Raw genomic sequence first — 144,179 nt, 5'->3', positions numbered from 1 at the left:
GCAGCTTAAATATTGGGCTGATTGAGAATGAGGGTCAGGTGAGTGGACAGGTGGGTGTGGCTAGCCAGGAGAGTGTGAGTGGAAAAGTACCGGCTGAACAGGTGAACAGATGAATGAAATGGCAGCAGGTAAGAGGCTGAAAGCGCTGTGTCAGTTTCATGATGGGGTGAAGAACTTTGCTTCATTCATTTAATTCACGTAACAGCTGGTCAATATGTCCATATTTAATACATTTCAGTTCCTTCCCTTCGTTTTTAATCTGTTCCTTGTGTTTGTGTTGTGCCTAAAGGTGCACATTCATTGTGAAGAGGGGGTTTTGGTGTGTTTACTTCCAGTTGCATATTGACCCCATCTCTTTGCTTGGGTCTGGAGTTTGATCTGATTGAATCTTGACGTGTGAAATCGGGAGACTTTCTGATGTCCTGCTGGTTTGAGACGGGCCTGAAATTGGTCAGGCAGTAACAAAATAGCACAGGGTGCTGCTCGGCTGGAGTGAGTGCAAGGAAAGTGTCAGGCGTTGATGCCACTGAAGTGTTTGATAAAAAGCTGTATAATTTAAAGCTCTGTGGGCTGCTGTTGTTAGCCTTGTAGCCTTGCTATAGCCTGCAGTTTATGTTTATAATCGTACCGTGTTTCCTACAAAGGAAACTGCCTTTTTACCCTGCCTGCATCGCCTCTGCACCCAGCTTCTCAGCCCTTACAATAATTACAAGATGGGCCCTTTCACAGGAGACAGTTTGTTTGTTTTGGCAAGAAGCGCACACGTGTTACTGCAAATATTAACGATGGTTTCGTTTGCCCGAGCAAGTCTTGACATTGTGACAGTGAGCAAGCGTGTAAGAACCCTGAAACTGAGGCAGCTAAACAGAATTCAGCCATCAATTTTATTATTTACACTTGTGAAAAAAGACCTATTTATCATTTCTCTGTATGTCTCTTGGGATCATTTGCATATAGCTTGGAGCGTAACAGTAATATATTCATATTGTTCAAAAGATTTATCTGTCTTGCACTGAGCCAGATCACGCACTCCTTGTCTCTGTCCTTTGCAGCCCTAATTATTTCCCCTATAATCCACTGGGCAGGAAAGTCACAGAGCTTTATCAGATCAACCCTGGTGCCTTGCCATCTTCCAACACACCGATCCATACAAAGGTCCAATGTCTGGATCACCAGCCACCATCCACTGTCCGACACTGATAGGAGGCTGATACTGTAGGCGCAGCAGTGAAAAGCTCAGCAAAGCCCTTGAATGAATGCTCCAGTATCGCCAGGAAATCTGGAAGCAGGTTAATCAGTGCACTGCTTGTTAGCCTGTAAACCACCAATGACATTAATTTGGTTGGCATGAGTGGAGTTTGCTTCTTGAGGTGGATGTGATGGCACTGTGTTGAAATAATGCTTATTCATCTTCACTTCTTTCATAAGCAGCCATACACATTTTCCATTTTCCTGGGCCAGTTTCAATGAAATGGTGTTCATTACATGTATTCATGAATTTTCAGCTCTCTGTACGCAAGGAAATGGTCAGATTAATAGAAATATCAATCAATAAGCTTCATACTTTGACTTCATTTAGATTCGCATTAGTAGCTCTCCAAGATAATTCCAATAATTTGTATGTTGCAAATAAATAAATACGCAAAGTAAAGTATGCAAAATGAGCATTTATACTATAGTTTTCCATACCGACTTATTCACTGCAGCATGCACCCTGTCTGGCTGGGGCCTGAAAATCTTTATAAATAGGCAATAACCTATAATCGAAACCCAGCATAATGCAGTCGCTGCCTGCTGGAGGCAGGCCTGATGAGAGCGAGTACCGAAGCGATGGCTGACGTGAGCCTGCCGCCCCTTATGGGCTAAGAGGAGGCACTCAGCAGGAACCGTCTGTGCTGTGGCGCCATTGCAGCACTGCCCAGTTAAATGGCCAGGCATCCACTAACCAAATGGCCTTCAGGAGGAGCCAAGAAGGGCTGGCTAACTGGCCGAGCGAATGACTCATCCTGCACAGCCACATGGTTTAATCAGAGAGCACAAAAACATGAGGCTGGATGCTGTGCGGGGATGCGAGGCCCATTAGCATTCACATCATTTGCCACATAGCCATGCATGCACAGGCTATAGACCAGACTCACCTCTGCACATTCAGCAGGACAATCAGCATGCACTGGGTGGCAGTGGACAGTTACTGAAACTACTGAAACTAATTTGGCTCTAGAGATGCACATTTCGTACAGATATCCATGTTGGCCGGAGGATGAATCCGATGTACTTTGGTGATCCACTGACTTTTCATCTGGCGCCACCTTGAAGTTGACATTTATGGTTTTATGTGAAATGTCTAAACTACTGGATAGCCATAAAATTTGGTGCACACATTCTTGTCACCGTCAGGATGAACTGTAATCACTTTAGTCATCCGTCAACTTTTCATCCAGCACCATCATTTAATCAAAATTCCAGTTTGGCTAATATGCCGGTTGATGACCAAAGACCTGCAAAACTAATGTCAGTCCCATCAGCCTCATCTGCACTTTCGGGTACTTGTTTTTGTCTCTAGACTTTGGAAGGTTGTCTGCATTTAACATGTGGTGCTCTGTCTCCTGTTTTCTTTTCTTGTTTGCTTTTTATTGTGAAGCTCTTTGGACGCCCGCTCTCGAAAGGTGCTACGTAAATAATTTGAGAGCCTCAGAGGCTATGATCTATAAGATTGCATTGTATGGATGTTTGCATGCACTGCGGGATGCAGGATAAGCCGTGAAACATATTGTGGCAGCAGTTTTACTATTATTACAGTATGAAAATGGTTTTGCTGCCATATTTTGGAAACACATTAGATGGCAGAACATAACTCTTAGGTACATAAGGCGAAGAAAATGCATTTTTCATTCCACAGGACTTTCAATATATTCCAGTGAATATAGAAAGAAAGAATGAGGAAGTAAAATACTCTCCCCTGTATCTACTATTATGTTTATGTTTGTTGCTCCATCTGAATGGGTATAAAACCGTGTAAATGCAAATTCCTTTAAGAATAACTGACAAGGCAGAGTCAGTTTTTTTTAACCCTGGCATCACTGTCACACTTCTCATTACTGTCTTCAGTGACTGCATATACAATACTGACAACCCCTATAAAGGCTCTTTAAAGTAGAATGTCAGCAGGCAAATGCATATTATCATAATTATTTACAACACGTGCTGCAGGAAAGGTCACTGACTTTTAATCATCTACTTGCACATAAGTTTATTTGTAATAATAGATGACTCATAACACTGGAGCAGTGTACAGGGAGGGGAAGAAGAAGAAGCAAACTCAGGAAGGATTGGTATTCTTGAAAACTATGTAACAGATACAGTGATTGGTGTTTTTTTTTTTTTTTCTTGCCGTATCAGAGCTGCTTACAAAGTGCATGGCTCTCTACATTGATGAGGCGTCGGCGTTTCAATATGTTTGATCACCCTATTTGTCACCCCCACTGCATTGCTTTTTTGTCCTGGAGATGGAAGCGCCGGAAGATGCGCCTGTGCTCATTTGATGAAAAGCTGGCACGTTACATCTGTTATCTGTCAAGTTTGTTGGAATAATCAGAACCTCGGTGTAGGAGAGGGGCGAACGCGATCCCTCCAATATCATCACGGATGTCAAAATACAGCCAGAGGGAGACAATGCATCAAATCAAAAAAATGAAATCAATCTTGATCAAGAAACAGAAATCAGTTTCATTGCAATTGTTCTTACCTTTAATTTGATTCCATTTTAAATTCCCATGCTGTCAAAACAATTGAAATATGATCAAAGTAATGTTACCTGTGTTCAGAAATCCCTACAGTGTGTCAATGTGCTTCAAAAGTATTGATGAAAAATGAAATTACATAAGAGAGGTATCGACATTCATCACATGCACGCTGTTAGACGGACAGGAACTGCCACCAGATCAGCTGTTCTCATGCACATGATGAATGTCCAGATCTCCCGTGTAGTCGCCGATCAAATGCTCTCATTTGCATCGCTGTTCAATCAAGTTCTGATAGGCTGCCACGCATTATGCAAAAACCCCACATGATGAGGTAAAAAAAAAAAAGAAACACAATATACTGTTACATGTTCACATCAATGCATTTATGAGTGCTTTTAATAATGGAGTTTCTGTGCTGCAGGTTTACGGGAACATACCACAGTCACTATTTTAACAAACAGATATTTGCTTAGTAGCTTTATTTTATGTCACCAACAAAGTATTAAAATTCCTTGCAAAGCTGGTATGTAGTGAACGGTATTTAAACACGAGGCATGCCTTGTTAAAAATACCCCACAAGCAACACAAGATGCCAGACTGTTCAAGGACATCAAGGACTCTCGAATTAAAGAACTGAAAGTATTTCACATATTTCTTTTATGTCTCCTTGCCTATAGATAGCAGCATAGAACCTAGTTGACTGAAACTGAGGCGACATGCTGTGCCACAAAATTCCCCTCTAAATTGCCAATTTTACTGTATTTATATGCAAATGTGCTCCCCACACTCACCATGTTAATTCAAAGAAAAATGGTTTAAAGGAATTCTCTGCATAAAATCAATCTTTTGACGATCAAATATTCGCCCACTGTAGATTTGAAAGGTTGATCAATGTTTGTAGCTTTCTCCGTCATGGAGAGGTGGAGCCCCCCAACACTGTCCCTCATTACAATACTCGCAGCAGAGGATGTGGCTGCACAGGAGCTGTTGAACCACCTTCACGCAGCAATCATTGAGCCTGTTCTCTGCACATCCATCACAAAACAGCCTGCAACAGAAAATGAGATGCGCAGAGAAGATCGCCGGTGTCAGTGCAGACCCCTCACACCCTGGACAAACAGTAACACATTCCAAATTCTCCTCTCTGGTGAGCACAACCAAATGAAATGACAAAACACTTGGCCTGTCCGTGCCCTTCAGAGCAATGCAGAAAAGCCTCTTCTGATCTGACATCATTTGTTAAGCTGTTGGAAATCACTCAGTTTTATGATTTGATAATGCTACAGTTAAGGTTTGGTTAAGCTTAGGTGCAAAAAAAGACTTCAATGTCATGCCAGACCTCCTCCATGTAGACTTTATTGCTTTATAATACATCACATAGCTTCCTCCTTTGCTCCTGCCATCATTACTGTGGCTACTAGAGGTCTTTGTCACTTGAGCATGAACATATTTTCTGTTTTAATGGACTTTAGGAAGCTGCTGTTCTTGCAAGGACAGTCCTGGTGGGTACATCACTTTTCCTGTCAGAGGTAAACCTAAGCAGGCTGTATATACAGCACGTATGCATGTACGGCGTGTGAACCCCTGGCATAAATAACCTACTGTATGAAAATGAAGTAGTGTGACGAACCTTCATGTAAAACAGGAGATGCACACTAAGAGGATCACGCCTTTTAAGAAGACATGGGCGCAGTTTTTCACAGGAACCGAAAAATGTCGTCACAAGCTCGCATGCCGTATTGTCTATTTTTAACTGATTTAATTTCATTTGTCTTTTGAGAGTGTTTGCAAGAACGTCGATGAAAAGCAGCTCAGAATTATGTTTCAGATGTCCTCATTCATATGCTACCACAAAATACCAGATTGAAAATAATCATATTTGTCTGCGTGTGTACTGTGCCTTTTGTATTATTCCCTCACATCCTGAAATCCCACCAAATGCAAAGAGATTGTGGACCTGCTCTCCCACACAACCGCTCCTCTTTTGTGCAGGTTTTCGTTCTCCTGGATCCCTACGAAAAGAAATCAATCAGCGGCACAGAATGCCTAACTTACTGAAATATATTTCTGGCAGAGAAAAGGGATTTTATAATTATAGACTTGCTGGTATGTTCTATACTTGGCATCAAACGCGTCAGAGGATTAGGGACAAACATGAATGCATGTGTGTCTGATGTCTATATTGGCCGATTATCCTATTGAAGCCAATTTGTTCGCTAAACTTAAACTCACTAAACAAAGGATTTCGTTTTTTAATTTTTTTAATTCTGAGCTGGTGATTCATTGGTTAAGATATTCATCAACAGCCTTTAAACCATCGCAAAAGCCACAAAATGTGCCTTTTCTCCTGTCTTTTCAATAACTAATGTCCCTTTTTACACTGTTAATGTTGTGTAAATGAGGCTGCCTGACGCTGATGTGCTTTTAAATGGAAGTGGAGCTATTTCGGACATCTCGAGCCATATAATTTAGTGCTAATGTGGCTAATGTGCCGTTTTCCTGGCTTTGACAGACAGACAGTCCAGCCTGTTGGGTTCAGCTCCTTCCTCCACTTGTCTTTGCTATCCTCACAGGCAGATTAACATGTAATTATACAACATTTGTGCACAGCCAGGGCACCCTGTGGGATCCACCTGGCATTCGCGGCCCACTGTGTGGGTTTCACAGCGCCTCTCTTCCTCTACACATGGTACTCACAGGAAGTGGAGGTCATGTTAAACGATGACCTCATCCTCTCAGTGCTCCATGGGTTTTTATACTGTATACTGTACACAAGTGATGGTAACATCACTGACGTCTCTTTTAGAAAGCAGAGCTGGAGGGGGGTTTGGAAGGTTATATCCAATTTTCCATCTGTGCTATTTTTTGGTCTTTTTTTTTTTTTTTTTTGGCCCTGAGCACTTGATGAATACCATCAGTCTGTGATGAGATGTGTTTTATGTGTGGATACTGGTGGCACGCCATCATCTGGGCACGTGTGTGCGTGTGCACTAAATTACAGTCTGTCCTAAATTGCCCTGTTAACGTCTGGACGTGAATAACCACAGTGCAGACACAGCGATGATGATCATCAAACACTCCAGAATGTTTCCTGCATCTGTGTAGTAGAAACCCGAACTCATTATTTGTCCGCAGAAGAGCTGAATAAACATACAGCACGCGCAGTGAGAGTCAATTTGAGGGCAACTGAATACATTTTGCAACCTCTCCATCATCACTGGCGACAAGCTTGACATTCCATTATGATGACTGTGAACTAATGAAAACGTCATTCCTTCATATCTGTGCTGGTGAAAGACAGGTTAACTTCTGTGCTGTGATTCCACCGCAGGGCTAACCAATCACATTATTTTTTAACAAGTGACAGAGAGCTGTAAACAGGGTGTCTCCAGTTTTGATGAGTGTCTCATATACCGGCTTATATTGCATTTCGTGACATGTACTGATTCTGCACATCCTAAAAAAACAAAAACTATATATATATATATTATTTCTCACAAATTAGGTGCAGCCCGAATGTGAACAGAATTTAATTACTCTATTTATTTTCCCCTTCTAGTATTGAACCTGCAGTGCAGCAAGCATTATTGCACAGAAAATACAGAACACCTTTGGTTTCTTACCTTTTCTGACCCTTTGTCAGAAAGCAGAACTCAAATTTAGATATTGTGGCTCATAAAAGGCCTGATATGAGCGTGGCTGTCTACTGTTCAACAAAGCTCTGTGCATGTGATGTATGGATGCATTTTTTTCTGGATTTATAATACACAGACAAGATACGTAATGCCCATGGGTAGGTCTCTGACCTTACTCCCAAACCATGAAAATCACGGCAGTCCACATCTCTGATAAAAACATATTTCAATTACTGTCTCCAGAGCTGAGACAGACGTATACAAATAGAAGCAAATAGCTTTTCATATACTGTATAATTAGCAGATCCCACCATTAGATTTGTAAGGGTACATTGATGTACTTTGACAAAAGGAAAACGAAGTGTTGTCCTTGACTAAATGAAATACTCCTAAAATACTCCTGTTCTGGAAAATAAATATTTTGAGACCATCTCTTAATGAGTAAAATCATTAAAACCCACTCTGGTATTTTTAAATTCAAGCCAAACATCTTAGCAATACAATCAAATTCCCATCTTGTAAACAGTCAAAACTACTGCTAATGTAGAACTTTCTCTAACATGTAGACATTGCCATACTCTAAATAAATGTCCAACTTGTCTTCTTAAAAATGAGGGACCTCACAGTGTTGTCATCTTCAGTTTAAATACAGTGGTTTGGTCGAGTGTACGGCGGTTTGACATGCTGTGGTTCTTGGTGTATAAAACACCATCATGCCTCACTCATGCCTCATAGACCTTCAACCTGCCGATGGCATTTGCTGGCGTATGGCCTGAGAAATGTGGGTGCACTGATCCTGAAGGTGTGTGTTTGTGTGGGTGTTTAGCAGATGGCGAGATGATGTGAGAAACAATCTGGACAGCCTCGTCCACTCTGTGTGTGTGTCTGCGTTTTATTTTTTTATTTTTTTCTAGTAGAAAAGGTCATGTGCATGGATGCTTTGTGTATGCGTTTAATGTAATGTATATTTTTTTTATAATTCACTTCGAAATCTTAATAATTTTGAGATTTGTGTTGGTGTAATGCGGGCCATGAGATCTCTTGGAGACCTCACAGAGCTCATCTATAGACAGAGGTATTGCAGTTCTGAACAAAGAAAGCTCAAATGTTAAATTTTTCACTTATTTAACCATATTTTCTGCCTGTGTATGCATAAAGTATATTGAAGTACTCAGACCATCGACAGGGCAGGAGATGAAAGCTTTTTCTTCTCCTTGCTCCTGGAATTATTTTGTTACAAATTAAATGCAGTATCTGCGTAAAATGCTGTACACTTTCGCAACTGAAAAAAAAAAAAAAGTACAGCAATAGTAAGGATTCCCATCCCCTGCTCTTCAGAATTCAGGATAGCTGCTGGAAACTGTGCCGTTAATTACCCTTACCTTCCTTTAATTAGCACTACTGGGTTACCCGACCCTGAAAATGTAGGTTTAGCCTCAAGAATAATTAGTCCAGGCCACATAGAAATGCAGATGAGAAATGCACGTTATGAGATCATGTACGATACCCTTGAATGTCGAAAACGTATAGAGTTGCATGTCTACAAAATTGAACAAAAGCAAAAATCTGAATATAGTCAACCTGAAACGCATGCGTCTGTGCTGCACGTTTCGTCCCCTCATCGCCCTCCGCTCTGTGGACACACTCATCGGGGAACATTTAACTCTTTCTGTCTATATGCACCTCTCTTTCTCTCTTTGCTTCATTGGGAGTTACTCATTTACATAAACCCTAAGCAACAATCTTTCATGGTTGGCAGCACGTATATAAAACCAAGCATGCTGTAACATTTATGCTTGCACTATAAATGTTTAACATCAAAGGGCATGTGATTAATATGCATGATGAAGACGGCAAAGGGGGTCCAAAGCTTTGTGGAAACAGTGAACTGGAAAGACCATGTTGTGCATTTGTATGCGGGTGCGTATGTCGGTGTGTGTGTGTGTGTGTGTGTGTGTGTGTGTGTGCATGCTTTGACCTCTAATCCTTGGTTGATATATAGGCATTTGGCTTTGGTTACTGGTATTCATAAAAGTATATACCGATGGGTACATCTATCATGTAGAGAACGGCCTGTTGCTTGGCTTTGACTGACGTCTGAATCATTAGAACACACCAGATTACACCTTATTGAAATTCATATTGTGCATTAAGGCCCATAAGAAGTCTTGTTTTCATCATCTACTGGGGACATTTCTGCCAATTTGAGGTGAGAAGTGGCTTTTTCCGCCCAGCGAGAGGAAGAGATGAGTGGCGCGGCTACGAGCGCAGGATTTCAAATGGCTGCAAAGGCCACCTGGAGATAGACAGCATGACTTCAACCAGGTTTCATGAGTGAAATTAAACAGAAGGAACCTGTTATTGGAAAGCTAGAAAGAACTGGGAGTGTGTGTTTGTTCCCTTGTGGGGGTGTGTGATGATGAGAGAATAGACAGTGGGAGGTTTCTAGCGTCTGTATGGAAAATGTTGCCTGGAAGGTTATGCTCAGCGTGTGAGATGGCCCTGTTTTTGTATTTTGGTCACTTGCTGTGAGGCGCAACAGAGTTAATGTTAGTCGCCATCGAGCAGAAATTCTGGTGGCAAAGATGGCTGGGATTAACTCTTGATCTGCCCGTGTACTCAATCCACCTTTGATCTCTGTTGTTTCTGTTGTCAAGTTTCTGGTTCAGGTGAAGTTCAGCTGTCATTTCAACCATAAGAAATACAGCTGAGATGAAAACCTGATCAAAACATCATAACAAACATCAACAGCTTCACGGATGCAACAAAATGCTTGTTGCCTTCTTTCAGTTTTCCTTCAGGAATGTCATCAGGTAGATGCAGGTACAGGTAAGAAATTCAAGGTGTGCCAGCAGATTATTCAGTAGCATTAATTAGGCTGATTAATGTCACACTCCTAAACTCCCAATGGTCACAACATCACGTCACCTTCTCTTCCAAAGTGGCCTGTGACCTTTAGACCACTGCTCATGGACACTTTCTGTCCACTAACAGCAAAAGTAGGGTATCCTAATTCTTACTTTAGCCAGTGATTCCTGTGTTTTTCTGTGTTAGCCATAGGTTTCATTTGCATTGAATCTAACTAATATTGTGAAACTTACTGTTGAAAGGACACAAAATTGGAGACAACCTTTGGAAAAGATATTAAATTGTTAATACACTTTGACTAATTAATTTGAAAGACTAGCATGAAACTGCAAGTAGAATTTTATGATCAATTATCTGCAGTGCTGTTTTTAAAATCAGAAATGATTTAAGGTGACAAATCCTTGGAATCCAGGGAGGGATTATGTATGTTAGAAGTAATCATCCAAACCTACGCTAGGAGCAAAGTTTATTAGGCTTTTGGCTGATAATTACTGAACCATTTCTTCCAATAGGCTAGGACCAGAGCAATGCATCTAGCAAAATGTGCTTTGTCTTCCCAGGCAAAACAAATTTAAGCCATTTTATCTTCACTCATTGTAATTCTGCACCTCGCACACAAGGACGTCAGAGGTTATGGCGGGTCTGCACTAAATTGCTGTCTTTCATCCACCAAACTGTCAGAGCTATGGTGCACTTTTTTTTTTTAAAGGATAGGTAAAAGGTTTGCTCTGATGGCTCATGACTAATGGCACCCCCCTACACACACACACACACACACACACACACACACACACACACACACACACACACACACACCTCTGCCTCTGATAATGTATTTCATCTAATCCAGCCCATTTTTCAAGTGGTGCCGCATGTGTGCATGCATGTGTTGTATTAATGGCGCAGATCATTCTCCTCAGCATCACCGCAGTCGCCCCAGGCTTTTCTGTCTTCGAAATAGATGGTTTTTACTTCAGACATGCTTTTCAGGTGTTCTCTTGACACTTTTTCATGAAGTTTAAAATTTCAAAATGTACATTCACATATGAATCTTTACAGCTGTGAAAGGCTGTCGAATGTAAAAAGAGGATCAGCATTTAATCATTTGTTACCGGAATAATTGCAGTAATTCTCCTTTTTGCTTTATGAGTAAATAAAGTACGAGGTTTCAGGGCCTAATTTAGTTAAAAAAAAAAATTAAAAAAATAAATAAATTGTGATTAGTTCTGTTTTAAAAGTATAGTTTGTTGTATGTTTGTACATACACTATATATATGTGTGTGTGGATACATTTAAATTTTCCTTGCTTTTCTATAAACCAAATATCTCAGTTCATTTTAGAAATGAACAATTTAACAAACGTCTCATACTTGTTGCCTGCTGGACTCAGATATCAGTAACAACCAGTGAGCCAACTGACAGGACTCAACACACAGGCTGGTGTAAAGAATCCAAACCTCCCTGCACAGAACAGACACAACGGGGCAAACAAAACCAAATTGGGGGAGTGTTGGACACAAAGGGACAAAGGGGAGACAAAGATGAACAAGGGGAGGAAGTGATGAGACACAGGCAGGCGCACATTAGGGCGAAGCAGGAAAACACTGGGGTCAGGAAGTGAAGAGCGGGAAATAAGAGGGTGGAAATGAGTGCTATAATAAAACAGGAAACAGTGACTGAATGACATGAAACTGGGAGTATATGGGGAGTATGTGACAACATTGTCACAAAATCTTGCTTAAATTCAGGTGTTAAATCCACAAATAACTTCTGGTCAGAACATTAATCCTTAATCCTAAAGGTTTTATGGCTGTGTTGCCTACTTTGCATCACAGAAATGTTATTAATCTTCGCCCGAGGCTCTGTGTGTGTAATGTTCTCCTGTAACGTCCTAAAATTTGCCCCTAACCTTTGCAACTTGCACACCACAACCATTCGAAATATTAACAGCCTGGAAGAAGACTTCCTCCAGTCAAACAGTTGACTGCATGAGCTTCACTGTGCAGAATCATATGCGCACAGTTTGAGCCTGTTTTCACATTCATTGCTGAAAGTGGACATTTTCTCTGCACTAATTGAAAATCTGATTACAAGAGGCAGGCCTACGAGCATGATTTGTGTCATCACAAACAGTTTGAGGCCTCCTCTGAAGCCTTCTGTGCTCAAACACTGAGAATGGACTTCACAGTGAAGTTGGAGACATCTTGTGTCCGGCAGTTACTCTTGTGAAATGAAAAAAGATTTGCATATTCATGCATTCTGGGAGTTTTAATGAGGGAGAGGGAGTAGGTGCCATGTTAAAGATTTTAATGTGGTGAGTGTACTTTTACTTCTGTCAGAGAGACAGTGTGTATACCTAAATAAATGTGTGAAGGGAGTTCAGAGCATTTCAGTCTTTGAAAAACATACATCTCACTTCAAGCGATCTGTCCACACAACAAATCATAAAGTGCGATCTCTGCAGCGCCCTACATGAATGTCTCGTATTCCTTCTTCACTGATTAGCAAAGCTCAGTATGCCCAATCAGAGAGACTCCAAGCAAACTATCTCTCCCCGTCATAAATTAATCTAATCTGTGCAGTTCATTCTTCAGTGCATGCATCAATGCTCGCATCAATCATGAATGTGCATACTGTATGAGCGAGTCATTTGTGAGAGCACACAGTGTCTCCCGTCTGTATGCACAGGAGCTGCCTGTCGCCCTTTCTTACAACCTACAGATGCTGGATTCGCGTTTCCTCCCTGCAATCCACATGTCACAGCATGTGTGCAATGCTGGAGATAGGAAACCGGAGAAAAGCCATCAACAAATAGAAAAATAGTGATGTAACAGGGAAGCTGGAAGAGGAGGATGAAAGAGAGCGGCGAGGAGAAATAAATAGAGGGGAAGAATGGAGGAATGGAGACAGTATGACGCACATGAAGCAAAACTGAGAGGAAGAAAGAGAGACAGAAAAAAGGAATTGTTAATATTAGACTTTTTTTTTTTTTTAGCTCCTGTCAATACACTGTTGCTATGTTCTGGAGTCAGATCAGTCTCAATATTAATGAATGCACACAGAAGGATTCACTAATATATACATGTATATATCGTTGCACACAAAAATACTTTAAAACACGTCCACGTATAAGAAAAAAGGTTTGCAAATGATTGCTTCTATCTGGATGTGTTTTTTTTGACACTCCACGGCAATGGCTAGAGTCAAGAATGCATTTTTTTTTTTCCAACAGGGAACTATTTTACATTAGTGATCTATGGAGTCAGATTAGTCTCAATGTGACATATTACGCAGAGGGATTCACAATTGTATTTTTGAATTTTTATATAATTATTAGGATTAGGAGATTAGGAGAAGTGCCGCCACCGCTCACGCTCCTCCCGAGTGAGCATGAGACAGACGCCGCTGGAGTCCCCAACAGCCAGATGAGTGCAAATATTTTCTCTCAGGTGTTATGCCTTAAGGGTTAAACAAATAGCGAGGCCCGTTAGAGGGTGGAGCAGGTTCTGTGACCTGAACTGGGAGACCAGGCAAACAGGTAAACACATGTGATGAGGGGGAGGCAGAGAAATCCAAAATCCAGGAATCAGGCTAAGGGGTTAAACGGGCAGGTCAGGGAAACAATACCTATGGCGAGCAATGAAAAACACACCATGCATCCTGTCAGCGGGTGAATGAATGGAACGGTGTAGAGGGACTAATCAGGGAATGAGCTGCAGGTGAAGAGATGGGTGGGAAAACCAGGTGAGAGGAATGAGGTAATGGCCGGGTAGTGATGATGATGTTGGGACAGCATAACCCCCGATCAAACGGGCTGTTCCAACATCAAGTGAGCGGCAGCAAACAGGTCAAAAGTTTTTCCCACAAGACTGGTGACGGCCTTGCGGCCCATCTGGAGTTTGCCAGAGTTGCCAGATTGCCAGTCCAAGCCTGGTCACACAGCTATATTCAGCTAGCATTAGCTGGCACAGGTAAGCCTATGCTACTGCTTAACCAAGACAAAGTAAGGCTGTAGCAGCAAAAGTACAGAGTGAGGATGTTTTATTGCTTATTAATTAAATTTTCATTTAAGAGAAGAGAAATGTGTTATTTCTTTCTCTAAAGTCACACAGTTGTGCGTCAGTGGGCTGGTCCATCTGAATAACGAAAAAGATTTTCTCATCTACCTCCAGTGGTGTTTAATCATGCACATAGTTTCAGCTTTATTCATCCTGGTTCACTCAAATTTGTTTTGCCAAATTATTTCATGGTTAAAAAGTTGTCTAATAACTAAGAGCAGCCAAGACTGAATTACTTATTGATTTTTTTTACACACAGTTTAAAACATGAAAATTCCTAATGAATGTTTGACTTATATGACAAGAAAGTTGTTCAAACATGTACTGCTCCAGCGCAATCAGCAGAATATTCCTGGATTCACATAAAAGTCAATGTGACGTGTTAAAAATGAGCTATATATACATTTAAGTGAAAGATCTGGACTGGTTAACATTAACATTAAACACAACAACATTCAATGCTTCTGTTGCTACAGCAGTTGATGAAGCACACAATTCTGCAGCCACACTCAATATTTTATCACTCTGCTATTTGTTCTAATAGAGTGAGAGACGGAAATGGTCGACTTATCAAAAACAACAGGGGAGTAAGACGACACTTACCAGCTTTACCAGCTTGTGTCTTTTCGGTCGCTGGCGTTAATTTCTCGTATTTCCTGCAAGTGATGAGCTGTGTGAAATGAAATGATGAAATGTGCCACGGTCTGTTCTGATGAGTGCGGATCAGTGGCAACCTGCACAGCTGGAGACCCCAGGCCCCTCTTTAATATCCAAAAAACGTACTTAAGGCTGTTTTAACAGCATCGTGCTTCGTGACTTTCCCTCATTTCATGAGAATTGCTTATAAACATAAACAGCATGTAATTTTGAACTGATGACATGTTTCAGAGGTCCGCTAATGCTGCTAGAAAATGACAGAAGTATACAAGTATACAGAAATACACACACGGGGAAGGGTTGCCACTATGATTTTCTAGATATTACAAATTCAGAGGAAAAGAACAAACATTAAAAGAAATAAAACGTGTTTGTTTTTGTTCTACACATACAGCATGGGGTCTAAGAAAGTAAACACAGAGCCAACAAAAGACCAGGGATAATGACAAAAACACTGCGTGCACTGCGTGTGTAGACACATCCTGAGCCAGAAAACCATCAAAAGTTCAAAGTGAAAGTGAATTGCATTGCCATTTAATACGTGCAATAACAAAGAAATGTCTGCAATACTGGGCTAAATAATATGTGCTCACTATTCATATATGAGCTAACACACATGGGCAGTTTGATGCGTAGAAAGTTGATGTAAATTATGTTCCTACATGCACACACAGCTGCTAAATGTGTGTGTTTGATGTGCGCTTTTATCGATTTCGTTCACTGTTTAGAGCAACAAATATACGTCATGAGCTGCCGTCAGACCTCGGCCAGAGCCTAATGACTGTGTTCACCTTTAAAAAATATAGGTTAGGCTTCCTCAGCACAAGATCTGAGCACGATTCAGTGCTAAGATTGGTCTGTTTGTCAGGACAAAATTTTGCGTAGCTTTAGTTGACAGACCTTTCACTTCTTCTGCAACTTCTAATCTACAGAACTGCGGATTAAACTGTCGATCAATACACCTGCCAATGCAGTCAAGGCAGAGTTGAATTCAGATTCATAGCTGAGTCAACGTAATGACCTTCACTTGTCACTATATGTAACCTGGAATTTTTCCAGAACCACAATACTGATGTTTACTTAGTTGTGTTTGTAGAATGGCGGCTTTCCCTTCAGCACATAAATACCCAAAGCCAGGCTCTTCGATTTTCTTCCAGCAGGAAGAAACACGCTGTAGCATGCACTGGTCAAAGTGACATCATGTAGCATAAAGAAGTAGCAAAAACAGACAGACCAAAGCACAGTCACAAACAAAGAGGATAGACAGACACGGCGAGAGAAGACAGAAGATTACTGTGGTCCTGACTTAAATTCAACCTGCGGTCCTCTGCAAGCTCAAATCAAGATTTTGCACCCTGGCTTCTTTTTTTTTTTTTTTTTTAATGAAATGGTAATTCACCATTGTAGCTCCGGATCTGTCTCATTTCCGAAGCAGAGAACAGGCACAGTACCTCGTGTAATCTCTCCATCCAGTGCATGTTAGAGTCAGGGTGATTTCCACGACGTGAGCCAGCAGCAAGACACACATACAACACATACACAGGCAGACGCATCAGGACCGGCTGACAGTATCTTCGCTCTAATCAGAGGCTTAATTAGTCTGCTAGCAGCGTCCCATTAACATATATTCCTCCTAATTAACTGGGGCCACACACATACAGAGGGGGAGAGAGGCTGAGACAGAGGAATTAAATATGTTTCTTGAAGTTTCATAAGATGAGAAAATAAATGAACAAAGCACGCTAACAGAAGTAGATCTTTAATCTGTCAACCTCGCTCTGCCTTGCTGACAGAAAAACAGCTCAGCTCAATTGCTTTTGTAGGCAAAGTCTTTGCCCACCAAAGTCAACATAAGTGAAGTTCTAATGTTATAGCAGTCTGTTCAGAGTAGTGGTTCTGATCTCATCACATCAGCTATGTTACCTACTTTCTGTGTCTGTGTATTTTTGACTGGACATCTCCCAGTGGGGATTATTAAACAAGCTTGAAAATGAAAATGTATTTCCATTGTAGCATTATCCTTTTCTATGTATGTATGTGTTACTTTGGCCTAAATTAAAATCAAAATGCAATATTCCAATTTGCATTGCATGCACTGATGAAGGCCACAAGATATGGCTGAAAGTCCTGTAAGAAATCTAGTAAGAGGACCTTGAGTTCCGAATTTGTTTGTCAATGAATGCTTGCTAAGTTAGTGATGTGGCATTTAGCCATAATGCTAATAGACAACCTAGGATCATCCATTTGCTAACTAGCTAACGCAGTCATATCTTATCATGCACAACAGGGGAGTTATCACTTACCTGTGGAAAGCAGCCACATCACGACCTGTTGAGGTTCACCTGTTCTTTGTTTTTTTCTCATGATATAGTTCATAATTAGAGACTGCACAGATGTAACACTGTGTGGTCACATTAAATCACACCTTCGCAATATTATAAAACTGATAGAGAGATTTATTTGACCTACCAGTTGTAAACATACGGTGGAGTTGTTTACAAGTCCACTTGACAATGCTCATGCCTTCCAACACAAGTAATGAATATATTTATTTATGTTACGTATTCAGTCAGTCTCACATTTTCATACACCAGCAACAACAAGCTGTGACATCCAATCATCTGTCACAACAACAGAGGACGTGTTTGCCGGACAATAAGGCTTCAAACAACATATTGGTGGCTACAGGAAACTTGTTTCTGGATGTACCATCAAAGGCGCTGCTGCCACACTAGCCCACTGGTTCTGCCGCTGATCTTCCTCTGTAGCTGTGTTGGAGTCCTTAGAAGCCAGCTGTGGCTGAGGCTGCTACACTGAAAGGTGCAGTCCTAATTTATCAGTGACACTGTGACAGAGTGTTGGTAGAGCGAGTCTTTAGCAGTGTCAAACATGATTCCCACAAGTCATTTACAAAAGTGAAAAGTAGGCTTGTGTGTAGGCAAATACACACACATGCACACACACAAGCACACTTCCGGCATCTCATCTAAGTGTCTTCATAGGTGAGTCACCCCCTTTTCAATAAAGCTGGTATGATATCTTGGCTGAGCGAATGCTGCTTCCCTTTGTCAGTTTAATCTGAAACACTGGATGATTTAAAAAACAAACAAACAGACAAACAAAAAAACGACCACATGGGTTACGCAAACACACACACATGCCGGTGACCAAAAAGGGTGTTGTGGGTGAAAGATGAAAGGCAGCATTTTGCACTAGACTCTAATGTCTTTGTTGTAATGCCAGGCCTGCCTACAGTTCTGTGTCATGACTCATGTCCTCCTATCCGGAGCCACCAGAGCTCTATTTCTGCACCACCGTGGCTCGGTTTCAAATCTCAGCATCACACTGCGTTCGTATGAAAAAGCCAATGCAAAATTGAAAAGATCTTTGTTGCCAATGGGATGCAGATTCTTTTGATTAAGCTGGCTTACACTGTGCTACTTGTGCATTTTGAACACGCGCATTATGAGTTGGAGATGGCAGAATATCTGCCAACAAACAGCTTCCACGGAAACTTTGGGCTGCTTCAGCACTTTGCCCAAGGGCACTGCAGTGGTTGTGTTTTTTTGTTTCGTGGCATGCCACTCATTCCGGCATTATTTCTGTGGGAGCAACGCTCAGATATTTTAGAGTGTGCCATCATGTGGCGCTGCTTCATATCAGTGGTCCCTAGTGATGGCTGTCCTCCAGAAACCACATCCTCTGATTAACATCTTCATGTCAGCATCAGGATTTGAACGACGGACTGGGAATGCCTGTCTGACTCTCCCACCACAAGACCGCCAGAGGACTGATCACACGCGGCACTTTTTAACGCCAAAGCAGTCACAGTACAGAGTGTTGACTAGGACGGAGGATGCCTTGGCCACCTACGATTCCAGCATGAGTAACACAGTGAGCAACTTTTCATCTTGGAAGCGTTTTTAGTTAAACTATTTTGGTTGTGGCATACTGGTCCGTATCTCAGTGGGTTCAGATATTGGTTCAGTTTTGTCTGTTTTATTATAAGTCGACAGTAGAACCATCATCACAACTGCTATTCAAGAAATGATTGAAAATTAAAAAACATCTCATATAGATACACTGCATGTACATATACATTGGCTTAATTAACTTATTTGGCTACAATGTCCCTCAGTTCATGAAAGTGTTAAAATGAAGCACTAACCTGTTGACATGTGTTTTCAGGAGCTAATTCTCGCTGTGCCTTTACCAGTATTCAAAAACAAATGTTCATTCACATGATTGGAGTTTTAGACTTGAGAGAGATTTATGTCGCAGACTCACAGGATTCTGCATGCAAGACACAGAGGAGAAGAACAGAAGAGAGGCTATTTTGAGTGGATATAAGTTGTAAATAATTGCTGTTCCATCTTGAGATCTTGAAAAGGCAGCTGTGTTGTGATTTTATTATTAGAGGTTTCATGGACCGAGCTGCAAGGCCTCTTGGTTGCACAGTGAGCACCAACATTTGGCAGTCCTCTTTGCTGTACTACACAAAGGCAACAACTGATATTGATGATAATCTACAATCTAAAATTGACATGGGGCTTAACGCTCGGAGTACAGTAATTTTGACCAATTATAAAAGAAATACTAAGATACGACCAGTTTCCACTCTGACTGACACTTTAGATTCTCACAGTCAACATTACACACTGTTTCCCTCTCTGTGTTGAGGATCCTGCGCCCAGTGGTCCAGAAAAGAAAAGCCTCGGTGCTGAAAGGAATGCTTAGAGTTGATCTGCTGTGTGACTAAATTATTAGGAGCAGAGCTAGTTTTTAAATGACACACAGTGTATGCCTGTTTCTAAAATGACATATATCATTATTGGCGACAGCGACAGGCGTACCGCACCTTCGTCGCCACGTGGTTGACATTGTTGAATGGTGATGAGGGGCTGAAATAAAAACTTTTTTGTCAGGGTGAGACCAGTGGGAATGTGCTGATATCACTATAGCAGCAGAAGCATCTTTCAACTCCAGATAAGCATTATTTCTCTCAATGTATTAATGTGCATTACTGATCTCTGGGATGTGAAGCCTTGAAATTGAAATGCAAATGCATGAGCAGTGGATTGGAAAATGTACACTGCCGGCGAGTGTGAAAGTGACCTTGTACCTACTGAACTCTGAAATAAAGTTGTGTGAAAGCAAACTTTGGCCATCAGGATTAAAACCCCCAAATCACATAAATGTATGCCTACTTTAAAAACTACCAGAATGTGGTCTGGTACCATATTTTCTCCCATTTAATTGAACAGAAAATGGTTCATTTAGCAACATACAGCAAAATTACAAGTGTACAAAGAAAGAAACTTCTGAGTGGATTGAACTCCTCCACCCAAAATAGTGGATTTGTGTGAAGAAGGGGGATGATTGAGTTCTCAATAACTTAGCTGATAGCTTAAAGGATAACTTTCGTTTTTTTACAACCTGGACCTTATTTATAGCATTAAATACGCCCATTTACGCACCCAGACAACTTTGGTGGCATTTGGAGTCGTTTTGAAGAAATTAGCCCCAGAGGAGCAGCGCGTATATCCGTATAATGCGAGTACTTGGGGCATCCATGCGCAGCCTGTATATAACGCATAATCTGCTGGTGCTATTCCCCTCTGAGCCGGCGGTCGGCTAGTTTAGCTGTAGTTTGGCACAGCCATGGTTCGCTATCGCGTATTCTTAGCCGCAGAGTTAGCCGTGCTGTGGCTGGCTGCTCGCAGCGCCCGGCGTTCGGTAATGACATCATCCACGTCAGAGGTAGTTGTCTAGAGACGCCGGATGTTGATAACATGCCACCACGGGCTCAGAGGGGAATAGCACCAACATATCATAACAAAATATTGGAATATGAACGAGTCTCGCCACAGATGTTGCGATATAGAGGCTGAGCATGGATGCCTCGAGTACTTGCATTATATGGATATATGCGCCGCTCCTCTGGGGCTAATTTCTTCAAAACGACTCCAAATGCCACCAAAGTTGTCTGGGTGAGTAAATGGGCGTATTTAACGCTACAAATAAGGTCCAGGTTGTAAAAAACGAAAGTTATCCTTTAAAGTGTTGGTTCCTGTTGTGCAAATGATGGGCTACTAAGTGTCAGCTGAGACTTTGAGCTAACCCTAATGAATTATGTCATGTGAGGTTTGTTCCAGCATGATAACATTTGAGTTGTTAACGTGGGTCTGCGTACGTTTGGTCTGACTGGGTTTTTTTGGGGGTGCACTGAGTAGAAATGTCCTCACATGCCCACATAAACCAGATGCTGGTGTGAAGTCCCATTAATCAAAAAAATACAATTTCCTTTCGTCTCATTTCCCTCTTTCCTCTAATTTAGTGCAAAAATGAACACTCAGATTTAGAACTGTATACAATATTTATTGACAATGTATTCATTTCATAGGTTTTTCATAGTAAAGACAGACACCGACTTTTACAGGGCTCATCTTTGAGAGGGGTACAGCTCTGGGCTTCTGGGAATGTTCTCGTGAGTGGCACATACAAGGATTTTTCAAGGTGGAGGGTGTTGAGAGGGTAAGGAGGATTGATGCTCCGTGGAGTGAAGTCCAGGGCAGCAGGAGGCTAAGGCTTCTTCTGTGAGTGTGTGCAAACGTACACTGCCACCAAGATGTGTCATATAGGCTTTTAGGATGTCAGTCTGTCCTTGCTCTCCAGAGAAGACTCTGCCGTCTGATAAAACCTTGCATTTCCAAAAACCTTAAAGGACCAGTGTGTAGGATTTAGTGAGATTGCAGATTGCTACCAAAGGGGCATCCCTCGCCTCTCCTTCCTCTTCCAAGCATGTAGGAGAAAATGTGAAAGGCGCTCTCTAGAGTCATTGTTCAGTTTGTCCATTCTGGGCTACAGTAGAAACACAGCAGTGCAACATGGCAGACTCTGTGAAACAGGACCTCTGTAGATACAAAGTGGCTCCTCTAAGGTAACGAAAACACAGCGGGTCATATGTCCAGGTGATTGTACACCACTGAAAACATAATTAGGAATCTTCTGCCAATGGCTCACGCTAAATCCTACAAACCGGACCTTTAACTTTCCAGGAATTAAGAAAAAAAAAAAACCTTTCAAACCTTGTCCAAACATGTATTTTTTGAATCTTTATACAAGGGACCATGAGAGGATTTCGTAAGCATACATATCATTGAGTTTTCACAACCCCTCCAGGACAATGCAACCATTCTGTATCGTATAAATGTGAAAATTGGCAAAATTGGATTTACAAGGTTTTGCCAAACAACAGTGTTTGCAGTTTTTTGTTGTTTTTTTTTTAAATACAGGAGTATAGAAGTATAAAAATATATGAAACAAAAAAGCGCTGTGAAGTACAAACACGTATTCAAAGTGTAGAACTTATGAAGCAGACCTTTCTTGCCAGTGGCCGTTGTGCTTTGGAAACACATTTACTGTCTGGCCGACATGCATCCACCACACACTCTCACACTCAAATACACATCATACCACATACAGCATTGTTCTGGAGTTTAAGAAATCCATTATATTGGGTAGGTTGAGACTTGTCTATGGCTGAGGTGGATTTTGTACTTTAATGACTTCGGTGTTTAGAGTCTGCCGATGCTGCAGAAGGTGTCGCGCTGTTAGTACTGTAAGTGTGTACTGTAGACAGTATTACGGGATTCGTGTTTAACAGAGAGAGCAAACATCTGAAACAACCTCACTAAGGTACTTTTCTTTCAGTACAATTCTTGAGTTTAAAGTTGTAGTTTGTGGTTGTAGTGTTGTCTGTAGTGTGAACTGTGCTGACCTGAGATGGTTGACTTTCGGGCTGATACGAAGGCGTCACTTGACCCTTTGTGTGTGTGTGCGTGTGTGTGTGTTTGAAAACATTAAGATGTACTTAGCTGATCATTGGTACAACTGTTGTACTTTTGCTGACACATTACAGCAAATACATGCTGCAAAAGAATATCAACTACATTCATGAATACATGTTACATTTTGGCAAAACCAAAAAAAATGTGCTTTTACAAATAGAGCAAAAATAAACAAAAAGTGATCAAGTGACACTGTAAAACAGAATATTTACATTGTTTCACATCAGCCTTTGCGTTCTCTACATTACAGTAGAAATTATCTTTAAAATGTCCTTTTGTATTTTCTCTTGAAAGCTCATAGGTATTTATTTACAGGAATAATATGTTCCAATCGCTGATTAATAATATACTATCTGATATATACATAGTTTATTTAAATATGTTTTTTGGGGACATTATCCCAAATTTGAGTTCAACTCATAATCATCTATCGGAAAATTTACAATGCCAATAATCAGTTTTCTAATAGAACTCAGAATCTATCTCCGTCACATATTTGCTTTTTTTTACACTTACAAAATAAACAAATCTGTTTGAGAGAAATATATATTAAAAGAAAGAAATATCAGAAGATTTTTTTTTTGACATAATCACCAGAACTATAAAATAAAGCCCAAAACAAAAGAAAACAATTTACTTACTATGTGCACTTTGCAACACCAAGATCAACACAATGTGAACATGATTCATTTTGATGAGTAACATGTAAACACCAGTGAGGTGAAAGTCCAAGGTTCAAACTGAACTGGACTTTATTGTAAGTTAGAATTATGCACAAAGTTCAGTCAGAGTTTACATTTCAGCTTTTTGGGCAGTGCTTGTGAAAACGCATCACCATGTCACTCGTCAACAGCCGCAACTGTTACATAAATGCTTTATAGAAAAAGAATGTAAATATCATCATCAATATTCGCAATACCAATCACACGTACTCTTTATAACTGAATTACAGACTTGTACGGTATGTATGCTCATTTGCGAGTTGAATTCAACACAAAAAGCACAAATGAAATGAAAGAATTCAGCGAGGAAGGAGAAAGTGATCAAAAACAGAATATCAAGGAGTTACTACTGTACAGAGCATGCAGTGAGACATAACTGTATGTGGCTACATTTTAAGTAAACAATTAGAATACTAATGGTTACGTGTGAGTAAGTTAGATCTTTGCTGCTTTAGGTTAACGCAAAGACGCACGTGAGACAAAGGAGACAAAGGCTCTGGCTACTACCTCTCATTTCTGAGAAATCGTGTCTGAAAGATATTTGGAGTCGCCTTCTCTCCCTTTCTGTGTCAGCTTTTCGCGTCACCTCCTCCAACTTGAATTCCACATTTCAGTCTGTGATGAATGATTTGGTACGTGCGGTGAGCAAGAGGCCATTAACACCGGGGTTCATTCGTATGAAGAGTGCGGCAAATCTGTGGTGAGGGGGACATTGCACTCTTGTGTTTTGCAGCCCTAGTTGTATTTTTTATTTTATTTTTTTACATTTTTACCTTGCTGTAACTGAAACATAAAGAGTGATCATGGTCATATTGATAAAGTTCCTCTTAAGACAGCCCCCATAAGCACCAGGTATTAGAAGAACTATGGTACAGCCTCTATGGCTTTTAAGAACTCGTGTGCAAAATCTTTTTTTATAAAATCTATCTTGTGTACATACAGTCAAAAGCACAGCATCATTGGTAAATAATCTGTAATTATCTGTAATAAGTTCGTTTTGGATCGACGGCTATGTCCTTTATGATCGTTAACCCATCTGCAAACAATACATGATTAAGAGGTTTAAACCTATGATAATTATAATTATCTGGATTGGGAGACGATATATAAACTCATTGGCAACAAAAAGACTAATAATCTCCATTAAAAAATGCTGTTAAAATGATGGTTCCAGAAGTTGATATTTGATGATATTTGTGCTTTTTATGCATCCTGGTCTTTCGATGGACCAATGGCGTCCTCTCAGCTTTGCCATATGTGTTCTTTTTGAACCATGAAAGAATTATCATAGCTAATAAAGTGCCTGTCAGCAGTTGTGAAGATTTTTTTTTTCGATCAGTACTGTTAATATGTATCCAAAAAAGTGAGAATAGAGAGTTAAAAAGAGAATTTTGTAGGCTGTACTGTTCTTATAATAGTTGCTATACAGGTGATATTTACAATACAGTTATTTAAAGACTAAACTACTTTCATGAGATACAGTCCTCCCCAAAGATATCCACACTATGTATCTGTGCTTTGGGGTAAAATCCAATATTAATAATCACAAGAAGATATAAGTAATCCAATTTCATTAAAGACAAATATTTGATATTTTCTTTCTTACATATTTCTGTCATTCTCTTTGTTCTGTTCTCTCCTGGACTGTCTCTGGACTGCCAATCAGGATCTACTGTGTTAGCTTCATGTTTCTTCACATGCATTTGTGACCTTCAGCAGGCTTCTTAAGTGCAATCTGAGTTCAAACCTGGAAGCTTTGGAATGATCTTAGTTATTATTACTTAATGATACCCCTTCACACGGTTTTGAACTGAGAAAAGGCTCAGTAATAAATTATATAGTTCTCCCAATATATTAAAGTAGAAAAAGGTTGATGTGAAATTTCTCTCACATTTCATGATATTGTAAATTGTGAATTTCAGGCCCTTTTTTATATTAGTATGAAATTAATTCTAGTAACAATAAATTTTGTTTCTTTGACAGAATTAATCATAGAAAATCCTGTTGACCTGAACTTGCTTCAGCACTTTCTAAGTAGTGTCCATGGAAGTATTAAATATGTCAACTTGTCAATTTGTGTCTAACTGATATGAAAGTTGGCAAAGAATTATATACGTTGTAACTGTAACATGATAAAAACATAAAAAAAATGAAAACAAACATTTGAAAAATAAATGTCAAGATACACAATTCACAAAATATGTAAAATTTTAAACAACTACTCAGGAACAGGCACCTTATATGTTTGTAATCTCTATTCCATAAGGTTTTTACGTGTTAGCCAGCAAATGCGGTTTTCCAAGATATGACGGATCCAGTCCTGAATATAGGAATTCAGTCCAGTTTTACAAGATCACGTAAAAAAATGAAACAACCCATATACAAACGAGAAATGAGTGACATATTTTGCTGTTTGTTCTTGCCCTCACTAATGTCCTTTTTTCTTTTCTTTTAATTGACATAGTAAAGCCAGTAAACAATGTTGAAGAAGGAAAAGACAGTTGGGAAGATCATCCTCGACCATTTGTCAATAGAGTTTACGTCAGTCAAGTCTGGGATGGTGATCTTTAGCTGCGAGGCGCGCCTCCGTAGTCGGCTCTTCTTCTGAGTCATGTGGCACTCCAGTGTGTTCCGGCCAAAGTTGTGCCTGGCCAGTCCCGTCTTGCGGTACTGTAGAGTTGAGCTGTCGTATGTCAGCATGGTGTTTCGTGGGTCATTGAGACCCAGGGCGAGCTCTGAGACGCCCATGTCGTTCTTGATGTCCAAAGTGCCCAAGAGGATGTTTTCATGTGGGTCCATCTGCTCAAGGAAAAGAGCCAAGTTTGTCTAGCGTATTAATATGATGCAACAGCATTTTTTCTCCTTTAATAAATCACATTTCACTGAAATTAATTAAAAAATTAAAGTACCAAAGTGATATTGAGAGACCATAAGAATACATTGATTCAGAATATATTAATTAACAATGGGAGCAACTATCACATTTAATGTGAAAGGGGTTGCTCCGAGTCAAGAAGGATAATCAATAGACCGTTTTAGCATCTTTCAGCTCATTGTTTTGGTTTTACCTGCAGCACCAAACATTGGACGGACAAAGTTAGCAACTAGCTAACATGACGGAGCATTTAAAAGCTTAACAGACAGATTTTTCCACAATAAGTTTGTGAAGGTCAACTCCTAAGAATATTGCTACATGCGTAAGCAGGCAAATGTTGGGTACGTTAGCAATATCAACTTTTTTAAAACTGCTTTTTTGCTGTACCTTATTCTTTTGATCGCCAAGCCCAATTGCTGCGTCATCCACAAAGATTGGTTCCCACATCGTGTCATGGCCATCCATGTCCCTTTGTTTCATTCTTGCATACAGAGTATCGTCTCTGCCGACTACATTCCCCACCAGCCACTGCAAGCAGACAGAATCACCATGGTAACTTGAGCAGCTGAAAAGTAGTGGAGGGGTTTCATCTGTGTAGGCGGGTATAAGTTGGCAACAATGCATTTCATGAAATAATGAAATCCTTGCGTTCACAAGAAACTTTCTTTTTTTAGTATTTCTCATCGTAACCTGTGGATTTCAACCAACCATTTTTCTGCTTAGTTCTAAACAGTGTTTTGTATTCAGCTGCGATCTGCATGTCTGTGTGCAGCCATGTTACTTTGGCCATTTTGCAAGCGAGCCAGCATTTGGTCCATGTCAGCTGGGAGCACAAAATGGGAACATGAACGCAACTCTTTCAAGACAAAGAACCAAGTGGCTCAGAGACCTTATTTCCCCTGTTTCTACTGGCAACAAGTCACATTCAAACAGATAGATAGCACAAGCTTAAGTAGGCTGGCTTTGCTTGGCACAGCCAAGGCAAGAAACATTAGGTCGGCCCTCCATTTGAAGTGGTGACATTTCTTTTCTTTGCAAGTAATTATTCTGAGCTCTTTGGACGGCTTTATGAATAATTAAATAAAAATCCCATCGCAAAGTAAAGAAGATGTTTGATTCTGTGAATCTAGAGCAAAGAAAACTGCTTTCACTTGATAATGTGAGCACAGGGGAGTTCATCAAGAGAATGTGCTCTGAAAACATATCTGAATTTGGGGAAAATCAGTCCTTTCTACCCGAAACTAAAAGTTCTACAAACTGCGGAGGTCAGCTGAGCTATTCTTACCTTGTTTGGATCCATCCGCATCTTTTCGTTGTTGGCTGTAGCTGTCTTCTCAGCCGCCTTTTTCTGGCGCTGAGGGCCCCGCCCAAAGAAGATATAATTTACAAGCGCATACTCCAGCAGAGCCAAGAAGACAAAGACGAAGCAGCCCATGAGGTACATGTCTATGGCCTTGACATAGGGGATTTTGGGGAGGGTTTCTCTCAGGTGGGTGTTAATGGTAGTCATGGTGAGCACCGTGGTAATACCTGGTGGAGAAAGGCCATGTTCTTTATATGATGACAGAAAAAGTGTGAATCAAGAACAAATATGCGCAGTTTGCACTCACAATTTTTGCTTCTTGCATCCCTCATTCAATCCCCATGAAACCCTGCTGCACTACTCCGCCTGAATGTGTGGCGGTTTTAATCCGTCCAACCACAAGGCGCCTTTGTGATCAACTTGATCTGTGCTTCATTAAGCCTGTCAGGATCAATGAAAACGGGGGGCTTACCCCCATGACTTCAAACTGCGCGTTGGGAGGCGAGCTAAAAGACGTGCACCTGAAGCGGTGCAGCGATTTGCAATTCAAATGTCAACCTTGGTCTTGTTCATTAGCGGAGAACACCTACTGAGGAAAGTTGTCGACAGTTTTCAGAAGCCTCACCCAGCATGCTGCGGGGACAGTTGCTGTCAGATCGCCTGTGCATGTCAGCGTGTTGAGTCTGTGCTTATTATGAGTGACACGCTAACGCTTGCTAGCAGTAATTTAATCAAATATTTTTGTCGTTTAAGCAAAGCATTCGCTCCTGGATGGTGCGTGTTTACAATAGTGTGTCTGTGGTTTTATCTATATGCAGGAATTACAACTGGTATGAGAGTCCCGATTCAATAGCTTAAATGCGATTTTCCATGCATGATAAAATAATTGTGTTCTCAGCTCTTATAGCGCTCACCAATCCTCCCCCGCGCACCTGTATATGCTACATTGAAAGCACACACAAAGCGTGCTTATTTAAGGCAATTTCTATTGAGAGCCTCTGTAAACAATTACTAAATTATTATACAGCTGTCAGAACGCTGTCAGGTGACCACCGCTCAAAATAGGATTCAGGCAATTTTCCCAAGCTGTTGCTGCGCGAGCTTAACAATAACAACAAAGGATTTCTGCAGCACCGTGGCCATGTGAATCAGACATTACAGGTCCATTTTAATGCCTGAAACCAGGTCAGAGAAAAGTGGTTCCTGAATCTAGTGTAGACTGGGGGTGACCGAACATTTCCCAACTCTGCTGACCCGCCTCCATTATGGAGCATTACCTTTTTCTTTTTTTTTTTTCATTAAATCCCATGCATGCCTTCCCCCCCGGATCACTAAATGCAGCTCAGTCGTCAATCAGCGAAATTGCCTTGTCGACTAAAGCGAGGGATGGGTAGAAGGATGGATGAAGCTGGGTGGATGGAGCTGGGTGAAAGGAAGGCAGGTTCCAATAAACACAGAGTAAGCTAGAAGCTCAATACAAACCTCACGGGCTACATGGGGTTTACATAATCGAGGATGACGGCGGGGGGGGGGGGGGGGTTGTGACTTCCAGAAAAGCACAGAGGCTCTGGAAGCAGAGTGGGAACAAATCACTTCATAATACGTTTGTGGAACACGGCAACATTTGTTCTCATGGGACGGATGTTTGACCCCGTTAATGCCCACGCTGATTGTGAAAGACTTGAAAACAGAGCAGGTCTTCCACAAACTAATGCTTTTTTTTCCTTTGTGTGTATATTCAATGTTTAGGCAATTTGTGAAATATGTTGTATCTTTTATTGTCCTCAACTTGTCAGTGGTCCCTCTGTTTGTCCTTCAAGTGAGTGATGTGAATGTTATGAGGTGAAATTGTGAGAAAAAAAAATAAAGAAAATCAATGAATTGCTTTCTCTTGGATTTCCCCGGTCAGTCCATTTCAGCGCCAGTGCAATCTTCCTCTTAAGTGTCCACCGCAGTTTCAGCGTGCCCTGCTATCTGTCTACATTTGCGATGCCGGCCTCACCTAGAGCCACTCTGGCGGCAGAGGCGTCGTAGTTGATCCAGAAGGAGACCCAGGAGAGGATGGTGATGAGTATAGACGGCATGTACGTCTGCAGGATGAAGTACCCGATGTTTCTCTTCAGCTTAAAGCTCAGGGACAGGCGAGGGTAAGCACCTGCCGAGACGGGACGGGGGAAGGGAAAAAAAAAGCGAGAGCACCGTTAGTTGATGTATTTCCACAATATTTGCCACAGGTGCGAGGTATCCGGGACTCGCGCTATTTCATAGATAACACACTTACTGTGTGTATTCTGAGATGTTCTCAGAAGTCAGCATAAATTCAGGCATAACAGATGATTTGACAGAAAACAGTGACGGTCTCTGATCTGGCACCCTATGATGAATGCATGGGTAAGTTTGGGTGCTAAATCTCTCAGGTTAGTGAATGCTTGTTCTGGTGATAAGAATGCCAGTTCCTGTCTGACATTCTGTGCACCCAGTCCTTAATCCTAGGTTTAGAAACCATGTACAAAAAGGGATAACATTGTTCAGACCTCCACCATGGTCTGATGTTATCCCCCCGCTTCTTTTTTTATGTTTTTTTTTTTTGGCAGGATAACTACATCATGTTTCTTCTGCCATTACTACTGAGTGTAACCATGTATTGTTTTTAAACGGCAATCAAATAGTTTTCTTGTAAGAAGTCTCCCAGCAAACACTTTAATTATTGATTAACTGCTCTCTTCATTATTATCATTATTATTATTATTTGGCTAATCTGTTAATCCTTTACTCCACAACAAAAATTACTTGCTTTGTCAATAACCAAAGAAATTGAAAGAAGACCAATGAAAAGCAGCGAACCCTTTTATCAGGCTCTTTGGCCTGATAAATGGTTGATTATTAATTTGGTTGTTGATTATTAATTTGGTTGTTGATTATTTTTCTGTGGATTTTTTTGTGGTGTGTTTGTTTGTGTGTGTGTGTTTTTTTTTTTTTTTTTTTTTTCCTGCTTATCTCTGCTCCTTTTGAAATAAGCCCACAGCAGGGTTTTGGAAATTGTATCAGCACACACATTTCTCTCCTCGGGGGATTGGCTGTATTTTGGTTTGATTCGCATTACAGCTGAATGGGAACAGACACCACAAGAAGTGCTAGAACGCACTGCAATGTCCGGTTCGCTGGAAAGCCATGCATGCACATAAAGGGGACGAGGTCGTTTAAATGAACGCGCCAACAATCCACCAGCTGCAGATCCTCTTGGTATGTCAGTTAGTTAATGTTGGCATGAGAGAATCACTGAATAATTTCTTTATAAAGTGAGGAAGCAACTCAGGTAGAAAACAACAGGACGGTCGTGCAACAGTGCATATTTATAATTCATAAGGACAACAGTGACATTGCCGATCCGTGGAGTGAAACATGACACTTGTATTGGATAAAAGCCCAGGCGCTTGTGCTGACGTTTGCGTCTCTGAGTGACCCCCAGGTCGCTCCCTCCTTTATCGCAATAGACAGCGCGTTAAAAAGGATTCCCCCGTCCACCGTATCTCTGTATAAAGTAATAAAAACCTGCACACTGCAGGGACACACTTGAGTAGACTTGCATGCATTTTAATGGACAACAAACAGACACACATATGCACACAAACATTCATGTGCATTCGTCAGGAAGCGTTATCTTATTAAGAGGGTCGTGTGGAACGTGTGACCCCTTGCAGACGAAACAAGCCCTCTCATTGGCCGAGTCTCTATTCTCCCACGGCATTCATGTTCTCATCTCATTCAATACAGTATCCGGAAACTGTATTCAGCAGAATCGCTGTCCCGCTTACATTTGCTTGCTTGCATGACAAATTCATGAATATGAAAATGCAGAAGGGATGAATATTTCATTGTATCAGACAGCATTCTTTTTGTTTATTGCTGTTAAATAAGTCATGGTGTCTTCTGTCTCCCAGGACAGCATTTCATTCGAAGGTTTGTATGTGGGTTTGCACATTTACATAACATTTTGCATTTCTGGAAATTAGTTGATGCTGCTTTCATATCAGAAAGTACAAACAATGAAATGAGTCACTATTTATGAATTGCCATATTGACCTCTTTGCATCGGCGTAATGATAGTGAAATAATCCTAAGAGACAGAAACTAATATCATAAAAAAAAGTAATAATAGTTAAGTGTATGTTAAAAAAAAAACAAAACTGAACATATACAGTATGCTTCAAGATAACATTTATTTCAGAGCTAACAATGCTAACGAGCCTAATTCTCTTTTATTAGTGGTGTGATTCATGCATCTCAGCCTGTCGGTCACTATTACCTGTGGAGAAGACGACATTCTTGGAGATGAGCTTATGATCCACAATGGAGAACTGGGGCAGTTCAATCTTGTCCACCCCCGTCACAGCATTGTCTCCTCCTCGCCAGTAGAACTCAATGTCATCTGTAGTGTAACCATCTGAGAGGGTACAGAGAACAGGAATTACTGAGGATTGCTAATGGCCTGTATGTATGTTCATAATCGTGTCCCATCTGGATCCCGCACAGGCCAGTTAATTAATCACTCGGCACTTGATTAGGTTTGCATTAGTCGCTATTTTACAGTCTGCTGACAGCAGACACAGTGGCTACTTTTTTTGTCTAAAAATACGAGGTTATCCACAAGGAAAGGACGACTCTTACGCCACACTTTCACTTAGTGTGTATGCATTTACACTATGAATGCATTTGCTTGTTTGCTACTACAGTGTGCATCTTGTATGTAAAGAGGAAAATGTGCTCATCTAAGTCAGACTATAGTGGTGAGAATGAATGGAAGTCAGTGTCAAGTAACAACTCATAATTATTCAATTGATGAGTGGTTAAAAATCTTTTTTTGTGTGTGTGCTTTGAAAAGTACCTGTACCAGCAGCCTACTATTATTATTATTATTATTATTTTTATTTTATATGCAAAAGTATCCACTTGTGTGCTCTTGACTCTTCTTGACTCCTCAATTGCGATAGTGCGGCATGATATAACCTTGGAAACGCTCAGGAAAAATGCTGGGTAGTGAATTTTTTAACAGATTATTTTAACCTTGATTCATAAGCACTCACACAGTTCACAGTTCAGCTGCCCGGTACAATCACATAATGGTCTATAGTGGGCCACTAAGCGGCTCCCAGGCAGTGCCATGCCTTGTACGAGTGCACCTGAACATCAAAATCTGAGATACCCGTGAGCAACGCACACGCTGATGTCTCGGTACTGTATTCTTGACAATAACTCAATTATGAAAAAGCCTGTTAAAACTATAAATTATGAAATCAAGTTGAGCATATAACATTCCACATAGTAGCAGAGGGAACCCTTTCTGCATGGACTAAATGTATGTGAGTCAACTTTATTATGTTTTGTCCCATGAGCAACTCAATTATTAAATACTAAGAGCAAGAATGATTAAATAATCAGGCTTGGCGTCCATTTTCATCACTAAAGTTCAGTAAAATCTGCAAAGGGACAAGAAGCAAGTCCATTAATATTAATCTGAAGCAAATCTACTCGCTCTTTTGCTCTCATTTTGGCCAAATCAGTGGGGACATGGACGGCAAAGCGGCCAGCGGGCAGGAGCGATAAATGATTGAGTAACACGGTACTCTGTAGTTAGAGCTCGAGACAAGTGCTGCAAGAAGAAAAGTAGAAAATCTTCATCAGACCATGAAAGTTGGCTCTTGCATAATCCACTGCCTACTGTCTGCTGTGGTGCGGTTGTCACGTCTGCTGACTTCAGGGCATAAGAGCATTGGTCTCAAAGAGAGGAGACGAAGGAGATGAGGAGACGAGGACAGACAGGAGACAGCTGGGGTTGGTGCACTTTTTTTTTTAGAAGGGTGGCTCGAAACTGTGAAGAGTGGTGAAACAAAACAAAAAAAGCCCTGCAAAGCGGCATGCACAGCAGACGAGCTTCTTTTAAAACAGAAACAGCTTCTTTAGGGCTACAAAGCTAATTTTTATAATGCACAACAGTTTGGATGCTATACTTTGCGGAGAGCAAGCTAGCAGCGCTAGATTTTCCCCGCAGTTCTGAGTGTATCGAAGTGGGAACTTGCTCAACTGGGAGGCAGGAGGCCAAGAGCTGCGCTACATTGTGCTGCCTCGAGACAAACAAACCGAATATTGCGGCCTTACATCGTGAAGCTGTTAAAACCGTCCTGCCGCTCATGAAGTGCATGTGTGCCGCTGCATTTTTAGGGAACAGCAGGAGATGGATTAAACAGCTCTTGGGAATGTTTTCAGTGACGAAACATGCAACGTAGTAATCATTTGTGATGGTTGCAACAGTTGTTGGGGCTGCAGGTCTGCTGCAGCAGGGATTTGCTTGCATGTCAGTCGAGTTCAGTTGAGCGACTCGTTTTGATTGCTTGCGTGGAAGTTGACTCTTTTTTTTTTTTTTTTTGCATTAGTGTGACCATTACTCTGTTGAATGCTGACGACGGGGAGATTTAGCTGCTCGAAAATGAATTAACATGTCTGATTTGCATGAGTATGTACATCATGTGTGGGATGCCGGTGATGACGGGGACGGGCCGGATGAGGAACGAGAGCATGTTTGACAGAACAATTTAGAGGGAACTCCCACGCTGTTTCATTGATTACCGCACACATTATAGACCGTTACACCACACGTCCTTCCTCCTCTGGTCTCCTTTTCCTCCCCACTCTTCTCTGACTTGTTTTTTTTATCTCCCTTTCTCCCACCACTTTTTCCATTTGATTACACTCCTCTCCTCTCGCTTATTTCTCTGTCACAACTACCCTTACGTGTCTGTCTATCTTTCACTCAACCTTCCCTCTTCTCTCCCTCCCCCACACCCTGCTCTGCTTAATTAATACTTGTGTGACCTATTTAGTTGCTCTGAATTATTAAAGCAGACTCTTCAGCGGCTGCTTTCAACACCCTCTGACATCTCTTGTTCCTCTTGACGAAAGCGGAGTTGGGTGCTGGCTGCGCTCAACATGCGGCTTTTTTTTCCCTCTCTCTCTCAAAAACAGTGTATTTCTGAAAATATAGCATGGGCGGTCATAGCACATCACCGTCATCATCATCACCTCACATAATCGATGAAATCTCAAAATATATTCCAAAGGCAATAAGTAGCCAAAGGACGGATGGTAAAATGAGATTAATGTGTTCTCTCAGTTCCAGTAAAAAGCCTGGCAACTGCATTTTGAACCAACTGCAGACGATTAAGTGCTTCTCTACTAAGTGCAGAGTATAAGGAAATTATATTAGTGGAGATGGGATGAAAAAAAGGCAGGTCAGGTCAGGGGCAGACAGAAATAACTTAATTTTGGATACATTTCTTAAGTGATCAAACCACGACTGAATAACCTCCCCTACTTGAAATTCCAAATGTAAAGTTCAGCCCCAGTGGATCGTCCCCAGGGAATGAAAGCTTGTTTCATTGGCGACCCTCTGGTCTTGTACCACCACCACTTATACACAGGATATATAAAAAAAATGCCATTGAAATTTACAGCAAGGATGAACCCTTTCTATTTTGCACACTCCGCGAGCTTTCCTTTTGTACCGCCTCAAAACGAAATGTCAGCTTCTCAGGATCTGGTGGGCAGATTGCTGCGCATGTTCTTGATCCCAACAGGATAAAGCCTTTTGATTTTAGTCGCCTTTCCTCCGGCGCCTTGGGAGAAGCTCTGCAATTTGAGCACAGCATTGAGTTGTCAATATATGGTTCGCTCCATCCAGCGCCATCCAACACACATGGCAGCCTCTCCAGGGACGACTGATACAAGTTAAAAAGATTATTAATATCATAAGCAACTGCCAACACACAACAACTACACTCATATCTGTGAATGCGCACTTGCAGTAAAGAGGAGTGAATGCCTTTTTGCAAACCGTACACATATCGGAGTCAGTGATTCGATCCGGTCCTCATAAAATTGATTGTCCAACTTCACTCCATTGTTTCTGTGTCGCTGAGGCTGACTTTGCAGTTTTCCGCCTTCATGTTAACGTGATTACATCACAGCGTTTGGCATGGATTGATCGTGCTGATTCCCACGATACATGAAAATCAACTGAAGTGAGAGTGAAAAATTAAAGAGGGAAAAAAGCATGGACTGCAATACATCACAGACAAGAGGGAGTTGGCCCACAGTATGACTGTTAGCTATGAAAAGAGGAAACCAGCTCATTGATTCCTCAGTGGCACGAGATGCAAACTCATCCCTTCAGTGCAAAACAGGGAAAAAAGACACTATGGGTGTGACGGTATGTATTTTACGCGAGCACTAGGGCTTCTCTCGTGGATTCCACAGTCTGGGAGTGTTGGCAGGCCAAAAATAAATGAAATTGTTCACGATAGCATCAGAGGAGATAACAATACAATGCTAAAGCTATTTAACTGGGACTCTGGCATATCTCCCTGACCAAATCTGACTCCAGGCCTTTTTTATCAAGCTTATGAAATAATGTCTCAGTTGATTTGTTTTAATGGGCAAAGAAGGATTTTGGAGGGAGATGAAACACTGGCTTTGATATTGCTCTGGGCAAAACATAATCATTAATAACAAAGTTTTTTTTTCTGAATGGTGCTATGAAACATCATACACCTGTAATAAAACGTGGGAACTAGTAATAAACACTGTTGTCTTTGTGCATTTTAAAGGCCATTCAGAAGCCCTGACAACAATCAAAATGTCCCTTTACCTGATTTTTCTTCATGTCTATAATGAGATAGCTTTTTACAATTGCTGTGTTCACAAAGCTCAATGGAGAACAGGACCTTAAATCAAAAGATGTCAGACAGACAGATTTTTGAATGCGAGACCACCAAACAAGCCGTTAGATTAGTCCAGGATTTACACAAGGAACTGCCTGTCAACTTAATGCACAGACGAAGGCAAACACATGCATAGTAATATAACAACACACACAGACATGCTTGCACAGACGCACACACAAATGGGCCCAAATCAACCCCCCACCCCCCACCCGAACAACGCTGGCTCTCAGTCTCCCTTGCGAGCTAAGAAGGCCACTCCACTCTTAAATATCTCTCAGATGAATTTTTGATTCCACGCAGTTCAAAGCAACTTTAATGTTACTCCCGGTGTCCAATTAAAAAATGTCTTCAAACTTAAGCAGTTCACAGCAAGCAGTAACCGACTGCATGCCCCGGACAGGGCCAGAACATCTGAAGTTAAGCTAAATAAATAAGCCATGCAAGCCCACGTGCAGGAACCATTCACACCCCAGAGGACGTGCAAGCTTTCTAAAAATGGGCTCTGATGGGCACAGATAGCAAGAGAGATAGTCGGTGGAAGTGGCTCTGTCCATATGATGTGGATCGCTGGTGCAGAAAATATAACTATTACTTGGTAGAGATGCAGTAATGAAATGATAGTTTCATTGTGAGTGCACCGCAGCTGTGTGAAATAACAGATGCAACGAGCCTCTCGCCGCCCTCTCAGTCGACACAGAAATAAACAGGGACGTCTTCATCTGTTTAGGCGTGCATGTGTGAGGATCTGAATGTGTCGGCGACTTAAGACAAGTCCATCTTAACTCGTGTTTGAGTTCTGTCTTGAGGCTTTTCTCAAAGCAAATTCACAGTTTCGCTGTGTCCTGAAGAGCCATCAGCAGTCACATCCATGCTAAAGCTAAAGCAGCTAAGCTAAGCAGCTAAAAAGCTTCAGTGTATTCGGTGTTTAATGGCTGAGTGACCCCACTCCTCTCATGATTTATTGAATAGGTGCACAGCTGCTGTACTTGTGAAGTCAGTCTTACATCTTTGACTATGTACAGTCAGCTTCCTGTAAAGGTAGAGCTACTATACAGCACTGTATATACTGTACATAGTAAACTGCATTACTGTCACAGTGACCCAGAACAACTGGGGTTTAACCCTTTTAAATAATGCAAGCAAAGGTATTTCCTTGCACTGAGGTGGAATCCTGTGTGGCCTACTACGCTGTGTTGAAGTCCTGGATTACGCATGCATTATAGAGATGCTGAGCAAGTAGCAACAGAACAAATGCAGGGTGACAGGGCTTGGCTTGCAAAGTTATAAACCCAACCCTTATCCAACACAGCTGAATGTGAGGCTGAGTTAGCGTGGTACTAAAGCCAAGTTTACTTTGCCTCAGAATAAAAACAGGCCAGCATCTACAGTGTCTTTGTGTTATGAAGTCCTTGGAGCAGTAAAAACATCACAGATAACACAACAGACCGAGGCACAACTAAATATCTTCTGTACCTTCTATCATATCATGTATTCATACCCAGAGTGTAGTCATTTTTATCACTTGCATCTATCTTAGTTATGACGTTTGCTTAAAGGTAAGCCAACACAGAGTTGAGTTATGAGCAAAGAGTTAACACTCCGCCTCACAGCTCTCCCTGGATCATAAACTTGGAATGAGGAGAACCCAGTGAGATTTTCTTTAACTAAAAGTAGGATTTCTCCCTCAGAATTGACCACACCCTGTGTTTTACAACATTACCTCTGCTGCCTTAAAGTTCTGCCCATACCTTGAAGCATAAATGCATACCATATGCATATGGGTCTTGTTACGCCCTGTTATGATTCGTTGAAGTGACCGCGGTTACTGCTTTTTCTGTTGTTAGTCTGCTTGTGGAAATGGTGTAGATCATCTGCTCAATTAGAGTTGGTCAAATCGTATCATGGGTACTCTCAAAAGGTTCCCTGTGGAGTTTTTAACCTCTAGCAGCCCTATGGATATGTTTTTCTATGAGTGGGTCCCTATTTGGTTTATCTCATGCATGCATGCATGCATTCTCCCAGGTGACACACTCCTGCTAATGGTTTCACACTACTCCACTAATCTACAGGTGGTGGTAACATGCAAAGGTACGTAGTAATGTGCAAACAAAGTCAGGGAAAAATGCAAGCTAGTAAACATGGACAGAAATGATGCTCAATTTTAAATACTCTTTCATAAGGAAGAAAAGGCATTTGACATGTTTATCAGATCTAAATTTTGCTCCCATAAAAACTCCTGTGGGCACAAGCCTGTCTTTACACATGAAGCAAATGCAGAGATGCACCTTACAAGTACCTGTCCAAAGCAGTCACCTGACAGGTCACATGACTACAAAATAAGAAACCAAGAAGAAGAAATGCCAAAAAAAAAAAAAAAAAAAAAAAAAGATGAACCATGTAATTAGAATTACAAAGTACAATGTACCCCATAAGTATAATTCATATTTATAACATATTCAGAACCGCCTTAATATACCATAGCAGAGTCGTCAGGTAAACAAATATCATATTTTTATGGCATATTGAGAGGAGAAAAGGTGATTCAGCATTTTAATAAAAGATATGCAGAAAAATGTACAATAAAGTGCCCAGATAATACACCATATACACATGTATACACAAAGAAATGTCAATGCTCCACTTAAAAAAAAAAAACACTTACCTGGCAGGTAAAAGCAATGTGCAGACTTTAAAGATACACTCAATGCATTTTGGTGAGCAACACTGACTGTAAACAACACTTTTACCTGTTTACTCTTAAAGCTACAGACTGGTGGTATTGTTCTGTGGTAAATAACTTTCTGTTAAAGTTGATGCACTCATGTGCATGTGTGTGCGTGCCCATAAGTAAATTGTGATGTCAGTAGTGATTGACAACCACCTGTCGTTAACTCAGCGGTGGAAGTTGCCAGTTAAGTGAGGCTGAGAGGATATAAAGCCTGTCACTAGCCAGCAGAGGGGGAGCAGGTGGCAGCTTGCTGCACTTTGTTTACTGTATTTCTTTCTTCAGCTTAAGCTAGTTTTAATTAGCTTCCCAGGATTCGTTTTTCCTCGGTTTGCTTCCTACAACATCTCCTCTAAGTATTCTGATGCCAAACACATCTACTGCTCTTTAATGAGGTGGCAGCCCTACATATTGACAGCATTACACTTCCCTATAAGATGACCCATACCAATTTATCTGAGGACAGTGAACATTCTGCTACCTCCATAGTAAAAGTTTGGTTAACTTTTGGAAATTAGAATAACTTGGTTTAAGTTAGTCATGATAACAATAAACCAAAGTTGACGTTTGTTAAGAAACAGAACACAAACCGCAGTCTCCAGTGTCAGAAATTAGATCACAGTGCTGTGGCAGTGTTTCTGAATTTATTTGTTAATCTTTATTCTGCATTTATTTATGCTCGCAATCCAAAATATGGGCGAGCGATTTGCAAATCCACCAAACCATTAGTCACAGGCAGGGCAGGAAAAGTCCCCGGGCTATCCAGAATGAATCATTTACATTTCCGCATCCCAACCGCTGCAAGCGTGAGGTTTTCTATTTCTCCCTTCCCTCCACTCACATTCACGTCAAACATGCTACAAATGATGAGCACAGAGGACATGAGCCCTGTCCATGCAAGTGCCCGTTTGATTCAGGACAGAAAATCCTAAATAAGGATAAAATGGTGCAGTTTCAAGGGGGAATTGGTTGACAAAAAGACAAAGACTTCTGCATATAGAGCTGCAGCTGGGAAATCTGCCATTAAGTAAACATATTGGATGCAGTTTTTTTCCAGGCTCAGTGCATCTGTAATATCAGCATATGTAGTATTTCTTCAACTTCCTTCCATTCAACAGGTGACAGAACTGTGCAGCTGAGTTTCAGAAAGATTAATGCTTTTTTGTGTGTGACTTGAAAATTATAACAGATCAATGAACTTTCTTGCAGAATTGAAAGCAATACTTGGCTCCATCTCTCTTTGCATTCAACAACCATGCTGACATGGCACCCACCGTAGTGAAACGGCTTGTCATTGCGTGATTAAAAGTTGGTAATCAAACCAGGGTCAGCAATTTAACTTTTGCCTAAAATAATTACAAAAGGTCAATGTAAAGGGGTGAAATCCTGATCCATAAATGAAAGTTCCTGGATGTTATTCAACTTGTCAAAGCTTGTTAAATCACAGGCATCACCAAGTGGCTCAGTACCGGGGATATTGGGAGGCTCTGGAGCAATCAAATTCACTGGAAACAAGCCAACAGACAGAAAAGACAGAAATGTGTGAAAATGAAAGAAGAGAAAGGAGGGGCCGGGCAAAGAGAGATAAAACAGAGACAGAAGCACGAGTGCAGACCAGGACAGTGAGAGAACAAACACACTCAAGGACTGAGAGAAGACAAAGAGCACGGCTGCGTAAATCTAACACATGAGAGGAGTCATTGAAGGCAACACTAGATCTAAGACGGTCCAAACCGGCAGAGATCTCATTCATGCCGCTGCTCCGTGAGGCCCTTAACGCTCGGGGCACAGATGAAACAAACGAGGGGACGCGTGTTTGTGTTTTCAAATTTTTATCTGCTGGGCACGTCGCATTTTCAAGTGCCTGCGACGTGCACACACATAAACACTCACATCTATGCATGCATGCACGCACGCACACACGGCTACAATTACTGCTCCCCCGCCGGTGTGTTTTAAAGTTGGTGGGAAAAAGCCTGTCAACAAATTAAAGGAGAAGGATTCATGCTCAGGGTGCTGATGCTGAGCTGTGCTGCGAGGCACTCGAGAACAGCAAATGTCCCTCTCTGTCTCCCCCTCACTCGCCTGCCGTCATTCCCCTGAACTCTGTTCAAACAAGTAGTTTAAACGGACACTGCACAGTATGAGGTAACACTGGAGGCAGACCAGATTCCAGATTAGGTTTGATTAAAGTATTTTTGCTTGTTGCTCCCCTTGGAACGAGACAGTAGATGACAAGCGAACAGTGTGTATAGTCTGTCATAGACGGTCATCCTCTCAGCACTACCGCTTCAACACTTTCCTGGTTTCTCCCTGGTCTGTGACTATATGTGCAGCAGTAGTGTGAAGTGTGTGGATACAAAAATGAGTTTTTTTTTTTTGTTTTTTTAATTCCAAATGAGTCGGCACATTTTATACCAGCAGAAATGAATTATTATTTTTATTATTGATGAATCTGCAGATTATGTTCATAATTAATCAATTACTTGTACAGTTAATCAATAAAAATGTTGATATATAGAAATCCAATTTACAATTTCCCAAAACTCAAATTGACATCTTCATCATCAAATTGCTTCTGTTGTCCAAATTCTTGCATCTAAGAAGCCGGCACCAGCAAATGTTTGATATTTTTGCTTGAAAAGTGACTGAAACAATCAATCGATTATCACAATAGTTGGCAATTATTTTTCTTTTGACTGAACAATTGATTAATCGACGAATCGTTGCGGCTTTGCGGCTGAGTAGCTGTGTGAGCAGGTCATGAGGGACAGTGGTCACTAATTTCAGGTTCACTGGTGGGGATTAAAAGCAAAGCATCCCTCACTCCATGCAAAGAAGCGGCAGTGATGGACAACCGGGTAGAAGAAATAAGCAGTGATGTTGTATCTTTGGTGGATAGTTTAGATTTGATAAGGTGCTGTCGTCTGTCATCTGTATAGGAGAGGGGTAGCTGGCCTGAGGTCTGCTTGTCAAACCTGTTGCAAAATAAGTTTAATTGGTTTGTCCCCTCCTGGTTCCCTTCAACTATTTGCCGTAACATCTTAGACACACACACACACACACACACACACACAAAATGTTTCTCATCCTGTTCCACATCTCTCTTTCACACTAATCTGCCACAGCTTGATTTCAATTCCCTCTCTGTTGGCATTCTCTCCTCACTAAGTTGGAAGTTTGCTTTTTCTGTTTTGTTTTGGATTTTTGTTCTTTTTTTTTCTACTGCCAACCTAATTGTACCTATCTGCAGCCCAGATGGCCTCCATTTTTCCTCCTGAGGATGGATAAAATGTGTGTTTTAATTCAAAATTTGATATCGACAAACTGATTTCATGGGATTCATGGAATCGTATGCAAGATGTAATACGGTTGGAGAGTCTTATGTGGACATCATGCAGCAAGCAAACTGCAATCCATTAGCTGACTTTCGTACAGTAGAGCATTCATGCCTTCCTGTAACCAGACTCTCACAGAACTCAGCAGGCTGCTGGACAAATGGCCTGTATCGGGTGCAGCATATTCTGTCTGCGGAGACGTGCATCATTAGCTTTGCGTACGGAACGTTCCAGGCTTCATTTAGAGGCGAGAAATCGCTGGAAAAGGTGATCGTGGCTTAACAGCGATGGCATGCAAAAATCCTCATAGCAGGTCCTGTTACTACAACCCCAAGCCCCAAAAAGTTGGCATGCTGAGTAAAACATAAATTAAAAACTGAATGCAATCGTTTACATGTGTGTTTACTGACAAACGGTTCAAACCAGAGCCCATGTAGTAAATTCCTTTATAAAATCATGTGTTTACGAAGTGGTGAACCTCCCTCCATCCTTGTGAATGACTGAGCCTTTCCAGGATGCTCCTTTCATACCCAATTATGATACTATCACTTGTTACCAATCAACCTGTTTACCTGTGGAATGTTCTAAACAGGTGTTTTTGGAGCGTTCCACAACTTTCCCAGTCTTTCGTTGCTTCTGTCCCAACTTGTTTGAAATGTGTTGCTGCATCAAATTCAGAATAAGCAGATATTTACAAAAATCTGGGTCTCTGATAAGGTCTCTGCTAAAGTTTAAACTCCAAACTTTATTGTGCAATCTTGAATTCACAAAAGCTCTTTAAACGGCCTCTTCTGCTCTTCATGCTCTAGTTCCCTCTGCACACCAGCACCAGCTGTAGGCCTTCCAGCTCACTTGCACAATTGACTCAAACATCCTTTGGCCCTAACTCTGTATGGCAGCTACATTCAAATGGATTTACAGTTATCCAGTTGAGTTCTGACTAAGCTTCTGCGAGTTCAATCATCTTGGTTTGCAAACAAATTTCATTTTCCCTGTGACGGTAGATGAAGAGCGAGGTCACTTCCTCCGACCTCCCCACTACTTTCATCCCTCTCTCGTGTGCCAGGAACTAAGGCAGTGGGATTTTTGGCATCTGAGCAGCAGTTAGCTGTCAGCTGTGTTGAGCCACATCCCAAAGTTATAAAAGAAGAAGTCATTTCCGGGTTTACTGATAACACCATTCAAGAATCTTAAATCAGCAACAGACACCCTGTGTTTTTCTTTTTTTTCCATTATCATATAGATACAAAGCTGAGTGAGGATAAACTGAAAAACACTGATGGTGGTCGTGGGATTCATTCAAACCTTAAACCAGTTCCCTGTGGTTAAATGGCAGGTGGCGCAACACCACCCATTATGAGGCAGAGCTCAGAATTTGTTGCCATTTGAATCTAAACTGCTCTGTTTTATCACTTTAGCACCACGGACAGCGCAGATTACTATGTACTACTTATGTGGTCCCAGTGCATCATCCACGGCAAACTGTAATGAAAGGCATTATTAAAAAAAGCCTTATTAAATCTATTTTACCTAAATTGCCACTATTTTTCCATGTGTGTGCCACATAAATGTAGTTAAAAAAAAAAGACATTTCTTCTAGGAACCAATTTCTGTGCCATAAAAAAAATGCTCTATGGTATTTATGTGAACTAATGAGGAGCAAACTCAGCTGAGGGTATATTTAGGAAGGAAGTAATGCTTCTGCTTTTACCGAGGGAAATACAGCAAATTGGATGGGAAGGATTATGTCGAAAATATTAAAATTCTGAGAAAATCCTTGCACCACAGTAGTGCATAAATTGTTGGGGCCCAGTGCTGGCCCAGTCACACAGACCGTAGTTCCTGACGGCTGGCTGAATAAAGCCGAGGCTATGCCAGTGTATAAAGGCACAGACACTTAAGATTCATAGCTCTGACAAGAAACATAATATCAATAAATGACTGGAGAGATTAATTCATGAAAAAAGGAAGGAATTACTCACAACTCTCTATCTCGAGGGTGCAGTTTTGCTCATCCAGCGGATACCTCCTCAGGTCCATCATGCAAGCAGCAGTGGTCGTGATCCTGGAAAAAACATGACACAGTGATACGTTAAATTTGTGGCATTGTAAATCTGTAAAGTGGAAAATAACTGTGAACTCCAGCATCTTGTCCAGCAGATACAGTTATACAAAACTTATCTGCAGTAGAGTTATTTAGCACCAAAACTTACAATGAAATATTAAAGATAGTTTGATGAAGTTTGGTTTGTGACAGCTGTCTTGAACCAAACCTCCACCTCTATGGGCCCTGCATAGGTGCTAATTAAAGTTTATACATGTGTAAAACTTACTTCACTTAGAATTACATCTTTGCTGACCATTTATGATCCATGAGTACCTAAACACAACTCCAAATCTTCAAAACTTCTCGAAGTAAATGCAGGAGCCTTTGAGCATTTGGGGGTTGTGGGAACTCCACTGGGGATTACATGGCCAAAGCTAATCCGTATGTCCCAGTTTTAGCATTGTTTGGATAATCCTGCGGGTCCTCTGTCAGGCCCCACCTGAGACACGAGTCACCGCGGGGATCAAACCCGGCGGGACAGCGGCGGCAGCAATAGGCCGGAGATAACAGCGGTGGTGTTTGTGCTCTGACTACTGCCTGTCATGTCATCACGAAGTACGTGGGATGAAAGCGTGCGTGTTTTACAAGCAGAGGACACCCCAGAGACATGACACGTCAAGATTAGTGCATGTATTAATACTACCGCCACCAATATGACTACAAGAAGAGGAAGAAATAGCAGAGGATGAGGAAATGACACATTTTAAGTTGCAGAATTACATTTATTATGTTTTATCTGTAGAGCATACTGTATAAAGAACAAACACACGTCAAAAAGTTTTATATAAGTGTGTGATTCAAAGTTCTGGCACACTTGTCCATCCCCCCCTCTTCTGCTTTGACTGACAGCGCTCTGCTTTGTGAGCACTGCTGCCGAGCGTGAAAAGTTGTATGAATAAACAAGAATAAAAGAGCTGGTGGGAGGTTCTGTTCTGTTTGTCTCCACTTAGAATCAAAGCACTTTTCCCGTTTTAAGCTCTTAACCCCTGACGTGTCTCTAGAGAGGGGAGAGCGTTTGAGGGCGCTGGCGCAACTCCACAAGAATGACGTGTCGATCTTTAAGCTTATGAAATGATCTCGCTTCTGCATCTCAACACACCAGTGAAGTTTAATGACTGTAGCATTCAGAGGATATATTATGCATCATACACGCAAGAAAGACAGTGAATGTTCCTCTCTGAACTTTGTGTAAATCCGAGGTGTTGTTTTTATTGCGTATAACATGGGACCGATGGAATAGGCCTTTAACCCACCGGTATATATTTCATCCTGACACTGTTCATTAACAAAAGGTCTCCGAGTTACACTACAGTTAACAACTTTCATCTGAGGAAGTACTTTAAATGACAAATGTAAATCACACGATCCTCTCGCAGGGCGAAATGGGATCCAGCTCTAATCTGGAGCACCTGAGGTGCCACAAACCGACACTGCCTGACCTGGTGGAACATGCTGAGAAAAAGAGATCAATAAGGCTGTAGATTATTATCTTCATTTCAACTGGGATGGCCTCAAGGATGATTGTATTGACAGATACAAGAGCTTTGAGGTAAAATGGACAGTGGAGCATAAAACTGACACCTAAGGCTTAACTCTTTGACTTTCCCCCTGGCAGAATCCAATTTTGACATAAAAACATGTCATAAACTGGGCTGTGGTGAACTCGAGTTCAGTACAGTGATGAGAGGGAAAAACACATGATGTTTTTTAGTTCTTTAGCATGCAAGAAAAGTGCTGCTATCATTTTCCTTTACCAAGTATTTACTTCTATTTTTCTATTTTAGTGAGAAAAACACCTCACAGGTTGACCACTAGAGTCTTTGATTTTCTGTCTACATGAGCAGGAGCCAAATGAGCCAAAGTTTAAACCAGATTCATGAACTGCAAGACTTATTATTTATGAAATTGCTACTCAAGCTACTATTCACACATAAATGTTCTAGCATGGTAAATGCTTTTACAATAGCTGCAAACTGCAGTGGCCAAGGTGCTCCAACCTTTACTGCCCCTATCATATTTGGTGTGTATATGTCAGCGCAGTAGCATTTAGCCTTCCAATCACTATCAAAACAAATACACAGGGAGGGATAATAAGGGATAATAACAGCAGCCGACCAAGAGTCAATAGATAAGGTTATGTTGTTCATCAGACTTTGTGAAGGGAACATAAGGACGAGGCTGTGAGTAATAGGCTGCCATTCTTTCCCTGGCTCTGGTCTTGTGTGAGAACTTGACTCCCACTGAGGGAGTTGCCACAGAGCAGCACAGCATGGTGGGTAATCGTCTAGGAACACCTGACAACACAGATAAATTTGTGCCAGAGGAGAGGCTCATCTTGAGTCCAATCCTCTGTGTTACACAGCAGAGATAATCACCCTTGTGTGTGTGTCTCTCTGCCTCTCTCTCTCTCTCTCTCCCCCCCCCCCCCACTCTCTCACTATCCCATTATTCAGACCAACAGCCACTGCAATGCCAATCTTTTTGCATCTCATAATCTAAGTGTTTCTAAAATCCAAGCCGTCCGAGATTCGTGCAATTTCATATTGGACAGCCCGTAACACTGTATGTGATATTATTTGTCTGCAAGCTTTTGAAATGATGATGCAGCAACGGGACAATCCTTTCACTGAGCTGCTGTGGTGTTTTTCCTATATAGAGGCTACCATCCTGTCCGCAAATCATCTGTGTCTGTATCTAAGCGACGGAGCTCACCACAGGCCACATATGGCAAACAGGTGGGACCACGCCCACCCAAATCAAAACAGTTCCTGCAGTGTGCTCAGTGATTTTAAGGTCAAGCCAAAACCGAGCAAATATTTGTTATTTCACAGTTCATGAATTTTTGTACTATAATTCACCACAAAATATTGTCTGGTTCAGTGCTTCAAAAGGAGCAAAAAAGTCACCAAGCGCACTGATGCTGAACCACTGCACTGTGAGTCCTAGAGTTTGTAATTATATCACCATCAAGAGCAAATGTTTGAATAAACACTTGCACACGTCACATGTTCTGATGATACTTCAACATGAAAACCAATTGATTGTGTTTGCACTGCGATGGATGTGAAGGACAGATGATTCACAACCAGCCTATAGATAACTAGATCATCAATTCTTGTAGAGGCAAGAAAAATGAATAATGACGAAGCTCTGACGTTGACCGTTTTTGTCGAGGATTTGCCCACACAGTGTGTAGACACCAGAAGGGACCTCGACATCACTGACATCATCCTCTGCTCTGTATACTTTCTTTCTTGTTCAGTCTGTCTGACTTTTTCTTGTTGCATCTCTTTGCTTATCTTGACATGTTACTTTAGGGGAGTGCAAAGAATTAAATGCCGGAAAAAACATTTTACACAACACATCCTCATACCTGATCGACTGAACAGGTCAATTGCCAATAACTCAAACACAAAATGACATATACCACCATTGGAGATGGCTTCCTGCTCTTTATACTGCGTCAACTGACCTCTTTCTTTTCTCCCATCATAATTGCTACAGCCAAAGAAGTCGCCGCCTAAAAATAAATGAAACTATGAGTCATAACAACCTGCAGCCATTAAGGCTTTGTTGTTTAGGTGTGATGACTTGTGCCCCTTTAAATATCCACAGGAAGGGAGAGCAGCAAGGCGAAGGACACCACGAGAGCCAAAAGAAAGCGAGAGCAGATGAAAATCTGAGGACAGGGGATATCAGGTGAGACAGCGAGGGGACTATCATAACAGCGCCTTTTAATAGCAATAAAGAAGTTCAAAGGGAAGCGCTCGAGCATTAACACGCTGTTTCATATTACACACCTCAGGGGTTTCCACCCCCCAGAGTGAGACGGGACGGTTGTTTGAGCCTAAGAGGTTTAGATGTATTCCCCTTTTCTTTCTGTCTTGTCCCTTGTCTTTGTCAGCGTTTATTTCTCTCTGATGGATCCCCCGATGGATTTGCTGCTGGTGATGGGGCTCCGTGGCTTCCAAGTGTTTAACCAAGGAGTAAATTGCCGGTTACTTTCTGGCAACTTTCTGATCTCTGTGTCAAGATGGAGTCAGCGGCGTAGAACTGAGAGCGAGAGCCTCTGACAGAGTCTTTAGAAAGACCGCGCGGCAAAGGGAAAGGTGATGCATGTTTGTGTGGGGGCCCTCATGCTGCTGTACATGTTTGTTATGTTGCTGCGGATGTGTGTGTGTGTGTCTGTGTTTGATTGCGCCTGGTTGTGTCTGCAGCCGTCTGGCTCTCCATTACGTAAATGATGCACAGCCGCATTTCTCGCTCAGTCTTAGTGCGGTCCTTGGTTGCTTGGTTACCGCCTCAGGACACTGCCAACCGCACCAACTGAGCCCCATATGTTGCATCACCTGTAGTGGCCCTTCATATTTACCAGACTGTGCTCGAAGACTCTGTTCCTGGATGGATCAAACTTGTGAGGTCAAATCAGGGCCAAGTAGCCTTAAGGGTTTCCAGCAGTCACTGGGATTGAGGCCAAGTAAATGTGTTGACTGTTTGTCACGTACTCGCAACCAACATGCTTGGTGGAAAGTAACAGAGTATATTTTCTTGAGTACTGTAAGAGTAAATTCACTTGTTTACTGGAATAAGCAGCGTATATTTAGTCATTTATCCCTACTTTTTGTAGGAGCAACAGCTGTCCCAAACGGTGTGTGTGGATTTTGTGATGACTGTGCACTATTGCTGCGATATACAGCTTGTCTTAAAACATAAGCCTGATCTCGGGAGTCTGTGTCAGGGGGAGGAATAATCCAGTGGATGTGTGTGTTTCCCAGTCGGAGATTCTCCAGGAGCTTTGTGGGGATCTGCGGTAAAACACAGAGCCGATTTTTGATTTGTCGTTCTTTTTGCAGTGGAACTGAACTGTTTCGGGGGTTGTGGGGACAAAGCTGACTCTTTATTTATCTAATGGACTGAACTCTGGGGCTGTGTAGTTGTCTCTGTTTCTCCCACTTTTCAATTCTATTGTCTCATTTTTAATTTTGTGACAATTTTGTTCAACCTGTCTGGTTGAAATCGGTGTGTTGCTGCTTTGATGTAATTTTGAACAATTTTATTTGACATTATTAAATAAAAAAGAAACATCTGCAGAGCCATAAGACTAATTTAGTCTAACTTAGTTACCTAGACCACTGGTCTAGGTAACTTAGTATATGTCCTGTAATTAAGCACACTTTTGATAGACTTGTACTTGAGTATTTTCATTTACTGCAACTTTATGCATCTACTCCCCTACAATTCAGAGGCAAATATTGTACTTTTTTATCCATTACATTTATTTGCTAACTTTAGTTACTTTGCAGATTCAGATTACATTGTTAATTGATTACTTGATTAAATTATGATAGGAAATATTAGCAACAAATAAATGTATTATTATTACAGACTAAAATAAGATACAAAAACATAATCTCTTGATGACATTCACAAGCTACCCAGCAGAATATGACGCAACGAAAATCTGCTGCATCTTCACCAGATGAAGGTCTTAAGTAACAAGATTATTTCTACAATGTGGCATTGCTACTTTTTGCTTAAGTAGAGGGTTTAAGTACACCTTCCATCAGTGGTGCTTTCCAGAGAAAATAAAATAATTATTCCCAGTAGATCTTAGATAAAATCTGTGGCATCACCTTTGCTCCCGTAATAATTACCACGGCCAGTAGAGGTCCCCGCACAATAAACGTAAATATGGATCTTAGTTGCACAATCGACGAATGACGCTAACTACAAGATAGAACTACAAAGTAGATTCTGGTGTATCATAACTTTAAACAGTGCTAATATACCCTCTGGTGCATCTGTTGAAGCCTTGCTAAGCTCGCAGTTTAAACAAGTCCATCTCTGAACTATTGCCTTGGCTTTCAGTGGAGGTGGGACACGTGGGACCCCTTTAGCCACAGTCGCTGCTTTTCACGCCGGGACGGTAAATAGGGAGTGAAATGCAGACATGGGTTAAATGCTGGGGCAGGGGGGAGCACATGAACGTATGTCTTTGAGTAGAATTTTTATACTACTTTATACCTCTATTTTACATTCCTCGAATATATTCTGCATAATATATACGTCCAATCTCAGCCCACATTCTCTGTTTGTTCCATATGGCTTCTACTTTGAATATAGTAGTTTTGTACATTGTGGTGAACACCTCCCTCCCATTGCCTGCAGAATCCAACCAGTTTCATTCAGAGACACAAAATGTGCAGCATGCCCGGGCTTCATTATTTGATAGTTAAGATAATGACAGCATTCAGAGAGCGCTCATTCCCCATAACCAGCTGGTTCCCACCTACAGCCAACCAAGAAAACATAGGGAGTGGGATGCCCACAACCAAATCACTTGGAAGCTGTGACACTAATCGCATATTCAACAAAGAAATCATCGCTTTTTATTGTTTGGAGATAAAATATTTTGTTCGCCGTTTACTGGAAATGTTTATTCAACTTGATATTGATTATTCAAATCGGCTATTACTTGTGCATGCCCGTTTCTCTCTTGAATGATCAGAAAATCTCTTTGTCTTTGCAGTCTCGCTGCAGTCTCCCTGTCCCTTTGCTCGCTGATCCTCAGCGACAAACGCTAGTCCGTTCAACAAAGAATATTCAGCCCTATCCTGCAGCAAATAACCTCGATAAAGAACAAAGGCGAGACCCTTCTTAAGATGTGCCCTCTCAGGTCCACCCTGCCTGAGACATACAAAGAGGCGCGTTTGTTGTTTGTTATCGTTTGCTTTTGCAGTCATTATTACTTCCTGAGTCAATTTTTGCTATTTGCCGTTGTTTCTGCGCAGGTAAAAAGAATGCCCTTGAAATGGTTTTGAAGATCGACGTGGCGGTGTTACAGTTTATGTGGGAAGGGAACACTTGTTTGCATGTCAACAGATGTGTGCAAGTGAATGCATCTCAGCCACACGGAAAGGGTTGGTGCTGTTTGCCTTCTAGCCACCATAATGAATCCCCCGCCTTGAATTGGCAGTTCAATGGCAAATACAGTAAGTGTGTCTGTGAATATTCATCAGCTGTTTGTATATTCTCTGTGTGTGGCTTTCTCTATTATCAGCATCGATGGACTCGCTGCATCCAATTACATTTCCAATAAAGCGCCTCAATGGGAAGATTCTGCTTTTCAGCGATGCCTCTCGCTGTCGGTGTATACAGATAATGTGGGCAGTATTTCCTTATTAAAGTATGAATATTGTATTTCAGCAACAAACGAACTCTTAACTGCGATGCACGGATTGCTGTTAGCGGCGCTACGGGCCACGGGGGAGAGGAAGTGCTATTGCGAACCCTCCTTTTTTCTTCTCATACTCACCTTGAAAGCGAAACATTATTCCGTCCTTTGAGTCCGATCATCAAAGTAAATTAAAAGAAATATTCAGCGACGGATTTCTTTCAGGTGTAAATCAACATTCAGCAGGTGAAGCCCGGGGTCGCTTCCTGAAGCAACGTCGCCAATTCTGATAAAGCACATTTAGATTTTATTAAGCTTTTACACAAAGCTGGACGATAATGTTTCACAGGCTTTTATTGCAGGTGCCTTCATGCTTGTTGTGACATTAGTTTTTCCCATTGCTTACTCAGAGCACTCACACAGCACTTCTTTTAGGGATAGTTAGATGCTGTAACTACTTCTTAGTGGATAATACTTTATCCCTCTTGCCAGCGTCTCCACAGGTTGCCTGGCAACCTCACAGTGACGACTATCTCTCTGGTATATCACTACATCTGGCTGTTGTTCACCCAGCACATAACTCCTCCAAACTGCTCCTTTTGTACTTCTGTTTGTATGCAGACTAAACGAATGAGACAAAGTGTGTATTAGTGAGCGTCAGAGGCGTTTTTTAGGAATATTTTTGAACTTTTGACTGAACCATGCTAGCTGTTCCCCCCTGCCTCCCCTCTTTATGCGAATCTAGGCTAACCCTGGCTCTAGCTTCATTTTCAATGTAAAGACATGAGAGTGATGTCAATCGTCTCATCTAATTCTCTTCTAGAAATAAGGGTATTTCCCAAAATGTTAAACGATTCCTTTAATGTTCAGAACAAAACACCAACTTTATCCATGAGTTAAGATACTGATAATATGGATTAATAATCTTTTTTGTTCATAATTTATCCTAATTATGTCAGAATATTTGGAATTATGATTTGCATAGTGCATATTGTTTTTGTATTTATATATGTTTTTGATTTATACTTTAACTACTGGCTTCTGCAATAACTCAATTTCCATTGCAGTGACCATTAAAGTTTCATGTAGTCTGATCTCATTTACTGGCATAATGAATTGAATAACTACATAATGTGTATTGGGCTTTCAGGGGACAGTAATATGCTGTATCTGCATGTGCTGCCTGGATTTGTGTGCGCTCACTGACATGCGCAAGATCCCATGACCCAATTTGTAAAAATCTGGTCATCCCGCTTACATGACATTGAGTGTCGAGGGTGATGGATTTCTTTTCCCAGTTTTGATCTAATCCCACTTCATCCAAAGTAATATTTGCGCTGACTTTGTGTCATAACTTCTGGTTGGTTTGATACTGTAGGTTATCTGTTTTGACTCAAACGACCTGACAGGAATGATTTGTAGAATCTGAGTTCTATTTCAGAATAATCTGACCCTCACAATCTGCCGGTGCCGCTCCCGCTTCCTTCTGTATGTTTTTTTCAACTTTTGTAGTTCCAGGAGATCAGCACATTGGCTCTGATGCAAAAGGGAGGCATTTCGACACAATGATCAAGCACCGCTCTTATTAAATGCATTATAGCAGAAGTTGCTATGGCACTAGATGCCACATTGATGTCCCAGGGGACTGACAGTATTCAGGGTACAGCTTGGTGTTTTTATTTCCCACTGCAAGAAACCTCAAAAAACAACATCATCAAACAACTTCAAAACCTGCCAAGCACTTTGCTTGATGCTGTGTGTACTTTGTGGAGGAATCAGATGTGCAACGCTTCGCTTTTTCATCAAATCAAGTGTCTGCGAATCAGTTTAAACCCAGCTATGATCCAAGGAGAATGGTTAGTCGGTAAACAGACTGTGGGTTTGACAGGAGGATTTTGTTTTTATGAGAGGATTTCTGATTTATTGTGAAGGCGGTAAGATGTATCAATGGGCAGAGAAAAAAATAATTTTAAAAAAATCTGGTTTGAATTTACTTTGGTCTCACCAATGCTCTGCATAATCGGACACCATGTTCAAGTGAAGGTCCCTTGCAATCATACACCTGAGGATCTAATTACTGCGCCTTTGTTTGGTAGAAAAGTCCTCAAGTGGGTAAATTCTGGGATATTTTCATTATCCTTCTGACAGAAAAAAACTGGCACTGAGAATCTGATTACTCTTCCTTCCCCTCCCCTCTAGTCTTGCTGTGACTTCAGTGCTCATCAGATCTAAAAACTCACCCTTCTGGTGCCATTGAAGTGTTCAGAACTTCAATCCATTAATTCCATCAAACCTGGCAAGAGATGCTTCTTTGGTTGACACGGAGGCAGTAAAAGAGATATAATGTAGCCTTGTGTGAGGAACCTAAGCAAATTACAGCATGCTAAGCACTGTAACAGGCCAGTGGGTGATTAATGAAGACAGACAGCATTGATGAAGAAGACCAAAGAGAGCAATACCGACAAGGTGTCTTTCTAATCCTCTCACTCCTCTCTCTCCTTCTTTGTCTCATTGTCGCTCTCTCTCTATTTAATTTCACTCTCCCACAGCAGTGCCAGTGCACTGCCATGTTGGCTGTTATGATGTTATGGTTTTCAATAACATTTTATAGAGTTTAGGCATCAGAGGCCTATTTGCAAAATTAACTGATGAGCCATCAGTGAGGTGTGAGAAGTGCACTGTAATCATGTTAACTTTGGGAGGTTGGAACTCGTGGAATGGGTCAATCAATTTATATTGTACAGCAGGGGTTTGTCTCTGGCTACTGGAAAACACATGGGACGCGTCATATTAACACATCAAACATGCACAAGCCTCAGCTTGGGGAAATATTTGTAGCGGCCTCCCTGAAGAATGTCTCCAAAGAAAATTAAACTTGCTGTTTTGTGAAAGTTGCACTCGCGTCTCTCCAGCTTTGACGATGTCAACAGACTCGCTGAATTGTCCGAGTTACTCCTCCATCACGCTAAGTTTGAGAAGATTGTAGAGATGACAGCCGCATTGTACGGTAAGAAGGACACACGAGCAGGCTGACATGTGGCTGTTTCTGAGTGTGACTGTCTGCCAATAGTAGAATGATAAAGTTACTTCTTTATGCAAATAATGTTTGAAATATCTAATTAGGTGTTTAAAGATAAGTTCTCCATCTTGGGATCAGGGGAATGCAAAGACAGGGGATGCTGATTATTTTCTCTAAGAAGAAGAAAAAAAAGTAATTTAATTTCAGTTGAACTTTTTTTTATATATATATATACCTTTGCTGGTCAGGTAAATAGTGCAGACTTTCCAAAAGAGTTGAATGAAGTGTTAGAGAAGCCAGTAGTTGGTGATGTGCACATGTCCTGTAAATGAGGACACAACTAGGTCACTTCATCAACATTGTAATTTTCGCTCAGGGGCAACTTTGCACCTCACATCAGTAGTTTTCTTCATCTAGCTCTAATGAGCTAATTACTGACGGAGAGCAATGCAGCTATCGTTGACTCATTGTTATATTAAAGTTGGAAAAAGTTTTCTTTCTCTCAGGTTTGTTTGATTTTAAAAGGAGAAGGTACACCGACAAACGATTAGGTGTGAAGTGTTTGACAACATGAAGTGTGAATGACTACAATTTGTGCAGCGTAGTCTGTCATTATCTGGTGCTGTGCTCGTCCAGCATTCAGGAGTAGTTGTATTTTTGGCAGTCTATTTGCACATGGAGATATGTAACCCTTTGGTCTTGCCGTGTCGTAAAAAATGTTTTTTCAAGAGATTAAAATCTCACCTTAGACCGTACAGAACGGTACCGTCCGGGTGCAGTCGGATCATTCTATTTTTCACTGTGACGCCGTGGACGAATGACTTCTTGTCGTTGAGGAAGTAGGTGTCGGGAACCCAGAGCTGGTCGGCCACCCGGTTATCTAAGGTCAGGTTGAGGGGGATCTCAGAGTAGGACAGGCGCTTGTCTCGCCAGGCCTGCTGGAAGTACATCGTCAATGTGTAGTCCTGAGAGTGCACAGGGAGGGAGCGAAGGAGGACAGAGAGGGGGAGGGAGGGAGAGCAGTCGGGAGAGAGGTGGATAAAACGGAGGAGATGGAGAGGAAAGACGGAGAGAAGAGAGGGTTACCCTAAAAAGCAGCCATTTTCTGTAATACTTCAGCACTGCAAGATCTCAGATTAGACCGGACCGGCTTCAATATTGGATGAAGTTCACTTAAAAGCAAATGGAACAGTAACAGTGCAGGCCAAAAAAAACTCTGTACAAAGCAGTGGGGAATTGCTTCTTTTCATAGAAACATGAGGTTAAGACAGACAGTGTGAAAGAGTGTGTATGTGTTAGAGAGAGGAAGAGAGACAGATGGTTAGGGTTTGGTGTGTGTGTGTGTGTGTGTGTTTGTGTCTGTCTGTGTGTTTGTGTGTGTGTGTCAGTTTGGATCTGTTAATATATGCTAAAAAATATGTGTGTTCCTTGCTTGGTTGGTTGTGTGTGTGTGTGTCTGTGTGTGTGTGTGTGTGCGACACCCATATAGGAACAGAGAAGGGAGAAAGAGAGCAAGAGAGACCACATGTTCCAGACAAATGAAAATAACCTCCAAGCAACCTTTAAAAAATCTGTTTTAGAAAATATCTCCTATATGCTCTACTTGCTTTGACAGTTTCTCTCTTCCCGGGATTAAGTATTGTTCGTGAATTGGGCTCAAAATGTTGTACTTGCATAATATATTCACCCATTTTCCTCCGTTTGTCTTCCCAAAAACCACAATGGTAGACCATCCTCTCTCAACACATCACAAACATGTAGCCTTCGAGGGGCTGCACATGTCCACTTTATATCGGAGACTCAGACATCAAAGTGTGTGGGACAGAATATTATTCTTTCTTAAATGAAAAGAGAAAAATATGCATGTGCGCAACGCTGCAAACATATGCACAGCCGCATGCCGGTGATGCAATACATTAACGCTGGAAAGCACCAGCGACAGGCCAGTACAACAAAGGAGACCCTTCGTCTCACTGGACTGTCCTCACTTCGTTAAGGTTGTCATTAACACGTCGTTAATGTTAAGAGTGGCGGGGAGGATGGTGCATGTCCAAGACTGGCTGATGGCTTTTACAAATGATCCTTATTATGAGTGCTTGGGCTGCGTGTGATGAAATACCAACACGTGTTTATACCAAAATGGCAGATTAGGTCATTTCCCTAATGACCCCTTAAATGACTTAAATGACTATTGGAGAGTCCTAGCGACAGGCACACATACTCATAGAACAGGTGTTACATTCAGTAACTGTTTCTTGCTCTTTATACTACTTAACCTGCCTTCCGCCCCCATCATAATTATTACAGCCTAACAATAACAGCGTAAACATGGGTCGTAATAAGCTGCTTGCACAAACTGCCTATATTACCCTTTTTTTGTCTGAATAAGTTATAAAGAAATACAGGAAAGTTAGATAGCTTCCAGTGAAATTCCCTGATGGGAAATCTAGGACACGATAAAACAGTCAAGCCAGCAGTCAGATGCTCATGTATCTCACTGAAGTAAGATGCCTACCAATCATCCATGAAAAACTAAGTTAAATAAACTTGCTGTCTCAGGGAACTTTTTGTCATGACTGGCACATCCGCTTCCTGGCAAAGAGGCTGAACATGCATTTTTGAATGCGCCCGTCGGCTACAGATCTGACATCCCACAGCACCTTGGGAACTGGAGGCCTGGATATTGACTGGATGGAGTCAGGGAAACATGAGCGGCTCTTCTCAGCGAAGGCCTTGTTTGACTTAAATAGATTTTGTCATGTTTTTGTTTGTGTCTTATTTGGCTTGGGGTGCTGACAACCATGAGTTTGAGAACTGAGGTTTTCAAAAGACATAAATAGTATAGTGGCAATTCTAGTGTTCAGCAATATAATTGAGCTTGGAAGGGAAATAGGAAGATTGTAGTAAATCCAGGGTAAAACACTGTATGGGATTGTTGAAACCCTGCATTTTGGCAGCCTTTTTCATATGTGAAAGAAACGCTAGAATGCCTCAAAAATGTAGTAGCTTCCTACATAAAAGAAAAACTTGTAGGCAGTATTTTGTTCTCACTTATAGAAAGAAGAAGAGCAACAACTAACGATAAAGGTCTAAAATCTGGGCAGCTTCATACTTGCACCACAGGACCCTTGGCTGCACGTGCTGCCTTCCCAACACTTCATCCCCGGTCGGCGGTTGCGTAATGGCTCGCACTCCTCTCTTTCTGCTGTGCACCGCAGCACATGTGGCTGAAGAGATGCTTGTTGCTGTGTAGTCCTCCTAAACTATCTGCGCTGCACTCATCAGCACACTCCATCAAACAGGAGGGTTTGCTGTGATGTATCAAACATCAAGGAGGCATCTCTCCCTCTCTTTCCTGTGGGCACCCACAAACACACAGTATCTCTTCCTGTCTTGTTAGAAATGCGGACATTGGAAATGTCATCTGCAGCCTGTCTCGGCGTATATATACCTGTAGTATAAATAGATACTACATCAATAAATGATACATGCACTGTATGACTATACCCTGCTCGTGTGTACCAGTGCATTTTGTGCATGTGGGCCTACGCATGTGCTAATGTGCTAAGATGCTATATATATATTTCTATGTATATGTGTGAGTGTGTGTGCGTGTTTGTTTGTTGTGGTTCAAGGATCACAGCCGGGGCTGAACAGGGAAGAAAACAATGCTGCTGTGATTTGCACCTGGCACTGTTTCAATATGCAACATGTCCTTTGCAATACGAAACAGCAGGGATTGGATAACAAGAGTCACGATCTTGTGTAATACACAGACCAGCCTCCTGCAAAAGCTGGCCACGTAGGTCATCTGTGGAAGCAGCTTATTGCGGCCCATATTTACGTTTATTATTACGTGATAACCTCGAGTGGCCACAATAACTATAACGGGAGCAAAGGAGGAAATCAGGTGACATACTATAAAGAGCAACAAAGGATGGAGGAGGTGAGGTGGATGGATGGGTCAAAAAATCAGTGCTGACTTATTTTAGCTTAGATAACATACTTACATCATGTGTATTATTTACGTAAGTTTACTTATGTAACAATACTTATTTTAAACCAATATTTTCCTAAACTTAACCAACTAGCTTTGGTGCCTAAACTTAATTAAACTGCAACTCAACATTAACAGTTTTACTGGATGTTGCGAGTACAACCCCAATTCCTAAAAAGTTGGGACGCTGTGTAAAATATAAATAAAACAGAATGTGATCATTTGCTAATGCTTTTTGACGTATACGCAGTAGAAAACACAATGAAAACAGACGATATATTTAATGTTTTACCTCATCAACTTAACTGATTTTTGTAAATATCTACTTAATCTGAATTTGACGTTTCACACAAGTTTGGACAGGAGCAACAACAGACTGGGAAAGTTGTGGAACGCTCCAAAAACACCTGTTTGGAACATTCCACAGGTAAACAGGTTGATTGGTAACAGGTAATAGTGTCATGATTGGGTATGAAGGAGCATCCTGGAAAGGCTCAGTCGTTCACAAGCGAGGATGGAGCGAGGTTCACCACTTCGTGAACACATGAGTGTATAAAGGATGTTACTGCCTGGGCTGGGGAACACTTCTTAGAACCATTGTCTTTTAACATGGCTAATTTGCAAATGATTGCTTTCTGTTTTTGTTTGCATTTCACTCAGCATCCCGGCTTTCTTTGGAATCGGGGTTGTACAGGCGCCTGATGCTAGTACTCTCCAATAGTCATATCCGTCGTTTTGAGAGTCATTGGAAAATGACCTATTCTGTCGTTTAGGTTTGAGGACGTGTTGATATTTCATCACTTGCAGCCCAAGCACTCATAATAAGCATAATTTGTAAAAGCTATCAGCCATTCTGGCATATGCACAATCCTGCCCGCCACTTTTTGAATGTGAAGTACTCTTAAGTAGCTGTGAAATGTTTAAAAAAAAAAAAAAAAAACCTGACAGCCATGGATAAGAAGGTGCTATGACGTGGGGCGTAATTATTAAACTGAGCGAATGTGTCCATTGTCATCCCTGAGAGCCTATTATTGCAGGCCTGTCTACTTGTGGTTTGTCTTGCGGGACGGGCTCTGTGGAGGTGCCACTGTGGCTAGTTTACTGTGAACATAAAGCTCTCCTCAAACACAGCTATAGCGTGCCTCTCTCTTTCTCTCTGTAGGAGGAGGAGGTTGTAAATCACCAGAATAACTGCAGTGTCTGTGCGCATGTAAGTGCAAGGGAGGCTGTCATAACAACAGTCATAATGAGCATCAGTACATAAACTATGTCGGAGAGAGAGAGCGGCAGCGGGAGCAGGGAAGGAGCGGAGACTGAGAGTGATACTGGAAGAATGATGTTGAATTTATGAGTGTGGAATATGTTCTGCTGCCAAGCTGCCGAGGAGAGGACAATACAAAGTGATCATTATATTCTCACACTCCAAGCTGCTACAGAATGTGAGAATCCATTATAACTAATAACTAATATCCGCTTCCACAGCACGCTACCTGCTGTGTTAATGCTTCTCATTTTGAAGATTTCTTGAAAAATACTTTTCTTACAGATCTTGTTAAACACACAAGATATTCACTAGAAGTCAGTCAGCCAGTCAACTAATCAATCAAACTGTCAGTGATCAATTTTGTTCCTATCTGCTCCTCTACTTGGTTAACCTTTAAATCCAAACGTATAATTAATAGAGTTGAAAATCACTTTTCTTGACAAGGAAAATGCACAGTGCAGTTCGGAACTCCTTTAAAAAAAACATGGTCAATCTCTGCTGCAAAGCATCTGAAAGTCTTTATTGAGCTGAACGCTCCTTATTTAGAAATACAACTAATAATCCTGCGCCACAGCTACATCATCATCAAAAGCCTGCAAGGGTCCTCCACAGCCAAGGGACAATCTGGTGCTGTGAGATCATTTCTATTTGGTGCGCTGACTCCGCTCGCCTGACCCGCCGCTGGTGTGCACCGCCATACCGAGAGAGGCACTGTCATCTCCGCCCCGCAGCGGCTTGTAGCTACCTCAGTGAGTGGGATGCAAATGCAACAGGCTACAAATAGTAGGATCCCTTCTGATATGGGGCTGAATGGAAGCCTGTAGCTGATATTTACACTGACCTGAAGATAATTAAAATGCAGATTGTGCAGCATTAATGAAAAGCTTTTGTTCAATGCTTGGTTGGACTCAGGTCCTCACTGCTGCTGGCTGCTTTTTTTGAGGATGAAATCAAGTAATGCATCTTGAAGAAGGCTGATAAGACTTTCTCCAGCACTCTTCAAGTTTAGCTGTCTCTGAAATTAGAACTGGAAATTACACATTGGATGAGGAAAACCAGCTAGGTGAGACAGTGTTTGGCTTAGCCTGGTTAATTATTAGTTAGGTAAAACTGATGAATTTCAACTTGCAATGCAACGCATTAAGCAGAGACATGTACAGTTTAAAGCACCTGCTCTATCATAAGAGTGGGTGGGAGCCGGCGCCCAAGGAGTTAGCTGATATTTACTTCATCTGTGTGGCGCAAATGACTTCCTGTTTCTCCCTGGACTGACACACTGTGAGCTCTATGTTTCTTAATTGAACACTTGATGTGACGAAGCCCAGCCCACACGTTCACTCCCATCCAGATGATGTGTTCCCAAAAGTGCCCAGCAAACTTTAAGTTTGGGATTCATTACTGAAAGGGCACATTTTACAGCCCGAGTCACTGTGTGGGCAGATTTCTCAGACAGAGGCAAAGATTCCTCACAATGCTATATCCACAGTGTGAACGGTCCGTCAGCAGTTCTTCTCCAAACAGATCAGTGAGAACTTGCGGAAGGACAAAAAAACAATCAAATCGAAAAAAAAAAGATGCCCCAGCTGCCCACTCTGACCTCGTCAACCCCGTTCATCTTCCAAGCTGCCCTGTCCAATAACCCCTCACATCTCATCCCACCCCCGCAACACATGGCTTCTCTTAGACTGAGAACAGCATGAGGAAGTAATACTAGATATATATTGTTGGATTCTATTGTTACAGCTTTCCTTTTTCAGGTAATTGGTTAACTACATCTAGGCAAAACAAACAGACAAAAAAAAAATGACATAGCTACTAAAAAAAAGAAATATTTCCCTCTGTACTTGGTGGAGACCGAAAATGGAGAGTGAATGTCTTGAGCAAATGAAATAGGTAATTGTTTGCTAACAAGTTCAACATATCAAACTAAGATGTGAGAAAATGTCACAGCTCTTTTGTACTGCCTCCTAGTGGCCAAATATATATATATATATACGTATATATATATACGTATATATGTATATATATATATATATTTATATATGTATATACATATTTATATGTATATATATACATGTATATATATACATGTGCATATATATATATATATACGTATGTATATATATATACGTGTATATATATATATATATATACACACATACATACATACATATATATATATATATATACATATATACATACATACATACATACATATATATATTATTGCAGTTTTAAAGTTTGGGAAAGATCATAGTTTGAGGGTTTTTTTAAAAAATGGTTAAGGTTAGAACGCATTGGTAGTTTTTGTTAAAAGAAAAACCTAAATGTTGAGTCTGTAACAAAGTCATGCTACCATCACCTTTTCTCCCAAGAGGCGAGAGCTACATTTAAATGGCCACTGGAGGCACTGTTCAATTAAACATATTTGTCATATTGGGCATTTGAATGAATGGCTGATGCTGTTGGGATTAATTGATGAAGAATGGAAACAAAACAAAAAGTAAGAGTATGAGGTTGAAGATAAGGTGGAGGTAAAGCTGAAAGAACATGATGGACAGGGAGAAAAGCAGGAAGAAGAAGACCCAGAGGAAGCTGAGGAGTGATGGGAGAAGAACAAGGATGGAGGATGGAGGAGAGTGGAGGCTTAAGTCTACAGGGAGAGAGAAAAGAGCGAGGGATCAGAATGAGGATGACTAAATAGTGAGTACTGGTTATATATCCCTTTCTTCCCACTACCCTTGAAGCCAGTTTTCCATTTGAGAAGTGTGGAATGGTGTGGTGAGTTTGCTGGAAGGGATGGCGGGGGGAGGGTTTGGTGGTGGGGGGGTAAATGAAAGGCACTGGAAAGCTCAGTGGAGCAGTGATGCAAATTGCTTTTATTCTCACAGCTCTTCACTTCCAGTCTCTGATTTCAGCACCAGCAATGACCTCCCTCTGCTACTTTCTCTCCCCTCTCTTTTATCCTCCTCTCATCTCCCCCATCCATTCCCTTTTCCCCTCTTTCATGTTATTCCTTTTTCTATTTCATCTCCCATTTACCCTCATTCCTTTACATGAATCTTCTTCCATCTCCTTCTCCCTATAGCTTCCCCTCTCTCTCCTATATTCCCTCTCCATCTAGCTATCTCAATCTCGGAGGAGTTCCTGTTGCATCTATTTGCATGCGGCAGGGAGAGAAAGGGAAGCGGGAACACATAGGAGGTGAGTGTGAATGGCTTAGATCATTACCGCTAAACAGACACAGCCGAGGGAGCCGTCTAGAAAACATGACAGGAGTTGGATCAGCCTCTGAGGTGCTAGATGGGTTCTGAGGGGCCCCGAAAAGGATACAGATTTGAATATCTCCTCCTCAAAGCTTGCCGACATAAAGCTTGGCAGCACTCAATTCCAAAAATGGCAGATTTTGCATTCAGGTAAAAAGGCACCCAATCAGCCAAATGACTAGTTAGCAATAATGGACGACCCGGATATTTCACACATATTGGTAAACCATTTGATCTTGAATAATGGGAAGAATGGCTGTACATGTTGCTTTATATTATATCTATAGTGTGCTGACCTTGAAGATTGGGCCTGAACCCTCAAGCACCCTACACCTCAACCATCCTCTGCCTCCATCCGCTCTGTGTCTGTCTCGCTCTCCCCTCTCCTCCTGTTTGAAACACCTTCAGTGGGGAGGAAATGTGATCCCTCCACCACTCAGCCATATGTCCGCACCGCGCTCTATCATCCACCTACTTCAGTTCCTCCAAAAAGCCCTCCAACAACAAGTGGCTTTCAATTTCCTGTCTCACACGGCCCCCATGCCGCCAGCGACAGGGCAAGAGGAACCTGGCATAGGGCACAGCGTTTCCAAAGAGGCCTAATAATAAACATGCCGATCCCCACGGAGCTGAGTGACATACAGTATATTCCCCAATCTCTGGAGATCTGTGTATGCAGTCTTTAGGATCCAGGGCTGGGTCTGGAACAGCTTGTGCACCGCATGTAGTAAATCTGCAACAGGAACACATACAGGGGCTGCTGCAGGGGTTTCATTTGGCCTGTTTGCTCCAGGATGAAGAATCTTCATATGCTTTTTTTTTTTTTTTTAACACAGACAGTTTAAACTAAAATATACATCAAAATAGACATAAAAAGAAAATATCTATAACCAAAACACTGTAATGGCCTTAAAATGTTTGTATCAGTTGATTTGCATGTAGATGTGTTTTTGGGATACTAAGGAAAAATGCTGGTCAGTTAGTGGAATGAGTGTGTGCACTTTTGTATTCTGCTAAGGTCTCGAAATTCCCATAGGGACATTACTCTGATCAAACCTCTTAGACTCAGTGCACTTTTTAAGACCATTTCCAGTTTATGGCATGTCGGGAACCAGATGACAAATTTCAATAAACCCCAGACTCTTGTTTGTTTACTTGTTCTTCGTCTAACCACCCTTTCCATTACACTGTTCCTCTCTCTCTCTCTCTTTCTCTCAGTGTTTACCTATCCCTCTCTCTCTGTCTCTCCATCCGTATATGTCCCCTTTCCCTTCCATGCTCTTTCATCATTAACTCTGGCCTGGACGTAGCTTTCAAGAGAGCTCGCTGGTGAAGGTGAATCAAATTTAGAGGAACCTTTTTTTTTTTTTTTTCTCTCAGAGCTCTCCCAAAGCAGAGGTTCACAGCTTTGCCAGTTGGCAGTCGTGCAGCTTAACTGACTACATACAATTTATTGGAGTCGATAGGAGCATCTGCAGGCTCTTTTGTGTCCCTGGAGAGGAGTAGAGTGGAGTGGCAATTTCGGCGAGGGGGGCGGCTGGTGGGGGGGTTGATGGGGGAGTGAGGAGAGGGCAGAGCAGGACACAGATTATTAGGGTGCTTTTGAATCCCACTGGAAGACAAGGTGGAAGTCGATGGAGGTTTCACTCTCAGTTGTCATTCACAGGAGATGAAAGGTTAGCTGGCCAAAGAGACAAGGGGTGAAAAAGTGTTTGTGTCATTTGTCCCATTTACTGCTTCTCCTACATGACGACATTATGTGTGTGTGTGTGTGTGTGGATATGAGGGGGCTTTGTGCATATACATTCTATATGCACAGCCGAAGACGTGTACAAACTTGCCAAATTTCTGCCTTTCTGCTGCAGATAAAGCTCCACACGGCTGTCCTTTAACTACCCCACATTCTCAAAACACATACAAATACACTGATCCACTAGACGAGTCCCACACCTCATGCATTATGGAGGTCTGGGGAACTGAGGAAGAAGCTGATTGCTATTCAAACCGAGTGCCCAGAAGCACACACCACATCTACACATTGTCAACAATGAGATAATGCAATATATGCATTATGTCGATCGATGGCACGCACAGAGCCTGAGTGAGTACAGAAAACTGGTTATCAGCCTATATCAGACCCACAAATCCAGTTTATGTGCGTGTGTCTGTGTGTATGTCTTTTTTTTTCCTCAACTACAGAGTTGTGTGAGTTCAGATTTGATGGCCTGCATACAGTATCTCCTTGAGCAAGGACACCCTTGAAGAAGCAATATCTCCTCACAGTTGGGCTGACCTACAAGAGACGCAGGGGTGCTTTAGGAGGGTTTCAGCTTCAGAATGTGTGTGTGTGTGTGTGTGTATATATGTGTGTGTGTGTGTGCGTGCATGTATTACCCATGTTGTGGGGACATAAATCCGTTTACGCAGTCACATTGTAGGGACTTGCCTTCCTTATGGGGACAAAAAGTCCCCGTAATGTAAATTTTAGGATGAAGATGGGTTAATGTTAGGGTAAGGTTAGGTTTAGGTTAATGTTAGGGCTAGGCAAGTAATGGTAATGGTTAGAGTTAGTCTCCAGGAAGCGAATGTAAGTCTATGTAATGTCCCCAAAAATGATAGAAACACAAATGTGCGTGCATGTGCATATATATATGTGTGTTTGTGTGTGGACATGTATTACTCATGTTGTGGGGACATATATCTGCTTACACAGTCACATTGTGGTAGGTTTAATTTAAGGTTAAGTTTAGGGTTAGTGGCTACGGCTATGGTTAGGGTAAGTCTCCAGGAAATTAATGTAAGTGTGTGTGTGTGTGTGTGTGTGTGTGTGTGTGTGTGTGTGTGTGTGTGTCAGTGACATAGCTACAAGGATACTGATAAAGACAGCAACGTGGAATCCGTCTTTACACCACTACTGACTAAAAGCACAAAAAACAATATTGATGTGAGGGACATAAGACGACTGGCTCGATGTGGAGCCACTCTTCAATAAAAGCAAACTGTTTTCTTCTGAGAGGGTGTGCTGAGAGGACCGACTGTGATACAATCAGTTACAAGAAGTTCATAGAAGAATTAGACCTAATGAAGAGTTAACATGGAGGTCTGTGGAATATCCTGAGGAAGCGGGTCACATTTCACGTTTTTAAACCGCAAAAAGGAATCGCATTTACCTGCACTCTGTTGGAGACGTGGCAAAAGTCTCATCGGCAGATTGCCTGATAAAGGTGTCCATACAACATGCATGAAATATGTCAATATGATCCCTGCTCTCATTCCCATTATTACGTAATATTTTCCTATTTTTACCCAGCTTCAAAGACAAGGCCCCCTCTGATTTAGTTTTACATGTTAAGCAGCCTGATGAAGTACATGGGAGAGAGAGAGGCCGACATTTGGCTCCCGACATGCAACAACGAATAATAATAACTTGATGTGAGCATCAAGAAGCTTTAATACCCGCAGCACTCTGGAATGAAAGTGCATCTCACACAAACCCGCACATGCAGCGTGGTCAACACTAATCCTAACAATGTTATTTGTTTTTCCTCAGCTCACCCAATCTGACCTCTTTAACTGGTGAGAGCAAGATTCCAGACTTGTTTTTTTTTTTTATTTATTTCACTGCCATTGCCAAAAAGTAGAGGAAGAGAAAAAAAAAAAGAAAAATCTACAATCCCAATTTCACTTTTTCAGTAAAACATAACAAGAAGTTATTTTTGTATTCCTGATCTAAAGTTTGATATTGATTAAATGGAGGCCAGACTGGCTGCATACACTGCAGAAAACACAACTTACATAGTTCTGTATATAAATATAAAATCTTCTACTCCACAGAAGAAGAGAGAGTAATTAAACATAACATCCTGCCAGCTCCCCCACCTCTTACCAGACAATAAAACACTTAATGTAGCAATACCAAAAAACACGTGGAAGACATCCTAAGTGCATCAATGTACAGAGTACGACCACACTCACCAACACAGAAGGATAGGCGCACATTGCTTGCATGCAAACCCCCTCATCCAGGTTTTCCTTTCTCTTTGTCTTTTCCTTGAATACACTCCCACAGCTGACAATACGAGGCTGAATAATTAAAAAAAACACTGGAAACTATTTCAGGCTTAATCTTTAACGTTAAAGTGCTGATGTAAAACTTCTTTTAATAGCGCAACAGACAACAGCAGCGCTTGTTCTCGGCACCATTTCCCCAACCGCACCACTTCCCGGAATCAAAAGAGAGGGGGAACTGCAAAGGAGGCTCGAACCTAAGACCCTGAGCAACAAGGCTTATTTTTCTGTTTTTGCACTGAAATGCATCTTTCAAATTGAACTAACTGCTGTGTACTCTATAAGTAAAACTGAAGTGATGGCAAAAGTATCACTCAAACCAAGAGCAACTGCTTCATTATCCCTCTCGACGCCATCCCATCATCAACTCTCAGTGTCATGTTCAGCGGCTGTGAAAACCAATCCACACCCGCCGTCTCTCCTGTTTGGCCCATTATCGACTCCATGTGTTTTGACAAGCTGTGATGAAGCAGGACCTAGTCTCGTGCCCCGTTGACAACTGACGGTACGAGTTTCCGCGCGCTGTGAAATCTGCGCGCTGGTGTCAGACGCGAGTCGAACCGCAGCGACCCACAAGACCAATTATAAGGCTTTCGATGACGAGACAGACCAGCAGAACCGTGCGAGTAAATCTATTCAGCTTGGGAAAAAAGACACAAAAATCAATACGTATGCCTCAAAAACAGATTTATCTTACGCATATCAAACACAAAGACCTGTCAAAATGTGCTGTTTTCTCTCTGTTTCAAATCGACACTATCAAGCGCCCAAAACTGAGCTTTTTGAAACTGTGTTCATTCCTCATGTAACGCTAACAGCTTATTTTTTTAATGCAGTTTGAGAGAGTGCAATGTCGGGTGCCTAGTTACAAGTCCTTGTGAATCAGATATTGCAGCATTAAGACGCCTCCAAATCTCCCTGCGATCGCCTATTTGTTCTGTCACTACAACCCTTCAAACAAAACAGGTGTTGTCATTGCTAAATGTTTATGTCATTATTTCATCATGCGTACGCAACGGTGATTAAGGCTGTCAATGCAGCAGACCAGAGAATCAAATCACTATTAAATAAGTTCTTCCTCATCTGACAGATTCACTCAAATTGGGAACCACGTACATCATATTTACGCTTTTGGAATCAAAGGAAGTGACTCTTTGCAGGGGATTGCTGACATCTTTGGAAGATAAATGTCCATCAATCTGCTTGGAAAGCCTTATAAAAAATGTGCTCCTCAGCCCATAGCTGCATGGCTCTTCACAGTGCGGATTTGTCCAATTGTTCTCATTTAATTTTGAGGGTTTGTTGTGCAGTGCAGGATAAAATTTGATGTTGTTGTTGCCCGGGTGTCTTCACCTCACAGCCCTTTATTGAAGAGTCGTGGCACTTTGAACGACGAAGTGATGTACATGCAAAATAACCAAAAACTGATCTTGTCACTGGCTTTCTTCTTCTTCTCTCGAAAACAAGTCAAATCTTCACATCGTCTGGGCCTCCTGTCACTTCAAGCACAGCCTCCAATTTAGGTTCTTATTTATTTTTTCGATTATGCAGTGTGGCCCAGTGAGCTTTAATGCCACTTTTCCTCATCAATAGCTTTCTCGTGTATAATAATAGTACATACTTACTTATTTTAATTTCACAGTTACACAGTTTTAATTAAGACTTATTTCTTGTCTTTTTTTTTTAATAAAGCCGAATATTTGGCACACGGGTATTTTTTGTGAAACAACCAGAATAAACCATTACAGATAGTAGCTCTGTGTTACACTCTACGCTTGACCCCGAGGGGTTTGCTGTGTGACAACAGACACTAAACCAAACACACACACACACACACACGTTTTTGACCTCTGTTAGGTCACTGCGGATGGATGAGCCGAAATGAAGCAATCTCACTCTACTCACACTTTATGGGATATCATACTGAGTGTGTCAGTCTGAACATGTTACCTTGATTAACAATCTAAAAATAGGTCCCACACAGTGATGAGTGTTATCCCCACTACACAACACAGAGCAGACTCACTCAAGGCAGGACTGGCAGGGTGCTGAAATGTGTCGGAAACACTGGGTTTCGGAAAACTGGACCGCATGAAAACCGATCATTGAGGTGAAACTCATCAATAGTCTGTCAGTTATTGTTGCGGTTGAAAAGAAGCAACGTTGACCCCTGATTCACCTCCTCATCCCGACCCTTTATTCATTCCTCTGTCACTGACCCTCACTGATCTCTCGGTACAACCCATCTTTTCTATTTAAATAATTGATAGATTGAGAAGCGGTCTAATTTTTGTGAACATTAGAGTTGGTTGACTACAATTGATGTGTTTTTTGTGTGTGTTTTTCCAGTGATACACATCTACAATGACACAAAGACATGCTGCACTTTGAAGGTCTCATCCTCGCAGGTATGAGCGTGCAGCAAACTGTCAGTGTCGAAAATGATGCATCACTTTTAACACAGAAATAAGTGCCTGGCCCAGAGCCATATCAGCTCTACGACTGATAAAATACTCCAGTCAACAAAGCCAAATAGTTGTCAGTGAGCATTTAACACTGATTAACACTGTCAACTGTGCTGTTTACATAGACGATGAGCTTTTGTTTTAAAGGATTGAGTCATTTCGGGCGCTCCAAGTTCAAAGCACTTCCTTGTTACATTTGTCTGCTTCCTTAATTAATTTCCATACCTGCCTGTTTACCTCACATCACATCAGATATCAGAGTCAGCGATGAAAAATGAACTCGAGGGTTCAGAATAAAGCAAACTCCATCTCCTCTGTTTGAAACAAAGAAGGATGCAAATGCGCCTGCAATTAATTGATGTGGTGTGACAGTTTTCAAGCTGACGTGTTACCTATACAAGCACTCTTTATGAACTCGGTGGCTCAGCAGCCACCTGTTTGCTGCAGAGTTATCAAAACACGATGATTCGGTATAGTCGGGTCAGCTTGAGAATTCGCTGTTAAATATTTGTTCCTACTTCCGATCAAACTAATGGTCTCAAACTTCTGACACACGCTGTCACGGAAAGTTTGTTTACAGACAGAGATAACCTGAACGTGAGGTCAGAGATTTTGGCTGCAGATCAAGAAGAACATGTGAGTGATTTATTTGGATCATTTCTGTTTATTCATCCCAAACAAATGGCTGTGAATAAGGAAGGACGACATGTCCCCACTTCATCCCACTCAATAAAAATCATTAATACTAATAATAATAACACTGGATTCCATTCATATAGCCCTTTTTTTCATGATACTCAATACACTTTTAAAAATGAAGCTGAAACATTCTGGATACCGGTGCTGCCATCTTGCGCTGGTGGCGTCATTTGGAGCAAGACTCTGCGCAGTAGTGATCAGGGGTCCCGATCATACACCCACCCAACTTAACTGTGGCTTAGGGTTTACTGTCAGTCCCTTTTCAAAGCATTAAATAACCAATTAAAAACAAACTTATCAGGAAAATGAAGCTTGATTTTTTCAGGCTAACATGGGAGTGGGGTTTATGACCTGTACTGCAGCCAGACACCAGGGGGCGGTCGAGGTGTTTTGGCTTCGCTTTTCGCTTTTCTTAGTTTTTCGCTCAAGTTTAAACATGTCCAACTTGCATGGACACATCCCGGTTTCGTGCCGCCCTGGGCGAATTTGCATGTAACATCCTTCCGTGTTTTCAACTGCATGACGTTGAACATTTTGGAACGATTGAGTAAAATCTACAGTTTGCCCTAATTTCATTTTTGTTATACTAAGCCATTCGCGTCCTATGAATGACTGCTGGCTCTTGGATTTTCACAAGCACTTCACTTAGATCACATGGTAAGGCGTCTCAATGCGCTTAGCTGGTTCACACTGATGTTCCTCTTGTACAAGTTCAAATGAAGTTCAACAAGGGCGACTGGTATTGTTTTCACCACAACTACTCAAGTGTGGCGAGTGTGAGCAGTGGCACACACACTCAAACAGAGCAGCGGGGCCAGTGAACTGAAAGATGCCTCCTGAAATGGTAGGCCAGCCGATTAACCCACTTTGATTTGTAACTCTGTCTAATCCCCCCTGCAGCAGGGCCCCAGCCTTGTGTCGCGAACAAACAGGCTAAGAGAACCCGAAAGTGAGGGAGACCAGGGAGCGAGAGAGAAACAGAGGGATGAGCAGCAGAGGAGAGCAGCATCAGTTTGACGTAGGACAGGTGTGGAAATTACTGCCCTGCAACGAGCGAACGGCACAGTGACAATATGCTGTCAATTCCCCACACTCTGCCCATCCGCTAGACAACAAGGTGCTGATGTTCAACAGGCCTGCAGCTGCAGGGAACGGCCTGCTCTCTGATGGCTAAACATCCACACCATCATTCACTGTCACAGGCAACCGTGAGTCAGCTGCCTAACTAGTGAGCTTGTTTAACCTGGGGGAATTGATTACACGCGTTTCTTCCCCTGACATTTAGAGCTGTGTTACTAATTGTACAATGAGCAGTGTCTGTAACATTAACAACAATCTAAGCAGTACATCTTTATGACAGTGTGTGCATGCAGGGGCGTCGCACAAAATTCTGGACCCTGCACATGGACCGCCATTCTCTATGGGCCCCTTCCTGCATCCATAGCTATTCACTCTAGTATCTTTGTGGGCCCTGTGTGTATTTAGTCCCCTTTTGAGTAAAACAAAGTGTTGCTGCAGGGTTCTTGGTGCAGCTTAATGGAGCCAGCTTTAAAAGTTATAGAGAACTAAGACATTTTCTACACAACAAAGGGTTGAGCACACACCCACATCATAGCTGAATAGCTGCTCAGTTGTTTAATTGCTTTCCTCCATATTGTTTATATGATTCCTTTTACAGGAACATGGGTGCTAAATTAAGACACGGCTCTGTCAGGCTACACCTAAGCAAAGCAGTGCTTTGAGTAAAATGCTAAGATGAATGAAAATAACATAGTAGCAGGTAATATGTACCATGTTCACCATCTTAGTTTAGCATGCGCGCACATATTTGTTAATGAGCACGAAACACGAAGCACAGCTGAGGCTGATGGGAGCGTCATTAGTTTTCCAGGTGTTTGATCACGAATCAAAGTGCTGAACAAAGTGGAATTTTGACCCGATGATGGAGCTAGATGAATAGTCGGTGTCAATAAAGTTATTTCAATTAATTCTGTGAGGAACGTGAATGTCTGCGCCATATGTCCTGGCAATCCATCCAACAGCTGTGGAGACATTTCACCAGACAGGTAAACATGTTGACATGCTAGTCCATAGATACATGTAGACAGATAAATAAAGAGTTGGAGAGACAAAGCAAATCATTAGCACACTTTTTGGAAATAAAGGTAAAAATATAAGAAAGGGAGTGTGGTGCACAGTGTGCTGAAACATGGACGAAAAGTCAATTTAAATAGTATTTACACAATAAAAAGCCAAAGTTTGGGCAGCTGTGGGGACCTGTTGTATAGACTACTGATTAGATTTAAAGAGAGATATCTGCAGCGAGAACAGAATTAATGGTGGTCTAACGCCTCAGTCACATTTACCCACACGTCTTTGCACACACAGCTTATGAGATTTCGACTGCACAAAAACCTGTGGTAATCTTGTCATGGCGACAGCTGCTCCGTCTACCTCTCCGCCCTCCGTTGCCTCGAGTTCCTCTCTCTATTCCCTCCTTCAGATGCTCTGCTCCTCACCTGCGTACCAGCTGTTGCTCTTAAGTTTCCCCCATCCTGCTCAATACCCAGCTCAGTCACCTGCTCGCCCGGTAGCTGTTGCAATCAGCTCCAGTATATATGGAGGATAGCTCGCAGTTAGCCTCTGCCAGATTGTCTGTGTTGTCATGTTGCTTTACTGTTCCAGCCTTCATTCTGTTTGCCCTGTCTGTATCTGTTTATACATGGCCATCTGGCTGGCTTTTAATTTAACGCCTATCACCCTTAGTATTTTGGATTTGTTTGCCATATCGGATTGACTTTGTTTCCAACTGTTAGTCCACACATTGCCCAAGTAAATACTGCATTATCTCCAGAGTTTTGGGTTCCATCTCTGCCATCCGGTGTTGGAATTATTTAGTAATTTCTGAATGTCGATTGTGGTCCTGTGTTTGTGTCAGGATGATTATTTTGGTATTACTTTGCTATCACTTATTTGCATTAGACAGAGTGCCAGTACTAACTTAATGATAAATCTGGGCTGATCATCATTACATTTAGAGAAATATACCATTATGTATTGATATTTGTCTTAAAGGCTATAGCAGGTGTTATCATGCTTTTTTTTTTTTTTTTACTTATTCCAGGAAATGACCCAAACCACCAATTTTTGATAGTCTGTTTCTCAGTATTTTGTGATTTCTGACCCTGTCTCTGGCACTCAGCCCCAAGCCCTCTCATTCCTGTAGTGAAGGAGTAACTCTTTAAATACAGGTGCAGATATATTGTGTAGGTTTTAACGAGACTAAGCTATTTCCTAAATCAGCTGGGCCCTGCAGCTTTTTCTCACAAATGTCACTCAAACTGGAGTAACTAGTGCATTTGTCGGAGTCTATTTTCTGTTGCAGATTAATACAAATGTGCTACCCTAGTGAGTACTTATAGCAGCGGTGCAGCGTGTGTGGGATCTACTTCGAAGTTCATTGTAATGAATAAACACACCTGGACTGGCTCATTTAGTAGTTGCTGAACAACAATTGAGTTCTTCAGCACAGAGGAATAAGAAGAATTAATAAGGCCTCCAATGTTATGGCTGCAGGATATGAACTATAGACAGTATTACGAACAGGCAGCTTTCTGCCTTGCATAGTGGCACTTTGAGGCTGAAGAATGGATCTTGTGCGTCATTCTTTTTGGTTTTTTTTCCCTCAAATTGATGAAGTGCTGTCAGCTACACCCAACAAAATACCAGGTGTTATGGCTGAGACCACGCCAAGAGCAATGACTACTGTTGCTTAGAGTTATCAGCATTCCAGTGATGGAGACAGGTGCTCACACTGATCTGATGTGTAACGTACACTTAGCTATAAAATACCACTGTGTTGCTGCTTTTGCATTTATTTATCCAAGGTTTCTTTTTCCTGTTCCTCGCCCCTCTTATTTCCTTCCTTATTTTATCCTCATGATCACTCTCATCATCACAGCAACACAGCCACCATCATCATCATCATTTACATTAAGTTAATTGGTTCTGCGAATGAGTAAACACCTACCCATATTGTCACTGGCGACATAAAAATCCTATTCTCAGTATACAAACAACCCACTTAATGTCTGTCCTTTTACTGCGTTCAAGTGGCACACCAGTGTAATCTAAATGGATTACTAAAACTCTGTAGGGAGGCATATGTATCTAAACCTACCAGCATGAATAATGCAGGTTGGAACATGGGGTGTTTCAGCACTCTGCTCACACAATTCACCCACTCCTCCCTCACTCCCTTCGCCATCCCTTGTGACTTTCCCCTGCACAAGCTTGCTGTATTTTCTGCGTTCGTATGTGGGGTGTACAGCTTCTGTGCATGTTTCCTGTTTTTCTGCTGAATCTGTTGATGAGTGTTGCAGGTTGCTGCCGAGTCTTCAGGTGGGAAAGAGGAAACCGGGTGGAGAAGACACGGCTTAATGAAAGGGTCAGAAAAATGAAACAGAGAAGTCCAGAGTGTGTGGGCTGAAAATATTTTGCCACCTAATGGCACCGCGCATCAAAGCCTAATGAATAAAGGACTTAAATAGACTGAAAATAGTAATTGTATGAGAGAACATAATCCAGCATCAGACCTGATACTTGTTCTACTGACTGTCGGGTCAGCTGGAGTTAGAGATACTGCATTGATCAAATCTGTGAATTGGACAGTGATGAGCTGAATGCAAGGAATTACACTGGGAGCATTTGATTGCTATCAAGTAATAAATTCCTAACCTACCAAATACATTGTATGACATTCATGGAAGAATCACCATATAATGAGGGATTTATTTGTTGTCCAGATTCATATGACCTATACAGTGGTCAAGCAGTACAGCAGCAGCAGAATGGATCTGATCATGGGGTTACTGAGCTCAAGCGTGGGCTAAAAGCAACACATTGCTGCTCTGGATTCATGGCCCAAACTTGCTGTTTTGGCTCAGCCTCATCGCTCCCGACAACCCTTTTTGCAACAGCAGCAGCTGTTTTCAGCCCAAAAGCTCTGATAAACCCACTGTAATACCACCTGCCCGGCACCAAACTGCAAACACAGGAAGGAAGCGACTACCTGGTGAACACAGTCGAGCATGTAGCCGCTAAAGAGGCAGAGCTTGATGAATATCAAAACAGGAACAGGAGTAAATATTGGATTTACATTCCTTGGGTGGGCAGAAACAGGGCTCCAAATGAATGCTAATGCTGTGTCTGCTGGATGTGTAATAAAGCAACTGTTTGCCAACACACTTGCTGCATCAACTTCGTCAGGTGATAAAAGGTCGGACCCTGTGTTTTCAGGTTGTTCTGCTGCCCACAAGAGGCCAAAAACAAATATCGTATACGGCTTTAAGTGTAAAGGTTTTGTCAGCATATGGTGAAAGTTATCAGTATTCATGCTTGTGCTAAACGGGTAATTAATTCAGTTTCTTCATGGCACATTTAAATGAGTGAAATTACTTGCATCCAGTCTCCGCCTCCGAGATTGCGAGATTGTTCTTGTTGTGTAACTCCTAATTGAGTAATTTCGACTGTTTTATGTTGCCGTGACAGCCGAGTCAGTGCAGTGATTGTATCAAGTTGACACTGCTAACAGGAAGGATGTGGTTAATTGGCTGTCTAATCTTAAACATAATGACAATTGTGTTCTTAACCTTTCTTGCACATGCAGTTGTTAGATATGCGGTGAGGTCCCCTCTTTAGTGCCCTTCGCCACAAGTCAACTGGTACCCTTTAATGTATTTCGAATGCTATTCAAGCCAATTTTTAATGAAATTGTCTTGGAACAGGAGCTGAGAGATGAGTCTGGATTGTCTTTTAAGTCCAATGTATCATCTGTCCTAAGCAGTGAAAATAAATCAATACTGTTATATTAGAGCCTGGCTTCCCTCATACATTGCATTCAGTCTAGCTGTCTCCATTACAGCACAGAGTGAAATCCTTGCTGAGACCTGGTGGAGTTTGACTCTGCTCTGTCCGTCACATAATTCCAACAGCTACTTTCCTGGTGGCTAATATAGCAGTTTATGAGGAAACATGACTGGAGACTAGAGGGGGGATTAGGACTTATGAATATGTGTATGTGCATGAGAGACGGAGAGAGAGAGTGTGTACATCCTCACTAGAGACATCCTAAATGTACAAGTTGTCTGCCCCATATGCTAGCAGGCTTAATATAGACCGTGGATAAGACGGAGACACTGCAAGAGTCTTTGCAAAGGACTTCAGCAGCTGAAACCTTTAATGCAGCGGTTTTGAGTAATTAGCCTTTACGGCCAACTCAAGAATTTCTGCTCTCTCTTTGCGCTGCACAATAACCAAACCAACCAACCACAGCTCTTTGAGTTGAAAAAACACTTCGAAGCTCATTAGCTTGTTCGCAGTTTAAAAGATATTTTTAACAGTTCGACAGCTCATTTTTAAACAGGATAAAAAAGTTGGAGTGCCTTCATTTCTTTTGATTTATTTCCGACCACAATCGGAAAGCGTCTCAGTCCATGAGTCTTCACACATTGCCTCTACTCTCTCGTTAGTTACCACGCAACCGTCATGCAGCAGGAGCTCGGAGATAATGTGAGAGCTGACAAAGACGGCAGCGATCGGCCCGTGTGTGTAATTTTGGTGAAGCCCGGTCAGGCAAAATCGTGCGTGAGGTGACAAAATAGTGTGACTGCGTCCCTTCAACCAAACAAAAGTTCCATTCATTATCGCCAAAGATTAATTATATCATTAAGGTGATGTTTTCCTCACCAGCACTGTTAAGTGTTTGAACACATGTCATGGAAATCTATTTGAGTCATACTGAGTCATTATTTTGGCTGATGTCAGATGCTCATCAGTTTACAGTTCTGCCTGCACAGCTGTGGAATGTAATGAAGTACATTTACTCAAGTACTGTATGTAAGTACAAATTTGAGGTACTTGTACTTTACTTGAGTATTTCCATTTTATGCAGCTTTATACTTTTACTCCACTACATCTTAGGGGTAACTATTGAACTTTTTACTCCACTACTCCACTATTTGTATGATCGATACAAATGATAAATTTAACAAATTTCCATACCCTTTCTGTCCAGTGAAAAACATGTATCTCCAAATTTGGTGATACTGAATGGTAAGTTTCTGAAGGACTAAGTGCTCCTTTAGGGGTTAAAAACATTCTCCAGCTTCTTAAGATAAGTAAACTATTTAGATTAGCTGGAAAATGCATCGTCATAAAGCTGAAGACAGGACTGTGTTTCTGAGCTCATCTCAAAAGTTGACTTTTTAGAGATAGGTGGTTCTCACAGGACAGCGACACCACAAGCATATGATAGTTAGCTCAACCTTTAACAATTACAGTAATTAAATGCAACATAAACATTTATGCCGCAGTAATATGAACCCAAAAAAATCACATATAATAGTAAAACACTGATTTTACTGCATTATAAGTGCATTGCACAAGTACATTTTGCTACGTATATACTTTCGATTACAGGACTTTTACTTGTAGTGGCGTATTTTCACAGTGTGGTATTAGTACTTTTGCTCAAGTAAAGCATCTGAATACTTTTCCACCACCGTGCCCACATCAGCAATATAATACTGAAGGCTGCTTTGAAATAGATTTGGACACAACTACAGATGCAGACTTAATATCATTTTAAAGCTCTCAGGTCCGGATGAGATATTACGCAATACCACATAAGTGCTTCCACAATCTTTCTTTCCTTTTATTATCATATGGCAAACAATAACCCCTTCGCCTTTCAGCCAACATCCATTATAATATATCACATTTGTATAATATATAGTACAGGCCTAGTTTTCAGTGCAATCTTGATGCATTTATAGCAGACATCCCATCAAAGATATCTTGTGCTGAGAGGTGGAAATAACTGGGTACTAAAATGGGGGGGGGGGCTCTGAATTTCATAGTCCCTCTCCAACAATCAATAAGCTCCTCTTGACCTTTATGTGCATCAATAATGGTATTTCTGCCTTTTGGAGGAAGATAAGAACTTTAGTTCATCCTCAGATGGGAGTATTTCTCCCCCGGTGAAAACTGTTGGCTTAGAATTCAAGTGCTGAGGAGCTCAACCAAAAGCAAACATCGAGAGTTAAATGGCAGCAGAGAGAGCGCCCAGAGAGACCTGCTGGGAGACAGAAATCAACCAATGCCTCTACGTACTCTTCATCCTTCCTTTGACCAGTGCATGAATTAAGGCTTGTGAAGCCACTGGCCTTGGGTTGAATTTCTAACATGACATTGGTATTCAGTGTGTGTGTCCCTCTCTGTATGTCCACCTCTGAGTCACGCAGAATGAACCCTCAGCAGCACTAGGTACATGACCTTCCCTCCAACACCAGCACTGCTTCTGGCTCTCCACATGGTAACTTGTTAGCGCCCCCCCACCCCCATCTATCTCCATCTCTCTCTCTCTCTGTCACACACACACACAAGGGTGAGGAATTTGACCCCTAGGTCTTACACAATCATATCCTATCCCTTTTCACCCCAGAAGGCTGGAGACTTTGGCTCCAGCACCCAAGAACAAGTGACCTTTCATGGGAATGTAATGAACACCAGCCACAGCCTCCTCATTCCACGTCTGGCTCCGGGCCTAAGTGACATGTAATGTAGTTTTCTACACGGCATACGACACAGCAAAGCCAGCTACCGGTGCACAAACTGCGTCGATACCTTTTTTTAAAGTCTTGTCTTTAATTAAGGAAAGGTAGTTTTGGGGTCCTGCAACATGCTCGAGCCCGGGTTGTGCATTTGGACATCAGAACTGCTTACGTGACAAACAGCGGGGAGGACTTCATGTCCTCTGGGCCAGTCACGCTTGAAGGCTTGCATACTTAGTTCGGTGACTCATCTAAAGCGAGCGAGAGGCCTGTGTTGTTTCTAAATGGATTTTTGCTCTGAGACATTGGTAACAAAGTGCTAAAACAGATGGTTTAAGACAAGCCTCTTTGCGGTTCCTTATTTTAATGGCCCCTCTGGAAAAATCTAATAAATACACTACGTTATCACCCGGTCATGTCTCTGCTTTTAATGTGAGGCCTTCAACAGAGAGCGGTGGTGGGTGATAGAAGAATATATTGTTAATACACACCAAAGCACGGATGTCCCGCTCTGCCATAATGGCTAATGGGACACTGTTGGATACAACCCTCAGTGACATCTCTCCATTATCCTCAACCCGGCTTCTTATCTGTTCTCTAAAGAAAGTACACAGGGTGGCTCCATCCCCGCACCAAAATAAGTGGCAGATAGAGAGCCAGATGGGGTAGAGGAAATGGAAGAAAGGAAAGTGCTTCTACACCAGCTGCTATCCTGAAAAGTGGTTACATTTATAGGAAGGGGAGCAGATCAAAGATGCCGAAACCATTACACACACATGTGGCCTCTTCTTTTCACGGGAGTCCAATGGGTCAGGTGGTAATGACTCCCCTTTCACATTAGAGGGTGTTTAGTGGGCCAAAGCTGACAAAAGGGATGGGATGATCAAAGAAGCTGCGCGGCGCTGGCTTTGTGTGTTTGGATGGAGAGTGGGATTTTGGCCATGCGTGTGGGTGTGTGTGGATAAAAACCCTGACGTACTTCTGGGTAGGAGTAATGAAGCTGGGATATAATCTACTTTTTTTTTTTTTTCTGAACGCTGTAGCCCAGAGGCCACGACAGCAGTGGAGGAAATAGCAAACAAAGCACAACAAACTTTGTCCTGTTGGCTTAGTTGCAGGACACAAACTACTGTATATCACATATTTGCAACACCATGGCTATAAATTGTGCTTGTGCCCTCTTTTCTCATTCTCGTTTGGTTTTATCTCTCTGCTCCATGCTATCTAAAAAGTGGAAATTCCCTAAATATCAACATTTATTTGTTGCCCAGGACAATTGTGTGGTCATTTAACGTAAAAGAAAATCGCTGCCTTCCTTTTTTGCTGAGAAATGCTGTGCATGAATTGGATGAAACAGCTCTAATGCATTAGGTGATTAGGTTGTAGATACAAATAGCATCTTACATAACATTTTAGCATTGGATTTCTCTAAATACATCCCATGTCCGCACTTACAATACACAAACTGCACTTACTCTTTCCCACACACACACACAAACACAATTTAAAGCAGCTTCCAAGCTCTTGCATCGGTTACACTGGGAAAGCATGCCTTTAATTAAGAATTCAGTGCCATTGTGGAGGGCTCTGCAGACCTGCGCTGTGAATGTGTGCGCTTGCATGTGCGCATGTACTGTATGTGCCTCTGGTTGTGTGGGTCTTCTGCAATAATGCATTCAAATAGACGGGGCATCATCTGTTTTCTCATCTCATCAACATAGTCTACAGGAGCACAAAGACAGCAACATGAAGAACAGCCTTTGGGTGCTGCTGCCAAAAATATTCCCACGTGTAATCAGTCCCTGACATCACTACATGACTCACATCACAGCTACTATAATGCCAAAACAACTGCAACAGCATTAATAGCAATGGCAGGAAACATGCTAACTCCCACAGTCGAGGTCAACCACAGAAAGAGACAATGTTAGAAAAAAAGATGACAGCAGACCTATCAAAATCTCACATTACCATAAATATCAATTTTTGCTCACCTTGTAGCATCATAAGTGTCAAGAGTGACCTTCCATGATGATAAAAATGCATCCTTGAGTTTTATGTCAACTGAGGCGTAGTTCTAACATCTCATCACTAGGAGGTGCACTTGTATGAAGCAAAACTTAATCTCCACTTCTCACAAGCACAGCTCTCAAGTTCTCCCACTGCCTCTGTTTCTAGTAAAGCACTCATAAAACAGCCAAAACAGACAATCTGAAACACTTCTCAAGCAGCAACATATGTGACTTTGGCCGATTCTATAACTTCCCCTGAAAGGTATGACAGAGGTGATTGGATTGGACTTGTCTCATCCCCCCCCAAAGCATTGATTTTTGTGCAGTTAGTGATGCTTGGCGGTGTACCTGCTCAGCAAACAATGCAGCCACCGGCTTATGACACCGAAAACAGAGCGTCCGTCCACGCCAATCAATTTCAAAACCCCAGAGAGGTCGACTTCATGCCATCAGCCCTCAAACAAAACGCTCATTGCTCCTGAGCTCTCAAACCCACAGGTCGATGCGAGTGATCGGGGGAAAAGAGAGACGTTTGCACAACTGCATTAGAAAGGGGTTTCCCCGGTGGTTTGGGAGGGTATTTCCCCCTGGTGTGTTCATGCAAAGCAGGGATCATTAGTCCAGAATGGCCACCCGCTGTCAAAGAAGAGGTGATAATGGCCTACTTACCATATTGACTTCTGATACCATGTCTATGCTGGCTATGTCTATATTCATTCCCACTCCAACCGGAGCACCTGGGACAGATCAAAACACAATAATAAGCAACAGAGACACTGTACATCAAGTGCAGCCTGTGTAACTCGGTGACATGTTATTAATGTGTGCGTGATGGGAGCACAGATTAACACTTGTGAATTTAGCTGTTGTCAGCCGGATAATAGTTGACAGTGTTCATTTGCGGGCGGGATTAGACGCGCTGAGCCGCGGCCAAAGTGCTGGCAGTTCCCCCGAAAAGTTGTTGACGTGAGACCCCCCCGCCCTGAGACGCGTTTGCTTCGCGGTGCACACCTGAGTCGGGACGCGGGCATCAACAATAACCGGCGCCTGATTATATGAGATTCCCACAGATGTGCGCCGACGGCCACCTCACACACCTGATCTGACAGTCGAGTGAATGAGACGGTGCGTTTTTATCGTCCACATTCAGCCACATCACTCATGTGTTCTCCCCTTTATGTCGCTTCTCCGGGTTGTTTTGACACGCTTCGCCTCGACAGCATCATGTAAAATGTCACAGCCGCAGGAGCCGATCAGAAATGTCTCCTCTACTTTGCGAATTTGCAAACTTAACTGAGTTTCCGCCGATTGTACTAGTCGTTTGAACACTGTACTATTAAGCAGGCTGACGAGGCGCAAACTCGAACAGAGTTGGTGATACAAAAAAAACGAGTTCATTTACCTCCGAAATCTGGCCTCAATCGTATATCATAACCTTTCAACAGCCTATCCACCGTTTCTTTGACCAGAGACATATTGCTAGGGTCACTGACACCGGCACTATGGAAGGAAACACAGAGAGAGGATGCACAGGAGGTTTAAACAGGAGAACCGTAAAAGTGTCCAAGTATTTTCTACGCCGCCTGTAACACAGTCACACTTAGTCAAAACGAGCGGCGCGTCCCCCCCGACCCGTTCACTTACCTTTGGGCGCACGCCACGGCCACCACGAGAGGGAACAACCAGACGCTAAAACACCTCATTCGTCTTATTCTGAAGACTGCCATACTTATGTGTGTGGGGTTTTTTTTTCTTTTACTGAAGACAGACGAGGTCCAACTTATTCTTGCCAGTGCAGTAATTCCAATGCCGGGCGCATGCGTATTCCCGACCACAACACCAAGGAGCAGCGCTGCTGCTGCTGCTGGCAGATGTAGCACCAAGCCACGGAAGGAATTTAAAGGAGAACCAAGACTGTGAGTTACTCGGGGGCAGACGGGGGTCCCCCTGGTTCCTTTACACACAGTGTGGCTGATGCAGGAGCGGTCACTGTGATGGGAGAGTTGTCGGTTCGAATCCACGAGGGAGGGGGGGGTGGAGAATGTGGGTGGGGTTGTCTCTCTCCGTGCGCTCTTCAGACACCCGTCAGCCGACTCATCCTCTCGCTGTCCTCGAGCAAGGCACTTAACCCCGCCGCTCCAACAGAGCTGCTCGGGAGTGGGGGCTCCCAGTTGAAGGCTGGACCGGGCAGCTCCCAGTGTCAGCGTGTGTCACCTCCTGTGGGTGCAGCAGAGCATAACTCCACCTCATGAACCGGAAGGTTTTCAAGTTGACCGCCAGCCCAAACTTTCACCCCATAGATGCATACGCGAGACAGTGATGGGATCCTGTTGTCTGTTATTTGTTTATTGCAAACTACAGGTATTGATCAGTGGCAGCAATCCCTCCGTGCATGGGTGGGAGCTTGCACGTGAGGCAGTTACAGAACGAGGCAGATAAAAGTGTTCTCGGGGCTTGTAGTATTGGTTAGTTCTGCCACGCGGGTCCCACGGGACAGCTGAGGGAGCAGAGCGCGTTCACTCCTTCCAAGAACGAAAGGAAGGAGCAGCCCTCGCTCTGAGTCAGAGGCTCTGTCCATGGTTCTGACATTAGTGACTCTGTCCATTGTGCTGAACCTGTCCCCCCTCCCTCCCTCCCCTCTCACTATCGCTTCCTCTCCACTCAAAAGGGGGTTCCGCGCCATAAATGCATCCCTGCACCAACAGTTGCTCACGCATCGATCTCCACGCATTCGGGCCTCTGACGAAAACGAGAAGCGCGGCTTAATGCGCTGAGAGGCGCCGTGCCAATGCAGCGCCCGGGGCTTGGACGCGGGATGCATGGAGCAGAGCAGTATGCGCTGAAGCCTACGCGCGGCACATCTCTCGCAGCCATGCGCGCTTGTGGCTCCACGCACTGCTAAGCAGGACGCGCGCCACTGTGCAAACTCGGACACGCACTATCATGGATATGGTGGGATCAGAGGCGGATGCTGAGGCAGTGAGCCCTGTGTAGGAGTCCTGCAGCGGCTCTGCTGCCTGAGAGGGGAGGGGGGACAGAAGTGATCCAGCCAGGAAGACGCTGGACTGCAAAAGCACAATTAAAAAATGATGACTGTCCCTAACATGACAGTATTCGTGCTGGGACTGTATTGCTTTGTTCGCATTCAATATTGAAATCCATTTTATTATTTAAAAACGATCTAAAACTCTGTACTCCATTTGACCTGATGGGGGCGCTGTAAAATGTGAAGAATTTCCAAGTCAAATTAAACACAGTTTGAATTGGGTAATAGTCAATGTTTTATTTTCAGCCCCATTGCACAAATTAGCAACATATCTGCAGGGGGTTGATCTGAAATTGTTGGGAGACAAAGCTGCATTCTTGGCCTTTAATTCACTTTACATGACCCACACATGTAAAAAAAAACAAAAAAAACAAATTAAATTAAAATGCAAATAATATATATTTATAGTCCTGCATCTCACGACTCAGAATTTGTGTTGCATTGAGGTAGCAACAACATCTGGGGCTCTGCACTATTCAGGAATTAAAACATATATATTCTTCAAAAAAAATATATTCTCCAAATAGCTTAATGCACATGTGCTGATTTAACCCCAGGAAGCACAGTTTTGCACTGTCTTAGCACTGGAGTTTGTCTCTGGCACAGAATATGTTGTCATGGGTTTCCGGACTGTTTTCCCTGATATATTAAGTCATTTCACAGTTTTAAATTGATTCACCCGCACAGATGGCTTGGCTCCAGCAAAAGCTTCAAAACACTCACGTGTCAAAGTGCTTAATGTCAGACCTCTTTTGTAGCAGATAATTGGCATTAAACCTAATATGGACCACCTCTGTAGCAGTGGATTTGTTCTGTTCATTGTGTTGTTGTTCCTCTCCGTAACTAGAGATTTAAAAAAAAAAAAAAAGATCTGGCTTTTGGCATTGACACACACATATATTAAGTTTCCCATCCCTCTGAACCCAGCAATAAGCTATCTGTTCAACACACTGCCATGGTTTTGCAATACTAACTGGCCCGTAGGCCGTGATGTGCATAAAACATGATGCTAATAACCAGAGTTAGCCTGTTAAGTGGTTGTGGTGCTACCTTCTTGCCCACTGGCTGGAATGCGAGAACTCTGCTGCTCTCCTGAGGAAGTGCTTGCGTTTGCTCGAGGGCACACAGGAAGATCCGCGCCACGGATTGCACTCATGACATTTGGTACATCTTTTTTCCTAATGGGCCTGCCACCATGTTTTACATCAATTATGTAATCAACCGAAAAGGCGCAGCTGTCAGAAACAACCTCTAACGTTATTGTTCTCCATGCGTGCACAGATTTTAGTGCCTGTCATGAAAAGTGGACAAGTTTGGTTTTGTGGCACATGAAGGACATGATCGCTACCAGTCAACGGTTTATGTATTGTGACCTCTTTTACTGTAGCATGCATTTTATATCTCACCAATATTCATCAGAGGGTGAACAGATGGCGGAACCATGGAGCGTTTCGGCAATCACAATATTGTGGCTATAAAAAGAAGGACTAAGTTGTATTGTAACCCTTCAATGTCAGTGGGTGGATGTTCACATCCTTTTGAAACTGGCACTGAGGCAGGCAAACAAATATTTTGACCTGCTATGCTGCTCTTAATGCCTGATTTACTGAATTGTTTAACAATCTCAAAAGGGCTGTATTCTCCTCTTTTCTCTAGCTGTGTCTTTCTGCATCTTTGCACTGAGAGGGGTATAATGGCTGCTTTTCTAAGCCCCCCCCCCCCAGTAAAACACTGTGCATTCCCGCCAGTGCAATATTCAGGTTGTCCTGTGCTGATGAATAAAAGAGGATGTCCCCGATGTTTGAAAAAAGGCATTTGTGTTGTTTCATGTCAGTAAACAGGGGTTTGTTTGCTGGCATCTTGGCAAAATGATGGAAAATGTGCATGTGTCGGAAAGAAGCTTGTGATTTCTCTGTCACTGTGTGTGTGTGTGTGTGTGAGGACTCTGTGCCTGAGTACACAGATAACACATCTCAGTCCATCGTCTGCTGTGACATTGACTTTTGTTTTTTTTGTTTGTTTGTTTTTTTTTTGCAATAAATAACCAACACGATGATAAAACTCAAATATTGGCCCACAACATCACACACTGAGTGTTTCATTGGGCGTAAAATTTGATGCCAAAAGCTTGCGTTCTTCACACATGCATACGCTCACACACATGCGCACCCTTTGCCAAGGTTTACGTTTTGCTCCCAAACGGGAATTGAGTCCCCGCATTATGACTCTATAAAAATAGAAGTAAAGACACCACACAAAGTAAAATGAATGCTCTAATGAGGATTCTTGTCAATCATAAAGTACCTTTTTATTCTTTTGGTGATCACATATTTCCAGGTTTTTGAGACTTTTTGATAGATTTTTTGATTCCTTTTCTTCTAAGTTAAAAAAAAAGCAATTTCAGTTCTTATTTATAATGATGTGGAGTGTGTCCATGTTAAGTGGTGTGCCCGTGAGTCTATCTCTACCCACCACATGTCTCATTTATGAATGTTTCCTCAATTAAATCTTGCTAAAGCCACTGCAAAACCTTGCCAAATATTGGCAAACTAATAGAGCCAACGCAATCAGCTTTTATTTATTTACACATTTCAGGCATGTCCAAGGGGAAGGTGGTGAGGGAAGAGGGTGGATTACTATGCAGTGCTTAATAAACCTCTACAGCTTGTGGTCTTACTGTGGAGTTTCCACCTGGTCTGTTCTCAGCAGGTAACACCTCCCATGGATTGACTGTCTGATATCCATCCAGCCCCGCAGAGAAGGAGCGGCAATGTGCCAACACACATGGCCAAAATGCAGTGGCATCATTTCTCCCACTTGCTGTCATGACTGTGTCTTTGAAATTGCCATCAGCACTGTGGTGATAAAATAAATATATAACAAGTGGTGTTTTTTGTACTCATGTTTTATATATCTATATGCGTACGTGTGCGCATGTGTGTATATGTATCCATTTTGCTTGGAAAGATCTCACACTGCAAAAGCATTCAAGCTTGGCCTCGTCAGATCAAATATTAGCAAACAACATGAGCTTCGACAGGTAACATACATATCATTTATAGTATAATCAACACAATTTGTCAGCCAGAGATGAAAACTGCACTCTGCCTTTCCCTGTAATTAAAACACCTCTCTGTATTTCCCTTTTATGTGTAGTGCAATTACAGCATTGACACTGCTGATTAGAGCTCCTTAACTCAGCAGGAGAGCTCTATTAGAGGCCCGTGGAAGGCACATTTAAATGATGGCCTTCTAATTATTGGGAAGGTGAGTATTCAGGTCAATGAGACACAAAGAGAATTCAGACACCAAATAAGTGAGGACCGGCAAAGTGTAGTGTGACTTTTAGCTGACTGGAAAGCGATGGATTTTATTTATTCATTGACTTTTTTCCTGGACAGGAAATACACTGAACCACTAGCAATTTTACTAGCAGTAGAAGAAGTTACTGTGAAGCATTAAAAGTAAAAGTACTCATAATGCGGAGTGGCCTCTGTCAGTGTTAAACACACAGTATGTAATTTCTGCTGTTGGGGGTCTCTCAATCAAATCAATAACAGCAGAGGGGGTTTTCTCATGCCATGGGGCATCATGGGAGTTGTTGTCTTCATTGTTAAACAACCGCCATTGCCCATGAAAATGAATAATTGTGCTCCATCATGAGTGAGGAAAACAAACAATAGTACACAACAGAGTGGCTAGCTAGCCGGCCGCCTTCCTTCCTCACTATCTGATGAATGGTGTTTCTCTTGTTTCCCCGAAAGTTACAGCAACTAGTCAACAAGGGTCTCTCTGCAGACTTTCAGTCTAGGGGTTTAGTGACTAGAAGTGACTAGAGGTCTAGTCACTTTCAGACATTTCAATGCAGAAATATTACATATTATACATTTAAATGATGATATCTAACATTATCGGATAATTGTTGCATTGCTGTGTAACTATTTCAGATTATGTTGCATAGTTCTATTGAGCAGCAATGCTTCAGAACTTATAAAGTCATATTGTTTGTATGTAAAATCCAAATTTGCAAATGAACTACTGAGTATAGTTTTCAAATAAATGTGGTGGACTACAAGGCAATAGTAAATAGTAAATAAATAGAAATAGTACTCAGATAGAACACAAGTACCTCAGAATTTAACTTAAACAACAACTGCAGTTCAATACAATTTGAGTTTTGATTCCATAGCTCAGGTAATTCTAATAAGTTTGAATGTTCATGATTGGATGTCTCAGGATGCAGTGACGTTGCTAAAAATGGATTTAATGGGGCAACAAACGAGGGTGGTCCATCAGTCAGAAAGCTTGTAAACAGCTGACAGTTTAGCCAGATTATCTAAACCACTTTATTTGGAACTAAGACAAAAAGTGATGTCCCTAATAATCCGTCTCTGCACAGGAAAACAGTGAGTGTGCACAACCATGGCCAGCACGGACGTCAGCCTATAAACTGTAATGAGTGTTTATGACAGACAGTTCGGGCCGCAATTTTGCTGTTTGCCTTCATTTTCTCTTTCAAATCAGATAAAGTATCCTGTCAGCTTGTTTACATCCTGTCTGAGCATTTCAGAGTTGTTGCCACGAGATCTGAGCAGTTACTTTGTTGAGTTGTTACAGTGACCTATAATAAAAGCCAACCCAAGTAAAGCCTCTGAAAGCTTCAAATCTTAAGTATTTCTGCATAACATTAAAGGATAACTTTCGTTTTTTACAACCTGGACTTTAATTGTAGCATTAAATACGACCATTTAGACACCCAGACAACTTTGGTGGCATTTGGAGTCGTTTTGAAGAAATTAGCCCCAGAACAGCTGCGCGTATATTCGTATAATGCGAGTAATTGGGGCACCCGTGCGTAGCCTCTATAAACGCATAATCTGCGGCGAAACTCGTTCATATTCCAATATTTTGTTATGATATGCTGGCGCTATTCCCCTCTGAGCCCGTGGTGGCATGTTATCAACATCCAGTGTCTCTAGACAACTACTTGTGACGTGGATAACGTCATTTTCGAGCGCCGCGCGCTGCGAGCAACCAGCCACAACACGGCTAACTCTGCGGCGGTCGGCTAGTTTAGCTGTAGTTTGCGACTGTTAGTTTTCACAAAATGAATGAGTTTCGCCACAGATTATGCGTTTATAGAGGCTACGCACGGGTGCCCCAATTACTCGCATTATACGGATATACGGGCCGCTCTTCTGTGGCTAATTTCTTCAAAACGACTCCAAATGCCACCAAAGTTGTCTGGGTGTCTAAATGGTCGTATATAATGCTACAAATAAAGTCCAGGTTGTAAAAAACGAAAGTTATCCTTTAAATACTCACAAGAGTAACGCTCAGAGCTAAATGTATACGTAGTACATATGTACATTTTATTCCTTTGTTATGTGATGTTACCTCATAAAAAAAATCAGAAATTGTATAATGATGTATGCTCCCACCTCTCACCATAAAAAACTGATGTGATGAAATGTGTGATTACCGTCCAACACTGCAGTGCTTTGGTATATGGTTGCAATCTAACTACCTATAATAATAAACTTTATTTATGGCAATTTTCAAAACAAAGTTACAAAGATTTTTACATGGTTGAAAAAAACTAAAATAATCTGAAATTGACCCAAAGCTCACTGAAAAATCAAAAATACCAACAAAAGGCTTCTGTTCCTGCATCACGGCTGTGATCTGACACTGTGACCAGCAATGCTGTTTATGAATTTGACACCAAAGCCCCTAGATCTGTAGTCCACCATGCCATCTACAGTGGCTGCACTCCATTCATCACTGTTAACTTTTAATAGTTGCAAACTAGCCTGTCATCATAGCCTCAAAATGCCTTTGGACATGTTCTGGACTGCAAAGTTTCCATCCCTGCAGTCCCTGGCACCACCAGAGGGCCGCTGTTGGCCAGGGTCTCCACCTGTCCCAGGCAAAATGTCATGGTGGTGGTTCCGACCTCTGAAGAGTAGATAAGCAGGACAAACGAAGTCCATCGGCCAACCTTTATGCCTCATTACCCTCCCTCTACCAGAGGAGGCGCCACCTGCTACCCCATCAAGGTTGCGCCGTCCTTCCCCGCCTCGCCACCACCAAAACAGCAGATAGTTGGCTGATTCCTTGCCTACCTTCACACACGCTCCCTTTTTTCATCTCTCTCACTCAGTCTTTTGCTATGCCCCTGACAGACGTTGGACATCACTGCCAGAACTGCTGACAGGAGTCCAGGCTGAATGTCAGCTTTAGCCACAGTTGGAACCGGTGGAAAGATGGAGGGAGTGATGGAAGGAGGGGAGGATAGGAGGATTATTTGAGGGCCTCTGCCAGAAGCCCCTCTTTTGGCATCTTGGCATCAGAAACGATGATTTAGACGGCGACACAGGATGATAACACAGCAGTTGGCCTCTTGTGTCACCGTTTCGCCATGCCACCTGCAGATTACAAACATCAAGAGCTCCTGTAACACGGCGAGGCCTACATTTGATGCCCTTCAAAGTGACACTTTAGCTTCATGGTGGGAAATCTGCAATTTAAAGCATAAAATAAAGACCTATTCTCAAATGTTTTTGCTGGACATTTAGTTTCAAAATGCTTCTTAAAAAGTTTTTTCTTAAAGTATAAACCTACCGCAGAATCAGCTGGTGCATCATTAAGGGATCATGATTATTTGAGATTTTTATTTACTTAAAGTTAACCAATCCCTGTATGAATTCAGGTAAATAAAATGCAACCTTGACAGACAACCAGCTGCTCTGACCAGGTCGAGCTTAAGCGGATCATCTCAGTTTGAAGACGGCTCCACAGAGCTGGCAAAGTACCACCTCTGCAGGCTCGCTGACTTTAACTTGACATTGATTCCATAACTACAAGTGGTAACCATAGAGACTGAATACTAACTCTATTCTTACATCTGCTGAGGGAGGAATATCATATGCATGGCTACAGAATGTGAGCACAAATTTAGCATCCGCTAAATGATCATAATGAAACAAGAAAGCAAGGACAGAACATTTAACTCAAGCAGTTTAATGGTTGGTGTGTGTGTGTGTCTGACTGTGCTTTTTGTTATTCCCACTGGCTTTGAGTTTTAGAATAAAACTAGCCATTCCAGTCATTACTTCTTCATACTTTCATATCACATTATACACTTTCATCTATCTATCTATCTATCTATCTATCTATCTATAGATAAAATAGTGTCTATATATATAGTTAATAATAATAATAATCATATAATAACAACAATATTATAATAGCTTTCAGCAAGAAATGTGCTTTACAACAAATTAATATAAAAAAGATAACATAAAAAATAAGACAGAATGAACATAAAAACAGGGATAGAAAACACTTGATAATGAGAGTAAAAAATAAGATAAAAATGAAAATAGAATAAAGCAAATGCACAAAGTAATACGGAAAATAAAAGTCACTGAATAGCAATGGCACAGACACAGGATGCATAAAATCAAGTAAAATACTCTGTTTTAAAAGAAGTGCAGCGGTGCATAAGTACGAGGCAAAGCACAAAAGTTTCTGTGCCTCTATCAGGAGGTCAAAGATAGTTAGACTAAAGTTTTAATCTTTCTTTTAAAAATATTTACTGAGCTGGCTTCGATAAAATCTACAGACAGTGTGTTCCAGAGCTTTCTGGTGTAACTGACAAAAGCTGCATCCCTGATTTTCTCTCAGCTGTTGCTGGAACCCTCCAGTAGACCAGCAGCAGACAATCGCAGTGCTCTTGAAGGCAAATAGTGAACAAGGCAGTTAGCAATGTAGCTCGGTCCAAGCCCATCAAGGGCTTTGTATACAAGGAGGAGGACCTTGAAGTCAATTGTAAATGTTACAGGAAGCCAGTGCAGAGCAGCTAAAACTGGACTTATAGGCTGTGTCCTCTTGATTCATGGTTAATAGCCGAGCTGCAAAGCTCTGAATGAGCTGAAATCTCTCGAGTCGGCTAACTATAAAGACATGAATCTGTTTTTCAGCATCTTTTTGATTTATAAGTGGTCGTACTTTAGCTATGTTTCTGAGGTGGAATAAGGTGATAAAGAGAAGTGTCATTTCAGTGGCAGCGATGCACTCATTGATGTATTTCTTTATTCTGGCAGAAAATTTTTTTGTGAGCGATGGCCTTTTTCAGGGCAGGTTTTGTGCTGCACAGTATGAATCGATGTTTTGATTGCACTTAATGTTTGGAGAACTGCAACAGCGTTTCAGAAAAAAGTGCAAATAAGCTTTTCACCCCCGGCTGAAATAGAAATGTAATGGTTATACACAAAAACATGTTTCTAAAGCGATGCATTCATACAAACACTGTTGCACCAGCAGAAATATGTAGTAATAGTTAGCACATCCACAATGGTACCCTATCTATACCCTAAACCAGATTCTATTAGAAATATGAGTTGTTTAAATGCAAGTTGTAATCTTATAGTAAATCTTTCTATTCTTTGTATTTCTCTGGGGGCTGCAGAGTTTTGCGCTGCTTAACTTTTCAGGCCTGTTTCTTTGTGTTCCGTCTTAATCTTACAGGTCAGCCGAGGCCGTTTAAGTTTTCTTAACAAATTGTCTTGCAGAGAAAATGGATCGGTTACCATAGAAATGGTGACATATTTGTTGTTCATCTTTATGTGTTTAATATGTGTCTGCGTTGGTGGTTGTACTATATGTGCAAATCTGCCGTCTGCTATTTTACAGAAAGATCTGCCCTGGGGGTTGCATTGACAGGTCTGTGTCGTTTGGAGAAAAGATCAATTATTATATGCATAAGATACATTTCAATAACAATACAAACCTTGAGGCTATAAAGTTTATTGAACCGACTTTCTGTGGGGTTTTTTTTACTGCCTTTATTCCCTCTCCCTGTGCTGCAGGCTGCTGGCAGCTGTCCAGCACAGTTCATTGTGAAGCTTGTGGCTGCAGTCAGGCGAAAGGTCAGCCGTGGCAGTGAGGACAACTGTTTTCTCAAAATCAACACTTATTTTATCTTACTATGATATGGTTTGGTCTCCATGGAAACTGCAGTGGATTTTTTTTTTTTTTTCCCCGACGTCGAATCCACTGGAGGTGGTGCAGCACATCATGTCTAAGGAGTGGAGATTTATAGAACTAGTGTTTGTGTGCGATGTGTGGCTGTGGGGGCTGTGAGAGGGCGAACATCGAGGCTTGATCCCAAAGTTATCAAAGCACTGGGTTTAATGTTGGTCGAGGTAACTGATGCAGAGGCACGTTAACGCACAAACATGTTCATCCAACCACTAAACCATCCACACAATACCATACACAATACATGGGAACCAATATCTATTTTCTGACCCCTAAATTTGGACCTTCTACCACCACCTAACCCACAACAGCATCTCTAAATTCAAGTCTTAACCCTGTACCGAGTCTTAACTCATACACTAGCCTTAAATGAATCCTAACTTTACCTTAACCCTACAGTGCGACATTATTCACGTCACTTTCACAAGCAGTGACCAGAAAATTCCCACCTTTCTATTCTTGTGAACATTTAGTTCTTAATAGTCTAGAAACACACGCACACACATTCCACCACACATGCTGAGTTTCTCCTACTGTAAGTGGTTACCATAGATACCGCATGGCGAGGCTCATGAAGTACAGTGGGTCCATCTCACGTGGGAGATATGGAGTATTTATAGAAGCACTGTGGTGTGGCCAGGAATGAGTTTAGACAATGCACTTTTTTGGGTACTAACAAGCGATAGATGCTGTGGCGCGTGAGAGGCACTGCGAGCCACGGCGTGCCGGTGCGTCTGCAGTGACTTTGAATTGTCATTGTGTCGAGCACTTCAGTGCGATAAAAAATAACGTTGGATGTTGGAGCTGTCCGTGCTGCTGAACATAAGATGTACTGTAAGGTATCAGAATATTCAGATCTGGAACGGGGGGGCTTTTCTTCTCTTCTGCTCCTCTTCTGCCGTTGTCATCTGTTTCTGTGGCTTTTTTCTCCTCCTCACAGCATGCTTTTGCGTATGTCAGTGTCAGTCTGTTTTTCCACAGAAGAAAAAATTGAATGACTGAGAAAACAGCTTAAAAAAAAGCCCTCTCTGGTTCTGCCATCTGAGAGCTCCTCTTCCTTCTAAAGGTCAGCGAGTTTCGTAAAGTTTCTTGCGGTAATCTGCTAGCTCGGCACCCAGCTGCATGTTACGGGGAATCAAACACAGAGTACATATCATGACATGTTTAATTAAATCCTATTTTGTTGAATAATGAACTAATTAACAAACTCCAACTGAAGGCTTTTTTTTTTCTTCATCAAAACACATTGGATTTTGAAGTATGTCCCCTTATCTTCCCAAAGTAATTGTACTTCCGAAATTGACATAATTGAATTGCTACCCACCCTGGCATAGGAGGTGTATTGTTCTCATGGAATGAAGCATACCTAATTGCAATCCATCATAATCACTGCGCCTTTTTCATCTCAATGCAGACCTTAAGTCTAATGAACGGTTCTGTGATTGTATTTTGTGGAAATATTGTCTGTTAGATATAATGGCCTCCCATTATTTAACATTGTGCACTTGACATGGGCTTTAAAAACTAACGACCAATTACAGAGGAGGTATGAATTGGGCCAGATGGAATAGAGAATAAGATGTCAGAATATGGTGGTTATGGCAGGATGATCAGTCAGACTGGTAAAAGGTTTGGCCCGAGCTGACGATTATCTCTTTTGACTTTCAGACTGTGGGATTAATATGTGTTTTATATAATGATCTGCATTTGCATAGCTCCCAATTTAACCAGCCTAACCATCTGCTTCTCTTCTCTCTGCGGCACTTCTTGTGGATGTTTGGCAGGTTGACTGATAGGCGTTACATTTTGATAGCTGTCTATCAGCCAGTGGGTCAGTCAGTCAGTCAGTCAGTCAGTCATCCAGCCACTTAGGAAATGCCTCTAGCTACTCAGCACAATATTCTATCAGTCGGCCATTTAGCCAGCCTGTCAGACACTTAACCAGCCAGCAAGGCTGTATATCAAGGAAAATAATCACTGACAGGAAATGGTAGGCGAGAAGGCAGACAAAACACAGGTGCATGCAAGAACACAAGTGTGGGTGCACATACAGAATCCATATTTAGGCCGTGCAATCAACTCCAATCTAAACATTATCATATGGGTGCAGACCCCTCTCAGTATCAAGCATGAATTCAGCATTGCACTGTGCTAATTGTGTGTGAATACTGAATAGACTCTTGTAATAGGTGACATGCCTCAATAGCAGAGATTAATAATGCCTTTGTGGGTGTGTCCAGTGCATGATGCCCAAAGCTGCCAGCTATAGAGGTGGATTAAAGAGTAATGGCTTCTCGTCTATGTCATGCGAGCGTGCCAGTGTGGCCTCCGCTCGCTCGTTAGAAGCCACCGCGTGGCGTGCAACGCGCATTCACACAACGAGGGACGGAGTAAGGTCGCCCTTGTCCCGGCTCGTCCGCGGCCTCATCTAGTGCCAGCAAAGTGAATCAGGTCAGGAGCCTTCATGGTCAGCGCGCTGCGGTTGGTCAAATGAGCATAGATGGGCTGACCTCACGGTTGATGAGATCAAGTTGATCACAGCATTAGGGTCAGATTAGTTTGTCTACCAGCAAGCTGACAGAGAAACAGCAACTTGTTCACAAATGTTATAAGATCGCCACAAAACTGCTACTACTCCAGTGCTACTTGAATGCATATCCAGTATCTCTGCTGCTTGCTTGCTACTATGTCTACCACATTCCTACTGCTATTCCCCTTCACTGCTATTACATAAATTAATGCCACTTCTACTCCTACTACTGCTACTACTTCCTTGCCTTCTATTGCTGCAACTCCGCATGGTGGGTTGCAGTGCAAAGACACTTGCTCCGATCCCCCAGTACCTCCAGCAAGGCTAGACGTGTCCTCGAACAACACACCATGCCAATCAGCTCCTCTGTAGCGTTGCACCACTGTAGACTTCACTGGGACTGTTTGTGGAGAACACGTGGAAATCCCAGTTGCTTAACTTGAAATCCTGCTGAACTTTCTATTTTTACTATGGCTGTGGTGCTAAATCTGCCGGCACTAACCAGAGGTTTTCAATGAAAGCCAACGTGAATCTTTTCATTCACCCAACACATTCACCTCTCATCATCTGCAACTCTTGGTGCACTTGGTCTGAAAGCGATCCCTTATTGTTTGCATATGATTAAAATCACATTTTTGAGATCATTATATAACTTGTGTTTTGAGTACAAAGAGACCAGAGTTGAAGGATTATGTTGCGTAATCAGTCTCCACATTTTAATGCTGTCAGAAGAATATCCTATATTATTTCTCCCTCACGTGAATTATTGATGCACGTAACTATGATACCACTTATAATGAAAAAGTAATGCCGCGCTGAAATAGCGGATTCTAGCTCGATGATCAACGGGGACATGATGTAGAGAAGACACTTGCTGAAGTTGGAACATCACAAAATATTGAATCTTTGATTTTTTTCCCCTCTCCTTACTGCAGGAACTGGGTTTTTTTTTTCCAGTTTGAGGGTCAAGTTGGGTTAAAGTGAGTTATGTTCAGTGCAAGGGTTATAATTAGCTTTTAAACCACTAATGGTAATGCAGCCAAAAGATCCCTCCCACCCACACACACAGTGTTTGCTTTGGTGAAAATGATGCAATTTCTGCAAGTTTTTTTTTCTTTTTTTTTCCTTCAGAAATAAACTCTTGTCCGCCTGGTAGGAATATCTGACTTTGGCTGTGCGGTATTTTCCCCTCCTTCTTGGTCTATGGGTAGTGTGAGTTTGAAGTTACACTAAATGTACCTACCACCTACTCCACTCAACCACCCAACCACTATATGAATCACAGTTCATCATGCTTTCTCTCTAGTAGCAATTTTCTGTCTTTGCATGGCCAAACCCAGTGCTTTCACGCACACGCACGCACGCGCGCGCACACACACCTACACACACACGCAAAGGTAACAAAAGCTGAGAAGGCGGCAGCAAAATGATATCATTTAAAAATGATGCTGCATTCAAAAGGTCACTGGGTATACTGTCCATTGATATTATAGTGCTGTGTGCGTGCAAGCTCTCTCCCTCTACTTCTCCCCCCCTCTCTCTCTCTTTCTATTTCTCTCCATCGCTCTTTTCTTTTCAACACCCTTCATCAAATCAGCACAGTCACCGTCATTATTTCCACAAAGCACAAATATTAAAAAAAAATCCGTGTTGCGTTTGCGAGCGGCGTGTTTCTTGTAAAAATGCCTCGTTCGATTACTGTTAGTGCCCCCCTCGTCCCTCCTCTTCACTCTCTTAAAAACTCTTCAGGTTTTTCCAACTGAGCGATTCAGGCTGAGGCGGGCGCAACCGCACTAGAGGGGAAGTCAAGTCGTGCTGGACTGGTGCGATATCCTCGCACGGTTCGCAACTAAACGGAGACCTGACCCGCGTTTAATCATGCTTTTAAAGGATGGAATATGCTGATTTTAAAAGTTGACCAGGGATTTCTAGTTGTGGGGTGTTTGCGAGGCATGGCTTTCCTTTTAACTTGCTTATTTCTGTCTTGGTGAGTATGGCAACTCTTTTCTCTGCATGTTCTCGGACTTTTACGCACGGCAGCCGGAGACTGTGGATGGATGTGCATTTGAGAAACTCTGCATTTTGAGCTGTTTTCTGTTCTGTTGAAACAAGCTTTCACGAGTGCATATGTACTTTAGTTACAGTGCGAGCAGTGTTTGGGGAAATCAGCACAGTGAGACCAGTATCTATTTGGATAACATCACGCGTATATTGGATAGATTACTGGATGGCTATGACAACAGGCTGCGACCTGGATTTGGAGGTATGCTAATGCCCGTGTCATATTGTATTTTATACGATATTGCCTCATAAATTCATGCATAGATGTTGTTTTCCTCAGAAGATAAAGTTTAACTCCAGTAGCTGTCTGTGCCACATTGTCATTTAGTTCTATGCTGTAATGCTTAAATATCACAGTCTCCTTTATCTTATACAATTAGCACAAAATTAACAACTACGAACTGGAGACTGAGTTTGAGAATCAACTTAGAACCAATGTCATGTTCTTTTTTTGCTAAACACATGAGATTTTCAGTGGCTATCTGGCTGTGTGTATAGGCTATACATGAACTGTAGCTTTGTTATCATTTTTAACTGCTTTATATTTTGAATAACATTCAAATGTCTCATCCAAAGTTGTTGTTTTTGTGTGTATCAAAGCAACCACTTATCCTTCTGCTGTAGGTCCAGTTACAGAGGTCAAAACTGACATCTTTGTCACCAGCTTTGGACCTGTTTCAGATGTTGAGATGGTATGTAAACCATTCTGACCGCTGAAACACTCGCACAAGAGGCACAGGCTAATTCACCGGCTGTCATACGCATGCATGTGTCTCACCACTTGTTCACAAATATCAGTGGCGACGTATGAGCACAAATGAGAGTGTGCACAGTTTTCCCGGGAACTCTGTGCATATAGCGTCGAAGCCACGCTTCTCCCAGCCTTCATTATTCCAGCGTTTGGGCAGGATGTCATTAGTGCAGCTTAGGATTTTAATCTGGTTGACAATCCCCCCGCCACAGTGGGAGAGAGAGAGAGATGTGGCTGATGTTGGGACGGGATAGGTTTGCTGCTCCTGACATGGGATAGGCTGAGCGCTGTATGTCTGTTGTGCTCTACACTGTTTAGGCTTTAGGCTTTAGATACTGTGTCATCTAAAGCCTACTTGAACTGCCATGTGATATGTTCTGCAGAGAGGAATGTGAAAGGCTCTCCAAGGCAGCGAGGCCATCCATTTGATTGAAAAGCTTCCAGGACGGACTCGCATTGTAGACTTTATGCTGACTTTAATCAGTTCCTCATCAGTCAAAAAGATGTTTCATGTCTTGGCATCTGTTTGAGCTGCATTGTCCTTTGAAGGATTTTAATATACACAATAAAGAAACATCATCTTGGGGCTATTTTTAGGAAATTGCAGCACGTTGCAAGTATTTAAAAACCCTATATCAAGTCTCTTAAAATAAACAGAGTTAAATTTCTTCATCAGAAAATTTATAAATAAGCACAAACTTAATCTTTTAATTTCATTAGTACTGGCAGCAACAGTCGAATAGTCCAGAAATGGAAAAAAAAAAAAAAAAAAGTAGTCACATTGCCAGTACTCTATCCAGCAGGTCCAACGAAACCATGGCTCACAAACCCATCTGCCATTCTCTCCGGGGTAGTGAAGATAGTAGCAGCAGGAGCAGAAGCAGCACCAGCAGTAGATGTGGTTGTAGTAGTAGCTGCTGTAGTAAATAAATCCTTAACCCACACTCTAACGCCCATCCAGGAATACACCATGGACGTGTTCTTCCGTCAGACATGGATCGACGAAAGGCTGAAATTCGAGGGCCCCATTGAGATCCTGCGGCTCAACAACCTGATGGTCAGCAAGATCTGGACGCCGGACACCTTTTTCCGGAATGGCAAGAGGTCGATCTCTCACAACATGACCACCCCCAACAAGCTGTTCCGCATCATGCAGAACGGAACTATCCTCTACACCATGAGGTAAACAGTGCTGGACAGTGAGCTCCAAACCCAGCCAAGACCGGAATAGAGCACAGACCTGGAAAGCAAATCAAACAAACAGGCATCCAAGAATATGCACAGACATGAAAAGAAATGAGGAGTGCCATTCCAAAAAACAAGATGTGTGCCATCTGATACTGAAAACAGGCCTGGAAAGCCATTCAAACAAACATGACTCCGGCTTTGTACCAAAACGAGATATGTAGCATGAAAAAACGAGCGACTGATGGCCCAAAAACTGATTTTTAGAATGATTGAGTGGATCAGCTTTAAAACATTTAATGATTAAGTCCAAGAGCTTTATTTGATCCATATTGTTAAGTGAGGCTCGGCTACATTTTTCTCTCAAACGGAATATGATGTACTGCTATAATATAATACGAAATCAGTGCATATTAATCTCAGTCATCCACCTTACATCAAATCTTTTGTTTCAGTGAGTGTGGAAGCCATTATGCAGCATGGCGCCACACTGACTGGATTCAGCTTAAAACAGTGCTCATTACTTAGCCAGTAACAGTCTATCAAATATAAATCAAAGACTCCTTCCGACTCTTCTCTATTCCGACAGATTAACTATAAATGCGGAGTGCCCCATGCGCCTGATGAACTTCCCGATGGACGGCCACGCCTGCCCGCTCAAGTTTGGGAGTTGTGAGTTTGTTTGTGTTTTTTTTTTTTTTTGTTAAGCCTCGCTGGTCTGACAGATGGTGTCACTCTCTAATGATCGCTCTGTCACCGAGCAGATGACTGATTGAGCAGTCTGACAGCATATATTCAATGGTTTCAATTTGAAATGGCACATGCAGTGCGTTATAAAAAAATAAGCTATGCCAGGAGTTCCTCATTCAATATGCGTCGAGTGTATAGAAGACCAGGCAAACATGTGTATGAAATCAAAATCAACTCTAAAGAGAACTCCCATCACATAACATTAGCAGTTTGCTCCTATCTCCTTGAAAGATGCTTGCATTCAGTCCATTTTTTCCCAAAAACATGCTGATTTAAGTATAAAGTTCGTATCTCAGGGTATTGAAGTTTCCCTGCACTTCATTCGAATGAAATAACTTTTAAAAAGAGCGCTTTTATGAAATGCTGGATGTCTAACAAAGCCCTCATCCGTCCTGTCCAGATGCTTACCCCATCAGCGAGATCGTGTACACTTGGAAGAAGGGTCCCCTGTCGTCTGTGGAGGTGCCGCAGGAGTCCTCCAGTCTGCTGCAGTACGACCTCATCGGTCAGACAGTTTCAAGCGAGAGGCTGAAGTCCAACACAGGTGAGCAGAGACCGGGTTCGGAGCTGCGCGAGTCCAGTCCGTGTGTTGAGATTAATGCCCTTTCAGATCACGCAAGTGGGATCTGCGGTTTCAGTTTATGACGTCATGATGAGTATTTTTACTTTGAACCAAGGTATCTTAAAAAAAGATGCAATTATGTTTTAAAATAAATTGCACGCAAGCAAAAGGTTTTAATATGATTGCAGTTATTAACAATTTTAAACAGCAATTATTGTCAGTGTCTCCTTTTTTGCACAGAATAGGTATTTTACCTTTTTGAATAGATGTTATTATGCTGTCAGTCCTAATTATGTGTCTTTGAATTGCTGATTTACCACCAATAGAAACGCAAATGTCTGGTGTTGTCAGGTGAATATGTCATCATGACCGTCCACTTCCACCTGCAAAGGAAAATGGGCTTCTTCCTGATTCAGACTTACATTCCCTGCATCATGACGGTCATCCTGGCCCAAGTCTCCTTCTGGATTAATAAGGAGTCAGTTCCAGCTCGGACTGTGTTCGGTAAGTCTCCTTTAAACTCACCTTATTCATGTGCTGCACAAACTCCGGTGTGAGTTTGAGACTTTAGTTTTTTAAAAAATCAATGTGAAAAAGGGACATTTATGCGCGCTGAAGCGAATGCAAGAGGAACACGTGCGGCACATCACTTTCATGTTGCAATGGAATGATATTGAAAAATTCAGAGCTGCTCTCGTTCTAGCTGCTAAAAAATTGCAACAAAATGGTCTCGCAGAAAATGGAGGCTTGTTTTCTCTTAAAAACCTTGTTTCCTCTGTTGTCATTTTGCATGATTACAATCACTTAAAGACTATAATGTGGGGGAAAATGTAAATCACGTCAATTCACTGAGTTGAGCAAGTCAGTACAGGATTTCTAAAGCTCTGCCTTTGATGCATTATGTCGTACTGTCTTAAGCTCTCTCATAAGTCTTACTTTTGTGCCTGTGTTGCAAGTTGCTCAAGTTTTTGTCACTAAGTTTTCAGCTCTCAAAACTTTATTTTTCCTGAAGTCTCCGAAACTCGAATGGAGACTCTCTGGATTTATCGACTCACCGCCCACTGCTTGACCCCAGTGTGACTCCAGCTCTGCAAACTTTAAGCAAGCATATTTTTCTCTTTTTACTGCACTCTGATTGGATTACACTACGCAGAGTGGTCCTTAAAATACAACCCTGCGCAGGAGAACCAAGACGGGCACAGTCGTCGCAGTATGTTTTAAACTTTCTCCATTATCTCTATTCCTCCTCCACTGTGGTGGAGCTGCATTTATTGAGAATAAATGTCCTTTTTGAAATTGGTCATGCAAGGGCCAAGAGAGGGAGGATGTTTACTTGGCCCTCTTCCGTGCACTCACAGGTTCCGCTTGCTCACATTACATTACGCTACAGTTGCCATCAAGCTCTAGCCTCAGGAGCAGAGAGGGTTAGAGACACTGAACAAAGACAGAGAGACTCCCAGAGAGAGACTGACGGGAATGAGAGAGACAAAAGGACGGAGACAAAACAAAGAGGGAGAAACGGGAAAGTGCGTGGATGTGTGCAGAAATCCTGACCCCTTTTTATTTGATTTCCCTTTAAATTTTCAACAAGCTGCAGCTGAGCGGAGTAGCACCGCTGGCCCACGGAGGCTACGGTTCCGCAGTCTTGCCTTTGGAAGCGAGCCAGTGCAACGACGAGCCTGTGCGCTCCTTCGGAGAGTAGATCCCAATCATTAGCGCTCGCGTGGAAGCCGAGGCCCCATGCGGAAAGCACATCTGCGGCAACTCATTAACCTCACTCGTCCTGCTGTTTTCATTTCACTCAATATTGGGTATAGGATAAAAAAACTGCTCGTTGTCTGGATTGGCTGTTGTTAAAAAGGACCTGTGGGTGAGCCCGGGGCACGCAGGGTATTTGAGAAGACGTTATATAGTAAAAATCAAATACCACGTATTGGATTTTTTATGACAAAAAGCCAAACTTTATCTTCAAACTGTGATAAAGTTTGCTTCTTAAATTAAAGCACCCTGCTTATGAGCTGTTAAAGTGCTTGAAGCTGCAATAGGTAGTTCCGTATATTTCTGGTGTAAAGGGCAGCAAGCAATATGTCCGAAAGAGCCATTATCGGAGTGAGTTTCATTAATGCCGTCGATGGTGCATGTGAGATAGAAGGTTGAAAATGAGGGAGAAGAGAAGACAAATTGCTGTATGGACGTGCTCCACTCTGATGATACATTAAGTCATAGTATGTTGTGTGCTGGATTGTCAACAACCTCTCTAAGAGCTGAAAGTCCCTTGAGCACAAGTCTCACAGACTTAATTGAGTGTGGCCTAATTTGTACCTTGCTTTTTTCCTTATAAAAGCACATAAATGCCCCAAGCATTTCATTTCTATCCTGTCTTTGTACTTCATCCCCCTCCCTCCTACACTCTTTCTTTCGTTCTTTCTTTCTTTCTCTTTCTCTTCCTCTTGCCTCTCCCTCCCACCCTGACAGGCTTTCTTTCTTCCCGTGTCCCTCCTCCCCTTTGCAATCATTTAACTTGTGCTTGAGACAGTCAGCGTTGGTTGGCTACCGGAGGAGGTTGCATCTGAGAGTTGTTAGCTTTCGCTGCTGAAGTGGTGTGCAGAAAATGCTTTTAAGACATTATTAGGTGCATTAAATCCCCCATAAGTTCCTATGCTGCTAATGAAATGTGCACAACTACAGCGCACGCTTGGTAAAAGCATGGACAGCAGTGTTCAATGGCCCTTTTTCCCTGCTTACTTTAGCTTGATGAAAGTGAATTAGATATGTACTTTGTTAATGGGCCATTAAAAGAGATGTTCATTGTCAGCATCTTTCTCTGACTTAATAAGGATGGAATCTGGGTGAGACAGAGGAAAATCCCTTCCCAGTGAATAAGAAGGTGTCTTTTAGAGGTAAAATTGCACTTCATGTCTATTTTTTTTTGGCATGTTTTGATAGTTTGACACTTCAAAAGTGCCTGTAAAATGCACCTGCAATGGACCTTTTGTGTGGTCCAAACTATTCTGAAACTATCATGTATCCAAGAGAATTTATGAATGCCCTCAGATCTATACAATGTTTTTTCTAAGGCTTCTGTTCTTTGAGGCTGGACTCAAAGGGATCTTTGTAGTCTGTGCTTCAATCTGGGGCAATGGCCACGAGTTTAGAGGAACTTTTGACGGACCGCACTAAGGCCGAAAAGCCTGAGTGCTGAGAAAGATATCAAGCAACATATCAACATTGCCGTCACTCTCCCACTTATCCACTGAAACATGTGTTTCTTCCCTTTATCTGTTATCTCGATCTTTCCGCTCATCCCGCCTGTTCATCTTTCAATCATCTCACCCTTAGCTTTTATTGTTAGCTACTTAACAGTTGAGCAAATATTAGCAAACGCTGTGTGGCTTGGTGTCTGGTCATCTTACTAGACGGCTTTCTCGAGAATATTTACCGACATTCGGTCTCTTTTATCGGTGTGCCAGTGCCGGGGCACGGGTTAGTCTGCTTATGGACAGATTAGCATCCACTGAAGTGACTTTTTGGCAAACCTCACTGCTCCGAAACGCCACATGGCCTGACATTCTAGTTGTACTGTGTGCCACAAAAACAGAGCGGCTGCCATGTGTCAGAGATATTCATTGAGAAAATCAATTATTTACAAGCCATGATTAATTGGCATTTTTCATTATTTTGTTAGATGAAATTACATTTAATGCGTGCCATGTTATATATGGTTTTCAACTTCAATCAAGTAAATTTTATTTTTATAGCCCAGAATCTCAAATCGCAATTTCCCTCAAGGGGTTTTACAATCTGACCACTGTGCATCCTTAGACCCTCGCTCCAGACCAGGAAAAAAAACAAAACAAGAAAAAACCTCAGAAAGAGCAGCATTATGTATAATATTACACACATATTCTGTTGCTCTATATGTCATCATATACTTTTTTAGATGCAAAACTATGGGATGGGAGGGTACGTACCCCAAAGCTTCAGTTTGTTTGTAATTAAGTTGTGCATGTTGTGGTATGTCACTGAAAGAGTGGACATGAAAACTCAAATTTGCCCATCTATACTATGAGTAAGATCACTGTGCACTATGCATGCTGTGCATTTTTATCAACAGACTGAGTGTTCAGGAAATCAAAATGTGTCTTATTAGTAAACTGGCATTAGGAATAACCAACGTTCAGTTGAGTGTTGGCTCCTGTCAGAGCTGTGTGTCCATGAACCTCTGCAGTGCATGCTAAAACCTCGCTAGGACCTAGCTTTGAATCATCTCTGCAGCATCGTGGTCGAATAAATGCTGAAGACATGAGTGCTTCAACTGCTATCATCTCTGCAATGCTGAAGTGATCACAGACGTTATTTGCCAGATGGTAGATTTTGCAAAGAGCCTTGAAATGGTAATTTCCAAAAGAGATGCTGCAGTTTTGTTTGTGACTTAAATGATAAAACAGCTTTGGTGAGATGATCTGATAGATGTGATCTATTGATTTGGAGAAAAGACTGGTAGCTATTTATCCTTAAGTTGCTTTCTAATATATGGTGTAACATTACATTTGTTTGTGTATGCGTGTGTGTGTGTGTGCACGTTTTTGTGTGTCCAATTCAAGCTGATTGCAACGGTCTCTCAAATCAAGCCTCTCCATTGTTATTCAATGAGAAAGCTTTCCAGAAGTCAGAAACAGACAGAAACACAGACATACATACCTGCTAAATCTGTGCCTGATTGTGTCACTTTTTACCGAAATGTTTATCCTAAAACATTGAAGATCACATCCAGAGAACTTTGACATTTAATTTTCCAATCAGAGAAGGCTCGCAGCAGGAGAAAACAGAAAATAGATGGACTAAAAGACAGATTTCATTGTGCCATTGAGCGCTTGATTGAGCCACTTAACAAAACAGCAATATAGGAATAGCTGGACATTTTTTGAAAAAACACTTTTTCATGTTTCTTAATAAAAGTGAGATGACGAGGTCAGTACCATTCGGATGTCTGTGCGTTAAGTATGAAGGTTAGCTTAGCTTAGCATCACACAGGGAAAACTGCTAGCAAGTAAAGCACAAGCACCTCAAAAGCTCAATGACAAACATGTCGTGTCTCGTGGGGATCTCAGAGAATGATGTTTTATATATATATATATATATTTAGATATGGATATAAGGTGTTTGTTTGTCAGTTTTACAGATGTCTGTATGAGGGCAGGCATGAGTTTAAAATTTTGAAAGAGCCATGCCATGCTACCTTTTCCCTGTGCCTCTAGTTTTTATCCAAAGCTAAGCTAACTGCCTCCTGGCTCTTGGTCCATATTTGATGCACAGCGATGAGAGTGGTAGGCCATTGATCTCACCATCTGAGATGAGAGAAGAGTAGCGCATTCCTAACATCTGTCTCCTCCCTGCATGCAGGTATCACCACTGTCTTGACCATGACGACGCTCAGTATCAGCGCCCGCCACTCCCTCCCCAAAGTTTCATACGCCACGGCCATGGATTGGTTCATCGCCGTTTGCTTTGCCTTCGTCTTCTCCGCCCTGATTGAGTTCGCGGCCGTCAACTACTTCTCCACCCTGCAGGCAAACCGGGAGCTGCGGAAGGCGGCGGCCATGAAGGCGGCAGCTCAGGAGGCGGCGGCCACAGCTGCAGCTCCGGCTGCAGCCGCGGGGACGGACGGCGAGGTTTCCTCAGTGAGTCTGCCCCACCGTTTCACACATGTTGGGTTTGCATGTCTTGACAAAGCTTTTCTGGCTCAAGCTTTAACCTCAGCAGACACACAGTTGCTTCTCACTTGTCTTATATGGCATATGCAGTCATGCTACCGTTGCATGCAGCCGGTAGCATGACTGGTGTTGTGTACAGACAGAGAGTCATTGTGATAAATGGTGATCAGAGCCGACGCTGCACTCACAGTAAAGGATAAAGGCTTCACTTGGCCTCATTACATGCCTCTACATCTCTTCATCAAACCGCTCCTGCACCTTTTTTCTCCCAAATATAAACTTAGCCGCTAAGTGACGCAACTCTTCAAAGGGCTTTTAACTCCACTCGCTGAATGTTTGTCAGTGTAACGTCAGCGCTCATTTTCTGAGCCGCTCTCCCTTATTGAACTTTGTACATATAAAGAACAGGATGTGTTTTGTCCGTTTAATGTTTCGAAACAGCTTACTAATGCGACGTATCTAAAATAGAAAAGGCACATCAAGTTCAATTTCGGCAGTGACGTACAACCGCCTTTACGTACAAATCCAGTGAAGCACAAACAGAAAGTGGTGGTTCAGTATCAGCAGTAGCTTGACACCTTAAAAGGAATTTCTCCATGCAAACGCCTGGAGCAGAGCACTTCACGTAGATCAGTCACATCTGGCTGAAGCTAAACTACATTTATTGACAATTTTGTGAAAGTGCACTGTGATGGTTCGGGTTGCACTCACTGAAAGTACTTCCTGTTTCTGTTCCCGCGGTTCTACAGATTCCAGCAGCGTGTGTGTGACTTATTATTCATTCTGTTTTGACTAAGTTAAGTGTCTGAGACGATGGGCTGCGGTTTTTGACCCAGATAGGAGAGTATAGCCTGCAGTATTCTGGATGTACACATGCAGTCTTTCTGTCACTATCATCTCTCTCAGTTCTAGTCTCTTGCTAAGCTTTTCTCTATTTCCTCCTCCTGTCTGCTCTGTTTGTCTCCCTTTCTGCCTAAATCCTCATTTCTTTGCCTGGTCATGACAATTTTAAATGTCATCGTTCTGCTCTTTTTCAATTTCAGTCAGCTTTATTGGCACAACCTGTGAACACATCTGTTTTGCAAAAGCATATGAAGTAAATAGTGGGTAAAGAAAGACAGAACAGTGGTGATTTTAATGATGAAACAACAAATAGGAACTTTAAAGCAAATCATTACATATCTTGTGCAGAATGTGTACGTTGCACATACACTGCTCTTGTTGTTTAAGACAGGCGTGTGTTGACAGGTTGCTTGTTATTTGTCTGCCTTGCCTCGCGGCGGCAGGTAATAAACTGAGCTGCTGAGTCCTGCAACAGAAAATGAAGTTTTTCATCATCAAGCGATGAGAGAGTCATAAAGCGTGGAGTAGCTTTTACAAAGCTTTTATAATGTTTATCTCCTGCGGTTTTATGTGTTGGACACTCGCAGCAGAAACCTGCTTCAGTGTTTAGGCTCTGATGGCTTTCAGCGTCTCATATAGCGACCTCTCTCAACCCCAGGTCCGTTGTTGCTTTGTTAAGATTTAGCTTCCATTCATTTTTTTTTTTTTTTTTTTTAGACACTCTGCTGGTTGAATATCTCTGCTGATGGACTGGTAATAGGTCACTTTGCTGTGTGATTTGTTTTCTTCCCTCTTTTCTGTGCTGGACTCTTTAAAATGTTATGATGGATGAGACTGGTGTGTGGCTTCAAGGCCGACTGGATCTACTGGTCGGTTGTCACGGCCAGCTGTGTCAGTGGTTTTGCAACCACGTACGTGGCACTGACTACTCAGGAGAGCGTTGCATGAAATTGGGTTTGGTTCTGCTTGGTTTACATTCTTTTTATATCACTCATGTATCATTTTTTTTCTACTTTCTGACTTGCGCTCTTCTTTCTCCGCCATCTCTTTTCCTCTCTGTTCACCCATCTCCTTCCTTTCTTCCCCCTCAAACACACAAACACGTAGCATTATCCCTCTTTTTCTGCTTCTTCTCCAGCCCCCCTGCTGTGCTCTTCATGTGAGCCCTCTATCCTCTCTTGCCACACACACTGTCCCTCTCTCTCTCATGCACTAACACACCTCTCTTGACCATCCCTCGTTTGCCTCTCTCCCTCTCGATTTGCTTGAATGTGCTGTCCGCATATCCACAGCGAAACTCCACAATCTCCACTTTATCCACGCTTGTCCTCACAGTCCCACACACGACCACACATAATCTGCAGCACGCACTCAAACGCATACACAGGCGCATATAGATGTGTGCGTGTAATCTGCAGCAAATGATGTCCCCCACATCAATACAGTTCACTCACCACTCTATACAATGTCTTATCCATCTATCCATCTACACAATATCTATCATCCATCCATCCCTCTCGCCCAGTTCTATTCTGGCCTGTAACTATGTGATAACCACAGAGAGTGACACGAGGAGACAGGCGGTAGCTCTGTGAACGATGTTGCTGCAGATTACGTAAGAGCCATAGATTAAGGGAATATCCAGCAGATCACTGCAGGCTCACAAGAAGGAGGGCAGCCACCACAATGAAGCGCAGCGGGGGCCGAGAAAGCTGGCCCGGTCCATTTCTGTGGCGCAAGATGGAGAGATGGATGTGAGGGGCCAGTGTGGTTTGTTTTTGTGTTGTGTGTGCGTGTGTGTGTGTGCATGGGAGAGAGTTACACTGAGAGAAAGAGAGAGTGGGAGGGATGCATCATGGAAAATGACTGCTTTCAACAAATATGTAGGAGGGAAGACTCTTCATTACACAGAGGAAAGGAACAAAAACAATGGTGTATCATTGGGAATAGAAATAGCCATCCACCAGTCACGATTTAAAACACTATGACCTGTTATGACTGTCAGGTAGAGCCATAACAGGAATGGAAACCTCAACAGCAACATAAGATAAATGGCCCATTTAATGAATCAAATATACAACTGTAAACACAAAGGGGAAGGGGGTGTTTATCAGTGTGTGTAAAGAGTGCTGCATGCATTGTCAGTGGCGTGTGTGAGTAGGTGGTGCAGTACGTGGTGCAGGAAATTAACAGAAAATAAAATAGTCGTGGGAGGGGAAAAAAAGGAGCAGAGGGACAGAGAGAGAGACAGAGAGGGGACCTTTATTTATAGGTCTGGCAACAGGTGATCGCTGTTTGGGTGAAAAGACACCCTCATTAAGATCGTTTCGAGTCTGAAGCGTTTATCCTGGCGTCCCAGTGTTCTGATGATTAGTTAGTTTCAAGCTCAGGAAAGATGCCGTGTCCTGAGTCTAAAGTTGCCCCATTGTGTTGTCTTGTTCACATTGTCTGTCCTACCACTACCAGCTGTGCAGCAGATCAGAGGAATAGTGCGGAACCAAGAGGCATCTTATAGAGCCCAGCTATGCCATGACAGACACTGGCAATCATTGAGATAAATGCCAGTTTGGCATTTGGCGTCTTTGTCATCTTCTTCTTCGTGTTTAATGGCTCGCATGCACTGCACATTAGCATTACTGACCTCTGCAGTCAGCAGGAAAATGTCAGCCTCTTGCTTGCGCGCTTGTGTCCTCATTTGCGTGCAAGTGGAGAGCATGACAGAAATAAAATGTAGAAATGCTCACCAATAGAAGAGATTCTTTAATTTTTATGCACGTCTAAGAGCATTTTGATTCGTGTGCACGCTTTGATTATTAGTGACACACTACGCATGGACGTCATTCATACATATTGTTGTCCGTAACCTCATTCATGACTTCAGTACTCGTATATTACTCTGTCACACAGTTTCCTGTAAAAACCTTAGGGGTATAATCATAATATAACAAGCAGTGGGTTGTACCTGCAAACGGGACACTGCATGTGACTTAGCATCTGTCCTGCAAAGGCAAGGAGTAGAGTAGAGTGGTAGAGATGTTGGACCGTGTAAGACATTTGTCTCTCCTCAGGTTTGCGCAAGGAGCGCCATGTGATGGGCTGTGCTGTTGCTACTTTTTTAAAATCACCTTCCTTTATACTTCCGGCTGGAGCGAGTCACATAGCAGGCTAGTAGCTCGCATCGCACCGGGGTTCAGGTTTGAGCGTGAACTTGTATAACTCAGAGGTGGAAGAACACGACCTGCTAGACTCAGAAGTCAGAAAACATGTTGTTTTCTCGTGTGTCTGTCCACAATCCTGTAACAGTATTACACAGTGGAGGTTAAGAAGACAGGGTAATATATAGAGAGGGTGCTGTGAAGGCAGCTGATGATCAGGTAGTCATGTGCATTTTCACTTGTCAGCTTTATTCCATCTCTCACTGCTTCAGCTTGTCTTCTTGCAGCACCTGTGATCCTGTTAGACAATGACACAGAAACAAAGGCTCACATTTAAAGCTATGTATTTTGCATTTTTCACCCCAACTGATATCCATGTTTTTTTCTCGTACTTTCTATACCAAAATAATGAAAAAGAACTGTCATAGTTTATATATACAGGGTGCTTACTGCCTTGCTTCACATGCATTAATATAAAAGGTCATTTACATACATACATCCATCTCCACTACCTCCTGATAATCATCCACAAGTGTATACACACCCACTCAACGCCCACATACATGAACCTCTGTGCGCTTAATGCCATATAGCGCACACTTAGAGTAACCTCATTTCACACACACACACACACACTTGCACAATGAACCACACTAGCTCCCACCCACCCCCACACACGAATACCCACACCCAAGCAACAACCGTACATCCATCAGTCAGTGCCCCTCCTCCCCGTGTCAAAGTGGGTCTGTTGATATCTAGAGCAGTGGATAAAGAGAAAAGGCGCTGATCCCTCTGGGATTTGACCAGGAAGGAGCCAAGCAAGCCTGTTGTCATTATCAAAAATAGCTTGTGCATCAGATCAGTGCACAGCACACACACACACACACACACTCCACACCGGCCATGCGCGCAACGTGTACACACTGCACGATCTTTTACCTCCAAAGGAAGCATTATAGTGAGAGGTAGCTGACATTTGAAGGGTGGCTGCTGTTGGAGTTTTGGACACCAGTCAGCTCTAACAAGTAGACCTTCGAGGCCAGTTTCCCATTTTGAGCGTCAATCCTCAATCCCAAATTAACCTTGACCTCTCAAATGAGGAAGCATACCTAACTCACAGACAGGGGTGCACAGTGGAATTGAGCGATGAGTGAGCTTAACGTCTGGATGACATGAACCCTCTCATACCCCTTCCCTTTCCCACTGTCATGTTGCTATAGGGTTCTACAAATCCAGATCTATTGCTTTTTTTTTATCCCCTCATACACCTCTCACAGCACCTGGCTACATTTATACTTTTGTCTCTGTCAAGAGTGAAATGCTGATAAGACTGTTTTAATACCGATTGCAGCCCCTTAAAGAAAAGTCTCGCACTAATGAAGCCTGAAGAGACTTGAAGAATTTTGAAATTCTTTGATCGCAGTGCAGCATCCTTCTTTCTCTTCCCTCTCTCTGTCACGCCGCACTACAGTGAACGATCATCTCGCGCTCTTGGGATGCCATGGATTGCACTTTTATGGTTTACCAAAAAAAAAAAAAAAGAAGGAAGGTATTCTGTGTTTGTTTCAGACCAAAGAGAAGGAGTCTGTCACTGTAATATACAGTACATTCAAGCCGAGCCAAAATCATTCAATTTTCTTAAAGGACTTACTCTGTAAAACACTCTCCATCCACAGGCCTTCAGTTCAGATATCAAAAAAGCTCCACAAAAAAGGCTTGACTGTATATGAATCTTTTCTCTGTGTTACACGTTTCCATGGTGATGCTCCTGATGTAAGACCTTCATACAGAACCGGAATGACAGGATGACTCAATTTAATCAAATCCACAGTGTTGAATAGTCATGAGTCGTTCACAATAGATAGCAGTCACACAACTGCTCATAAAGAACTGAGCATTGTTGCTAAGTCATTCTACTACTGCATTATTTAATCCTTAAAAATACATTCTGCACAGTTCTTATTGTGCATTTGCTGTTGGGTGAAACTCTTGCGTCTGCAACTGTGTCGAGTTTGGTGAAATTAATAACTCAGGGACTAATCTAGTTCTTATTTAGAGTTCGGCCACCGTGCGTTTTTGGAAGGGTTCCCCTCAGCCAGAGGATTGTAACAGTTTAATAGTTTCTCAACCTGTGGAGGAGCATGTAATCCTGTAGCCTCGCAAATCCAACCTAAATCTCACAAGTTTAGTTTTTGCTCCAAGACTGTAGTCTGGCAAAACATCCGCTGTGAACTGAATGAGTCTGACAGCTGGAGGCTGGACCGGTCAGTCAACAGCAGGGAGCTTATCGCCTGAAACTTGAGAACAACTATTCAAACTCTACACTGTGGTCAATATTGTCAGGAGTCTGCGGAAGTATGGTTTGCTTCAGAATCACAGACTTGCTTTGGTGAATCATCTAGGAAATACTCAAATGTTGTACATGAGAATAACATAAATGACCATGTTTTGTCTGTTTGAAATCAGTTTAAAATGTCCATATTTGTGATATTGGGCTATATAAATAAAACAGACTCATAATAATGTAAAGCAAGGATGTACACATTGTATGCCCCTATATGATATTATCATTTATTTATGCTCATTTCCATGATAATTCATTGGAGCCACTGGTAGGCCGTAGTCCATCAATAAGTGACTATTCTATATGATTCTTCTGGTTGATACAAGACAATTTGTAATTTTTTCTTTGGTTTTTAAAAAGGGATGTCTCTCACTCTCTCTCAGTATCTCTCTCACTCTCTCTGACTCAGGCAACGAGGTGTTTCTTGACCCATTTCCTGGATGCATTCCCCCTTTCTCTCTGCACACATACTGTAGCTGATTTACAGCTATTGGTGCAGGGAGCATGTGCTGAGATCACACTGGTTTACTGAAAGTTGATGAGGCATAGCGATAACCATGTGTCAATACACTGTGAGTCTCTTTTGTTTCCTATGTTTTGTTTGTTTCCCACAACTGCATCAATCTTCATGCAACGGGCTGATTGAAATCACATCAAATCAGAAACAAAACATCATTGATTTCCTTTGTTGGGCTTAATTATTGTGGCACTCATTGGTATTCTAGGCTTTTGCAGACATGCACAGTCCCCATAAGCACTGATCGACCCACAGCTGTGCAAATACGGCACATCAGGATGGATTTTTGTTGATTATTTTCATTGTTCCGCTTTATTTTTCATGTGTGTAATGTGTTGATGTTGTAAGATACATTCATCATTATAACATGTGCTTTAAGATACAGGATCTTAACATTCTTAGCACACAAGATAGGATCTGTTATGACTCCATGGGTACAACAGCGCAGCGCCAGCTTAATTATTGATAACCTCATATTACAACATGCAATATTCTCCTTAATGTGAATTTCCTCTTACAGATTCTATATCTTTCCTCTTATTCTCTAGGTGGATGCGAGCAGTGTGCTGAAGAAGAGGATGAACTCTGCCCCGCTGTTTGACCGCCCTGCAAAAACATTTCCCAACCCACCTGTTAACGCCCAAGCCTTCCTGCAGCAGGGCTCAGCCGTACCGGCCAACAACGTCCTGACTGGCACCAGCATCATCGACAAATACTCCCGCATCCTCTTCCCCCTTTCGTTCGGCGCCTTCAACCTGGTCTACTGGATCGTCTATCTCACCAAGGACACGATGGAGATGTCCAGGTGAGCAGATTGCATGGATTTTACAAGCAATCCCAGCACCTCCTCACTGAATATAAAGCGTTAAATCTTGCACAACGTGTTCTGTTCTCTGTATATTAAGTAGGTTGGCTATAACGTATAATAATGTGGATAAGTTTAAGACAACCAGCAAGTGAGTCGAAAAAGTTACAAGCCAGACTTTTTCTCTCTTTAAAAACCGAAATCTTGTGAACAAAATGTTGCAGTTACAGCAGTGAAAAATTCATCAAAATGGGACACTGCCTGGCCTATTTTTCACTTTAAATGTTTACAGAAAGAGATTTTTATGGGTTGCGTGAATGAATAATAACAATAATGAATAAGTGAGAGTTTCCAAAATGTGCTGACATAGTTTTCTTTGTCAGCTCGCAAAGTTGGCGCCAGCGTTGACGAGCTGCCTGACTTCCTGTTGGCTATTTGTTTCTTATTATTTAATGTGCAGAGAGGCGTGAAGTAGTTAACTGATGCATATATCACACTGCGGTTTGTACGCAAGTACTTTGTTAAAAAAAAGGCCACATCGCATAGATGAGATTGCATGTTCAGTCTATAATGTATGTGTAGTTTCTGAGCACAATAATCCATAATTAAAGCCATATTTTAAACTACAGCGCATCAGTGCAAAGAACTGCCCCAGTGCTCTTACAGCTTGTATGGTTCAGTTGTTCTTTGCTTTGTTTATCAGCTCTTCTTTGGTTGTGTGTTCGTGAGTATGTGTGTGTGGTTAGTATGGGCGCATCTGTCTCCAGTATATGTTTCCAGTATATGTTTTTTTTTTCTTTCAAATGTGTGTTTCCCAGCCTGAGAGCCCATATATTATTCATCAGCCACACAAAACTCTTACACTTTCAGCTCTAATTATTTACCATATGGCTTTTCAAATTGTGTCAGCAGAGTGGTCACAGGCTTGATGCAGTAGTTGAGTTATAATTGCAATACAAGACCACCAGGCAACACTGGCAGGCTCTGTGTTTGTCATTCAATGTTTTGCGATGTGTCTAGCACCCTGCGGTGCCAGCGGGCTGCAGTGCTCATAGCCTGTAGGTGTCTGAGCTTTACAGACACAGTGAACAGCAGCCTAAGTGATGGCAATAAAATGCAAACTAACTTCTAGTGTGTATCTGAGTGCCGTGAGAAAAAAAAGAAATGTTTCATTTCACACGTAGATTACACAAGCATGCAACAACGCTTGCAGTCTGCAAGGCTGCACAGAGGCACAGCTGAATGGAGAGGTGTTCAGCGCACGTACGAATGAATCTTCATCACCAAATTTTTAAGGGAACTGACTCGACTGAATCACTGTTGTCACTGACCCAATCTGTAGCTTTTAGTGGTGGGGCTTCCCTCGCTAGAGACTGGTGAGAGTACAGTTGTCACAGTAGGTTACCTCCTCATTGAAAGCTTATTAAAAAGACCTAGAGAGCCACAAAAATAATCGGATAGCTCAGTCAGAAATAATTGGCTGCTCAGTTGTTAACCGTATGTCCTGCACAGTGCTGTTATAGGGTACTTTTGTACTGAGCTGAACATGACAGCTGGGACTAGCAACAGTCCGAATCGGCTCTGAATGCCGGGCCGTATGAAGAGTGATGCGTTCACCTGCTGTCATGCACACAGAAGTGCCTTTGAATGATGACGCGTTCGCTGGTCATGCAACTGCACTTTTCAAGCGCCCATCCTCTCACGCAGTGAAAAATTAATTCATGACTGGCAACGTCGCGCCGTGAAAAGAGGACACGACACGACAGCGGCGCCGTGCAGCAGCGAGTCATTCAGACCATAAGGCAGAAAGTGAGAAATATTCCCAAATCTACTCTAGCCCGTAGTAATTTATTCCCATGCACGCGGCTCTTCTGGCAGCAGCAGCAGCTCCCTCTCCTCTCACACCGCTCACCCAGGCAGGAGTGAGACTGAGTTTCCATGGTTACAGAGACGCTCTGTGTCGCTGCTCTGAAACTTTCTCACATTTCCCAATAACAGGTTTTTAAGTTAGTATACTGTAAAATCAGAAATATAACTGTACCTCAATGCTGAAATCTAGTAATATAGCATTAGTTTCCGTTTTTGATTTCCATCAAGGGCTGCTTTAAGCCACTTCCTCATGAAAATATGTAATCGCATATGTTAAAAAGGCTCTTTTCACACAGTGACTTTTTTCCAAAGCACACAGTTTGTCTGGCGCACAACTATACTGCTCCAACATTAAAAATCAGTGCGTTTTGCCTCACTTTGCTCTTCACTGTCGTATCTTTGACAAATTGAAATGTTCACAAAAACTTTTAATGCGATTAAGACAGATTAGACTCACCAATAATGCGACTCTATAACCACCCCCGGAGGTGAGTTCTCCAAATCTGAAAATTAAATCATCAAATCACCATCATGCACTGGTATCTGGCTTAGCTCTCATTTATCAGGCAGTACCATTTTTTTAATAGCTTAATTTAGCTGGTGAATGAAGGTGGTGACACTGGCGCATAAACAACGCTTACACGCAGAGTGTAGAGACTCCGCTGACGATGTATTTGAATCCTCGACCTCGTTTCCTTGCGGATGGTTTCGTGTGTGATTTGATAGCTAACAGGCAATACAATTCATTTTGTTTGCAAACACTGGCACCACAGCATACACACACATCTGGCCTTGCCCCATCTTCTTCTTTTGTTGAGTTTTATGCCGTTTGGCATCTGCAAGTGTTGCATTACCTCCATCTGCTGGAGTGTCCCTTGCCCCATCTGTTGTTGTATGAAAAGGTGCAAGACGGAAATCTCCGTGAACTTTGTCGCATGTGTGAATAGTGAAATAGTGCCTGAGGTTATTGCAGTAATTTACAGGAAACTATGTATGAAAAGGGCCAAAATGATATAGACGAAAAATACGACAAATCCAAAGAACTCATTCCCTCTTTTCTCTTTCTAGGCTGGCTTCCTACTTTAGTAAAATCTAGGTTGTTTTAGTTTCACTGTCTTTGAACAACTTGTTTTTCTCCTTCCTTTACTTTTTATACAGCGTTTCTGCTACTTCTACTTACCACCCCTCAGGTTTTACAAATCACATTTTTCAATGCCCCTCTCTCACCTGTCTGACTCTACTCTTTGGCAACAAAATTACTTCATAAATTCACCAGAATGCAGGAAAACAGTCTCTGAAATGAACAGTTTTCTTGGGGAAGTTGGTTTCCCAATTTAAGATATGATGTCTGAAAGGTTCGCAAGTATGCTCATCAACCATACTTACTCATCTTTGACCAATTCCTTGGTGCTCAGGAGAGATTACCCCGACCACCCTGGTGGGTAATGTCACAGAGAGCCTCATAATTGCACTGACTTTCCTGATTCCAAATCTCTCTGCAAAATAAATCAAAAAGCTGGCAGCCCGGCCCTCTGTTGTGCTGTATGCACTGACGTGTATGAGCAGTGACTTCTTCAGTTATTTAAAAAGTCACTGACAACACATCAGTGATCTGAACTGAGCGAAGTGATTCACATCAGCGAAGTCATCTGTGAAAATTTTAGCATGTTAGCAGGATAGTATTTGCTAATCAGCACAAAACATAGTGGATAGCTGAGGTTTATGTTTTTGCAGGTATTTGGTCATAAACCAATTTACTAGCAATCTAACAAATATTTGTCGAAATAATTCAGTCTGTGCCAAAGTGACCGGCAGTGCCACATTTAGTTAGAGCCATGCTGCTAGTGTAGAAAAGCATAGAGGACTGTACTGAATTTTCAGGTAGCAAGCATCGAGCCAATCACTTGACATCACAAAGATCGCCTACACATTTTTTTTATTTTCGTTTTTTCACATTACACATCACAACAATTTCTGAAACCGGACTACAAGATTTTTTGATAGTGGATTTGATAAAACGTTCTCAAATCCCAACCCAGCTGGGTTCCAATCAGCTGTGAGCTGCTGAACATTTTTTGTACATAATAGCTGCGATCCGGTGTTCAATTTTAATCAAAACGCCTTAAAATACAAAGAACGTCACTTGAAGCAGCACATAAATAAGGCAGCTGCTGTGGTTGTCAAGGTGAACTGTGAGGGCTCAGAGGCATATTAATGTCATTTTCACAAGTCTTTCAAATATAGCTACATGATAAACTGAGAAAAAATATATATATATTCAATACACACACACATGACTCACAGCTGTTATTGATAGTAGATACGAACAACAGCAGTCCTGCCATTGTTATTGCTAAAGCAATATGTCTGCCAGCAGATGAAATCTCGCTGCAGTGTTTTGATGACATCAAGGGATGTATGTTGCTCTCATACATCACCTCTACGGATCCTGCGGGGTTTGACACTTTGACAGAGTGCTGAGGGTTATGATGGTTGACCGAGAACACTCAATTTATGATGCATGTGTGCATGCAAGTTTCTCTGTTTGATATGTCCCGACCATATGCTCTAAACAGATGCATATGCCTGGTTGTGCGTTTGTGTGCACGCTATTGATGCGCCTCATGACTCCGGGGCTTTTCAACTGTGTGGGTTCAGCTCCTTTCATTCCCTGCCTTGCTCTTCCTCTAAAAAGGGAAAAGCCCTGCAGCCTGAGCTGAGACAAGTCAAATGACATGACAGTGTTGGCAGGCATCGGGATAGCTCTGTGTGACTAACCCTCTTAGTGACACTCTCTTAACTGTTTCTATTAATTGATAGGGACTGTAAGTGAGAAGGCCGAGACTGACAAACTTCTTGTGGGAAAGCAGCAGAGTGGTGGTCTTTGGGGCCTGGGTATCAACAGGAATTAGAAATGAGGAAATAACATCGGGAACAACATCGTTTGCATGTGTGTCACTGTATAAACGTATATGTCTGCACATGCATTCAAGAGTGTATGACTGAGCAAGTGCATTGCAATAGGTTGAGTGATGAAAAGAGGAGGTGATGCCGCAGGGCTGATAACTGAAAATCCCAGCGGTGATAGAACCTGACCAGTACAACCACAGGTTGTGCTGGTCAGCTACTGTGGTCACATCTTTCTCACTGTGCTGTCACCAAACATGGTTGCTGCAGATGGTGCGGAAGGATTTACAGTTTTCATTTTAGCAAAAATGGCTGTGCACCAACACGCCTAAGACTCCAAAGTATATGTCCTTATTAGATAATGGTGATTTATATATTAAATACAGAGATGATAAAACTGGATTTTTACTTGACTTCAGACTATCTTGCCACTAGGCCTATCACAACATTACTGAGAATATTACACTGAAAGTAGCTAACGTTCTTCCAGCCACATTTAAAGTGACAGAAGGAGACTTCTCATCCTCACCAGAAAAACAACTGTATATGTCGACTGGCAATATGGCCTATATTTAGGCAGCGACCTCTAGTGGCAGTAGTAATTAAGACGGGAACAAAGAAGGTGATGTAGCATGACGTAGCCTAACCAAGCAGTTTTGTTGCTTGAACCTAAACTACAACTTTTTCACAACATTAATGATGTGAAGACAAACGTCTGGTCTGATGAAGGTTGTTGTACTGGCTTCTCGCTGGTACCCTTCAACAGTGATATGTGCTGTTTTGGGACTCATTGGGAAACAGCCCATTCAGCCTATTTAGGTATGAGGACGTGAGGCTGCAATGATTTTAACACATTACATCCGTACAGAAGGCGTAGCTTCTATCTGATCCTGGATCAATACGACCAGTGAATGATCTGTATGGATAAGGCAGTAGCGATCTGTGGGGGTGACGGAGTTGCGTGAGCAAAAACAGCTTCAGGTGCATTATCAAAGCCCCGTGGACTGCAGCATGGCTTGGCCTGATTTGTACTTAAAAACAAGATGTATTGCAGTCAAATATGAGATGTGGCTCATGGAGATGAACATGAGTGCAAATGAGAGCTGAGATTACAGCTACGCACACGGTTGAACTGAATTATGAGTCTGAACTGAGCCGCTGTCGACACCAGCTCCGGCGATAATGAAAGCGGTCCCACTCAGCGATGTGGACCACAGCTGAATCAAAAGCCGCAGCACAATGCTTCGCACTTCCACAATTAACACTACGCATTTCATTGCTATTTTTTCTTAATGCCGCACTACCCACACTGGCGACCCCTTGATTCTGAGTTACATCCACCCTAATCCAAATACACATCCATTGAATGAAAGTGGGAAATTCTTTTCACTCCAGAGAAATAAACACGCAGCTCCAGTGGCCCTAACTGAAAACAGATAGCAGCGCATGCAGCAGACCTCTTTCTCTCTTTGTGGCCTCTGCTTTTATAATAGAAAGTCCTCATGCAAAGATGAGCTGGACCTGGATAAAACTCTGTTAGTGTGAGTTTGCGTGCAGGTGGATTCGTGCGTGCGTCTACTTCTGCGAGGATGCAGGCGTACAAGTGCATAAATGTGCCGTGGCAGCAGTGCCTACCGACTGGAGGCTATTTTAATGAATAGCGCCATTCAGGGTGAGACATGAAGGAAACAAATTTGCTGAAAACACTTCCTTCCGTGAAGGGCCGCAGCTGGTTGGCTGGCTGGTTGCTGGCTGGTTGCTGGCTGGCTGGCTGGCTGGCAGGCTGATTGGTGCATGTGTGTCAGAGTGGCTACAGCAGGTGATAAGCCCTGCTCCTCCTTATTGCCCATCAGAGTGCCAAGCTTGAAAAACAACTTCCCCATTGTTGCTCATAAATCAAAACCGCTAAATGCTGTTTCCAACTCAATTCCTATTTTCGACTGCCGGGCCGTAGCCATAACTTTGGTGTAATGATCATTCAATTACAGGCCACTCAGACGGGGAGCGGAGAAGACCGATCTGAACGGCGATCCCCTATCTATCATATTTCTCTCCGCGGCCTCGTGGGAATTGCTACACCTGCCTTTTGTCACCGAGCTTGCGTTCGCTTGCATGAATGCATTCCGCACACATCTACCTGTGTTTGCATTGACGTCTGTGTGTGCGCTGAAGCGTGGAGACGCGAGCATGTACAAATCCTCACAGGGAGATCAATTGTTATAACACAAGAAAACAGCCCTTTGTCCCTGACTTTCTCCTCACATGTACGTGCTCTTGCTCTCTCTCCTACTATCCCTCACACTCAATTGCTTTCTCTATTTCTCACTTTATCTCAGTGTCACTCTCTCAGGCACGCTCTCTCCCTCTCTGTCTCTGTCCTCCCCCTCCCTCGCCTCTGATTCTCCCATGGTGAACTGCCTGTTCTGTGCTCCCTCTTTGATGAGACAGGGCAGCCCAGCAAGCTAAGCAGAGTGGTGTCCCTCTACCTCTTCCACTCGGCATTAATCACCACCGTTTCAGAGCAAAGAGGAATCCTGTCTCTGCAGGACTGCACAAATGTCTTTTCCGTCTTCTTTACCGACTGTATAGATGCATATCGGCCATATGTTTACCTGGGCAAATACAGTTAATGTAGCAGGGCAGCTTTGTCTAACGAGAAGTGGTCCAGTCACCAAAAGGTCACAAGTTCAGTCTCAGCAAGAGCCAATATGATTCTGTCAGAAGTTGCATGACCTGTAATTGTGCCCAAGACTCAGGCCACAAATCGGCCATTTTAAGCCACGGTGGATGTAATTATGAGTTATCACGTGCAAGGTAGGCATTTCTTAAATAAAAGTATTAAACGTTCAATATTTAGTGTGCCAACACTAATTGGCAAGTGCATAGTGGATATAGCAGTACAGAAGCATTATACAGTGGATTACTCGTTCCTGATTAGCTGACAAATTTCCTTTAAAATTGTCAAAAATCAGTACATAAATAAAACTGCAAATAACTATCAGCAATTCTCCTCTTTCATACTGCATCGTCAGTTAAGTCTTAGAGGTGAAACGGATTGGAGATCTGGTAAATAGTCATATACTATATAAGCACTGTGTCATGGCATTCTTTAGCTCCATTACTGCAGTGTGTTATTGTATGTATCTATTAGCGTGTATTATTTTCATGTCAGAAGGTCTTGAACTGCATTACCGCTTACGTCTAGCAGCATCAAACTGAAGCAGAGGCACAGACATTTGTATTAAAGCAGTTTTAAATGGCTTATATACATCCTGCAATTTGATTTGTACCAAACTTATTCTTATAGTGCTACAATGGCGGCACATATGGCTACATGAATCTATATACAGCATTCAGCATATGGCTACCTAATGTTGACACCATACCACAGTCAAAAACACAACTAACTAACTGTTGAATGCTTCAATGAATGCTTGAATTTAACAGTTAGTGTGAATAGACAGTGCAGTGTTGTTGGCCTGGAGCATTAAGTTTTAACTAAACTGAAATGCTGCACACACACGCACACGAACACACACGAACACACACACACACACACACACACACACACACACACACACACACACACACAGTACATCTGGATACTGCTCACATTTTAGAAATTGTTTGAATTTGCAAATCAATTGAATTTAACAGGATTTTAGCCCTGTGTTTGTCCTTTAAAGCACATGGACCGATTCTACGCCTCCTCACCGATCTACCAACCAAATACACACAGAAAGCTGACATTTTTTTTTTTTTTTTTTTTTTTTGCCAGCAGCCATGTAAGTTCTCTGGCTGAAAATGGCTCTCAGTGCTGTCAAAAGTGTCTCCTGCTTTAACACATCAGGCGGAGGAGGTGGAGGTGTGAACCACCTGGCAGAGGTTCCCAGACGAGTTTCGCGAGGTCTTTGTGAACAACTTTGGCAGCGAGGGACTGAATAAATTCAAATTTTTTTAAAATTCAGCCCGGAATGGATGCCAGCCTTCACAGCGAGACTGAACCGGAGCACGCTGTTACATCACACCAGTGTGCGCCTGTGCTTGTGTGCAGGCAGATGTGGACGGATGTGAAACGGAGTAGGTGTGCGTGTAGGTGTCTGTATGCATATATCTGTATGTTTGAATATGATAAAATAGCATATTCATAATTCGAAGAGAAAACCTTGATTTATTCTAGGCAGCGTACCAGGGTGCCCCTCTCCCTCCTTGTCTCTCCTCAACACACACACAGCGTACACAGCTGCCATTTTTTCCCACTAATTGCATCTTTATTTCTCTTCTTTCTCTCTTACAGGGACACCATCTAAGCCAAGAGTTCGTCTTCCTGGAAATCACACACTTTCACACACCTGCACACACACACACACACAGATATATATATATACACAATAAATAGATGACAGACGTTTGCCAAGCACTCTTTTATGCCGCCTCAGTGCATTGTATTTCTTTTTAAGTACTCCCTTGGAAAGTGAGCGTGTTGAGAGCAGATGAACCAGCTTCTATTGCCAACTTGACCCGGGAGCTCACAGCCTGTGGGCCCCAGGCTCTGGAACCATTTCAAACAGGTATTATATCTCTCTCTGTCTACTTCATTTCTTTATTTCCCCTCCCCGATATTAAGAAAACTCTAAAAGTTACACGTCAGGACATTTTTTTGAGTGTCTGTCCTGCCCAAGCGGTCGGGTCAAGACGCAACAGCCAGGCTAGCTAGGCTGCAGAGGCAGAGCCACTGCTTTGTTGTATGTATTTACTTCTGTATGCATGCATTTCCACACATGACAGCGATCTCGCATGTGTGTTTGAAATTGGATATTCCCCACCCTGATTCTTAGAACTTGAGGGAATGAGTGTAGCCGCCGTCCCGACCGGATCCGGTGTGACTGACTGACTTGCAGCTCTTCATTCTTTTTCCTCCACAATGCTCATTTGCGACAACACTTTTTGGTTCATTGGCTTAATTTCCCTCCGCTGATGGAGTACAGAGGATGTGAAGCAAATTCTTCGAAGGGTTTATATGGTGCGTTCCACAGATACATTGGCCTGGTTGAAAATTCTCTGTAGCGTGCACATGCAGATGGAGAAACGCTTGTAAATGTAGAAATAAAATCAGACATGCACACATGCCGCTCACACCATGTTTTTCACAGTGTTATCACAGGATCATGAGCCCTAGATTTCCTATAGGGGGGAAGAAAAACTAAAACATTAGTGCATGATTTAATGACTATCATAAAATAACTTGTTATAGCCCAAAGCCGTGATCCATCTGGTGCCGCTCTCAGGAAGAATCACACAAGTAGAGGACACAGCAAAATTGTTGGGAAAACAAAGTTTAAGTTTGCCAGATATTTAATGAAAGCCAGAGGAAAAAGTGTGAGCTGCAAAATTCATGGCATGAAACACACTTTGGTGCACTATGAATGTGAATGCAAGTGTGTGAGCCTTATGTCAAACATTCATTTAAAAAAAAAAAAAAGTGAGAAAACATGTAACCAAGTACTGCGCGTATGCTCGCTAGCATCTCGTACAGTAAGGTCTTTATGTATCCTGGCAACAAGCCATATTTCCCCAGAGATGCTTTAGGTCTTTATACGCTAACATTGTTATTAGTTTCCTTTTTATTGTTTCTATTTATTGTACTCATTTTAAGTGAAGTTAAAGGATTCCTCCACTGGGTGCCAATTATTTCCTGAGATGACAGTTTTGGCTTCTTGTTTTCATTAAGAAAGCAGCAAAAAATAGAAACCTAAACCTATCATCATCAATTATGTGGAATGCCAAAACACATTCATTAATAATCCACTTGTGTGGATTTGCATACGATTATACACCGTTTCCAGTTAAGCAGACAGTGTAACATGTTAAAGCCATGCGGTGTCTATATATAAGCTGATGTGTGTTTGCTTCCTCATGACATCCATCATCCGCGAGGATGTTCTCATTAAAGGTGTCTCTTATTAACACAGGCACCTTTTGAAATGAGAAAACCTGCACAGTGCGCCGACAGATTACAGTAGTATCCATGAGGATGCTCTCATTAAAGGAGTGTGTTATTAACACAGGCACCTTTTGAAATGAGAAGACCTGCACACTGCGCTAAAAGATTACAGTAGTCTTGAAAACTGTGCACTTCCTCCGGCTGTTTAGTTGATATTTGATTTTTCGTGCTCAAACATTATGTTAAAAGAGCTGCACAAGTGGTGTAAATTGCCCCTGTATTCTGACTCTTGCACATGCTGAGGGCCCGATCTATAGAAGTTATTGAAGACATTAATTCCTGGTTCTTTAATATTATGTTCTGATTTTTTAAATTGTTTTTTTTTATTGCGTTTACAAAGGAAGCTCCTCATTTGTTGTAATTCTGTGTGTTTCTTATGAGCACTTAAATTTGTGAACAGACCAGCATGGTAGAGCTCAGTTCAATGACACTGACATAGTAAATCAATAAACAATGCATGATTAAAACTTTGCATCATGAATATAGTTTTTCAAGAATTAAAATATGCAATGCAGTAAAAAATGCAATACAGACTCTGGTTGGACCCCCGCGGTTGGGATCCATTGCTTAAAACCATATTCTGACGTTGCAAAGCTTTCATGAACTCACAAACAAGCAACTCTATCGCCAGACAAGAACATCGATATTGGACGGTTCTGCAAAAACCTCGGATTACATCCAGTGCCAAGGATTTTAAATTGATGCTTTCTACAATATCTGCGCATTGCAACTATGGTGTGATGGCTAGGGTTAGGCTAAACTCCGGTCAGGCGTGAAAATCTGATGAGCAAGGTTTGGACTTTAAATTGGTCAGGTGACATTCAATGACGTGCAGCTGTGGCCGAGTGTTTGACACGATTTGTTGTTTTAAGGCCTGTTGTTGCATGTTTCTTTCACTTGTACACCAGAGGACTAAAAGAACAGCGGAGTCAGGCTGTACGAACTGTCTCTGTATCCACCCTTTTTCTCTACTCCATCCACCACCCTCCTCCCCTCTGTCTTGGAGGCAGAGGCCGATGAGACGGGGCATTTCGGCCCTTCTTGCCCCGTGTGTCAGGCTCTGTTGTGGGAAAACCTGACTGCCAGTGAACTCGGACTGCTCCAAGGCTGCTGGCTCAACCCCAGTGGAGCCTCAGAACATCAACAACCTCCCACCTCCAGCGGTGACTGAGCGCGCCTCTGCAGAATAAAACTTCCGTCGAGTAGTCAAACAGAAATAAGCCGGAGCGAGAGGGTGTGTGTGTGCGCGCGTGAGTGTGTGATTTATTTTTTTTTTATATATATGACTGAGCTCGTTTGCTTTTATCAGTGACCCAATTGATCTGCCCTCTGACCCCAGCCAAGCTGCTCAGCTCCACCGCACCACCACCAGAACTGTGCTTGCATGACCTCCAACCCTTTATGTGCTTGTTAGGGTTGTTGAATGTAGAAGGTTGTGAACTCCATAGAATATAGAATTCTATTGCTATGGTGACGGCGGCCATTAACTGCCCTTCAGTCATTTGTTTCATTTCACAGGCATGGGCTGTATTTATTGTTTCATTTGGCCACTGTTAATCCTTTTTTTTTTTTTTTACTTTTTTTTCATGTCATTTGCCTAGGAGTTGTGGGAACGATTAGAAGACAATGAATGCTCTACATTGTTATTTTATGTGTATATTTTGTGAATATGATTAAGTATTTCTGTAGGTTGCTATTTGTATTCCAACTGTATGACCCTGCTTGAAGATCAGCTGCACTGCATTAACCGTTTGTACTGGTTTGAGTGACAGACCACAACTTTTGTATTTTAGCAGTTTACTTCTTCCACGTTTGCTCCTTGTACACATTGCTCTCCATTAGTTTTTATTGTCATGAGGGTGGCCTGTTTTTATTGCAACAGAAAACAATATTTGCATATCCAGGTCCTTTGTCCCCTGTTAATAAATGAACCCCAACTGACTTTTCCCAAAGGATTGTATATTACTATGTTCAATAAAGCCAGATTATGTATATATATATATATATATAAAAAAATTTCTCCCTCTCTCTTTCCCACTTTGTACATAACTACCACTGTGCAGTCGTTTAAAGAAGCATTTGAGGGTCTGCTCATTGTGGGATTTTGCAAATACAATCTTTGTTGTAAGATGTAATCTCTGTAGCCCCCTCCCCACAGTTTTCATTATGTGACATGTAAGGAACTTTTTTCATCCAAACAGATGTCTAAATTTGCATTTCTGGACAATTACGATAGAGTGCAGAAGATCACAATGGTTTAATTTAGCCAGTTTCATTTGTTAGTTTTAACACAGAGTATGAAGGCAACGATTCTCATTTCACACATGAACGCTGCCGTACGCTAAATGTGCCTCCTTTACCTCTCCCAGTGATTATAGCCATGATGTGATATGAGATGTTTTGAGAGAACAGGGATGTGATTTGGTCAGTGACTCACACATTTATGTAATTCAATCTCAATATGCTCTACTGTGTGAATGGCTTACGCTACAGTAAACTACAGCGTATGAGACTGAGTGCTGGTTGACATTCAGTTATATATAAACATGCACACACGTACATGCAGTGGATTAAAAGTTGTCCAGGCACAGTAAACCTGCCACCTCACAAACCTTAAACACCACAATGTCATGCATTTAGCCCTGAAGGAAAGTGAGCCTCTAACCCCAGCAGTGTTAACTCTCCACTCATCCACCCAGAGCGGTATAACCTCCACCCTCCATCCCCAGTCACACTCTGCTCTCATCCCCTGCACTGAGAGAAGGCCGGCAGGCAGGAATAACCAGAGGACTGGGAAAAAAAAAGGAAGTTTTATCATCCAACTTCCTGTTCCGTTCGGATGCAAACGCATGTGCTTCCAGACTTGTCTTAGTCTGGGTCACCGTAGCCAATCACAAAAGGGTAGAGTGCCACCTATTGGTGCACAACCTGAATCCTCTCTCCTCTCCCTCACCACCTATTCTCTCTCCCTCCTCCCACAGACGAGCTGGCACTCAACTCCTACACACTGACTCACCATATGTTTTTACACATGCACAGAGAAAATCACAGTTTGAGTGCACGCAGTAACCACACGCACACAAAGAGAACGCACACAGATGCTCATGCATGCACAAATATATACAGAATGACAGCAAATAGAGCCATACCAGCGCAACAACTGACAAAGAATCACAGAAAAAGTCGTCAAAAGCGTCACAGGCACAGTTAATTTGAGCCAATCAGTGCTTAGATGATGTTACACAGCTGAATAGTTAAACAAGAAGATTGTTTTTGTATGATTGTCTCAAAGGGGGTTGAAACCTTTGTTGCATGTCCTTCCTCAGCCCTCTCACCCTCTTATTTCCCACAATTGCTCTTCTGCTAAATCTATGATAAAGGCATGAAAATATCCCGCAAAACACACACACACACACACACACATACATAAGATTGTCTCAATAATGTTTATTAATCATGCAAGGATAAACACATTCAGCATGTAAGACCTCTACTTATAAAAGAGTATTTATTTAATTAAATTCTATAAAATAATAGGAAGTTAGTATGGTTTAAAGGGTCTATTATAGTGATGTTCAGGGGAAAATGTTTTTTTAAATAGTTATTTGTTCTTCATAGAATTTAATAAAAGAGAATAGTTCATGGGATTCAAATTTATCAAGCTAAAAAAAGCTTAGCAAATTAAAAAAAGTTCCACCTGGAGGTTTGTTATGCCCGAAGCAACAAAGGCAAGAAAGGGTGTGTGTCACTTTGAATCAAATATCAGTTTAAGGTGCAGAGTAGAGCTTGAATAATGAAGATGGAGGCAGGCTTAGTGTTTTTGGCATGCAAACATGCATGTAGAAATTATCTTAACCTCAATAAGTCGTCATGTAGCATGAGTTTTGTGAGCTCCGACTTTGTTTCCTGTGAGCCCGACACTGCGATGAGAGGCGGATGTGAGTATCCGGTGAAGCTCCTTGGCATTCACTGTCATGGTGATGTGAACTCTGGAAGGAACAGCGGGATTATACGTGTAGGCAGAGAAAAATGAAGGCGGCTTATTCTGATGACCTTTGACCCCCTGCAAAACTCTTTATACACACACCAGTATGCACGCATACACACACACACACACACGCCCACACACACACAGGTAAACACATGCTCCCCCTCCACACACACACACTCACAGCAGGGTGATGGAGGGTAGCTGGGCCAGAGTGTAGCCGTGTCTCAGTGCTCCACCGCTGTGAAGGATTTCCACAGCGCTGTCAGCAGGCACCATATTAACCACATCAGATTCACTCGCATGCCAGACTGTCACATGCGGTCTGATTCATCAACTTTCCACACTGCCGACCAGGAGAGAAGAAGATAGAGAGACAGAAGGAGGGAGGAGGGGGGGGCAGAGAGGAAACAGAAAGAGAACGTTTAGAGGAAAGATGCAAAGATGGAGAGGTGAGCGGACAGTGAGGCATACACCGGGGAGAGAACCAGAGGGAGTGAGATGTGATGAGTGGGAGGGGGGGGGGGGGGGGGGGGGGGGGGCTCCAGATAAAAGGTGAATAAATAAAAGGGGCGCACAAGCAGAACTGCGGCTCTCTCGTGCCTGACACTGGCGTTCGTGGAGAAACCAGCCGCTAACCCGGAACGCTGAGTGTCTCACAGATGTGAAACATACTCTGACTCTGTCTCTTCCTGCCTCTCCCTGTGCGACAGAGCCGCAGAAACACTCGCCGGGGTGCTCCGTGTGGAGGTGCAGGCTGTATCTCATTTCATTCCGTTCCATCTCCTTTTCCTCTGAAGGATGTAATATGATGTCATGCACACAGATCTCCAATTCCAGTTGCTGCTTGGTGGCGGTACGGTACTTGAAACAATGCTTAGGAGGTTTCTCTCCACGTAGAGTATCTTGAATGGAGCTATCACCAGGCACATCACATCTGAGCTGTTGAATATATGGAAAAATATGAGCCTGAAGTGCTTTGAAGAGCATCGATCCAGTAAGAATTTTGTGGTCCTCCTTCCATCTTTTATCGACCCAGGCGGAAAATCCACCGTGTTTAGCGATATTATGCAATGTGTCACTGTTGGATATGCAAATGAGGCCTGAAGAAGCTCATTACAGCTGGAGTGACTTTCTAACTCACACTTGTTGCAAAATAATTTCGAGATTGCTCTTTAGGTGGATGACAACATAAATGATGTGCCATTTCTTTTTTACCTGTTTGCTTCACAAGGATGAGGATTTTACTGCTCTTAGGGTGCTGCGAGAAGAAAACACTGCTTACACACCAGCAGGGGGGATGCCTGCTAAATATGATTACAGTGGCAGTTATATATTGAAAGTAAAACTTAAAAGGCAGAACAGAAATGATGCCATAGTCTTATTTCTTAAGAGGAGAGCAGTTTGCTAAAAATTCACTACTGCAACTGTCATAAATACACCTGAAATGCAGTGATTGTGGTAGAATTAGCTTAACTTTTGCGGTTTGCAGCTGTTTTTGCATGTATGCTTCCACGACAGGATCACTGCATGCTGGAATTCATGTCGATCCCAGTGTGGTACACAACTTTACACACAAACATTCAGCCTTGTCCATCCAGAGCAGGGGGGCTCTGCAGGCTACTGTTTAATAATTATTACTGAATTTCAAAAATTAAACAGGAAAGCATTTTGTCTGCAAGTCAGTATTTAAAAGTCAAATTTACGGTATGGAGAGAATTCATACTGAAATATGTTTTTTAGGTATTGATATACTGCATTACAATAAAGTAATGATTTTAAAGCTATGAGAAAACATTCAGCTTTAGTCTTGACTCCATCATGATAAACAGTTAACTTTACTGTCATAATATGGAATAGAATTTAAGACTGAGCTCTTAAGCAAAAAGTCTTTTTTTCCCGACTTTTTTATACAATTTTTCATTTGTTTCAATAAAAAGGAGAAAAAAAATGAACATAGACTTGTCATAAATTTTAAATATGACTGTGTCTGTGGGTTATTGCCCCATTATGGAGTAAATAACACGCTTAACCTTGATTCTGTGCCATTAGTGGAGAAATTGCAAAACCTTGATAAGCATTTAGCCCGAGCAACCCTGCTGTGTAATTGACCTCAGTCTGTACATCATGGTAGGTTATATGTACAGACCCGGTCTCGTTTCTTGAAAATATATTTCCTGGTTAATTTGATGAGGAACATCCTGTTCTGATTAGACCTGCACATGGGGGACGGTTAAAAATAACCACAGAATCAGTGACAAACGACCTCCTTCGATACACTCCGGCGCTCCACACGCTCTCGAAATGGAAGCGCCACACTGGGCAGATGAGGAGCTTCGATGAGCATTTTAATGTAAGATCAAAAACAGAGTCTCAACACAAAATACAAAATGTTCTTGGTCTCTTTGAGCACAAAACACACACACACACACACACACACACACACACACACACAGTTGGGCAAATGTAGTTTCGAATTTGAACTTCAAAAAGATCCAAATCCTTGGAAATCTCTAATAAGAAAGCAGAAAAAGATCATAAAGATATCGTGCTTCCCCATGATTTTGAACGCTTGTTGCCTTTGTCCTCTTTTCAGGCAAATACTCAGAAAAAGGAAATATAATGGAAACTATCTGTGTCTGTTTTAGTTCTCAAACTACAAGATCTGAAGTCGTAAGGAATCCCTATAATCATGAAAAAGCCTCTTACTCCAAAAAACATCCGTATAGGCTATTTGTGCAAGCAACAAGTCCTGGTAGGTCGTTTGCCAACTCCTAAAACAACATATATGACCATTCTCCAAAGCAACATCAGTGAAAGATGTATTTGACAAACATGTGGTTTATGTCAGCAAAGCTGCCAACAAACCTACTTGGCTAGGTTTAGAAAAGCTCATGGTTAGGGTTAAAATAAGTATATCAGTTATGTACGTAATTTAACTTACATACACGGCTTATATGTTTTGTGAGATAACTCATGTATGTAGTTAAAATAAGTCAGTGTTGACTTTTGGTCGAAGAACAGCAGTCTCCTGGGTGAAAGTCCGGCGTTCAACCCATCCATTCACCCCGACCTCCTGCCTCTGCCGACTTTGTTGCTCTTTATACTACGTCACCTGACATCCGCCTTTGCTCCCGTCTTAATTATGATTTAAGATAAGATAAGAAAAGATCCCACACTGGGAATTTCACTTGTTACAACAGAAAGAATAAAATAGGGAGAGATAAAAAAGAACAATGAAGAATATATAAAATAAAATCAAATATAGAGACTTGCATTTGAAACAAAAGAGTCTAAAAAAAATAGTGCCTTGTGAAGGCTCAATTTTACAGTGGATTTTGGGATATGTTGCACAAATGTAATGAATATTAGCGTGATAACATAAGTAATTAAGTATTTCTAAATTGATTTATTAACTTTATCCCCACTAGACATCTCCGATGCTTCCACTATTGTAAAGAATGTGTTCGATGATTCTAGCCGTGTGTGTGTTCTGATCCGACCGAGTTACGCCTCGCAGTGGTGCAACGTTACCGGCAAATTGTGTCACTTGGATGTCGGGGGGAAAAATATATCGAAGAAATTGGGATGCTGTTCACAGAGCACAATCCCTCAAATTCCAGTTTTTATGAAAATGTGTATAACGCTCTGCAATAAAACCAGTGTTGAAATATATTGTCCCAAATTCATTTGTCTTAATCAGCTTATGTGCATGGATAAATGGTGTTCTGTGCAATATCCACACAAAATGGCAAGAAACATGCTCCACCACCTGGGCCCCACTTAAAACAAAGCATTATTCTAATCACTTTTGGCAGTTCAAATAACCTACTGCCATTGTACGCATGGAGATATTGTGCACTCTTTGGCAGCATTAAACTGGTCTCTATGAAGCCTCTACATAGCAACTCCTCCAAGCATATCATTAAAATTCCTCTTGATACCATAGCAACCAAGTTTTTCTTATTGCAGGAGGTCAGTTGGAGCTTGTAGAGAAGATGGCAGGGTACCAACAGCTGGGTCTCCCACGCCGGCAGGTGAAAGGTCACATCTCAACTTCTGCATCAGGCTGCAACAAAATTACTCATGACTACACATCTGTTTGGTTCTAGGTGTTACTCACGTCCCGGCCATTTTTCCCAGGCAGTCAATGGCTCTCGTTGTATGCAACGCTCAGGCTTGCTATTTTGGTTCTCGCAGTGTTTCTCACCATCTTCACAAGCATCTTTTGCACAAGACTCGTGGAGGAGATGAGGAATGTATTTATCTGCTCCCTGCAGTTTCATACATTTCACTCACAAATATCAGATTAGCAAGTTCCTCCAGTTAATTAAAGCTAAAGTACACACGGAGCCTGTGCACGCCAGGGTAACAAAATAGCATTTGGTTACAGAGTGTAACAAAATTACCTGTCACAGTTGTAGGCTACACTTTAATAATGAAGTTGCTGCAGTTTGTACAACCAGTTATTATGAGGGGAAATTAATAGATGTGATTCTGTGGCCCGGGCGGCTGGCCAACTACAATCTAATCACAATCATCGTATTTAAACAAAGCACGACAGATGAACACATCTTGGCTCCAGACACATCTGTCTGTGTTTGTTCTTCGGTGTGCATACAAAACAAAATAACTGAAACACCTCCCTTTTTTTTCATTCAAAATGAATAGAAATGTCATTTTAAATGAAGGTGCATAAAAGAATAAAAAAGGCTAAAGGCTGATTTAAAAGTTAGGACTAAATTACTGTTGGTTTGCTGTAAAATGTGATGAATCAGTCAGTGAGGGCGCTGGACGTATGTGCATGCGTGTGCGTATTAATCACATTAAGGCAATAAAATTTTGTCACACCCCACCTCATCAGCACAGTGAAGCCTGCGCTGTCAGATAAATGTCCTCGGATGTGCATTATAGCGACAAACAATTGCGCTTTTGTGGTTGGGAAATGGCATCGTGGTTGTTTACTTCTCCGACTCAACAATGCAAAAACACTTAAAGTGGAGGAAAGTCTGATTGTGAGGCGAGGGCGTCCTTCCTCTCTGTGATATATCATAAACATGCTACACGAGAGACTCAGCCACTTCGAGAGCACAGAGCCAGGTTAAAAGGTCGAGGGGGAGTGCTCGGAGCTTGATGGGTCATATTGATGATGTGTCTAATGTCACCCAAAACAGTGCAGATGGTTGACTCCCTTGTTGGTTTTTTAATGGGGAAAATCACAGAGGTACAGAGGATAGGAACATTTTAGCCCTGATTGCTTTTATCGATTCTCGAGGACTGTAATACCAGTAATTGTAGTCTCAGTGTTAAATGTTGGTTTTCATCTATTTATTTATTTATTTATTTTATTTAACACATTAAGAACAATTGCGACTTCCAACTGTTTGTATTGGTTACAGTTCAGGACGCTGAAGTTGTTTATCAGTCACATTTTTTAAATAAAATAATCAAGGAGGGCACTGATTGGCTGACATTTTCATTGGTGGGCGAATAAACAGGCAGGCCTGATAATAATGCAATCTATTACTCTACTGCAACAGACTTTGGATTACAAATTGACCGCATAATTGATTCAACAAGTCTAAAAAAGTGAATAATTAAATATTTATCATAATAATTTTTCTTTGCAATGTGTAATATGGTGTTGTTACAATTCACTGTTGCAGGGCTATTGTGGTAGCATTGCACTAAAGTTTCCTTATTAATTCGTCCACTGCCTGTTTTTATGGCATATACTCACAAATGCCTCTAAATGGCTGAATGAATGGGCTGAACAGCGCCGCTGGTTGCTCAGCTGTCCCGTGATGTACGTTTTAACTCTGCTCCTGTCCACGACCTGGTACACCTAAATCCCACATTCATTCGGAGCGTGAAGCGCAGTGTTACTCCTGACACTGCACTTTAGGCAAAAGACATTCATTGTGAGGATTACAGCAGGGGGTGGAGAGAGTGACAGACAGACAGAGAGAGAGAGAGAGAGAGAGAGAGAGAGAGAGAGAGCATGCTGGGTGATGGGAAAAGCTCATCTGTACTTACAGAGGAACCACTGCTATTAAGCAGCTTGGTGTGACCTCGACACATAGATTATACTGTAGATATAGCACTGTGGAAGCACTCGGCCATTAATCCACATAACATGAAATAAGAAACAAGCTGATGAGAATGTAAAGTATTGCAGAACGGCGCAGATATATTAACGTGCACAGCGGGAAAAAAAGACAGAGATGTTGATAAACACACATCCTCTAACCTGTCCAGCTATTGTGAAGCAGAATACAAACCACTATACAAGCAATTTATAGCATCCAACAGTACATTAGGCACCATGATTTTTGCATTAAAGCATCTCTATACATCAACTGGGCTTCCTGGCTCCATGCACTCAAGAGGGGGGAAAAAAACGTTTTATTGGCAGCTTAATAGCAGTGAGAACTCCTCACTCAACTCAATGCATTAAGTTTTTTTTCTTTTTGTTCTTGTTATTTTGGTATCGGCTATAGAGAAGGCAGGTTGAGACTGTGAGGAGGACTGCAGGGAAGATATCAGTAGCCAGGAAAGGATGAATTCAATCAAAGTTAAGCAGATTTAAGGTGGCTGAAGGCTCATTGTACAACAGCAGTAGTACAATTTGTCTAAATACACTTGCTCAGCTTGATTCATAAGCTGTAGTGGACACACAAATCATTTATGCTTGTAAAGAATAGCACTAAGTGACTCCTTTATGGATTTATGAGGCATTTTTTTTTTTTGCCATGCATACTGTGGCTACCCGCGCAGAAGTGACAGGGTAAACATTTTTTTCGATGCAACCAGCTCATCCCTCGGTTTACACGTAGCCACAAAACCCTGTGGACTATATAAAACCTTAAGTAGCCGAAAACATAGAAAATGAAATGTGATTAAATGGAATCATGGAAATTCACAAAGTACACAAATCCATTCTGCCAGCTTGCATTATATTGCACTGTGAAATACAGTCTTCTGTCGCCCGTTTTTTTCTGTTCCTTTTTTTTTTTTTTTTTTTTTTTTGCTCCAACTTTGCATATCTTAAGTGGAAGATTGATGACAGGCTGCGTGCTGTGGACAGAACCTATGCTAATGAGGAACACAGGAGACCTCCCCTGGGTTTAGAAAGCAAGTTGAATGAGAGGAGGCAACGGTGACTCCAAGCACAGCGGGCGCTGCCTGATTCTGCTGGAAATAGGTGTGCACGTATGCGTGTGGGCAAGTGGCTATAAATGTGTGTTTTGTTTGTTGATGGCAAGACAATGTGTGTTTAAGTGGATATCCATATGAGCACACGTATGCTAACATGGACATATATGCCTATGGATTTGGTGTGGTGGTGAAAGTGGGGGGGAGCATAGAAATATTAGACACAAATAAGGTCAAATCCACATTACCATGGAAACCCACCAGAAGAGACCAGCTGGTCCATCTGTTCCTCGGCTAACTTTGAGTCGGTTCTCCCACACCTCACACCAGCTGCTGTTGTTATAGTCGTGCAGGATCTGCATGTTCACTCAAGAAGCAACATCCTGTGCTACGAAGCCTCGCTGGAATCCAAGTCTGAAGACATTCACAAGAAGCCAAAAGAGACATTTGTGCTCAGGATTCATTCCACTAACTATATCTCCTATATACAACAAACAAATAATGCTTCCTCATGGCGATAGCATAGGTCAGAAAAAAGGGAGAGCAGAGGAGGGTTTTTGTGCCATGGGTCATAAAGGTCAATAATCCTTTCTGTGTATCAGACCTTTATGTTCCTCAGTTAGAAGGACCAATATGTCCATTTTAAGAAATGCACTACACATCGATCTGATTAGTGATTGAATATTATCTATTATCTGAGCAGATTTTTTTTTTACTAGCCAAGACTATACTCTGCATCCCAGCAGAATCTGCAGCATCCTGGTCTCAACGGTCTTGAACTGAAACCTCTTTATATGCAGCACAGTCCTCAGCTTAGCTATATAAAGGAAATATTTCTCTATGACTCTTCAGCTGCAAGACATGCCTGGTAAACATGCCTGCTTATCAGCCTGAATCATGTCGTCTGATCGGTTTAATTATGAGGCAGCAAACCTCATATGAGGTAACACATCAGATATAATTACAGTTTAGTTTTATTATTCAGAATCTAAGGGTGAGGGCAAAATAAATGTTTAAATTTGGATCTGAATTATTAATGCTTTTCCCTCTTTTAGTTAATAATGGATAAAGAAGTTGCCTTAACTCAATGCTGTCATATGATTTTGAGATATTGGAGGGGAGAGTGGTGCATGTTTCTAAGTTAAGGGGAGGGGTTGAATATTAATAATGCTGGTGAGGGCCTTGCTTTTTTAAAAAGGGAAAAATAAGGTTCAAATCCCAGCAATTAAGATAAAGTTCCTCAACATTTCCTCTAATCTGCTATTCAAAACAGAGTCTGACATAAATAAATGAAACACAGTCATGGAAGAATTATTCAGATCCCTTAAGTAAAAGCAGCAACATTACACCATGCGAGTGCTGCATCACAAATAAACTTCCTGAGTATAAAATCAAACGTAACAGTGCTCATAATGCAGAAAAACAAGCTAATTACACCTACGTTATATACCATGGGTGGTACAGTGCATCATATTTTATAAGATCACATGTTATGTATGCAAAATCTGCAAAGTAACTGGTAACTTAATAGATGTGGAGGTGTAAAAAGTACAATATTTGCTTCTGAGTTTTAATGAGGTGGAGGTATTAAGTTGCATGACATGGAAGTACTCACATAAAGTACAAGCACTTTGAATTTGGACTTAAGTACAGCACTTGAGTTAATGTACTCAGCTACATTCCACTCTTAGTTTTAGTGCTATAAGCTTAACTTATAGTTTATCTTATGAGTTAATAGCTGAGAAGATTCATACCTGATTTTTCACCGATACAATAACTTATTAATTTTTCAACGCCTACAAAAAGCATTTCTTATCTTCAACATAAAAAGTAGCGGATGCTTTTCTATGAAGCATCGTGCTGCCACAGTAAGTGCACTCAGTGTAAACATTCCCATAACACAGGCACTTTCAGCGACATACACTCCATTCAGCCACAACTGCTCCATTGCTTATCACAGCAAGTGTCAGGTGAGGGACTGAGCAGGCCTCTGTTGTGGATTTAATTGCATCATAACACAGCGCAGGTTTCCCAAACCTGAGTTTAGGAGGTGCCTCTTGTGCAAAAAGTGCTGGTTGAAAAGGGCAGTGAAATAAAGCCCTTTTAATTAGTCCCTTTAATCAACGTACCGGCCTTTTCTGCCCCACAGTGCCATCAGTCCTGCAGCGCAACGAGACCAGGGTCACAGTTGCGTAACGCGTCCGGCTGGAGTGTTTTCAGTCTGTATGTCAAATGGATATTTTTCTGGGTAATTTCTCACCATGGCGGCCACTCTTATTATCATGTGAGCGCGGGGGGTCCACAGCCGAGAAGCTAATGAACTGCTTACATAAAGTCTTCTGCCAAGGTTGTCGCTCTCCGTCAGGATGTCTGGGGAAAAAGCTCACTGCTCACTGGAGCGGGGCGTTCATATCATGGATGGGCTTCGGGAGGGAGAGAGAAAGCAAGAGAGAGTAGATGAGAGAGGGAGAGCAGGGAGCAAGGGAAAAAAAACTGAGAAAATAACAGATGGCTAGCTATAGCTGGCTGGTTGGCTAGGTGGGTGGATGGATGAAGGGATGAACGGGGGATGGATGCATGGATGGACGGCTGGATGAATGGATTTAAACATTGTTGGATGTATGGTTGGGTGGTTTTAGCTCAGAGATGTGGGAAAACCAAAATGTCACGGACATTTTTTCTTGTTGCTGTCACATTTTACTGTCCCCTACAAGTAATAAAGGCAGCAGTCGATCTGAAAAGTCTGAGCCCAACACCAAAACACGGGAGCAAATCCAGCTGAATAACAAGTCTTCATGTGAATGATGAGCTCTGATCAGACAGTTGTGTCACAGGGGTCAAGGCATGGTTGTTATGGTTGAATGGTCCTTGTCAGCCAGGGCACTTTAAGCTTTTCTTGAATGCTTTATTGTGGTGATGAAAAAAAAACAGCTATAGAACAGAAAATCTCAAGAAAAACAAACTCCAGCATGTTTGACATGTAACAGACGTTTGAGTCGCTGTATCATGTAAGCTTCCCGTGGAAGATGTCGGCTATTTTCTTTATATTTTTCTACTGTATCAGGTATAGCAGAAACACACACACACAAAAAAAACTGTGGTCGACAGTGTTAATATATTTAAATCACAGCAAATAAAGTGTCTCACATGACTGCAGCACTGCAAGTCTTTGTTTGGAAAGTATTATGGCCCTTAAAGGATTAGTCAGGGGATCCAGCAAACAAATATTAATCCTCAACTGAAAATAGTTCCCAACAAAATCCACTATTTACTACTGTTTGAGCAGCGTTTGCTAAAAACTACAGTGCCCAGCTGTTCAAGGAAGTTACTGCGCCTTTAAAAAGATAATAATAATATGTGTTATAGATTTATGTATATATATATTTGTGACCCGTGTTTAAAAATGTAAGGTACAAAATGGTGAAGATCATGCACAAAAAGCCTTTTCACAATAAACTAAGCTTACAGAGTAGAACAAATCCACAGATCATTTTTAATTTTTATATCACCTTGTTTTCATTTTAATCAAATTTAATCAACTTTCACTGCATATCAGAGTTGCCATTTTCATTTTTATGAATAAGAAAAAAGTGTGTTCACTTCAAACAACAGTCAGCTGTCATCTTTTTGACAGAATATCACACAAATTTGGAGACTGTCACAGAGGCAGGTTGTGAAGTGCTTACTGTGTCGCTCTGCCTACACCAAATGGTGCTATGCAAACCTAACACACTGGCAACACAGCTCACAAAGTGAAAACAGCACGTGAGCGAAGCAGCAGCAGCAGAGTGTAGATTGATTAAAACAGAGGCGTACTTGATCCATCAGACGAGTGTGAGCGCAAACTGGAAGGTTAAATTTATATAACTGAAAATTGGTATTATTTATATGTTTCAGCTTAAGTACTTTGTGTAATTAATGTGTTTTCTTGTACCACCCACGATGCATTAGAGAAACAGTAAGCTAATTTGTCACCTATGGAAGCAAAACGGGCTCCTGACTCGCAGTAACTCTTCTCTTAGACTTCATGTGATTAAAGTTTATGCACAAGGAATGTTACCATAATGTAAGTCAGTGAGTTAAGCTGAATCAATATCACCACTGATTCCTGAATATTTGCTGCAGGCCATACAGTCGATCTTATGTAAAAGCTGTGTGTTTCCCAATGGTGGGCGGTTTTGCTTGACCAAGCTGGAAGCAAAACCTAAATAATCCTCCGTTGAGCTTCTAATATGAGTAAGATTGATTTTTTTCCACATTAATTTAACAGCTTGTGTTGTGACTTGTGTCATAATCTTTCCCAACTGCGTAAGAGGCTAGGGCATAATGTGGCTTGATACGCAGGCAAAAACATTTGGCGATAGTCTTTTGCAATCGTCAACATCAGTTTTGCCTAAAAAAAGAGTCTTCATGAATAATTCCCTAACTGGCTGCTTGAAGACAAACCAGTGTACATATAAGCCTAAATCATTTCTAGACTTTATTTGCAGACTTGAAACTTGCTGCTCTACTAATATTACATGAAAATAAGATCTGTAAATAATCTAACGGCTCCAAATGAGACTGTCGAGTGCACACTAGGGGGCATGTCAGATTGGAGGAGGAGGAGAGGAACGAGGGAGATGTTTGAGTCCATTATATTGAAGGAGAGAGGCTCTTAGTGGTATAAAAAAAGCAGAGGAGGGAGAGAGAGGATGATGCGGAATGATGAAGACAGACATGTGGAAGATGGAAGCATGGGCGATGTTAAAGGTGAATGCAATGGCAGGGAAAAGGGGCCAAAAGAAGCAAAGGGAGGAACAAAAAGGAGGGCAGAAGAGATGGGGAAAAACAAAGTCAAAGAGGATGTAAGTGACAGTAGTGGGAGAAAAAAATCCGGCCTTCGATGAGGGGAGGGAATGTGGGAAAAGGGGATCAAGGAAGGGGCAGAGGTAAGGAGAGTGGTTAAGGAGAAACTGAGGAGGAAGAGGAGAGGAGGAGAGGCAGTATAGGAAAGTTGTAAGAGTGGCAATAGGGTGAAAAACATCATGTTCCTGGTGCGAAGAAGACAAGATGAGTGAAGAATAGAAAACAAATAATGGAGCCAGAGTAATTTAGTGAGGCAGGGGGCTGAGCGAGAAGTGAATTGGAAGAAGATAAATTAGCGCGGGGGGGTAAAGGAGGAAGCAGAAGGATGAGAGACATATAACAGTACAGGTGAACTCAGGATAAGGGATGAAGGGTGGATGTAATGGACACTGTAGGAGGAAGATAAGGGATAGGCCGGATGGAGAGATGAATGTCTACGGGTGACTAAATGGATGGATGGATGATGGCTGTGCGGATGGATGGATGAAGGTTGGAAATGAGAAAAGAGGGAGTTGCCAGAGAAAAATAAATGAGAAGGCAGGCATCTGAACATGGTCAGTGTGCTGAGTAGATAAGTGAAAGTGGAGAGGGAAGCGAGCATTAAATGATGAGGGAAAATGATTAGGGCAGAGACGCGTGACAAAAAAATGAGTATAGAGATGCGCTTCATTTATGGTAGACAACAATAACAATGATGATGATGATGATGATGATGCTGTGCCTCATAAAGCGCATGGACGGCCTGCTTGTCGGAGAAATGCACGTCAGCCGTAGTCTACATCAACCGATTTATAGCCTGGTCCAATATGCTGACAGTGCTCAAGTAAATACCGGCTCCAAGGAGAACCTTCAGGCCAGTGTTGAGTTGACATATTTCACATCAGCGTATATCATTTTAGGCCTGACGCTCAACCCAAACAAGAAAAAACATTCCTCTTCCCACAGCCTGCAGGAGCACAGCTGTCGTCCCACAAAACCTCAGCCAACAATGGATCCCTTGAAAATGATTACTTCCAGGCAATTTAACATAAGCAGACTACCCGCGAACATAAAGGTCACAGGTTTGGTGCATTCAGCATGAGCTGGAGCTCTGGTTAAACGCTCTTTTAGAGGTGGACTTAATGGTCAAAGAGAAGCTGGGAGGTACGGTAGGTCGACGCAAGCAGGGAACCTCAGGCTGTGATGGCAACATAAACTGGTGGTGTGGTGGTGAGGTGAACAGACCGAACTGACCAGCTTTTCAACAAACTCCTCAATTCAAGACAATGTAGATGAAACCCTGTGCAAATTGCTCTTGGAAAACGGGAAAAAGAAAACCCACACGGCATTCAAGACACTCCAAATTTACAAAAATGTGCCAAAGGAGGAAGGAAATATTAAAAATCCTTTATTACAGTGGCTAAATCCTAAAAAGAATGGCAAATCATTAAAATGCCAGGATGCTTCGACCACTGGGTCTTCATCAGGGCTCCCAAAAAAACACTGATTTTCTAACTCTAATCTGAACCCATTCGCAGAAACATTGGACGACATTAACTTATTTCAACTTAGTAAGTTAACTTACATAACATCAGATATGTAATTTCCTAACTTTACCTCAAACTATGATCTTGTCCTAAACTTATCTAAGTGGTTCTGGTGCTTAAACTTAACCAAACTGGCCATTTCACAGCGTTAACAGAATGGTTGAAGGGCACCTTGTGCGTATGTATGAGATGCTGAGGGGAGCAACAAGAGAAAGGGTTTCAACTTAAGTACAAGCAAAACAAAAAAGGACAATTAGTCTGTCAGTTTGGTGCAGTCTTATTGGCCACTTGCTCGAGCCTGATAAGATCTCCCCCTTGCAGCAGCAACCAGCATCCTCAGCACCGGCAAGTCACAAGAAATAAACAGATAAAAAGATAAACCTCACAAAAGAGAAATCAAAGTAGGACTTGACGGACGTAAGCGTGCACAGAATGCACTGCCAGCAATAAACTATGAGTATGACGTATGAAGCAACCTGTCTGCTGGTGTACGACATGGAAATAATGTGCATATGTTGAAAAGATCGGCACACTAAATGAGGAGAGAATGAAATGCTAAGTGCAGCTATAAAGAAAGCTAAGGTGCTGCCATCACAGCCTCGTCCTCTGCCCCGATAGGCTCTGACTGTGTGACAGAGAGCCAGCAAGCACAACACCAGGACCCCGAAGCTTCAGCAGCTAAATGGAATTCAGCCATTGCTAATTTCATTATTTACACCAGTGCTTCTCCTACTGTGACATGTCAAAATATCTTTCATTAAAAAGACCTATGGAAGTTCACAAAGAGCGAGCAAAGATTGAACAGCCTTTTTATTTCTTTTATTTCATTTCCTGTCGCTCCAGCTGTGAGTTGCGCCTCCATTTTATTTGTTCATTGCATTTTGGGACAACGGCTCACATCAGCAGCACAGTCGAGTGTTTGTACTGAGCGAGCTGGCTTTTCCGAGAGTATTAAAGTTTGTCACGTGTAGGTGTGAACGCTCTGCCCACTCAAAACCTGTTTTCAATGGACACGTAGCGAGGAACTCGCACAAAAACGGCGCCGGGAAAACTTTCATTATTCTGTTTGTTGAGGTTTGACCTCCGGGGCGGCTCCGTCTCCAGGAAATAGTTTGTAGAGCTGAAACTCCAATCTGCCGTCTCGGTAGCTGATGTGCCATTTAAAAGAGCTCTGGGTGAGACCATCGGCTGCATGCCAACATGTAAATAAATATGGGCGACCGCCCCTGCAGTGAAGTCCTAGATACAGGGGTCGATCCTCACCTTATCACAGCAATGCCAGAGGGGTTGGAAGTAAAAAAAGGTTTTAATCTCTGTCTTAAAACATGCCTTTGCTC

At 42.0% G+C, this 144,179-nt stretch overlaps 2 protein-coding genes across 2 annotated transcripts; one reads left to right on the top strand and one right to left on the bottom strand.

The window, feature by feature from the left end:
- Window positions 1-25,984: 25,984 nt before the first annotated feature.
- Window positions 25,985-82,961, bottom strand: LOC121617084 (gamma-aminobutyric acid receptor subunit beta-2). The gene is made up of 10 exons (XM_041952106.1): window positions 82,879-82,961; window positions 82,637-82,734; window positions 81,904-81,971; window positions 55,596-55,816; window positions 44,534-44,616; window positions 32,018-32,155; window positions 29,714-29,866; window positions 27,694-27,938; window positions 26,796-26,936; window positions 25,985-26,332 (listed from the first exon to the last, which is right to left on the bottom strand). Exons 1-10 carry the CDS (start codon window positions 82,959-82,961, stop codon window positions 25,985-25,987), a joined length of 1,578 nt encoding a protein of 525 aa, XP_041808040.1.
- Window positions 82,962-97,753: 14,792 nt separating this feature from the next.
- gabra6b (gamma-aminobutyric acid type A receptor subunit alpha6b) lies at window positions 97,754-123,730 on the top strand. Its single transcript, XM_041952682.1, has 10 exons — window positions 97,754-97,842; window positions 97,994-98,118; window positions 98,541-98,608; window positions 99,629-99,849; window positions 100,442-100,524; window positions 101,003-101,146; window positions 101,516-101,668; window positions 106,568-106,845; window positions 114,289-114,545; window positions 123,619-123,730. The coding sequence occupies exons 1-10, from the start codon at window positions 97,754-97,756 to the stop codon at window positions 123,629-123,631; spliced, it is 1,431 nt and encodes a 476-aa protein (XP_041808616.1). The 3' UTR covers window positions 123,632-123,730.
- Window positions 123,731-144,179: the final 20,449 nt, after the last annotated feature.

Source organism: Chelmon rostratus, chromosome 14 (genome assembly GCF_017976325.1).
Source record: "Chelmon rostratus isolate fCheRos1 chromosome 14, fCheRos1.pri, whole genome shotgun sequence".
Taxonomy (NCBI): Eukaryota; Metazoa; Chordata; class Actinopteri; order Chaetodontiformes; family Chaetodontidae; genus Chelmon; species Chelmon rostratus.
Note: the sequence above shows the minus strand (reverse complement) of the source record. Positions and strands in the feature narration are given on the sequence as shown.

Coding starts and splice junctions, on each gene's coding strand:
- LOC121617084 (XM_041952106.1), bottom strand. CDS start 82,961: ATGGCAGTCTTCAGAATAAGACGAATGAGGTGTTTTAGCGTCTGGTTG. Junction 32,156..44,533: donor CACCCTCGAGATAGAGAGTT/GTGAGTAATTCC, acceptor GTACCCTCTCAG/ATGGTTACACTACAGATGAC. Junction 26,937..27,693: donor TGCGGATGGATCCAAACAAG/GTAAGAATAGCT, acceptor GTCTGCTTGCAG/TGGCTGGTGGGGAATGTAGT.
- gabra6b (XM_041952682.1), top strand. CDS start 97,754: ATGCTGATTTTAAAAGTTGACCAGGGATTTCTAGTTGTGGGGTGTTTG. Junction 101,147..101,515: donor GAGGCTGAAGTCCAACACAG/GTGAGCAGAGAC, acceptor TGGTGTTGTCAG/GTGAATATGTCATCATGACC. Junction 101,669..106,567: donor TCCAGCTCGGACTGTGTTCG/GTAAGTCTCCTT, acceptor CCCTGCATGCAG/GTATCACCACTGTCTTGACC.